The 128,356-nt window shown below is 40.4% G+C and overlaps 5 protein-coding genes, 1 long non-coding RNA gene and 1 pseudogene across 8 annotated transcripts in view; 3 read left to right on the top strand and 4 right to left on the bottom strand.

Moving 5' to 3' along the window:
• PNPLA8 (patatin like phospholipase domain containing 8) overlaps window positions 1-15,293 on the bottom strand; it is a 35,402-nt gene extending 20,109 nt beyond the window's left edge. Inside the window, exons 1-5 of the mRNA XM_029918684.1 lie at window positions 15,136-15,293; window positions 8,713-9,846; window positions 8,412-8,561; window positions 4,142-4,294; window positions 771-949 (exon numbers count right to left, since the gene is read on the bottom strand). Of these exons, the coding sequence (XP_029774544.1) occupies window positions 771-949; window positions 4,142-4,294; window positions 8,412-8,561; window positions 8,713-9,756 (1,526 nt within the window). The 5' untranslated portion in view covers window positions 9,757-9,846; window positions 15,136-15,293. The remainder of the gene's footprint in view (window positions 1-770; window positions 950-4,141; window positions 4,295-8,411; window positions 8,562-8,712; window positions 9,847-15,135) is intronic.
• Window positions 15,294-39,620: 24,327 nt separating this feature from the next.
• Window positions 39,621-42,978, top strand: LOC115281532 (probable G-protein coupled receptor 141). Its single transcript, XM_029926937.1, has 2 exons — window positions 39,621-39,790; window positions 42,065-42,978. The coding sequence occupies exon 2, from the start codon at window positions 42,100-42,102 to the stop codon at window positions 42,976-42,978; it is 879 nt and encodes a 292-aa protein (XP_029782797.1). The 5' UTR covers window positions 39,621-39,790; window positions 42,065-42,099.
• Window positions 42,979-53,989: 11,011 nt separating this feature from the next.
• Window positions 53,990-64,279, bottom strand: LOC115275069. The gene is made up of 3 exons (XM_029918675.1): window positions 64,169-64,279; window positions 63,337-63,757; window positions 53,990-54,278 (listed from the first exon to the last, which is right to left on the bottom strand). The coding sequence occupies exons 1-3, from the start codon at window positions 64,277-64,279 to the stop codon at window positions 54,151-54,153; spliced, it is 660 nt and encodes a 219-aa protein (XP_029774535.1). The 3' UTR covers window positions 53,990-54,150.
• LOC115281544 lies at window positions 60,295-61,077 on the bottom strand (annotated as a pseudogene).
• On the top strand, window positions 63,525-107,296 carry NME8 (NME/NM23 family member 8). 3 transcript variants are annotated; one of them, XM_029956692.1, is made up of 17 exons: window positions 63,525-63,647; window positions 64,371-64,410; window positions 64,492-64,549; window positions 64,743-64,849; window positions 70,952-71,023; window positions 76,180-76,296; window positions 82,709-82,775; window positions 84,075-84,148; window positions 85,556-85,648; window positions 86,752-86,939; window positions 94,394-94,560; window positions 95,212-95,356; window positions 96,237-96,344; window positions 98,563-98,714; window positions 100,933-101,077; window positions 102,000-102,238; window positions 102,540-102,819. In XM_029956692.1, exons 2-16 carry the CDS (start codon window positions 64,378-64,380, stop codon window positions 102,226-102,228), a joined length of 1,755 nt encoding a protein of 584 aa, XP_029812552.1. In that variant the 5' UTR covers window positions 63,525-63,647; window positions 64,371-64,377; the 3' UTR covers window positions 102,229-102,238; window positions 102,540-102,819. The 3 variants fall into 3 exon arrangements, with proteins under 3 accessions (XP_029812552.1, XP_029812545.1, XP_029812560.1); XM_029956685.1 differs by lacking the exon at window positions 102,540-102,819 and adding an exon at window positions 107,133-107,296 and having other exon boundaries at window positions 63,526-63,647; XM_029956700.1 differs by lacking the exons at window positions 70,952-71,023; window positions 102,540-102,819 and adding an exon at window positions 107,133-107,296 and having other exon boundaries at window positions 63,527-63,647.
• An 8,464-nt stretch (window positions 107,297-115,760) lies between these two features.
• Window positions 115,761-128,219, bottom strand: SFRP4 (secreted frizzled related protein 4). The gene is made up of 6 exons (XM_029956672.1): window positions 127,741-128,219; window positions 126,404-126,484; window positions 126,217-126,282; window positions 123,939-124,137; window positions 120,693-120,756; window positions 115,761-118,386 (listed from the first exon to the last, which is right to left on the bottom strand). The coding sequence occupies exons 1-6, from the start codon at window positions 128,183-128,185 to the stop codon at window positions 118,201-118,203; spliced, it is 1,041 nt and encodes a 346-aa protein (XP_029812532.1). The 5' UTR covers window positions 128,186-128,219; the 3' UTR covers window positions 115,761-118,200.
• On the top strand, window positions 124,543-125,111 carry LOC115306335. The gene is made up of 2 exons (XR_003915311.1): window positions 124,543-124,744; window positions 124,867-125,111. It is a non-coding gene; the product is annotated as an uncharacterized LOC115306335 (long non-coding RNA).
• Window positions 128,220-128,356: the final 137 nt, after the last annotated feature.

Below are 128,356 nucleotides of genomic sequence, written 5' to 3'. Positions count from 1 at the left end.
TTTTAAGAAATACTGTGGATTTAAAGAGAGGTAAGAGAAGAGAAGATGGCTTATTAAAGAGATACATTATGAAATCAAAGTGAGGGGACATGAAGAATTAGAGATAATGCTGGACAAATATATTTAACAATGACTTCCATTATCATATAAAAAGAAATAAACATGCCCATATATATACTCATGCAAGAAAAAAATATTTGAACAAAATAAAAATATTAAAAATAATCTGGGGGGGCGCCTGGGTGGCTCAGTCGGTTGAGTTTCCGACTTCGGCTCAGGTCAGATCTCACGTTCGTGGGTTCGAGCCCCGCGTCAGGCTCTGTGCTGACAGCTAGCTCAGAGCCTGGAGCCTGCTTCCGGTTCTGTGTCTCCTTCTCTCTCTGCCCCTCCCCCTCTCATGCTCTCTCTCTGTATTAAAAATAAATAAAACATTAAAAAAAATTAAAAAAAATAATCTGGGAATTATGAGCTACAATTTTTGTTTGCTTTTCTTTATACTTTTCTTTTTTTTCCTCCCAAGGTTTACATGTATAATTAGGAAGAAAACTATTTCTAAATGCTGTATTTATAAATTACTTCAGGACAAATGTAAAAATAAATGTACTCACCAGGTTGATTCTATCAGCCTAACATGGTACTAGGCTCTCGTATATAAACGAAATAAAAGATGCAGGTTCTTTTCCTCCCAAGGCCTCACACCTTCCTCCTTTCAACATAAACTTCCCATTCCGGCTGCTTTCTCAGGTTCCCCTCAACCGAGGCTTCCCAACTGCAGCATGAGTGACATCTCGGGCCGGACAAGTTTGTGCTGTAGGGACTGTCCTGTGCCCTGCAGGGTACTTAGCAGTGACTGCCCTCTTCTCACCAGATGCGAGTGGCAGTCCCCCAGCTGCGACAACCCAACAAGCCTCCGGACATTGACAAATGTCCTCAGGTGGTCAAATCGCCTCTGGTGGCAAACCGCACACTTAAACCTACCCTCATCCTAATTCCAGTATTCCCCAAATGTCTTCACTCCAATTTCCTCCCTGAATGACTAACACACCTCCTATTCTATAAAATCAAATACTTATTGGTCCCAAACCTCTTTTCAACATACCTCCCTCATTCTACCTAGATAGTTGAATGTTCTCGACTATTCCTTCAGATCTCTACTCAAATGTTACTTCTCCAGAAAGAAATCGTAGTCACACCGGTGGCTGCCAAAGGTGGTGGGTGGATGGGGTTGTCAAAATGGGTGAAGAGATTAAAAGGTACAAACATCCAGTTAGATAATAAGTAAATCTGAGGGATGTAAGGTACAGCATGGTGACATAGTTAATAATATTATATTGCATATTTGAAAGTTACTAAGAGAACTGATCTTCAATGTTCTCAGCACACAGAGAAATCGTTAACTATGTGCGGTGATGGACGTTAACAAGACTTACTATGATCATTTTGCAAATATACAGATATCAAATCACTGTTGTACACTTGACACTAATTTAATATCTCAGTAAATTTTTTTAATTGGAAGAAAAGAAGTCAGAGTCATGATCACTCTTTACAATAGCATTGTTACTTTTTTTTTTTTCCTTCCAAGACTTTATTTAAATTCAAGTTAGTTAACATACACTGTAGCATTGGTTTTAGGAGTAGAATTTAGTGATTCATCACTTACATATAAACACACCCAGTGCTCAGCACAAGGGCCCTCCTTAATGCCCATCACCCACCCAGTCCACCCCCCCTCCAGGAACCCTGTTTGTTCTTTGTATTTAAGAATCTTCTGGTTTGCCTCCTTCTGTTTTTATCTTTCTTTTCCTTTTCTTCCCCTAGGTTCATCTGTTTTGTTTCTTAAATTCCTCATGAGTGAGATCACATGGCATTTGTCTTTGACTTATTTTCTTTAGTATAATACATTCTAGTTCCATCCACAACATTGCAAATGGCAAGATTTCTTTTTGATGGCTGAGTGATATTTATTATGTATATATGTGTGTGTATATATATTTATATACATATGCACATATATATATTTACACACACATATATATGACATCTTTTTTTTTTTAATTTTTTTATAGAGAAAGGGCATGACCAGCAGATGGGGCAACGGAGAGAGAGAATCCTAAGCAGGCTCCACACTGAGCGTGGCTCAAACCTACAATCCTGGGATCATGGCCTGAGCCAAAACCAAGAGTTAGACGCTCTACTGACTTAGCCACCCAGGCGCCCCTATGCCATATCTTCTTTGTCCGTTCATCAGTTGATGGACATTCGGGCTCTTTCCATAATCTGGCTTTTGTTGACAGTACAAAATAGCACTGTTACTCTTGATCATATTGCTTTATTTTTTTTCATAACACCCATTAGTACTCAAAAATACATTTTTTCCCCCTATTTGTTCTTTTTCCTACCCTGGAATGCAAGTACCATGAAGACTTGGATTTTGCTTACTGAGTGACTCCAGGATCCAAATCACTGTGTAGAACATGGAAGGCACTCAAAATGCTAGCTGAATCAATAAATGATAACCATCCTTCCTAAATGCTGTGAACTTAATGGTAGAAGACGACTAGCTTCTTCCTGCTCCTCGGTGAAATTCCTTACTCATTCAACTGCCACTTTCCTTACTTCTCATTACTTGGAGCCAATTCTATGAACCAGAATGATTATCTCCAACTCATTACTGCTTTATCATATGAATAATGTTCACTTTCTTGAATTTCCCTTCTGTAAGAAACATCCAAAAGATCTTCTAAGACTTTTCTCTCCTTCGTCAATTCCACCTTCATTTGCCAAATTAGCACTTCCATAGTGCTGTGTGAAGCCTTATATACAGTCAACACGTGCAAAAGTCTTTCTCAATACCAACCACCGCCTTCCCGTTCCCTGCAATTCTGTCCCAATCATCCATAGGGTCTACAATTAAGATTGATCTTGACCTCTTTCAACTCTATCCAAATCCCTTTTTCTTCAAAGTTTCCTTACATATTCTTCTTCCTCCTGCTTCCCACCTGCTGCCACCATCTGAAGTTGTTATTTTATTGTCCTCTGACTAGATTATTAAATAGTCTCTTCTCTCATCATCCACTCTCTCATTCACATTGGCATCAAAATTAAAAGAATCTGGCTGGCACCCAGAACATTAGAATTTAACAAAAAGGTGAGGGTGGTACTTGGACATACAAAACAGTAACTGGCAAGGCAGGAAGACTGGAGAGCAACAGAGAGGCAAAGTAAGCTAGGAATGACAGGCTGGGCATGTACTAGGAGTTTAAGAGGTAGGGGCAGAGATGGCAGGAAACTAGAACCCATGCTAGAAAATTTGGGGGGAAAGGTGAACACTGAAGAATCTAACCAATAAGCAGTGAGGAAAATAAGAGCAAGAAGCATGGACGAACTGCCAGCGGAACGAATGGAGTTTGATGGTGGAAAGCTCTCCTTCTGCGCTGAGAGTGCTTAGGCAGCTCTGGGAGCACCAGAACTGGCATCTCCAAGTACAGGTGTAGGACTCAGGAAGTTACTGATGCAGACTCCTTTTATAACCATCACTTTATTAAGTGCCTAATCGACTGATAAGCATGGGTAAGGTAAATATAATGAAAGAAAATGGACATTATAAAACACTGTCAAAATTTTAACAGAATCATGGCTGGTAAATTGTCCTGAACTACCAAAAAGGTCTGAAAAGACCAAACTGAAATACTGGATCAAATTAAAATAAAAGCAAATCCAGGTATATACTAAAGAAGTTCTTAGATCGATAAAGTAACAAATTAAGAAAAACTAATGTTTTATTTCAAAAATCTGGTTTTATAATGATGTAGTTACTACAATTAAACAAATCAGTTTAAAAAAATCCCTATGGCTGAATTAGATCAGCAGATTTAAAACATAATTTCTGTAGGGCACCTGGTGGCTAAGTTAGTTAAACGTCCACTCTTGATTTCAACTCAGGTCACGATCTTGCAGTTCGTGGGTTCAAGTCCTGTATTGGGCTCTGTGCTGTCAGCACGAGCCTGCTTGGGGTTCTCTCTCTCCCTCTCTCTCTGCCCCTCCTTAGCTTACACACATGCCTCTCCCTCTTTCTCAAAAAAAAAAAAACAAAACAAAACAAAACAAAAAAAAGTAAAAAAAAATTCTTCTAGCCTCACCTTGTCCCTCCACCATCAATCGTAAGAATTCGGATTCCTCTTCCTTTCACTGGATCCACGTAGCCAATTAAGGCCAAAATTTCTCTAACTGCAGCCTGCAGAGTTTCATCCTTAACCTGTCTCAATCGTAATAAATATGGAATAACTTTTTCCTGTATTGAGAGAAAAGATATTTTATTGCTTTTGTCAAATCAAGATTGAAAATGTTTGAGTATTTTTAACCAACACATATACATCATCACATATAATCACAGTGTCAGTGGTTGTTAATTTCTCAGTAAACTTAAATGATGACTTTTTAACAGATTATTGTCAATTAATATTCAAAATATACTTCTTCTAACATCTAGGTTAAAAATTAACCTCAATCCAAATATTTTATTTAAAACATACAATGCTAATTAGAAAAAACATAATGTGCTTAACATGAATTTATATAGTATTAATTATTACCACAAAAGGTTAACATTATAATTACATAAAATATTTTCTCCAAATCCTAAATAAGATGAAACTACTTCATAGCAATTATTGGAAATTAAACTTGTATCAAAAGAAAAACATAAACCATCTTGTGTACACGGAATATAAGGGTAATTCACAGTGAAATATAAACAAATGTCAGTTAATAAATCAAACTAAGGTAGAAGACAAGAGCTGCTAGTCTACTATGATAAATTCAAATTCAAATTCATTACAATATATAAATAATTCATTTAAACAAAACTAGGACTTCAGGATTCCAAGTGTTCTGTTGATCAGAGGCAAGAGCTTAGACTGTAGGGTTCTATACTGAGTTTACCAAAGGTTTCTAGGTTCTGTACAGAGAAAGATCTCACGTGGTCAGCAACCCAGGTTTCAGGGAAAAGTTGAGTAGCAGCTACACTTGTGATATGTAACCTACAGTAAATTTTTAAAAAATCCCAATGTTTCACTCATTTTATTTCATTTTTATGATAAATCAAATCTGAACTACTATTGTTCTAAATCCTTTTTCGGTTGTTTTTTTGCCCTGACTAATGTTGAACTTACAGGCCCCACTTGAAGAATCTGAACAATGGTGGAGCATGGGAATGTAAATTTCCATTTCTGGTTAGGGTAGAACAAGTTTCTTTCCAAGAACAACTAGATGAGTTTAATGAAAGATAAAAATATCTGCTTAGAAGCTGCAAACGCAACGAAGGCAAGGGAGGCTAAGAATCTGGAGAAGAGATAATGATTCAAAGGGGCACATGTACCCGCAATGTTTATAGCAGTGCTGTCGTCAATAGCCAAATTGCGGCAAGGGTTCAAAGGTCCATTGACTGACAAACGGATAAAGAAGATGTGGTATGTGTGTGTGTGTATACATACATATACATACATATATATATATATAATGGAATACTACTTGGAGAGCAGAAAGAATGAAATCTTGCCATTTGCAACAACATGGATGGAACAAGACTGTATTATGTTAAGCAAAATAAGTCAGGCAGAAAAAAAAGGTATCATATGATTTCTTCACGCATATGTGGAACTTAAGAAACACAACAGATGAACACAGGGAAAGGGAAGGAGAAATAAAATAAAAACAGCAAAGGAGGCAAATCATTAGAGACTCTTAAATACAGAGAACAAATTGGGGGTTTCTGGAGGGGAGGTGAGTAGGGCAATGGGCTTAAGGGTGAAGGTCATTAAGGGGGAACTTGCTGGGGTTGAGCACTGGGTGTTTTATCTAAGTGATGAATCACAGGGTTCTACTCCTGAATACTACATTGTATGGTAACTAACCAGAATTTAAATAAATAAATTTTTAAACAGTGAGCTCACAGACTATAGCTTTTCTTCTCTCAAGGCAATTTGATCATTGGGGAAAGAAACAAAAGACTGAAAAACTGGGACTGGTTCAGACAGAGGGCCATAAATGGGGAACAGAGAAACTAGCTGAGTTAAAAGGTAACTCAAAGAGTGGGAAAATACATTTACAAAAAAGATACATGCAACTATTATATGTAACATATATGCGACATATGTATGTAACATATATGCAATATATGTTAGACATATTGTATGTAATATATACATACATATAAAAACTTCTATCCATAATATATAAAGAAATTCTCCAAATCATAAGAAAAAGCTGGTCAACCCAATGGAAAATGAATAAGACCTGGAACACACACTTCACAAAGGAAGTATACAAATGGCCAATAAACACTGCCGACTAACTTCATAGTTACCAAAGAAATGCAATCTAAAGCCACAATTTAATATCATTAAACATCTAACGAAATGGCTAAAATAAAATTAAAAAAAAATCAAAATGCTGGAAAAGAAGTAGAACAACCAGAAGGCTGCTACAATTTTGGCAAAAGTATAACGTGATATGAATACTTCGCAAAGCCACTTGGCAGTATCTGCTAAAGATGAAAAGAGGCATACTTCATGACCAGGAATACTAACTCCTCTTGGGTATGCACTCCCAAAGAATAAAGACCTATATATTCCTAAATACTCCCAGACTGGAAACGATCCAGATGTCCATCAGCAGTAACATGGATAAATACACTGTACTATATCCCTACCACAGACTACACCACAGTGGAGATGTTTCACAACCATACCCAGCGTAGGAGGTTCTCACAAACAATGTCAGGTGAAAAATACCTAAAAAGTACATGCTGTATCCTTCCATTTGTACAACATGCAAAAAACGGCACCACTTAGCTATACTGCTAAAAATCAGGAACACTGGGCCATCTTTCTGGAGCCAGTGACTGGAAGGGGGCACACAGGTGCTCAGGGAGTGCTGCAACCATTGTTTCTTACACTGGGTGAGGGTTATATGGATGTTTTCAATTTTTTTTTTTAGTCTTTATTTTTGAGAGAGAAAGAGAGAGAGAGAGAGTGAGCGCACACAGGTACAAGCAGGAGAGGGAGATGCAGAATCTGAAGCAGACAGCAGGCTCAGCTGTCATCACAGAGCCCGACGTGGGGCTCAAACCCATGAACCGCGAGATCATGACCCAAGCCAAAAACCAATCACGATAGTTTATATACTGTTCAAGAGCAAGCAAAACTAATCTAGTCTGAACGACTCTGGGGAGGTTGTGACTGAAGGGGGAACAAGGGAGGCTTCTCAAGCGCCGGTAAATTCTGTTCTTCATCTGGGTGTCAGTTACGTGCATGCGTTTAGTTTGTGAAATATTCACTGAACTTTATACGAATAACCACATGTGTATTACACTTCAGTAAAACAGTTTTTAAAAGTTCTTTAAAGTTACAATTCTGTTTCAGAGCTCTGCTTTCATTTTATCCCTGAAATGTTCATTGGACTTAAAAGCATATTTGGAAGATTTGTCTTTTAGATAAGATATTAAATATCTATGAAAGATAATCCCCAGTTTTATTAATGAAATTCTAAAGTCTAGCTTATATATATCATATGTATGAATTATACAGTATAAAACTATAGAAGGCCAATTTATTTAAAGACTTACATAATTCTTCAGCAAGTTGGTTGTCAAAAATGGAATAAATATGAACTAAGTTAATTTAAGCTTTCTGAATGGCAAGTTAGCCCATCTCTAATCAAACATTAACATTATCTATATATTATACATTTTTAAATTGTTCATTAGATATTACAAATCATCTCAGTACAGATTTAAAGAGACTCAATCACATCATTCATATTTTATAATATTTCTCTGGAAACAGTGTGTTTAAATGGGTCTAATTTAGCTTCACTATTTTGTATTTGAAAAAACCAAGGCCAAGAAAATCTCATTGTTTTATGAAAATAATTACCAATTCAATTATCATTAGGATCATTAAAATTTTTAAACCTGCAAATACAAAAAGTTCATGAAATAAAAATCAGCAATGGTTTTACTTGTAAATTACATCTCTTGTCTTAAAAGAGTAGACATATGGTATAAACACCTACATTGCATTTTAGAAAAATTTAATGACTATTTGGCAACTAATAGGCAATTCAATGAATGCACTGAGTTTTATCTTCTATTTTAAAATGTTTCATCTCAAAGTATAGATTGTAGTACCAACAGCATAACTTATCATCACAGAATAAGAGAGAGTATTTAGCATAATACACATCACAGAATAATTATGGCAATTACTCACTCTATAGCACATCATGTGTATGATACAAATCACAAAGTATTTAAATTAAAAAAATGAAAGACTCTGCCTTCTCCCTCTTAGAAAGCATATTAGTATTCTTATTCCAAGACAAAACCATATTCAATAAATTAGAATTACCTTGACAGCCACTCCTTTTCCTTCAGGAAATTCTAGAAGATGAAAAGTCAGTTCTTCAACCCTGTTAATGCAGAGCTTTGGGTCAGCTGTTCTTCTCAATGCCTGGACCAATGCCCGGGTTCTGTTATCGATACTCACTCTTGCAATGATCTATAACAACATATTAAAATGTATGTAAGTAGAGTACGAAACTGCTTTAGTAATACCAACAAACGATTGACGTTTCTTAGGTCCCATAGGGAAATGAAACTTAGGAATCGGACCAAAATGGATACTTCAAGCTACACTGCTAACAACTTGCCTTTTCTCGCTGAAGAGATAACCGCTTTTTCTCCTCTGCATTTTTGTCTTTGCTGGCAGGTTGCTCGACTTTAACAGTCTCTTCCTGTTCTTCTGGCTGACTCTTTGAATCGTACTTCAGTTTGGGGACAAGTCCACCAATATAACCACCTACCAGAGCCTGTACACCTTCAGTGGGACGAGAAAGAAAGCTGGCAATACTCTGTTTGGTAGAAGCTGGAAGAGCTTCAGGTGTCCCGCTGGGACTTGCGGGTTTGTCCTCAGAACGTAAGGAAGATTCTGACTCTAGCTTACCCACCAGGAAGCCAAGATCCGAAGAGCTAGATTTCTCTTCTTCAACCTTTGTATCTTCCAGTTCCGATTTGTCCTGGAAATGTTTATTTTCTTTTTTTTGAGGCATTGTTTCCTCGCGTTTAAAGTAGGAGTTAATATGACTTGATAAAAAGTAGAATGACTCTCCAAATTTTGTGGTTATACTACGTGTGTAATGAAAAAGGCTTTGTTTACCTGTATCTTCAGCAAGAACAGGACGTTGCTTTTCTGAAAGAGAAGTATTTTCTGCTGATTTGTCGCTATACTTCTTCAAAGATTTGATGGCTTGCTTAAGGTTTTTCTGTTTTAACCAGCCACTATCCGATACTTTTCTTAAGGTTCGAGAACTTGGCTTCAATTGAGCTAAACGTGAGATCATTTCATTCTGAGTGCCAAAAACAGCCTTTGAAACAGAGTTCAAAGTACTTTTAATGCGGGACATACGAATGTTCACTTTTGTTAGTCCCTTGGGGGCAGAAGTGCTAAGTTTCAAAAGTCCAATACGTAAACCATGGTGGCTCAGTGAGGAACAGTGCTTGCCCCAAGGATGTGCTTCACCGTGGGTCCATTTACACCTTACTCTGCTTGTATGAAACCCTCTTTGTGGACCGAAGTGGCTTACCCTCCAGTAACGTTCAGGTGAGCACAACAGATGCAGCTGCTTCCCACAAAGTCTTCTCGCATTACTAAGGAGGTAAATATAATATACATCTACAGTCAAATTAATAGACATAACTTAAAAATCATTTCTTTTCTATAGGTTACGATTTTCACTTCATTCCCGAATGTTTCACTTAAGAAATGCCGTAATTCATAGTCTTACCTGAAATGGCAAGAAAACAAAAATTAGGATTCAAGGTAAAATGGAAACTGCGCATAAGATAAAAAACATTTCTACTTAAACTAAGCGCAGCAGCCTGGCTCAAAAGCAGACAGACAGAATAACGTATTTCTGTGACAGATAACACAGATTTGGCTTTTAAGCTAACAGAAAACAATTCATTTGTCAGTGCAGAAATCAGAGAAAAAAGAAAGTGAATGGTAGGATGTGTGATGAGAACTAATTTAGGGAAACTATCCAATAGATAAGTTTTCCTACAACACATAACTGAATAGCAGTTTAGATACCATGCTGTTTTTCTTCCTTATTGTCAAAGTCTTGACTGGTTTATGGCACACTAGAAGTTGAGTTCTTTTAAAGAGTCGTCTTCTACTACCTCGTTCATTGCAAACTTTTACAGAATATTTAATCTACGCCAGACGTGGTGATAGATGCCGAGACCACAAAGACAGCCAGGGTAAGAGAGAACTCTCAGTCTAGAGCTAGACAGCCATGTAGAAAACACTTCATTCTCTAGTTACAAGTGCTTATTAAATCAAAGAATTTCGACTAGAAGAAGCTATGTGCCACATCTAACGGACAAGGGGCTCATAACCACAATATAAAAAGAATGCAACAAATAAGAAAGGAAAGATTAATAGAAAAATAGACAAAGAACACAAACAGGCCAGTCACAGAAGAATAAATACAAAGAGTGAAATTACAAAAATGTCCTTTACCACATCAAAGAAAAATGCCAATTAAAACAGATTACGTTTTTCTCTTAATTAGTAAAATGTAAATGGTTGATAATATCCAGCATTGATGATGGGCTGAAGAAACGGGACACACAGGGCTAGTTGACAGTATCTAATGAAATTTTAAATCCTATCTATCGCAATTTTAAAGGCACATTTTTTATCAGCATTTTCAATATTAAAAATCTATTAAGAATCTTACAAAAATATTGCATAAGAGTGCAAACATATGTAAACACTTTCCCTAATGCACTGCTTGAAATAATAAAACAATGCAAAACAACTCTAAAGGTCTTCTAACAAGGGATGGCGAAATAAATTAAGTCACATACACACAACAGAATGGGTACCAGATAACACGATGCTGCAGTGAAAGGAAACCAGGTGATGTGCATACCCTCCATATGGACTACAGTGATATGTAGGAGGCCGATATGTAGATACTATGTAATGAAAGTCCTTGTGAATAAAAAGCCATGTTTGAAATCAATAATGGACTCCTCCTACTCAACAACAAAAAAATCAAATAAGCCAATTAAAAAATGGGCAAAGACCCTGAAAAGACATTTCTCTAAAGACCATATATAAATGGTCAACAAGCACAGGAAAAGATGCTCAACATCACTGATCATCAGAAAAATGTAAATCAAAACCAATGAGGTATCACTTCAGAGTCATTCGGATGGCTAGGATTAAAAACAAACAGAAAATAACAAGTGTTGACAGAGATGTGGAGAAGTTAGAATCCTTGAGCGCGGTTGGTGGGACTGTAAAATGGAGCAGCTGCTATGAAAAACAGTACTCTGGTTCCTCAAAATATTAAAAATAGAAGAACCCTCTGATCCAGCAATCCTACTTCTGAGTATTTACCCAAAGGAATGGAAAGCAGGGTCTCAAACATGTATTTGCACACCTGTGTTCATAGCAACACACAACAGCAGAGGTGGAAACAACTTAAACGTCCATGGACAGATAAAGAGATGGTCAAAAGGTGGTATTTATATACAATGGAATATTATTCGGCCTTTAAAAAGAAGGACATCCTATCACATGCTATAATAGTATTTGAAGTAAAATAAGCCATCACAAAAGGACAAATAGTGTATGATTCCACTTACATAAAGTCTCTAGAGTTATTCAAATTCATAGATATAGAAGGCAGAATGGTGGTCCCTGGGGGTTGGGGCAATGGAGTAAAAGGGGTTGTTTCATGGGTACAGAGTTTCGGTTCTGCAAGATGAAAAAGTACTGAAGATCTATTTTGCAACAGTGTGAATACACTCAATGCCACTGGACCATGTACTTAAAAATGGTTAAGATGGTAGATTTTATAATAGTTTTTATTATAACATAAAAAACCCCAATAGTGTTAAATCCATAATTGAGAATTACAAGCCTGGATCTTCTTCAGTCACATTGCCTTGAAAGGTACACAGACCCCACACAAATGAAAACTAGTCAGAGTGAGTGAACCCCAAAGGGCCTCAGCAGAGTCAACGAAAACTATCAAGAAAGGGCACTTCGACAACTCAGGGCTATTTTACTTGACAGGATCAGGAGAACTGAGCTGGCATTTTACTGGAGATCAGAATTAAGGAAAAAAGCAAATTATTAAGAGTATCTGAGAAGAAAAGCATTCAAGGCAAATGAAAAAGCAACTAAGACTTTGGAGATAGTCATAAGTTCTGTCTACTCAAGAATAGCTAGAAGAACCAGGTGGCTGAAGCAAAAAAACAAACAACAAAAAAACAGGAAAAATGGTGGGAAAATGGGCACAAGAGTCAAGCAGAAGACATAGCTCCAAGCTTAGACTACTGTAAAGGGGTCTGCATTGTTTCTTTCCAATACTATAACTCTCATGAATTATGAATACACCTTAACAAGGCACCAAAATACAGTATATAAAGCCAAAAAAAAAAGTGAAACAATTACAGGAAGAATAGACAATTTCATGGTCATAATATTTTAATACACCTCTCTAGAAACTACAAACATCAAGCAAAAATTTAAAAACATAGAAAATTGTCAACAAAATCAACAAGCTTTATTTAACTGCTCCCAAACCACAACCCTCGTAAATGCAAATCAAAGTTTTGAGAATAAATTCAGCTAGAACAAAAGTTAGACTACAGACAGGTAAAGAAGAATTTCAAGTGGGTGGTGACATTACTTACTAAGAGAGAGGAAGACTTGCGTACTTATTTATAGGGTAGAAGAAATTCAGTGAGGAATAAACAGAATAGAAAAGTTTAGATCAACCTCTAGGGAACGGAATTGCATTTTAACTAGAGGAAATAAGGGACTTGCTAGGTGGAGGCTCTGCTGAGGACAGAAAGAATGAATCTACACAGGAGTTCCCTTAGTTATTGCAATAATGCAGGCATAGAGTGACAAGGATTGAATTAAGGTAATGGCCCTGTACTGGACCAGGGGTTGCTGGAGAAAGGACTTGGTAGCAGGGAAGAATGGGGTCAGGAGAAGATGTCAAGACGACGCAAGTGTTTTTATTCAGAGACACAGGGAGAATACCATTAGTGAATATGACACAACTGGGAAGGGGGCCAATTTAATGTGAGAGGAAAATCTCGTGGATTTACAGGATGAAGTAACAGTGGAACATTCAAATGAAGAGGTACCAGAGGAACACAGGCTGGAGTTCCCAGCAAAGTGACAGCTAAAAATGTAAGACTGGATTTACCAAAAAAGGGTTTATAGTAATAATACTTGGGGATTTGGGAAATCACAGAACCTGATTAAATCTCCTCTTCCTTGAAAACTGGTTATTTGCATATATATACACTACATTTTCATTAATGTTTCAGGATATTCATGAACCTACTAAAGAATTCCCTGGATTTGAAATTTTATAACTTGGGGCGCCTGGGTGGCTCAGTCACTTAAATGACTTTGAGTTCAGCCCTGCATGGGGCTCTGTGCTGACAGCTCTGAGCCTGGAGAGTCTGTCTCTCCCTCTCTCTCTTTCTCTGTCCCTCCCTTGCTCATGCTCTGTCTCTGCCTCTCTCAAAAATAAGTAAACATTAAAAAAAAAACCTGCAAGTCTAAAACTCTTAGTAGTTTCTCTAGTGAGAAGAACAGGGGTAGAGCCTCGACTGCGAGAAAGTCTTCCTTGGAAACAAAAAAAGCAGGAGAAAAGATACCCTGAAAAAAATCAGGGTAACGGAAACCAATACCATCAAGGCATAAAAAGAACAGGATAATGCACAAAGTAAAATATAAAACACAGAAGTGAAAGATTCTAAACTAAGACTTGGCAGGAAGGTGTCCAGGGCTAAGAATTCTAACCCTGACCTTTTTACAAATACGTGTTCCACAAGAGAGGCAGTGTGTACCCTGTAGCACAATTCCTTTGTCATTACAGAGCAAAACAACAACTCAGGACAAGCTGTACTTTTACCAACTTTGCATGTGAAGCAGATAAATACATAGTTAACTGATCTTTTCCCTCCGCACTACTATAAAAAGACACTCAAGATTTTAATAGAGATCTAAGGCAGAGATAGAAAAAAAAAAAGCAAGATTAACACTGACAAAAAGTTTGATTAATAAAAAGTATGAAATAAGAACATGTTGTTAGGTTGAAAGACAAACAAATCACCCATTTTAACAAAACAATAATGGACTTGCAACAACAGCCTGGTAAAAGGCATAAACTCTCGCTCACAGTTCAATATACTTTTTTTAACTGTCGGATTTAAAAATTCTCAATTTTCCACTGTTTCCCCAATACAATGAAGCATACTCTTGTCAGTCTGAAATCTCAGCAACTGGGACTATAGAACGAAAACACAGGAGTTTAAATAAGATCCTTTCTGGGCATTTCTCCTAGGTTTTTCCTATAAGGCACCACTTTTCTTTAAAGTATCATTAGCCGTAGAAACCAAGTTCCTCCCAGCGTAATGACAGAAATGACAATGACGAAGAGCGCTGCAACAATGAGTCATCCATCCAGTTTCATCTTTTAAAAAGCACACACCTGAACGTGCCGAAGCAACAGCAGTGGAGGGAGGAAGTTAAATGCGGGTGGGATTAGAAAGAAATTGCTGGTAAATAAAAATGATCACGCAGGAGAACGAGCCGGTGCATGGACAGTCGAGAATGGTGCAGAATAAGGAAACCACTTTGACAGTCCCCAGCAAACTGCTGGACAGCCCTACAGTCCGGGGGCAGCCTAACACCCTCGGGGTCCCTAGGCTAAGAGTGACGGGGGTGGGACAGGAAGTGCGGGGCGGGACCAGGGAAACCAAAACAGTCTGCGGGTCCCGGCCGGCAAAACCCGAGGGGGCAGCAGGGCGGGCACCGCGCACCAATCAGCCCCACGTCCGCGGCTCCTTCCGGTGCCTGGCCGCCTTTTGGAACCTTAGTCTTGGGAACTCGAAGCCGGGGGTCTCCCCGCCCTCTCACTCTGCAAGTGCCCTCCGAGGACAGGAGAAGGGCCGGACAAGTGCCCCGGGGCGACCAAGCTGCCCTCTACCCTACCATGTCGTCCCGCCTCCGTCCCCCAGCCGCCACTTACCGAAATGCAGGCCGCGACTACTTGGGCGGCAGTGGCGACGCGCCTCTTCCCGGCGAGGACTTCCCGGCGAGGACGTCCACTCCGGCCGGCCGTCATCAGCTGAGCTTCCAACCCAAACAGAAGAGCAGCGGCCGGGGCGCCACCCCCACAGCTCCGTCCCGCCCCAGCGGAAGTGACGCACGCGCCGGCTGCGTCTACCCGCCCGCCCGGGAGGAGCCCTTTCGCAGGGCTCGGGCGTCAGTCTCCCTGTCAGTCGCGGTTCTCCTCCCCGAGACATGCGCAATAGTGCAGGAGTGAGCGCGGGGCGGCACACGTGCGTGCGTGCACGCCCTTGCGCGCGCTGGAGGGGGCGGAGCTGGGTGCTGGCCTCCGGGGATGTTGTTTGGTGCTGTGTGCTTGTCTGCGGCGGGGTGAAGCCTCCATCTCCACTTCCCTGGGGGTCCTGTCCGCGCTGTCCAATCCGCGGAGCTGGGGGCTGCGTTACCAGCTGCCGGGAGGGTAGTGAGCGGCGTGGGCCGCGATGCTTTCCCCTCCTAGTCGCCCTTCCTGGGCAAGGCCACCGCTTTAAGTATTGGAGAGCGCTTCCACTTAATATTATCGGATTGGAAGTTAGCCTGTGATATTAGCATATGAGTCCCACAAAGGGTCCCACACTTCACACTGCTATTTTTCGAATTCTGACATTGTATGCATGCATACCACTTGAGTGAGCCATCTGCAGCCCGTAGGGCAAATACGGACCACTGGCTGTTTTTGTACATCTATGAGCTTTTAAAATAACTTTTACATTTTTCGATGGTTAAAAAAAAATAAAAACATTTTGGAACACATGGCAACAACATGAAATTCAATTTTAAGTGTAGGTATAAAAAAGTGTTATGAGAACACGGTCATGCTTGTTCCCTTATATGTCAGGCAGCTTTCATGCTACAGCAGTGAGTGTGGGTAGTTAAAACAATTTCCTTTATTCTCTTGAACTGATCTTGCAATTAAATTGAGGTTAGGAAACAGAAAAGTAGGCTGTACTGGACTGCAACCTCAAAATGTTACGAAGACTTAGGATCTTCGCTTCAGGCTCACCATGTTTCAGCATGCTGTAAAGTTATTGTAAGATCTTTAAGGAAGGAATTGTTTGAGCTGTCAGCCGTAGTGAGTGTTTTATATATATATATAAAACAGATGGCTGGGTTGCCTACTTCACGATAGTGGTAAAACCCCTGAACATATAATCTGGACTATTATTTAGTTACACGATAGTTGAGACAAATTATGCATGCGACAGATTAGAGGTGTTTGTGTAAGAACATGAACCAAACAGAGGCCTGACAGGCTTTAAGTTTCCCCTCTAAGCTAGAAGGCCTAAGGTCAGTCTCTCTGGAACCAGTAGGCGGTTAAAGAGACCACTTTGCAGTATCCAATCAGGAAAGCCCAGCTACCTCACCCCACATTCCTAAGGGTAAGGCCTGCAGATGGGAACTTTAGATAGGACCCTGTTACCTAGTGTTAAAGTTAACCTGATAGTCACCAAACAGGACCCTGAACTCGCTCTGTAATTGGTTAATTTCAAAGGTACTCTAAATGTTGTAATTGGGTCCTGCCAAACGTAACGAACACCCTGGACAATGTGTATGGTTAGAGTTACTGCCAATGCTGTCATACAATAATGATTGGATGTCACAATTTCTTGTAACGCCCCCTTCCTAAACCCCATAAAAACCCTACTCAGCCCTTGTTCGGGGCTCTCAGCACGGATACACTGCGTTGGTGAAGGCTGTGAGACCGAACTTAGGCCCGGCGAGCCTAAGCCGTAATAATAAATGCCCTTTGCTTTTACATGCGTGCCTCGGTGTCCCTGGCGGTTTCTGGTTTTGAGGTGATATTGAAATCTTGGGCATTTCATTTGGAAGTAACTTTAGTTATGGAACGATGTTTCTCCTCATTGTTAAAAAATATTATTCTTACACTTGTTAAAACTATAAGAAGGACTTTATTCAGTTCTGTTGCTGTAGGTATAAAGACTATTGCAACAGAGGAGAGAGATTGGACTGAACTATGAATATAACAAAAATAGCTTAAGATGTTTAGCCAAGGTGCCAAGTGAGAGGGATCAGTGGATAGAAAATCACTAAGAGAAGACATCAAGGTTAGGGGTGGTTCTTGCTAAACTGATTTCAAAGGATTCTACTGAAGGCAGACCAGTGAGATCATAGATCAAAGGTGAGGGGTGAGAAATTTGATCAGATATAAAGGCTGGGCGATTCTCTCCAAACTGACTTAGGATTCTGACTAAAATTGGACTTCACAGGCCAAAGAGGGGCCCAGGTAGGAAGCCTAGATGAGAGGAGGGCTCACAGACACTTAATAAAGTTTGGCCAATCAGACAGGCTCAGTCACCATCTATTCTCCCCTTGTTATCCTTTCCTCCCCAATTTAGTCAGACTTCATGATTTCAGATTTTCCTCCCATGTCAGAAATTTTCAAATAACTCTCAAGTCCTCCTTATCCTTTGCCCTTCCCTTCCCTCGTCTATCCCCCATAGCTTTAACAGTCATGAATGAAGTCTGATGATTTCTACTGTCAAATCTTTCTATTCTTTCCATTGCTCTGCATCGTCATTTCCATGGCATTGGTTTAGACTTTCGTCCTTGGGACACAATCTAATCTAAACTGGCTTTCCAGCCTATAACTGGCCTCCAACTCAGACCCATTCTCTTCCCGGCAGCCAAAATAATCTTTCTAAAGTGCAAGTCCAATCGTGTTTTCCTCGATCAAAACGTTTTTGTTGGCACTTCATCTCCATAGAAAAAAATGCATACATAACATGATAGGCGTTGACACTTGCCAACCTTCCAGCCTTAATTTCACCATAGGACCCTTGCTCCTTACCCTCCAGCCATACCTAGAGTTCTCCAAATACGTGTGCCTTTTTGTACTTCAGCCTTTGTTTATGCCTCCTTCAAAAAAAAGCCTACAAAACCAAAACAACCTAAACATACTATTACCATGTGCTCCTTGGCAAATCCAAAAAGAGTTGAAAGCTTATGTCCACACAAAAACCTACACACAGAGGCTTATCACAGTTTTATCTATAATTATCAAAACCTGGAAACAACCAAGATGTCCTTCAGCAGATGAATGAACAAGTAAACTGTGATGCATCCAAACAATGGAATTTTAATCAGCGATAAAAAGAAGTGAGCTTCAAGCCATAGAAAGGTGTGGAGGAAACTTAAATGATTCTGACAAAGTGAAAGAAGCCAACCTGGAAAGGCTATATACTCTCTGATTCCAACCATATGACATTTTGGAAACGGTAAAACTATGGAGACTGCAAAAAGACCAGTGGTTGCTAGGGGTTGGGATGGGCAGGAAGCGGTGAGCAGGCAGAGCGCAGAGGATTTTTAAAGCAATGAAAATGCTCTGTATGATACTATGATGATAGCTACATGTTATTGCACATTTTTCCAAGCCCATAGAATGTACGACACCAAGTATGAACCCTAAACTATGGACTTGGGGTTATTGCAATGTGTCAATGTAGGCTCATTGATGTAACAAGTGCCCCCACCGTAGTGGATGTTGATCATGGGGCAGACCGGACATATGTGGGGTCAGAAGGCACATGGGAAATCTCCGTATCCTCCTCTCAATTTTTCTCTGACCCTAAAGCTTCTCTAAAAAACTTAACTCTTTAAAAATCTGAAAAGAGGCAAGCCTGGGTGGCTTAGTTGATTAAGCATCCAACATTAGCTCAGGTCATGATCTCATGGTTCACGGGTTAGAGCCCCACATCAGCCTCTGTGCTGACAGCTCAGAGCCTGGAACCTGCTTCTGCTTCTGTATCTCCTTCTCTCTCTGCCCCTCCCCTACTAATGCTCTGTTTCTCTCTGTCTCAATAATAAATAAACATTAAAAAAATTTTTAATAAAAAATTAAATTTAAAAAAAATCTAAAAAGAAACACCAGAAAAGCCTTCTCTTACTACTTCATAGAGTAAACCATTTCTTCCATTTGTGCTTGCTTCTCCTAGTGACCTGGCTGCAAACAGTCTTGTAATTTATTCATTTATATGTCTATGAGTTTCCTATTAGCAGGGAGTATAACCTATCTATATTTGTGTCTTCTGGATCTAGCATAAATTCCCAGCAAATAGTAGACCCTCTAAAATTCTGTATTATTGAATTGTTGTTTACTTTTATTCAGGTTACTAGTTAATAGGTTTAAAAGTTCCTGATTTTTGTGATGTTGGAAAAAGTTTTAAGAGAAAAGAGAATTTCAGTTACTTTCAAACAAGAAATTCAGTGGCATGCAAAAATAGGAAATATTTTTAATATTAGACTAATACAATTTAATAACCTTCAGGAAAACATCCTACTTGGAATAACATTAAATACAGTACTTGTTCAACCCCTTATTCTTCTGCTGCCAGATAAAATAGACATCCACATTGCTCCCGTATCATTTGCTGCCTGTTCTCAATCCATTTACAAAGTTTACCAATTACCTATTTTAGATCTTCCTTTCTGTGAATCCATAATCAACCCTTTCTACTAACTAAGGTCTGGCTCATAATAGCTATTCAAAGAACTTCTAGTCTCCTTTTTTAAAATTTTTTTAAATGTTTATTTATTTTTGAGAGAGAGAGAGAGAGAGAGAGAGAGACAGAGTGAAAGAGGGGGAGGAACAGAGAGAGAGAGGGAGTCATAGAATCCGAAGCAGGCTCCAGGCTCTGAGCTGTCAGCACAGAGCCTGACGCAGGGCTGGACCTCACAGACCACAAGATCATGACCTGTGCTGAAGTTGAACGCTCAACCAACTGAGCCACCCAGATGTCCCTCTAGTTCCCTTATTGTTAAACAAAACTTATTGCCGTAGCCTAAATAAATTTAGACATAATGTGAGATATTTCTCCAAATCACCTGCGTGAGGGAGATAATTCTAGAAGAATAGTTACTGTAATAGGCAAAATAATGGCCTCCTAAAAAACACTCTTGCCCTTGAAGCTATGAATATGTTATGTTATATGGCAAAAGGGACTTAGCGGAGGTAATTAGGATACAGATTTCAAGAAAGGGAAATTATCCTGCACTGTCTGGGTGGGTCCAACCTTGTTGCATTGTCCCTAAAAGTGGAGAACTTTCTCAGGCGGGAAGTAGTAGATATGTGGCAGAAGAGAAGTCAGAGAGATTCACGGGTGGTCGGAGGGGCAGGAAGAAATGGGGACAACACCGCGAGGAACACAGATGGCCTTAAGGAGCTAAGAGAGATTCCTGGCTTATAGCCTACAAGCAGAGGCCTTCAGCACCATAGCTGCAAGGAACTGAATTGTGCCAACAACCTAAATTACCTTTAAAAACATTTTCTCCCTCAGAGCCACCAGATAAAAGCCTAGACTGACTGACATCTTGGTTTTAACCTCAGGAGACCTGGAGCAAACAGCCGACCCTATACCTGGACTTCTTGTGACATAATAAATTTGAGTTGTTTTAAGTCACAAAATGTGTAATATTTTGTGTCAACAGCAATAGAAAATGTACACAATTGCCTTTCTATAGTTGGAAGACACGAAAGCAAGGACTTTATTTGTTTCGGTCTTTAGCCTCTACGCCTGCGATGTAGTAGGTTCTCAGTAATACTTCATGTGTTCATCTCAAATGAATTGGATATGTTGATTCAACAGTTATTTACTAGGCCTGGCACCAAGCTATTTGGTAAAAATTGGAGAACCTTCATGGCACTCATGGAATAATTTTGGGCAATTATACTACTCACATGGAAAGAACACTAATAGGGATATGCACTTCATATTATAAGAGCAAAGAGCAGAGATACCCAGCCCAGTCTTTAAGGTTAGGAAAGACTTACTTGGGAAGAAGACTTCTGAGCTGAGTCTTGAAAGATGAAGTTGTTAGCAAGGCAGATGGTAGTAGGGGAGGTGGTAAGGTGTGGAGATACGGGAAAGAGCTTTACAGAGAGAATAAACATTGTGATCAAAGGTGCTGAAATAAGAAAGAACACAGCTATTGAGTGCTTGCCAGGATGCATGAAAGAAACTATCATCCATTCCATGTTGCTAGTCCTGGAAATGGGATGTAAGGGTTGGGTGAGAGCTGAGCCTGAGCTTGGCCTTGATCTTCTAGGTAATCAGAATCATCATCAGATTTTAAGGCAAAAGGGCAGTGTGGTCAAATTTAAGTTTTGAGTAGATTCCTTTTGGCATCATGAGAAGGCAAGATGTGAAGAAGATGAGAAGCAGGAAGGTCTTGTATTGTGTTCCTATTTAATCTATTAATAAAATCATTCTTTCTTCACCCTCCAACTTGCCTTTAAAAGTTTGCCTATCTATCTATAGTCCAGATCTCTCTATCAAGCTTGAACCAATTTTTCCAACTTCCTGCGGGGACATCTCCAAAGTAGCTAAACCAGTTGTATAAGGTGATTTTCTGGGTGAAGAAAGAATAGCATTATTAAAGATTTTTTTAATGTTTATTCATTTTTGAAAGATAAAGAGACAGAGCATGAGCAGGGGAGGTTCAGAGAGAGGGAGACACAGAATCCCAAGCAGGTTCCAGGCTCTGAGCTCTGTCAGCACACAGCCCGATGCAGGACTTGAACCATGAATTGCTAGATCATGACCTGAAGTCGACAGCTTAACTGACTGAGCCACCCAGGCACCCAAGAATAGCATTATTAATAGACAAGTTGTATCCCAGGTTTTAGCATGAGAGTAATAATACAAAATTAAAATCTTAAAGACACACATGATTACATTTTCTTTAACTTGCTTTTGAATATAAGTTACATTTTACTGAATACTTTTGTAGGTTATTCCTTCCCTTAATACTCATTGTAGGATATTGGGTTTTATTGTCAATATTTTGTAGCCAAGGGTCAGTCTTTGGGTTGCTTAACTTCAGAGTTAATACAGGGTTGGAGTCCTAGCCTTACCATTCACTGGTTGTGAGACCGCAGGCAAATAACCTGTGCTAGCCTCCCTTTTCTCACGAGTATAAATTCTCAGAATTTTGGTTCAGTCACGTGGGGCATTATGATCTATGGCCAGGGGCTGCGGCACTTTGACTGGACAGCACGTTCAGCCTCCCTCAGACCCCTCAACAGCACCCTCGGGTGTTGGATCTTTCCAGAGGACAGCAGATCCCACAGAAGCACAGAATTTGTCTTAGAGAAAAGATTTTCTCTGAAACCAAAGAACACGGGGAAGAAAAGCGAAAAGACTGGGCAATGCACCAAGCACAGGAACACTGGTTGGAAGGATGGATGAATCAGTACCCAGACGCTAGACAGCAAGTAGCTCTTTTCTTTCAGTAGTTTTTTATAGTCTCTGAGAGTTCAGGGGTTTGTTAGGGACCAACACTGTCTGGGAAGTTTAGCTTGTGGCAAGCAAGGACTCTGAAGTCCCGCAGACACAGATCCCTCCGGTTCTAGCTTGGCCACTCACCTGAGCAAATTACCTAACTTTTAAGGCTCAATTCCAACATTTTCAAAGCACATTCTTCTGTTCACAAGAACCTTTCCAAGGGTGCTTGAGTCTGGTTTGAGAAAGAATGTTTATTTTTAAAGGGCAGCAATACTTGCATGTATCATATCATAAAATCCTTAAAAGTATGGATTTCAGAGACCTATCAACCAGAGCTATTATTCTGTATCTCATGACCTCTTTATTTTTAAATTTTTATTTATTTATTTTGAGAGATAGAACCTCAAGCAGGCTCCATGCCGTCAGCACAGAGCCTGATGCAGGGCTGGAACTCATGAACCGTGAAATCATGACTTGAGCCCAAATCAAAAGTTGGACGCTTAACTGACATCCACCCAGGAGCCCCTCATGACCTCTTTAAATCTTACTTTTCTCATCCTCCAAAAAAGTGAGTAAAACAATACTGATCTTATAGGGTTTTACAGAGGCATAAATGACCTAATACATGTGAAATGTATATTTAAAAATATTGTGCACTTTTTACAACCGGATCCTTGTGGCAATCTTTGAATATGTGTTGGTCAATAAAAGAGATGTGGTCCCAGCCCTCATGAACTGAGCAGTTCAGTAATATGCACACAGAGAGTCGACGCAGTAAATTGTGTTGTTATTATCAGCAAGTATATAGATACCAATTTTAGAGCTGAAAAGAAGTGCATAGGATTCTAGGGACGTTATCTGAAGTAAGAGGCTAGCCTGAACCAATGTAGTAGAATACCTAATTCCATTCAATAAAAATGACATTTATGAGCACTATTTGAAAAAAAGAGGACTAGATGCAGTTCTTGCCTTCAAATGTTTTTAGAGTTAAGGAAGAGGCAGATCTCTAAGTTTACGGTAAAACTTGGAAGGATGAAGTATGTTTTATAACAAAAGAACCAACAAAGTGATGTGAGAATTCAGAGGAGGCAGTGATTGATTCCAAAAAGGGGTTAGGGATAGGATTGCCAGGTTTAGCAAAACAAACTTATGCCAAAAAAATGATTTGTTGTCTCTCTGAAATGCAAATTTAACTAGAAATTTTGTATTTTTGAAAATGGGTTGAAAGCCAAAGGTTTAGGTGATGGGAGGGGAGATAAAGCTGTAAATGTTATAAAAAGCTAAATCACAAACAACCTTGACTGACCTAGGAATTTGCTCTTTTTGATGATGATGACTTATAGTGGGATATAATTCTGGTGAAATAGAAATTTTTTAAGTTTACTTATTTATTTTGAGAGAGAGAGAGAGCGAGAAGGTGCAGAGAAAGGGAAAGAAAAAGAATCCCAAGCAGACTCCATGCTGTCAGCACAGAGCCTGATGCAGATCTTGAACTCACAAACCCTGAGATGACCTGAGCCATGGCCTGAGTCCAAATCAAGAGTCAAGTCAAATGCTTAACCTACTGGGCCATCCAGGTGATCCTTGGTGAAATTGAAATTCAACCTTTCATTCCATTTTTGAATTCTAGGTTGTAGATGTGATACCGCTGTAATGGCAGAAAATACCATAGCGAGGGCCAAGTAGGGGGCTGCTCTGGAAGGAGATCCTGGTCATTGGAGAAGAATGGGACCTTAAAAGAAGCTGGAAGTGACTTCAGAGGAATTAGTTAAAAAGAAACAGACACATTTTAAATTAATTCAGATTAAATAAACAATTAATCAGGGCACCTGGAACACCTTGAGAAGAAGAGGGAAAGACCTGTCTAAAGGAAATGAGAAATGAGTTCTCTTGAGGAAAATTAGCAAATGCTTCGACATGTGAGTCAGAGTCCAGAGTAGGCAAAGCAGGCCCATCTACAACTGAAATATTCCGAAACTATGATGCACCTTACAAATTCCCAAAGATCAGGAAGTGAAATCACAATGTGTGAGTCAAGAGAACATCTATCCCAGCGAGGAAACCCAAATGCAAAAGCTTCCTTATTTTTTTCGCCAAGCACGTACAAAGCCAGGAATTTGGCAGCATGGGAGAAGGAGGTGCTTTACTGACTAATATGCCAACCACTGTAATTCAGATTAATGATCAGTTCATTAGACGGTAGGGGGAAAATTTCCTAAACTGAAGTAAAAGAGTCCCAAAAATATGATGTGAGATACAGGAAGACATGGGGAGGGGGGTGGGCATTACTACACCAGCAATGTTCTATAACACTGATTACCTGATGGAAACCATATCAAGATATTGGTGTTTCTTTCCTCTTTCTCCTCTTTTGGCACTGCATAAATAATTTTAATTTCATGATGTATTTGCTATGTGAATAGAAGGAGAAATGAAGACAAGTAAAACCTGACTCTAACGTCTTTGAGAAATTCTATTTTGAATATTTGTTGAAAAGGCACATTTCATACCATTTTCTGTGTTTCAAAAAGCTGCTTCTCCAAATAACAACAATAAAAAAAGACTACCAGCATCATGACTGTATGGTCTATCTAGGTAATTATATTTATAGATTTTTTTAATCTGTACCAAAACTTCATGGTTTTGCTTTATGCCCAGTAGAAAGCTGAGAAATATGTATTCCAGATAATGCATCTTGAATCTAGAGAATTCTAGATACTTTGACTAGAGTGATTTCGTTAGTCTTATGATTCTTATATAGATATCTTAACGTCTTTTTTAAGCATAATGAATAAATAGCATTTATTACTGATAAGTAAATATGGTAAATATTGAGTCCCAATCAGACTTTAGAATTCCTTGGTATAGTTCTAATATCTAAGTTAAAAACTCTGGTTTAGGGAGATTGTGATTCTGTATAAACTCAACTAATTTCCATTAATTGCAAAATAACCTATTGTACAACTAGATATAAAGTCTGGTTGCCTCCACACTTCTCTTCCAGCCGAAAATATTGTGATGTGTAAAATGGCAAATTGCTTCAGAGTGGGCTTCCAGGCTTATTGCTACATATAGTCTTTGAATTTGTGTTTTCAAAAACCACTTTTATGATTTTCCAGGTATGAACTAATAATCTAATTTAGTAAATTTCCAGGAAACAAATTAACATACAAAAATCTGTTGTATTTCCATATACCAGTAATAAGCCATCAGAAAGGGAAATTAAGAAAACAGTCCCATTTTTGGGGGGAGGTGATTTTTTGCATCCAAAAAAAAAAAAAAAAAAGGCCCTAGGAATAAATTTAATCTAGAAGGTGAAAGACTTGTACACCAAAAACTATAAGAGATAGATGAAAGAAATTGAAGAAGATACAAATAAATGCAAAGGTATTCTGTGTCCATGGAATCAGAAGGATTAACATTGTTAAAATGTTCACCCTACCACAAGCAATCTATAGATTCAGTACCGTTGCTATCAAAATTACAATGCCATTTTTCACAGAAATAGAAAAAACAACCCCCAAATTTGCATAGAACTATAAAAAAAAGTGCAAATAGTCAAATCAACCTTGAAAAGGTCAGAGGCATCATTCTTCTTGACTTCAAATTATATTATGAAGCTGTAGTAATCAAAACAGTATGGTATTGGCATGAAATAGGTCAATGGAGTAGAATAGAGAGCCCGGAAATAGACCCAGGCATATATGGTCAGTTAATTTATGAGACAGGAGACAAGAATACATAATGGGGAAACAACAAACTTCAATAAATGGTGCTGAGAAAATTGGACAGACATATGCCAAAAAAAAAAAAAGAAAAGAAAAGAAAAGAAACTGGACCACTATCTAACACCATACACAAAAATTAACTCAAAATGAATTCAAGATTTGCATATAACACCTCAAACTGTTGAATTCCTAGAAGAAAAAACAGAGTATAAGCTTCTTGAGGTTGGTCTTGGTGATGATTTTTTTTTTGGATTCGATACCAAACCAAAAGCAACGAACAAAAGCAAAACTAAACAACGGAAGGACTTCAAACTAAAAAGCTTCTCCACAGCGAAGGAAGTCATCAATAAAATGGAAGGGCAACCTATGGAATGGGAGAAAATATTTGCAAATCATATATCTGATAAGAGATTAATACACAAAATATATAAGTAACTCATATAATTCAATAGCAAAATCTCAAATAATTGGATTAGAAAATGGGAGAGGAACTGAATAGACATTTTCCAAAGAAGATCTATAGATGGCAGACAGATACATGGAAAGGTGCTCAACTTCACTCATCATCAGGGAAATTAAAATCAAACCACAATGAGATATCACTTCACACTTGTTAGACTGGCTGTAATCAAAAAGACATGAAATAAGTGTTGGAGAAAGCTTGGAGAAAAGGGAACAGTTTTTATGGTTGGTGAGATTGTAAATTGGTACAGTCATTGTGGAAAACAGTGTATGGAAGTTCCTCTAAAAATTAAAAATGTAACTACCATATGACCCAGAAATTCCATTTCTGGATATTTACCCGAAGAAGACAGAAACACTAATTCTAAATGATGTATGTATCCATGTTTATTGCAGCATATTATTTACAATAGTCAAGGAACCTAAATGCCCATTGATGTACGAATGGATAAGGAAATTGTGGTATTTTCATGTACAGTGAAATCTTGCCATTTGCAACAACATGGATAGCCTCTGAGGGCATTAGGCTGAATGAAGTAAGACAGAGAAAGACAAAACAGTGTATAATCTCACTTATATATGGAATCTTAAAACAAAAACAAAACCAACCCTATCTCCACCCCCAAAATAGCCCCTAGATACAGAAAACAGATTGGTGGTTGCCAGAAATGGGGGGCAGGGGAACAGGTGAAATGAGTGAAGGGAATCAATAGGTACAAACTTCCAGTTGTAAAAGAAATAAAGTCATGGGGATGTAATGTACAGCGTGGCAAGTATACTTAATATAGTGTATTTATTGCATATTGGAAGTTGCTAAGATAGTAGACCTTAAAAGCACTCACTAGAAAATAAATTTATAACAAAAAAAAAAAAAAAAAAGAGAGAGAGAGAAGGAAAAAGTGAAAGCAACCCATTAGATCTTGGAAAAGGTAAATTTACAAGTGAATGGCTACCTCTGAAGAACAATTAAAAACAAAGTTGGAAGGGTGCCTGGGTGGCTCAGTCTGTGAAGCCGGAGGCTCAGGTCATGATCCCACTGTTTGTGGGTTCGAGCCCCCCATCGGGTTCTGTGCTGACAGCTAGCTCAGAGCCTGGAGCCTGCTTCAGATTCTGTATCTCCCTCTCTCTCTGACCCTCCCCTGCTCATGCTCTCTCTCTCTCTCTCTCAAAAATAAATAAAAAGCATTTTAAAAAATTAAAAAAAAACAAAGTTGGAATAATGTCAATTCTGAGGTCATCTCATTCTATTTGCAAAGAGGTTTAGGAGCCAGTAAACTCCGCCACAGATGAAGTAAAGTGTCGGTTTTCCAGCTGGGGTAGGAGGAGTCCCAAGGCTGCTGTTGGTTAGAATGAGCAGAAAGACTGAATCTCACAGAGAAAATTGGGTTGTGAAGGAGAACTAGATTCAATACAATTTTTTCATTCTGATTTTTTTCCTTCCTTAAGTAAAATATTCCCCAAGTGCTTAACTGAACATTCTCAAAGCACACACAAAAAAATTGAAGTTCTAAAATTAGGATATATAAGCTTAATGTTTAAAAAGAAGTTTATTTTAAAATCTTAAAGGATTAAACTTTTTTTTTCTTTTTTTCCTTCCTTCTTTCCTTCCTCCCTCCCTTCTTTCTTTCTTTCTTTCTTTCTTTCTTTCTTTCTTTCTTTCTTTCTTTCTTTCTTCCTTTTTTTCTTTCATTTTTTAGAGACAGAAGGTGAGAGAGCACATGCGTGAGAAGAGGAGGGGGCAGAGGGAGAGAGAATCTTAAGCAGGCTTCACACTCAGTGGGGAGCCTGAGGCTGGACAGGATCCCACCACCTTGGGATCATGACCTGAGCTGAAATTAAGAGTTGGACGTTTAAGCCACTGAGCTACCCAGGTGCCCCTAAAATTCTATAATTATAGCTCCTTTCTCTCCCAAAACTGTTCGAATAAGTCATTACCCTTGGTGATTATCCTAAGTTGGTTGTCAGAAGACAAAGTCAATCTGTCCGATGCAGGAGCAGCTCCGAAGTAGATACTTCTGGAGATGCCACCACCTTGCACACGCTTCCTCCTCCAAAGAAGGTGCCATCTGAGAAGACCATTGGTGGGTAATCCCTGCTCCTGGAAGGATATGGTCAGGGTCCCTTATCATTCTACAGTTGTTAAATTGCAACTATGAAATATCTTTAGGAAACTAACAAAAAGTAACAGAACCTGCAAATGCTAATAATGCTCAAACCTATTGCTACTCATATGTCATGAACCAAGACCTGAAGGGTCAGACTGATGCCTCGTTTGACCTCAAACACCCAGAGACTAGGCCCACCCGGATATCGGAAACAGCACCTGGGACTCAGACCTCTCCCAACTCTGAGCATCTGTGTTCTTGGTCCTTCTCTTTATCTCTGTCTATGAGTCCATGGGGGTGGCTCACTCTATGTTGCTCTCCCCGGAGGTGCAACATAACTTTCTTCCATGGCGGCATGGGATTTGAAACCAGAAGGGTCCAGACAAAACATCCCATCCCACCTCTCCATTTCACAGACAGAAAGGAGATGGAGGCCCAGGGCAGGCCATTCTGTCCCTCTTACTTTCCTTTTTGTGGAAGGTGACCCAGGGCAGCATTTCTGAGCAACTTTAGATGCCGAGCGGACTGACAAGCATCAAACAAGCATGTTGCAAGAAACCTATATTTTTAAAAAATTGAATATTCTCTGTCATTTATTTCTAGTATAGCTATAGTCTCAGAATCTTAGATGGTGGAGAGCCAGAGGTATGTCTTGGTAACAGGTCAGAAGGCTGGAGGCTTGGGGACATTTTCTCTGCTAGAGCTTTAAGTCTATACTTTCCTCTCCTGTTCAAGGGAACATGTAAGAACACACAGAAAGCTCATCATGCTACGTAGAACACAAATACATATCGAAAACTTCAAATTTCCAAAGTAGCATTCTCCGAAGGGCTTGGGAGAACGAGATTATATGTTGTCATAAGAAAAAAAACGTGCAGTTTTCTAGATCTACTGAGAGAGATCCTTTTGCTCCAAATGGCCCCTCTTAGTGATATAAGTCAAACCTACTCACTGTTCTGAAAGAAGAGATGGGTCGCGCTTTTGTGGCACCGCGAGGGCCTAGAACTTAGAAATCTTGATCCATAAAGATAGACCAAATGCATCTCTTTATATATTATTTTTAATCTGCAGAATTTTTTTCTAGGAGCCAAAGACTTCTCAGGGAGGAAGGTAAATGGAACACAAATATCTCTTTGAGGCTTAAAGCTTTAATTTTTAAATTTTTTTTAGTTTTTTAAATTTACTCAGAGAGTGCATTCACAAGCAAGGGAGGGACAGAGAGCGCTAGAGAGCATCCCAAGCAGTCCTGCACCGACAAGCCCAATGTGGGACTTGAACTCATGAACCTGTGAGATTATGACCTGAGCAGAGATCAAGAGTCAGATGTTTAACCTACTGAGCCACCCAGGCCCACCCCCAAGATTTAACGCTTTCATGTAAAACACGTTTGATGGATTGAGTGGTCCCAAAGAAACCAGCTTTGAAAAAAGGCCAATAGGGTCCCCTAGGAGGAAACTCATTGTCCAGGAAGGATTGTAATGAGTGATCTGGCTGGACTCCCGGAGCCTAGATATTCTCTGAAGAGGGTGAGTCAAGGCACGATTTAAGGCGGATACTGTGCCTCCTCCAGATACAGATCCCGTTTACTTTACTGTTTCTTTATTGACATGGGAAGATGATGCATGGATACAAACTCAAAGAGCTTGTGTCTAAAAGCCTAACGTGTTCAGCCACTGTAATTTTCGCTGTGTGACTCCCCGAAGGGGGGTAGACCAGAGAGTGAACCACCGCCATCTGGTGGCAGGGAAACTCTGCAGGAGCCGGGGCTGTAAACCGCGCACTAAGCAGGACTGCCAGGGCTCCTGTTTCCAAGGAAGGCGGACCCTTGGTTACCATGGTGATTCCTCAGCCTAGCAGAGCCCTGTCCTGGAGCTGTGCGATCTGGAGCTTTGTCACGCTGGATCTTGGCCAGCACAGCACACCTGCAGAGCATTGCACCTCTAAGTGCGTTCAGAAATTAGCAGTCGTCGAGATCAGCAGTGATGGGAACAGCTGGTGTCATGCTCTCTGGACAGATGGCGGCAGCAAGGCAAGCACCAAGAGGACTGACTAAATATAGGAGCTTAGCTGCTCTTGAGATTGTCTAAATGGCCTGGAGTGGGACTTCAGAATAAAATCTGTATTTCCAACAATGTGAGTATTTAGGGGTTCATCGTTATAGTTTGAACATTGAAAACAATATAATGTTTTGTAACCCTAAATTGGGAAGTGGGACATACTAGTTTTATTAAAACAAACAAACAAACAAACAAACAAACAAAACAAGTCCCAGGGCACCTGGGTGGTTCATCGGTTAAGTGTCCAACTTTGGCTCGGGTCATGATCTGATCTCATGGCTTGTGGGTTTGAACCCCACCTCGGCTCTGTACTGACAGTTCAGAGCCTGGAGCCTGCTTTGGATTCTGAGTCTTTTTCTCACTCTGCCTCTCCCCTGCTCATGCTCTCTCTCTCTCAAAAATAAATAAAAATATTTTTAAAAATAAATTTAAAAAAGCAAATATTTGCAAACTAGAGGACTTACTTTACCTACCATGATTAATAAATTACTTCTTATATAGATTTGAGCCGATTTTAGCCCAAGTGAACTCCAGGCGTGGATGCTGGCCGGCTGCTCCGGTCTGCTTTTCTAAGTACTGGGGCGCATGGCAGGGCGTACTTTTACTGCCCAGAGCTGGCTTCCTGCCCCATTCACTCCTACTTGGGTCTTTCCGGGTTTTCCTCTCCCTTGCACTGTGGGTACACAGTAGGGATGTGGCAGGACACATAAAACTTGGAAGTTTTTTTTTTAATGTTTATTTATTTTTGAAAGAGAGAGAGAATGCAAGCAGGGGAGGGGTAGAGAGATAGGGAGACACAGAATCTGAAGCAGGCGCCAGGCTCCGAGCTGTCAGCACAGAGCCGGACACAGGGCTCCAATCCATGAACTATGAGATCATGACCTGAGTCAAGGTCGGACACCCAACCAATTGAGCCACCCAGGTGCCCCAGGACTTGGAAGATCTCGAGTCAGGATGACAGAAGGAGGACTGTAGTGACACACATCCAGGTGCAGAACAGAGACAGAGGCTGTGCTAACACATGATGTGAAACGGTCTTAGATGTGAAATGGCCTGAATGCCTTGGACATGCTCGGCTCTGAATCGAGAAGGAAGACTTGCTTTCCTTCAGCCACCCCTGCAACCACACAGCTCCTTCTGGGGGAGAACCAGATAAGCCCCACGTGTCTGACAGCAGAGGGCAATTGATGATCAAGGAAAATGAAAGCAGGAATCCTGGAGGGAAAGTCTCCAGGTGAGGCAGTGGGGGAAAGATGGGCAAGACAATGGTATGAGAAAGTCCACCAGCGAGAGGGGTGGCAATGAAGTCAACCCAACAGTTGAGAACAAATGCACTTTCCCCTCTTGGAGAAAATGAAAGAAATTAAAGTTGCTACTCTTCAATCTCTCTAGGGATTAAAGAAGGTCACTGTCTAAACAAGGGCTTGTTTTACATTGTTTCCTGAACAGTCCATGAGTGCTAATCAGCTAGCAGTGAGGCCCTCCGCCCACATGTGCCCTGTCCCCCAAGAGCTGGGTGTTAATATCCTATCTCATTTGAGTACAGTAAGGGCTACAGAGAATTTTGATATCTTACTGGTCTGCAGTCTGATTTAGGGTAGGCCACACAGATTTCCTATGGCCTCTTTTCTTTATAAGTGAGGGGATCCTAAGGATACTGAGCCTGGTCTCAGTGTCAGACCTGAGTCTCAACTCACATTCAAGTCTAGGCCTGGGATGGGTGGAAACAGGCACTAGGAGGATCTGATTTGGGGGCAAAATGACACTTGTCTAAAATGTTTGAGCTCACACAACAGTTCTGGTTTGAGGTAGAAATTGAGGCAAGAAAGGGAACCTATTTTCCTGACTAGGAAAGGTTTTAGGCACCAGATCAATTTGTTTGCAGAGAAAAATATTCTCTTATCCTCTAGAGAAATACTCTTGACTTCTACTTTCTTTCAGATCTTGGAAATTTAACTGATATTTAAATTTCTTTTTCTACCTCTGACTGATCCTTGAGGTTATATCAGGAAAGGAGGACCAGTTGTAGCTGAACAACTTTTGTCCCACACGTGTGTGTGTGACTGATGTCTGATGCCCAAGTTCATGCTCTTTCTACAACACCAAGCTACCTCTGAAGGAAAAGCAACCAATTCCTGTGATACGATTGTTTAACGTTGTGTTCTGTGTTTTGTATTTAGCTTAAGTTACTCAGAAGTAGTGGAATGTTCTGGTAATAGACCTTTGATGGGAAGCTGGCCCAGCTTCCCACTAAAAAGGATAAATGGCCAGACCCTCTCCCTGCAGCCCTCTGGCAGCCAGGGCCCAGGTCAGGGACCCTGTAGTGTAATCAGACATTCGTGCCCAGTGCTTCGATGTGGGGGCCAGGGTTATAAACACCTACTGAAGCTAATCCAGGTGCCTATAAACCCTGCCTTTAAGATCACATCTCTCAGCCCATAATCAGGGCAGGAAATGTGCCAGAATGTTTTGTCGATGTGTGTGCAGAGACCACATTTGACTACCCCCCGAGTTAGGTATCTCCTACCTTCCAGTCTGTTGTCGCTCCATAAGAACGTGACTCTGCTGGAGTTTCTTCTTCAGAACATGAGCTTCCTTTCCAGGGATATGACCCTGAGGTAAACTCTAGCCCTTTGTTGCGCTACCCTAACACCTGGAAGGATGAGGCCCCATTTCACCATCCTTACGGGTGGTCCTCTGGATGATTGAATCAGGGCAGCCAGGTGGTTTGCTGCACGTGTGGATGCTCTGTTCCACCCACATGGTATCAGGAAGTGCCGTGTTAATGAGCTGCCCAGCTGACTCCCATGTGGGCTGAAGCTCAATGCTCTGACTTACTCTCTGGCTCCTTATCACTGGGCCCTTTCATTCATGAATGAGCACGAGGCTCATCACCTCCATCTGCCCGGATTTGGGTTCCATCCACCACCCAGAATTCCTCCTGCCTCTTTGCCCTTCACACAGGATTGAACCAGCCAGAATCTGTCACTTCCTCAGGGCCTGCCATTATACTGCCCAGCTATCCCCATGAGGCAGACCTCTTTGGTGGAGACCATCCATTCCCTCAGTCTCATCTTCTCCTGGCTCAGTCTTTCTCCCCAGTGCCCATAACTAAGCCAAAAATTAATTATGACATCCTTAAGTCCCCATTGAGCCATTGTCCATATGACTGAAGTCCATGAATCAGAAGAAACTCAGACATCTTTTAATACCTTAAAAGAAAACCCCTAGCCATAAACATTGAGGATGCGTGGAGCCTGAGCTCGGCAGCACAGCCCAAATTAAGAAATCAAGGTGCTTTTGATGTAGATGTCTGTTTTGCATTGGATTCCTCTTAAAACAAACAAACAAACGAACGAACAAACATCCTCTTAGGATGGCAAAAAAAAATTATTTGCTGCCTATTTTAAAAATAAAGCAACTCAAAGATCTTATTGCTTGCCCCAAATTGCATGTTGCTAATCTGAGGCTGAACTCTTTTGTCTTGCTCGTCCCAGGTGTCCAATTCAAGGACTGTGCCAGCTCCACTTTGTCTCTGCATAACACGATGACACAACAGTTTATTAGCAATTTGGAGCCAACCAGAAGGTGTTGTAGGTGCTACACTGCCCCAGGGCAATTAAGCTCTGTCTGCTCTCTGGTGTGATACCACCCATTCTTCTTGAATGGGCTTTCCTGCATAGCCAGCAGCAAGATGCATTCATCATCACCTCCTATAAGCTTTTGCATTCTTTTTAAAATTTACTAATAACAGGATAATTGCTGTAATTTCAAGTCTTCTCTTCTTGAAAAAGAGGCTGGCCTGTGCACCTAATTAAAACTGCTTTTCACACTTGGACCAAGGTGTCAGATTTTGATCAGCCAAATCCCTTAGGGGTTGGCCTCTCCTTGAAGAATTTATTGTTAAGGGTCTAGTGACGTTTTGAGTTAAAGGTGATTACTGAAATAACTCTTCATTCTAAGTAGAGCCCACGAAAGAGTGAAGAGCAAAGGGTTCCATTGTCACTGGCAAAACAGACAAAATCACTATCACTGGCAAAATAGACAAAATCACTATTTTTTTTAACCTAGCCTAACAAATGTGAAGTTTCTATGAAGTGTCAAGAGGTGCTCCGCAGGCTTGTAAACTCTGAAATCTTTAATGACTAATGGAATCTATTTGGGTTCTTTGAATAGGAAGAGTGAACCAGGTCACCACAGGATCCATTTTGACTTGAAAATCCAAAACCAATATAAGAGTAAAACCTTGGTTTGCAAACATAAGTCATTCCGGAAACATGTACTTATATATCAAAGCGAATTTCAAGAACCATTGGCTTAGTTGTGATCACGTGACATTCAGCACCACTACTAGTCATTCTGTGAGATCTGCTAAATCAAAATGTGCATCTTAACAAGATCTCCAGGTGTATCACAAGCACAATAACATTTGAGAGACATTGCCCTAGAAGACTCATTTTTTAAAAAACATTTTAAATGTTTATTTCGTTCTTTCTGATAGAGCATGAGTAAGTGAGGGGCACAGAGAGAGAGGGAGACAGAGAATCTGAAACAGGCTCCAGGCTCTGAGGTGTCAGCACAGAACCCGATGTGGGGCTCAAACCCACTAATTGTGAGATCATGACCTGAGCTGAAGTCAGAGGCTTAACTGACTGAGCCACTCAGGTGCACCTAAAAGACTCATTTTTAAAGCACTAAAGTGACAGGCACATGTGTTTATCGTAGCACAGTTTCTGCATGTCATTATATTTTAAGAAGATTCTTCCTGCACATTCTTACCAAGTCCTCCTTGACATATTAGTCAAATGCATTGTTAACCACATCCTGACTAAAATAACCTCTAGATGTTGAAATACTCAGATAATTATCATTTCAGAAAGCAACTGAACTTAACCTAGTGACCTATATTACATCTGATTCTTCATTAGCGTCTATCCTCTATTAGTACAACCTCCAATTCCTTTTCTCTGCTCTAAGAGAACACTATGTTCCTGCCATAAAGGAGTAGAATAAAGCAGAGAAGAAAAATTAAACCACAGTGTAAATAACCTTGAAAGAGGTAACTGACTTTTTTTTATACTGAAACTAGATCAGCACCCCAAGGCACAAGAGATGACTCACACAGAACAGTTGGAGATTGGAAGCTAAAAAGAAGATGATTGGAAAAATGTATGTTGAACATAATGTTTCCTCATTTTCAGTTGAGTGTCTTAATGCTCTGGAATGCTTGCAAAGCATTAAGTAACACAGTCACCTAAAAAGAGACAGGACTCTTGGAATATGGCGGAACCTCCAGTTGTAGTGGCCTGGGCGATGGTCAGTAGGGCGACAGAGCAGGACAGCGAAGGAAGAGGGATAGGGCATCTGTGTGGCCTCACTCAGGCTACCTTCCTGGCCTCAGTTTCTTTTCCTGTGAAATGATCTATTTGGATTCATTAGAGACTCTTTTAGGTCTATGCCAGCTATCATACTCTACCTTGGTATGGTACTCTACCTGGTACTCTACCCAGAAATCTTGTGCAAATGATGTTAAAAATGATTGGACAATCATTTTCTAAAGGATTCTTCCCAGCCACTCTTAAAAAATCTTGTATTTAATACATTCAACAAATGTTGAATTCATTTAATGTGTATGTGCAAGGCACTTTTCTGGGCACTGGGAAGCAACAAGAAGCTATCCAGGTAGGATCTGGTGAAATATATCTTTAGGAAAGTGGTCAACAAATCAGCATCTTTTAATTCTCATAGAATCATTTAACTAAGACTTTAAAAAGCCAGTCAGGGTGCCCTGTTCAATCTAAAGGTCCAAACTAAGTAATGGAGATACTGGAAGCAGTATATTCCAGCAGACAATACACCCATGATGCACAACTAAGCAATAAAAATATTTTAGGGGAAATTATATGCAAAGGATTCAAACAGGGCATTAGGTAGTCCTGTAGAATGTGCCTAGCACTGTGGCAGTCACATACAGCTTTCTCGAAGAGGAGACATCAGTGCTGAGAACTGAATGATAAGAGGCAGCCTGACCTGTGGAAGTAAGAAAAGCACACCAGGAAGAAGAACTCACAAATGCACAAGGACACAATGCACAAAGACCTGGGTAGGCTTGAGAAACAAAAGAAAATCCATGGTGTGGTATAAGTCAAGGTTAAGCATGTTAATGAAGGGCCAGAATAAATCTCTGCTTTCATTATGGTTTTTTTTTTTTCTTAATGCCTGTTCTCCATCTTTCTTGCTATACTTAAAGTATTTATCTTTTTATCAACTGTAGAGAACATTCTGTCAGGATAAATTCTACATTTATACATATTTGAAGATTATATGCATGGCTCTCAACCATCTAAGACTTTTGTATGCCAACTTTGGTTTCTTTATTTGAGATTATAGCTATACTAAAAATAAATGACAGAGGACATTTGCGGGGGAAAAAGTGAGTTTCTTGAACATGCTGTTTGATGCTCCTCAGTCACAGAAATGCTGCCCTGCATCACAGGGGGAAAAGTGAGAGTGATAGAATGACCTACCTGGGTCTCCATCTCCTTTCTGTCTGTGAAATGGAGAGGTGGGATAAAATGCTCTGTCTGGACCCTTCTAATTTCAAATCCCATGCCTCCATGGGAGAAAGTTATGTTGCACCTTGAGGGAGAGGGAGACAGAGTGAGCCACCCACATGGACTCACAGACAGAGATAAAAAAAGGACCAAGAACACAGATGCTCAGAGTTGGGAGAGGTCTGAGTCCCAGGTGCTGTCTCCGGTATCTGGGTGGGCTTAGCCTCTGGGTGTTGGGTTCAAACAGGGTATCATGCCTGATACTTCAGGGTCTTGGTTAATGACTTATGAATATAAACAGGTTTGGGAACTAGCAGTTGCAGATTCTGTTACCACTTTCCTAAGGATATTTCATAGTCACTATTTAACAACCAACCATAGAATGACCAGCGCGCCCCCCCCCCCACATCATTCCAGGAGCAGAGATTACCCACCAACAGACTTCTTAGATGGCATCTTCAATGGGGGGGAAGAGTGGGCAAGATGATGGCATTTCCAACAGCATCTACTTTGGAGCCACTCCTGCACAGGACAGATTGACTCCTGAAAGCTGACTTAGGATAATCTTCAAGGTTAATGCCTTACTTTAACAGTTTATTTGGGGACAAAGAGCTACATTTAAAGAAGAATTTTAACTTCCTAGAACTTTAAAATATATTTTTAGTTAAGCACAGAGGTTGATTCCGAAAATATTTTAGATATCATAGGGAAGAAGATGTAACCTGAAGCCATAGATTGTTAATGGAGCTCCCAGAAATTACCTCAAGTTCCCCATCATACAATGTGGTGTGTGGGTATGAGGGTTTGGAAAGAGATTGTGGTTGTCACCCTTGTCTACTCCCCAAGTAGCCTTGCAGCCTACGGTGATTTTATAAACTCTCTGAATTGTGGTAGCTTCGTCTGTTAACAAAGACTATTGTTTGCAGTTTTCTGGACTAGGTGATTTCTAAGTTCTCATATGAAGGTTCATGAAAATCTGGGCACTAAGGAAAGCAGAGTGGTAAATGCTGTAAATACAATATACACACGTTTTAATACTTTGAAATCCCCACATCGTCAGTGTGAACACTTAATATGTGGGCTGGCCCTAGTTCCAAATTATAACTGGATTTAGTTTTGTCTGCACTGTTGGTCACACCTAACTCACCTCCCAGTTAGTCCATCGGCAGACAAGCAACCTCTAAATATAGGATGGTTTCTATGGGAACGTCCTTTATCCTACACATTTTGGAACATGTTTTATCTGTAAAATAAGGCCTGCCAGATCAATCTAGGCATATAAACTAGATTTTGTACTTTTGAATTAATTTTATTTAAGGAGAGATGTTTAAAATGGGTTGAAAGATTGGTTCTATGTGAAAATTTTCCAGTGGAGTTGAGTTGGTATACTTTCGCTTTTGATAGTAAGAGTTGGAAATATCATCTTCAATAAGGGTTGTTTTCTTGTGTTTTGTTTTCCCTGAAATAATTAAGCATATGGCTCTATTGCCTTTAGATTCTGTTGTCTTGTATCTCTGTGGCCACAAGCTTTGCTGGATGGAGCAGGTGGGGACAACATTCACTTTCCCAAAGTAAATGAGAATGTTATCCATTACCAAAGTGCAGGCCAACATGAACATGGCATATGGATGATATTTTATCCTTTTGAATTTCTATAGCTTAACAGTAACATGACTTGGGGTTGTGTTTGCCTATAACTAAAAGACATGTTGGTCTTCACATCTTTACCGGACCTAAACCCAATGCTTCCTTAAAATTATGCTTTGAGGACTTAACATGGCTGGAGATGACTATGAAGTTAGGAAGTGAGGTTGAGGTAAGAAAAGGACTTTTGAGAAAAATGAAATGAGCCCTTTTGTGGAAGTTAGAGGGCAAGAGGTCTGAGCTTCAAAAGAACCATATGTCTAAATGCAGTTAATGAGGGGAAGGAGTCTTTGAAAATTGAAATACAAAGCTATATTTTGAGCATATTGTTGAGAATATGAAAGTCTCAGGGAAAGTACTCCATGAAGTCATTGTGTAAAACATATAAGAATGATAACAAGGAGCATTTGAAAAAAAAAGAAAACTCTAAGTTTTTCAGGCTACTAAGAAAAATTTCTGCAAAAACATCACTAATATTAAAAATGAAAGTCTTTACTTATAGGAATACATTTTTTTAAATCTGTTTAACCACGAGCTGTAGAGACAGACATCCGTTTGTGGCCCAGGGTTTATCTGGGTTCTCCATCTTGACTGTTCCAGACTTTAGAAGCTGTCAGTCTAAAGTGCGTTCATCATCTACCATCTATCCCAAGATTCCTCTTGACTGTTGCTGTTAGTGGAGTCTTCATTCGAGCAAACAGTTCTTACTGTAGATGTGGATTACCAGGACATGACCAAGATGGCCTGAGTCTTCCACCAGAAGCAAATCATAAGAGGAAAAGAACAAGTAAGTAGTCTGGGTTGTTATCTGCATAGAAAACAAGCCAAGAAATATCTAGAAATTATAAGCCGTTGAAGGATCATATTGGGGACGGGCAGTGTCATAAAGTCATGAGGAGGAGGAAAAAAGGCAATGAGACATAATCCCTGTGCACTTAAATATTTGTGGGTCAGTTCTGAGAAGTAGCTACAAATGAATGGGATCTCGTATTTATGAAGTATTTTTGTGTACATTACAGAGGGAAAAGTGACATTGGCACTTTGACGACCAATTCTATGTCAGGGACTCTGTTGGGTCCTTTATAGACACAAACTAACTTCCTTCTTACAATATAGATCTTCTCATTCCCATATTTACAGCTGAAGAGACAACTTTAGGGTTAAGTGTTTGTCCCATGATTAGGTAGCTAGTAAGTGGTAGTTCACTCTGTTTCCAAATGTCATACTACCTTGAGATCTGTGTTCATTTAGGCTGTGGAACTGATAAATAATTTATATTTTCACAGCTTTAAAATGATTTCAAACTTGAATCTTGTCTTCTTAGACCTGAGGACTGCCAAAATTTGAAACGTATATTGGCATACTTGTTCAAAAATAATATAAAACTATCCTGTTTCACACACAAAGCATGTAAGCATTGTATATTTTAAATATATGCACTTTGTTAAAATGCATATTTTAGCACATAAAGCTTAGGTTGTTATGCAGGTTCTAATTATGTTTTTGAGTTACAATAAACTTTATTTGATAGCATTAAGCTTGCCAGGTCCAGTATAATGTTTCAGAAACAAAATACTTATTCCCTACAAGGAGATTCTAGAGTAGCACATTCACTGTAGAATAGCTTCTCACTCTGCTACAAAGGTTCAAACACTTCTTCTGGCCAGATGAGCAGGAGATATATGAGGAAAAAGAGCACAGATCTTTCTGGACAGGGAAGTCTAACCCATTGATGCCTGGATCCAATCAAAGGTTTGAAAAGCTTTTTATTTATTTTTATTTTTTAATGTTTTTCCCAGAAGACACTTGGCAGACCCAAAATGAGTTTTTAAAAATATTTTACTGAGATATTCATTAAATACTTACCGATGCCAAAACAATTTAATGTAACCTAACTGTATATCTGCCTAGGTGTAGGATAAGGAAAAAGAGGTAAATGTCTTTTTGTTTCTGTTGTTTTATGTTGAGAATCATAACTTTTATATGCTTTTTTTGCTGTACTTATAAAGCTGTCTCAAGCACACTAACTCATTTAGTTTTCCAGTCACCTTTTAACACAGGCCGTATGACCTTTCCCATCTTACAGCCAGAGCCCCGTGGAGCTGGGTGACTCCTGTACACACCACAGTGACTCAGTAGCAGAGTTGGCACTTATCTGCAGGGTGGCAGATAGCGATGCCGTTGCTCCTTCTTGCACAACCATCCCTGAAAAACTTAAATAAAGACTAAACAGAACTCACCCACCCGCCCCAACTTTTCACGAGGAAAAGATTCAAGGTTAGCAAGAAGGAGAGAGTGCAGGGAGTAGGTACAGGAGAGAGTGCTCCCTGCTCAAAAGCAGTTTGTAGAAAATATTTTATAAATTATTTGTCTGTTTTTTAAAGTTGGGTCTTCGCCCAACATGGGACTCGAACTCATGACCCCAAGGACAAGGGTTTATGCTTTACTGACTGAGCCAGCCAGGTGCCCCTAATAGAAATATTATAAAATGTTGTCTAATGCCTCTTTTTATAATAATTGCATACAATTTATAAGATCTTCCTTACATTATCTCAAACTGGATCCTAAAGATAGGAGAAATGGCCCTTGTAGATCTGATATGAGCATGGGCTGCATATATACTGACTCTACCTTTATTTAAATTTTTGTTATTTTATTCCTCATGAATTTTTTGCATCAACTTTGATTTTTTTGTTAATTGCATTAAAATATTATTTACTATGATTACTGAGTTTTGGGCCCTTCCTTAAATTTTATGTCAGAGGCTAACATGTCTCATCGTAATCCCAGCCCTGGTATGTGAGCTTAGTCATATCTGTGAATAGGACAGTTGTGTGTACAATGGAAATTTTATATTCAAGCAAACTCATTTTTGTGCTTTAGCTTCACTGTGTCTCTTCAGCATATTTGGGTAGGTAAGTAGAGTCTGTGACTTCACTTTGGGTACACAGCTTGAGGTTTGTAAATAATTGGCTGGGATTGCAAAACTCAAGACTTTTAAAGCACAGTTGCTGTGTAGTTTTAATATATCCAATGTAACTTTGGAAAACTTTTGATTTAGGAGTTTATGGTGTTCGAAGCATTTTGTGGTGAGACATGGAGCCCAGCAATACGACCACCCAGCCAAACACAGACCCAGGCCGCTGCGAGGGGCAATGCAGGGTGATTCTGATAACACTCTACAGCGTGGTTTTGCTCGGAGGCACTACTGGAGCAGTATTGATGTCATGTATGATGTTCAGAAGGAAAAGCCGATCAATGATTGCCACGATTGTTCTCAATATCATAGTGCTGCACTCAATCATCCTGGTCAGCCTTCCATTCCGCCTCAGCTATTATATCCTAGATGTCTGGGTGTTTGGAACCTTTTTCTGCCGATTGGTTGGTGGCATAATATATGGTCATATGTACATCACTTTTGTTTTCTATGTGGCCATTGTCATACTCCGATTGCTCATCTATTTTAAGAAACTCCAAATGCAACAGTTACAAAAGTACCATGCAGTAGTTTTAAGCATTATTATTTGGACCATGGGTGGCCTCATATTTTTGCCAGTATTATTTTTACAATATGGCGTAGATCCAAGTTACTCAGAAGAACGACGATGCTTTGAGTTCTACAAAGATCTCAACCGCGGGAAATTCATTACCTTGAACTACTCTATGATTGTCATTATGATCACAACGGTTATGATCCTCTTCCTGATACAGATGGGTGTCATTGTCCAACTGGTTAAAGCTCTCTGGCCTGACATGTGGGCCCATCAAGACTACAGAGCTCAAATCAAGAGCTTCTTCTTCCTCCTGGTAATAGTGGTCTGTTTTATACCCCACCATGTATTCCGGGTACACTTTATTCAAAATTACTCAGAGACCAACAGTTCTGAGTTAGTTCTTTATAATGAAGTTTTTATTGCTTTAACTACTGTCTGTTGCCTGCATATGGTGTGCTTTGTAGGTGGAGTTATCCATTAAGTACCCCTCATCAGTTGCTTTGTAATCAGTTTTTTATCATTGTGACAAAATAGTTTCAAATGAATGAGTGCCCACTATGTCAAAAGTTTTCAATTCTCTGCTCTTGTCACCAAAATTGTTTTTCCATGAAAAGGTAAAGATTAGTTGTCTCCCCTCTTCTCAGAGAATGATGATCTGTTCTCCATTAACTATAGAATATTTTCAATTTCCATAGCTGTACACAAATTGACCCCAAATGTCCTTTCCAGACTCGACCCCTACCCCTTTTTCATGCAAGACCTCTGCTAAGCACAAATATTGCCTTTCCCTATGAAATGATCCAGGTTGCTCTCTTTGCATTTGCTCTTGCTGGGCTTTGATATTAGAATGTTCCTTCCCTCTGTCTCCAAACAATCAATAAAAATAACCAAGACAACCAACTTAGATTGAGATAAGTGGAATCCAAGTTCGTTGTCTTGGTTATTTTTATTGTGTTAACTGATAATTACCTGACATAGAAATTGACATGCTCTGGGGTGTCTGAATGACTCAATAGGTTGAGTGTCTGACTTTGGCTCAGGTCGTGATCTCGGTTCGTGAATTCGAGCCATGCATCAGGCTCTGTGCTCAGAGCTCAGAGCCTGGAGCCTACTTTGGATTCTGTCTCCCTCTCTCTCTGTCCCTCCCCCACTCATGTTCTGTCTCTTTCTCTCTCTCAAAAAAAAAACCATTAAAAAATTTAAAAAATATATAAATTGACATGCCTTTATGATTTGCTTATAAAAATGCTACCTTTGATATTAAATTTAGTGACACAAATAACCAAATCCTTACTGGCTAACAAGGAAGCATACTTCATACAAAAAAAGTTTGGAATAATTACTCATAGTTACTCAAAACTTTTTAGTAACTATGGAATCATGAATGAAGTATTTATAATCTCTGAGCCCCAGTGTCCTATGTTATAGGGTTTTAGTAAAGCTGAAACAAGATAGCAACATGTGTTAAAGAGTGGCCTAGTGGGGCGCCTGGGTGGCTCAGTCGGTTAAGCCTCCAACTTCGGCTCAGGTCAGATCTCACATTCATGGGTTCGAGCCGCGCATCAGGCTCTGTGCTGACAGCTAGCTCAGAGCCTGGAGCCTGCTTCCGGTTCTGTGTCTCCTTCTCTCTCTGCCCCTCCCCCTCTCATGCTCGCTCTCTCTCTCTCTCTCTCTCTCTCTCTGTATCAAAAATAAAAATAAAACATTAAAAAAATTAAAAAAAAAAAAAGAGCAGCCTAGTGCCTGACATGCGATACTCAGGATAATATTACTTATTTCCTAATCCAGTGACAACATTTTGCAAATAATTTAAAAATAGACCTAAAATGTTGATTCATATAAAAAGAAATTTAGATGCTTAGATGTCATTGGTCAATGTTAATCTCCTACTTTGTGTCATTATTAAGTCAGTAACTAAATGAATGCTTAGTCCTTTTTGTGCCTAAAAGAACTTGTCATTATTATTCTATAATTATTAATAATACTTTTAAATACTATAGGAGAACCATTTTATAATCTTGCTGTCAAAGAACAAGATAAATAGCAGTGCACTTACATTATATGCTGTCAGCGAAGGAAACAATCAGCAAAACTAAAAGGCAACTGACTGAATGGGAGAAGATATTTGCAAATGACATATCAGATAAAGGGTTAGTATCTAAAATCTATAAAGAACTTACCACACTCAACACCCAAAAAACAATCCAGTGAAGAAATCACAAAAGACATGAATACTTTTCCAAAGAAGACATCCAGATGGCTAACAGACACATGAAAAGATACTCAACATCACTCATCATCAGGGAAATATAAATCAAAGCCACAATGAGATACCACCTCACACTGGTCCGAATGGCTAACATTAACAACTCAGGCAACTACAGATGTTGATGAGGATGAGGAAAAAGAGGAACCCTTTTGTCCTGCTGATGGGAACACAGACTGGTACAGCCACTCTGGAAAACAGTATGGAGATTCCTCAAAAAGTTAAAAATAGAACTACCCTATAACCTAGCAATTGCACTACTACATATCTATCCAAGGGATACAGGTGTGGTGTGTTGAAGGGGCACATGCACTGCAATGTTTATAGCAGTGCTATAAACAATAGCCAAAGTATGGAAAGAGCACAAATGTCCATCAACTGATGAATGGATAAAAAAGATGTGGTATATACATAAAATGGAATATTACTTGGCAATCAAAAATAGTGAAATCTTGCCATTTGCAACAATGTGGATGAAACTAGACTGTATTAAGCCAAGCAAAATAGTCAGAGAAAGACAAATATCATATTATTTCACTCATGTGTGGAATTTAAGAAACACAGAAATTGAACCTAGGGAAGGGAATAAAAAATAAGATAAAAACAGAGAGTGAGACAGACCGTAAGAGACTCTTAAATACAGAGAACAAACTAAAGGTTGCTGGCGAGGTGTTCAGCGGACTAAATAGGTGATGGGCATTAAGGCAGGCACTGCTGGGAGGCATTTCTGAAATAAGGCAGGTTTGCAAGGCCTCCCACCATGAGATGGTGACCGGCATCTACCCCCACTCAACCCCCACTCAATTTCTGCTTGAGCACTGACCCCCAGGCACCTGACTGATATCAGGAGTGACTTGCCTTCTTATGCTAAAAATATGTGAATTGTACCTTATGAAAAAACTTGTTATAGGAGTTTCTTCTTTTGTGATTATAGGAGCAAATATTACCTTTCCTGAGAAAACCTGTTTTTCTTCTCCTCGGAAAAAACAGGCCACTGACCCCTGCTCACAAAAGACCTAACTCTTGCCTTTGCTGTGCTAAAAACATTGCTTTGTATTTGAATGCTAAAGATCCCTTCCTTCCCCTTGTGATAAGCATCTAGTCACCTACGTCAATCACTATTGATAAAGGTTATGCATGAGTCTTCTACTAATCTATGTTCTGGGAAATTTTTCCATACCAAAGAATTTGTCATCAGAAATCATTGTCTAAAGCAATTGCCACTTCTGTTTTGTACCCCATACATTTTTTTCAATAAATAAAGCTGACTCTCGGGAAGGCTAGCGTAGCCTGCCTGGTGATCAGAAAGAAGCCAAGGCTCTCCTGTTCCCTTTTGCTGACACGGTCCATCCTTCAGGGACCCCTGGACCTGCTGGAGCTGGACTTTGGCAGGGCACTTGTTGGGACAAGAACAGGGTGTTATATGTAAGTGATGAATCACGAAATTATATTACTGAAATCATTATTACACTATAGTTAACCAACTTGGATTTAAAATAAAAAATATATTCAATCAATTTTGGGAGACCTGTGTGACTCAGTCAGTTGAGTGTCCAATGCTGGGAGCCGCATCGGCCTTGCTGGATGACACGGTCACAGTAAGGAAATGGTAGACGTTGCATGGCTCCTGCCACAGGTGATGGAAGCTGGCATCTCCTTCTGCTACTGATTGCTCATGTAAAATTAAGGCTGTTGCTATTGATTAGGCCTCACAATGTTCCAAATCAGACTGATATTCCCCAGATACCTCATGGGAAGAAGCATATTCCCATGTCTATAAAGAGGAAGTTAAACAAAGCACTGCAGATATTTGTCGAAAAGTTCTATTGAGCTTCACAAACTTAAGACATGAAAAATAAAGGGGGTTAAAGAACACAAAAATAATGTTTACCCTTGCCCGGAGAAAAAGCCTAATTTAGGAATAAGAAACAAACAAGAGCCAGGCATAAATTACTGGGCATACATATGCTAATTTGGTGCCCATTGTGAGGATGGGTAAGAGTAGTTACAACTTAAACTCATATGCAAAGGCCAGCTCATCTAGGGCACCTATGGCCTTTACATCTTCAACATCAAAGAACAAGGTTGACAAAAGGTTTATTTAACTAACCATCAAGAATACATTCTTCCTCTTGTGAGCCAAATAGAATGTCTCCTAGCCCTGTTGGTGACTGAATCTTAGCGTTATTGTTATAAACCAATGTGTTTGCTATCTGCTTCTCACTGAAAACATCCTGTCTTCGTAGTTGTAAGATTTACTACCGATTCAAACAAATGTGTATGTTATCTGCTTTTCACTGAGAATATCCTGTTATCCTATGATGTGTAAGTTACCTCATTGTAATTAGAATAGTTCTGAAGAAATGCCTCTGTAAAACCTGTTTCTGCACCCTTTTCAAAGCATCTTTATCACTGAGAATTATTTGTAAAAATTCCACTATTTGATGTCGTAAGTCTATAAATAAAGGCTCAAAACCTGGTGAGATAGAGATAGAAGAAGATGATGATGCCAGGAAGATGATGCCAAGAAAGAAAGAAACTGCATGAATCTCTCTTTCTCATCTGCTGCTACCCCGTCAGGGAGTCCTGGACCAGCCAGAGCGGGCCTCCGGTAGTCCAGCTCTTGATTTCAACTCACATAATGATCCCAAAGGTGTGGGATCAAGCCCCATGTTGGGTTCTGTACTGAGCATGGAACTTGTTTAAGATTCTCTCTCTCTCTCACTCTGCCCATTTCACCCACTCATGCACTCTCTTTCTCTCTAAAATAAAAAAAAAATATATATGTAGTCACTTTTTAAAGGGGATATGGTATGTCCTAAGTAATTTCAAGACGACTGTGATTGTGTGACTTTAGGATACAGTCAGTATTCAAGTTACCACTTTGTTGGGTTCTATGGATTCCTTTTAATATTGTGAACAGCAGAGCTAAGAAGGCCTCTAACGATCCCTGGTTAATATTATTGCCCCTGTGTCATCTCTCCTTTTATGGACTATTCACTTCTTAGGCATTAAAGAGGGCAGAGAAATAAGATATCACTTCCAATGTTATGTTACAAAAAGACTATGGCTTCCATCCTGGGTGCTCTTTCTATCTTTCTTGCTGTCTCTTCACCAACTAGATGCCCTCTGAGGGCCACTGGGATGAAGATGCACCCAGCTAGCAGTTTTCACCATCTGTCCTTGGTCTGGGTGGCCCCCTCGATTTCAGCCCATTTAATAAAAGTCATAGTTTGGTCCCCTACTTTCATTTTGACCATGGACTCATAGGTGCCAAGAAGAAGTGAGCCTTGTCCCCCTCAATCTGAATCTATTCCTGCTAGCTCTATAAGATCTTTTCCACAGGGTTCTTTTACATATTGGCTGAGTTTCTGAGACGTTCCCCAGTTGGGACATTTACTTTTCCAATGTCCTTTCTACTTGTGCATTGATCCCTTGCTAAGGAGGTCCTGGGCTTCCCGCCTTTTGGTGGTGGGACCTCCTCCATCCTTTCATAGTCCTTTCCCTTTAAAACAGTGGCAAGGAGGCTGACTTTTTCCTCACCTTTTTCTCAGCTCCCCTTTTGGCAGTGTCATCCCTGTTCATGTAGACTGTTAGCAACCTCGATCAACTGCATGACATTCATTCTACGAAAACCCTCAAGCTTTTGGAGCTTCCTTCTGATATCAGGAGTGGCTTGGGCCACAAAAGAGGGGTTGCATCTGTTGGCTTTCTTGTGCTTCAGAATCAGACGGGGTGTAAATGCAGTAAGCCTCGAATAGCCTCTAATAATATTCCCTGGGGGATTCCCCTTGCTGCTGAGTAATTGAGAGTACATTGGTCATATTTATGGGTGTCTTAGCCCCTGCTTAAATCTTCCGGAGGAGAGCCTCTTGTTACCAGCAGATGTAGACTTGTCCTTCTTCTGTAGTTAAGTCCCACATAGGATGTTCTTTAGGTGCGGGAGTACTAGCCCAGGTGCCAGGATCAACAACACTGGCTGGTGCATGTTCCTCAAGGTATTGCCAAGCTCCTCTCATAATTCTCTGTCTGCAGCTATTGGTAGTCTTCCCAAGTCGGTGGGTCTGAAAGAGGACTCCATTAGGTATCATTGCCTGTGGTTTTTCAGAATATGATGGTGTGTTAGGTTTCCAATTGAGGAGATCAGTAGTGGAGAAAGGCTGGTAATACATCATGGAGCAGCCTGGCTGGAGGGTTCCATTTTCATTACGTCTCTCAGGTTTCCCTCGATCTGGCATCCCAGCCAGCATACCAGTTTCTCATAGTGGCATCTGGAGAGCACCTGCACCTGGCCGAGGGCACAATCTGGCTGCTGGTCTGGAGGAGAGAGGATCTGTCAAGTCTGGAGGTGGTGGAGTATCAGGAGCCAGGGAGGGGATGTGTAAAAGGGAGGAGGGGGGGCAGGTGCTGATGGTCTCAGGGGAGCATATGGCTATGGCAAAATTGGTTCTTCCTCCAGATCACCAGCGGGAATTTGTGGAGGTCGGGACCTTGGTACCCTAGTCTGTCCCTATTCTTTGCAGGTAAATTGCACCCAACGGGGGTGGTTTTGGGCAATCTCTAACCAGGAGTCAATACACAGGAACTGGTCAGAGTAACCTGGGTCTCTGGTAATAACATGCCAGACATGGCAGATCATTGGAACATCTAAGGTTCTTAAGGGCCATCCTACCTCAAAAGTGGGCCATTCCAACTCACATAGGGGTCATCTTAATTCCATAGTCTCCTGAAAACCTCCTTCTCAAAGTTGTTAATCATAGTTTCAAGAACTGTGGGTTTGCTCTGTCCTAACCCCATAATGTTCCCATGAGGCGGTGTCACAAAGACAGACAAAGGGGTAGGAGTGCCCTTCTAATGAGGAGACCAGTCAGATGCCTGTCTGGTCATGTCCCAAAGGAACTTAGGTGAAGCTTAGCTGTAGCAGTCCCAGCTTTGTGACTTATGATTGGAAACTATTCCAACGTCACCATGGACTGTATGCCATTCACCACGGAAATCACAGACAGGCACACTCAGACTCTGTAGGCTTTTGGAGACTTTAAGGCTGCCCACCCATGGAGCCACAGAATCGAACTTGGCAGGCAAGCCAAACCGAGTTGCACATTCACACTCACATACACATTAGAGGTTATTATTATATTCTCTTCCACAGAATTTCTATGAATGAGATCCACTGGGATCTCCGGAGAGTAATCAGCTCCCCTTTCCACCACTATGTGTGGGCAGGATAGATTTAGGGCCCAGGTCTTACCAGTTTCCAACATCACTTCCAGGTCCTCTTTTGCCAAGTCTCCTTGAGTCCAGAGGGAATTGTGGATCAGGGTCGGCCCAAGGCAACCGAGCTGGAGACTGCCTAAATTCAGGCTGGGAATGCCTTCTCCTTTGTGATTCAATTCCTCATTCTGTCACCACCTCACTGTTTTCCTAAACTGGTAGCAACAATGGGCCAGCATGGTTGGATTTCCTGATCAGGGAACCAAATCTTACAGAATCTGGTTTGGGTCACTGGTGGAAGAACCAAGCAGCACTCAGAGATCTTGGAAGGGAGGAGGTTTATTTTATACTGGTGGGCTCAGAGGAGATCATTCTGCAGAAGTCTGAGCCCAGAGGATTAGCAGAGGGAACAATTTATAGCCAGTTACTTCTGCATTCCTCATTAATCAGGGAATGGTATTTCCTATTCGTCCTGTTGGCCATCTTACAGCAGATTTTCCCTATCAAGTCCATCTAGAGGGAGGAGTGAGGATGAGGCATTTATTCTCTGTCCCTTCCTTGTTTTGTCTTCACAGTTCTAGTATGGCCTGCATGCCTTCTAGGCTACAGCTCCTGCGGAGTGGCCCCACTGTCCTTGGGTTCCATTAAGGTTTTTTTCTTTCCCTTTGTTTCTTTGGGCCTGGATGTCGTCTGCTTTCATCAGTATCCCTTATTGGCTTCCTCATTTCTGCTCACATCTCTGGAAGCAGTACATTCATTAATGCCTCTCCAGTTTGTCCATGTGAGTTACATTCTGTTTCCTGGAATAAAAATGGCTGATATCCCATGAAAATTCAAATCCATTCCTTAGGGCAGAGTGGAAATGGAAGCCCCCATTCTCTCCAGGGTCTTGGGTTACCCCAACTCAAATGTCTCTTGCTTTTCTCAGGAAAGAAAAGATTTCATGAATATCAACAGATTCAAATAAATAATGAAGGTGGAGAGCAGAGGCAGAGATGTTGACAGTAATATCATCGGGGTACTAGATCAGTAGGTAAACATGGCCATGTGTGCATCCACAAAGAGGACTCACACATCTTCCCCACTTCCCTGTGAGCAAGGCCAGAGACTGCAGCTTCAGCTTCAGTCGGGACAACTTCATGCCAGAGCAATGAAGAGTCTAGCAAGGGGTTCTGACATGACTCCACTACCCTCCTATGAAAAGTCCTTCCAACTTGTTCTGGACTTTGGAGAGAATTGAAAAAAAAAATCCACAAATAATTGGAAGTACACACGTGTCTTGAAACTGGATTTTGAGTTTCTATTCCACATGATTTTTCCATTGGGCAATTTCGGGTCAAAATATTAAGTAGATTACAGGAGAAAACATGGTACCCCCTTAAGAAGAAATGATGCAGGACCTATGTATACCATGTCACAAGATCAATATCATACACCTGTAGCAGGGCGAAGATTTTTTTTTAACTTTGATGCATTTTCTTTAGAGCAGTAGTCTCCATTCAATTTAACAGTGATAGAAATTTTTGTGGAAAGGTACTTTTTCAGGGTTTAGGTAGATTAATGGAATAAGGTGTCCACACAGGAGTGCTAATTGAGATATTTTAGATTTCTGTTTCTGCATAACAACATATAATAATTATTGAATGTGCACCATAAGCCAAAGACTGTTCTGGGCCTTATGTATACTTTAAATCATTGTGGGGCGCCTGGGTGGCTCAGTGGTTTAAGCGACTGACTTCGGCTCAGGTCATGATTACTGATTGCACAGAGCAAGGTTGATCCTGCTGTTACCCAAGGACTTTTGCCTTATTGTTCCCTCGGGATTCACTAATTACATGGATCATAATAATCCTGACTTAACGGTCAAATAATGATTGGACTCATTAGTCTTCTCCTTCCACTTTGTCATCTTAAAATCCCTGAACTCATGATCTTCCCTCCCGTTCTGATAGCTCTTTTTACATCCCTCATTATTTACTCACTGAAATCTGAAACTTTAGTTTTCTGTGGTTTGTCCTCCTTGTTCACCCTTGCAAAGTGCTACTTCCCAAGTTCTGTGGATACTAACCCCCAAATATCTCACAAATCTTTTTTGCCCCTTATCTGTGATCTCTGCCTTCACTTAGGTCCTTAGCCCAGCCCTCCTGTTCTTGTTTTGTTTTTTAAAGTTTTATTTATTTATTTTTTATTTTAATGTTTTATTTATTTTTGAGCCAGAGAGAGACAAAGGATGAGCAGGGGAGGGGAAGAGAGACACACACAGAATCAGAAGCAGGCTCCAGGCTCTGAGCTGTCAGCACAGAGGCTTAACCGAATGAGCCACCCAGGCGCTCCTGCCGAGCCCTCCTGGATTGCTGCAATAGGCTTCTATCTTATCTCTGGTTTCACTTCCCCATCTACATTCATTCCAATTGTCACACCTATGTCACATTAGTTATTTTAATTATTATTTTAGAATTGCAACTTTTTACATCATCCATCTGTTGTAAATCTTCCCATTTTGTTTATTTTTTAAAATTAGTTTTTAATGTTTATGCATTTTTGAGAGAGAGAGAGAGACAGACAGAGACAGAGAGAGCTGGGGAGGCCAGAGAGAGAGGGAGACAGAATCTGAAGCAGGCTCCAGGCTCTGAACTGTCAGCCCAGAGCCTGAAGTGGGGCTTGAACTCATGAACCATGAGATTATGAACTGAGTTGAAGTTGGACACCTAACTGACTGAGCCATCCAGGTGCCTCCAAATCTTCCCATTTTAAATTTTGAGAAGCTCATACTGTTTTCCTAGAAGTCTACATGCATTAGCATGCTGTGGGATCTTCTGTACCTTTCCAGAATCATCATGATCCCACATGGATCCTTTATTTCATGTTGAGCATCACATTCACAGAGCCATAAATCAGGCTCTTTGATCCCTCTATCACTTTGCACATCCTGTTTTCTTGGCCTTAAAGTCATCTTTCTCCCTTATCTCCTCTTCATCCCCAACCACTTCTTTCCATGGTCCATGTTTAGCTCTTCCTTACCTTCTGCCCCTGTCTCCCGTTCCTTATGGAGAGTGGGAGAGTAATTAATCACTCCTATTTGTCTTTCGAAAAGGCTCAAGACCAGAATTTCAGGATGTCCCTTCCTTATCTCCAGGCTGTTATGAACCTCCTCTTCAACCAATTTTCCAGTTATCCTATGTATCTCCTAATCATAACACCCTTGCTTTGGCATGCTAAGACAGGAGCAGACAGTAGGATCATGGAAGAAATGAAATTATATTTCTCTCTGCATCTTCAGGCTCTAGAACAACACTTTGCTGTTCAACAAATTTTTGCCAGTGAGAAATGAGTGAGAAAATAAGTTGACCAATTTCCTAACATTTTCTCCTTCAGACAAAAGAGAAAAGGTAAAAACCAGAACTCCTATCTGAACCAAGGACAGCTGACCATTGTCTATGATAGTTGTGTTTTCATTGAGTTCACAAATGTAAATTAGAAGTAAAGACATTTTTGATAAACTAATATATATTACATACATAGTTCTATATTATGTATTATGTGATATGTAGCATCTATTATGTAATTGTCTTATATATAATTAGTAATATAAGATACCATATGTCCAACAGTATGGAATAAAGAAGACTGGAACTTGAGAAGGCAAAGTACTTAACAGATCAGAAATACATAGACTTCTTTCTACCAAAGTCTGAAGTAATTTTACCTGAATGGCAACTGCCAATGAGATACGTTACTTCTATCTGAGACCATTTATATGGGCATAAACCGGATGTTTATGTTTTAATCTTTTTTCACTTTTTCTTGCATTTTATGTGAATTTTTCAAGAACTGGGATTCTACATTTGTCACCAATGTGAGGTTGCTCCTTGGTGAGTCAGAAACTGCACCAGGTTGAGTTGGTGCACACAAAAATTTTTACTTGCCGCAAATAAGGAGATCGCAGGGAATGACTTCCAAAGCCGTGACTCCAAGAGCAAGGGAGAATGGATTCCTTTCATTTAGGGTTCGGATGAATATTTGGATAGGGAAGCCTTGTCATCCCATGCAGCGGTGGGCCTAAGGTTGCACACCCCCCTTAAGGAAACATGTCTTTTTATATGTTATGTAAATGAGGTTCCAGCTGGTTGTCCCTCATTCTAGAGGTTGCTTCACCATCTGCGCAGGCCTGAGTCAGGAGTTCAGCTCAAACTTGTCAGGGTGGTCTGGGCAGGCTGGAGGGCTGGGGAGGGCAGTCCCTATGCCTCCAGGTGGTTTTGCTTTCCTTTTGCCTGTCTTCAGAGCTAAGCTGGAAAGAAGAGCTTGAGGACAAAAGTGGGACAAAAGTCAGTGAGTACAATAAAGGTCAGGTCTTAGGGGCTGGTGATGGACTGAGCAGATAAACATATAGCTTATGGCTATAGATTTTATTTATTATTTGTTTAATACTTATTTAATAATTACTTGAGAGAGAGACAGAAAGAGAGAGAGAGAGAGAGAGAGAGAGAGAGAGAGAGAGAGAGAGAGAGAGGGAGAGAATGCAAGCAGGGGAGGGGCAAAGATAGAGGGAGACAGAGGATCTGAAGCGGAAGTGGGGTTGAAACCCACAAACCCCAAGATCATGACCTGAGCTGAAGTCCCACGCTTAACCAAGTGAGCCCCTGGGTATAGATTTTTAAATGATAACATTTTTGGGTTGCAGGGAACCTCTAAGATACTTGCAGTAGAAATAATTTGCCTATAGACAGCAGAAAAGTCAGTAAAAGCATAAGATATTTGAATAAATGTATAAAATAGAGTAAAGCAGGAGACAGAAACTTACTGTAACATTTCTCTGGTCCTGCTGGAAGGAGTGTGCCTTTCTCCTCTGAGGTCCTTTCCCATATCTACAGAGGCTACCATTTTTCCACCTTTGCTCTCCTGACTTTTTTTTTTTATTTTTTTTAATGATTTTTTATTCATTTTTGAGAGACAGAGATAGTGTGAGCAGGGGAGGGTCAGAGAGAGAGGGAGACACAGAATCTGAAGCAGGCTCCAGGTTCTGAGCTAGCTGTCAGCACAGAGCCCGACTAGAGGCTTGAACTCATGAACTGTGAGATCATGACCTGAGCTGAAGCCGGCCGCTTAACCGACTGAGCTACCCAGGCGCCCCTCTCCTGACTTTTAAAAATAAGCATTTAAATACAGAGTAGCAAACCTCTTCCCACCTTACTGAAAAGGAAGTTAAACCAGCCCGCCACCACCACATTCTTTTTGGCAACCATCCTCTTCTCATCCTTAAGTTTCTGGAAAGAGCTGTTGATTATCTTTGCCTCCACTTTCTGAGTTGTCATTCCCTCAAGTGACTTTCCGCAGACCACTCCACTGAAAACACTCTCACAACATCCACACTGCCTTCTTTGTTGCTCAGGGCACATGAGCAACATTTCATTTGACCATTTTTTAATTTGACCACTCTGTAGCATTTGGCGATATTGACAGTTGTTGCCTTTACGTTTTCTCTTTCTTTGATTTTTATGACATTATCTGCTTGTGGTTCTTCTACCGTTTTGGCTATTCCTTCTCAGTTCCCTTCATTAGCTTCACATCTTCTGTTCCCAAACCTTGATGTTCCTAGTGTACCCTCTTGGGGCTTCGCTTTTTCAAATGACACACTTTCCTGGGGGGGGGGGAGAGCATCTCCTCTACTCTTATGTCCTTAATATGCCAATCATCTGCAAATCTGTATCTCCTGCCCAGATATTTTGAGAATATCTTGATTTCATATTCAGGAGTCTTCAATGTGTTACACATATTCCCTGAGGTGAGTAAAAATAACCTGTGAGGTTAAAGGAAGAAAAAGAGCTTGCTTCAGATCCCCTGTCTCCCTCTCTCTCTCTGTCTCTCTCTCTCTCCCTCTCTCAAAAATAAATACAAATTTTAAAAAATGGAAGAAAGGGGCACTTGGGTGGCTCAGTCAGTTGAGCATCCGACATTGGCTCAGGTCATGATCTCCTATTTCTTGGTTTCGAGCCTCGCTTCAGATTCTGTTTCTCCCTCTCTCTCTGCCTCTCCCCCATTCGCTCTGTCTCTGTCTCCCAAAAATAAATAAAAAATTTAAAAATGGAAAAAAAGTAGATTTTTTCCTAATTGTGTTTACTTTCTAATCTAAAAAATGAGGATATTATTTTTTGTTAATATGTACGTATTCATCAGCAGCAGCGTCCTCGGTGCCTTCTTTGTCCTCTTGCTCTGAGTTGCAGAGAACCTGCTTTGTCTCTAGGTCTTCAACCACCCATACACCTGCAAAGGCAGCAGGAAGCTCAAGTTCTGATGAGTGTTTCTTGCAGGGAGCTGGTCCCGCATAGGCACATCCAGCTACCTGTGGCCATTGATTTTCTTCTCACTTTTCACCCTTCACTCCTGAGCTCCAGCAAAATCAGGAGGTACAAATCCTGAATACAATGGTTATTCCTGAATGATGCTGACAGGCTTGTACATCCACTCCAAAACAACTCACGGACCTGTAGTTGCATGAGTTACTTAGCATATTCCATAGCGTTGGCCAAGAGTCACTGTGGTGTTCCAAATAGCTCGAGAAATAAGGCTGTCATCAATCCAAACCATTCTATACAGGTCGTACTACATCCAAACTGTGAATTTTATTAACATAATAATAAAAGAATCACGATTTTAACATAGTAGAATCTTTGCAATGCTTTTTGTGGCTTTTTTTCAGAGGCAGAGTACCTACCTATGAAAATATTTTTCCCACATAGACTTTTACTGGCTATCTCCTGGGAAAGCTTATTTTTATTTTGCAAAGAGTTTCAAATTTGAGGACATGTATTTGTCAGTATTTTGCCATCTAACAGATATATTTTAAAACATAATCAACATTTTCTGTGTGTTCAAGATTAGAGTAATATTTTAAAACAGTGAGAAAATTACTACTTTATGAAGACACTCATGGTAAGGAGATAAAACTGTATGAAAACTGGTATTTAGACATGTTTCTACATTTAACATGATTTTATTGGCAAAAGTGGCCAAGCATTTATTCATACTTGGATTCTGGCAAGTTGTGAATGAATTGCAATGATAAATTGGCTTTGAAAGCAAGAGTCTGGCAAAAATCAGTGGACACATTCTGTAAAAACTGGCTATTTGGAATTTGCAATGGAATTTTGTATACTTTCTAGCCATTTGCTACCTGTTGCTACACATTATTTAGGCCAGTAAAATTGGCAAAAATTTGTAATAATTTCCAAGAGAGCTAGTTGTTAACATTTACCAGCACGGCACTGATGATGGCTCAGATGTCACAAGGTACTTCTGCCACTCTCCCACACCTGCCTTTCTTTCCTCTTGTCTGATTTATTAAGAATCATGGCTTTAAGTGAATGTAGCAAGAGATGTCACGATGTGTGGAAAATAATATTGCAACTGCCCTAAAAATCTGACCGGGACTGCAGAGGGACAGTCAGCTGTTGTGGTTTGTTGCAATTCTGAGTCTGTGAGCACAGAGGAAGATCGGATTTTCAAAGCCTCATCCTGATTAATTTCAGGCAAGCAGATTTGCTCTGATTTAAAGACTACACAGAATGAGTTTCCCAGTCCAGATCTATCAATCTTGCAGTTTCCAATAGATTATAGTAATAATAGGTTCTTTCAACATGAGGTTTTAATATTATAAGTTTTCATGATTTTCAGAGGCTTCATTTTGTCAATGGGAAAAGAGAATATATGCTTCAGTATTATTATTCAGATGATATTTAAAATTGGAATTCAGGGGCACCTGGGTGGCTCAGCCAGTTGAGCATCCGACTTCAGCTCAGGTCATGATCTCACGGTTCATGGGTTTGAACCCCGCATCCGGTTCTGTGCTTACAGCTCAGAGTCTGAAGCCTGCTTTGGATTCTGTGTCTTCATCTCTCTCTCTCTGCCTCCCCCTAACCCACTTACTCTCTTGCTTTCTCTCTCTTCCTCTCTCAAAAATAAATATTAAAAAATTTTTTAAATTGGAATTCAGAATTTGGAATCTTTGATCTAAGAAAAATAGGTAAACAAATAAAAAGTTGCATAAAGTTCTCCTAGAAAGACTAGTCAGATTCTATCTCTGGATAAATTGATGAATTAAAGTAAATCCCTAAGCCATTTATTTTCTTTATAGTCTATCTAATTGCAGACTACTTTATAGTCTACCTGGGCCAGATTGTTTGAATTTTAAAATATGGGTTTAGTATATCCTCATTAAAGAGTTCATGAATGTGTCAAGAATATCTGCTATTTTCAAAAGCACTAATTTGCTAACAAATTCTGAGTGTTTATGTATAAGTAGTGGCCCTAGATACCAGAGAGAAACTCGAGAGTGTAAAGTAAAAATAATTCTGCAACCCAGTTCTTCTCTGGCTTATCATATATATTTAGGGATTCAGAGAATCTATGGATGAAATGGGTTGTAATAAAACTATGATCCGAGAGAAACAAAGGGAACACTATATATATTGCTGAGTGAGAGGGGAAAAAAAGACAAGTTAGTAAGTATAGGAGAGAACGCTTTTATTGAATCTGAAAATGACAATGTCAAATATACACAAGGAGAAAAATGAACTATTAGATCCCTTCCGGAGTAGTACCTCTCAAAGGCTATTTGGCATTTACAACTTCCCCTCTCCTATAATAAATATAAATGCATTTTATTATAAGTAACATTTTCAGAGTAACTGTCACTTATCATTTTATTTTAAGTAACATTTGTCCTTGAAGTCTGTTCTGGAAAGACCCAAAGCAAAGGCTCACCAGGTGTATGTTTCAAAGTTTCGACATTCAAGCTTTTTGCAGTTAGTGGGAATGATGTTTCAAAACCGGATTTCACCTATTGCCTTGCATGTCTTGACTGTTGGTAAATGTGCTCATTTAAGAATAGATTGAAACTTCTTGTATCAATGATGTTTTCTCTAAATAGCAAAAGTGTTATGTGAAGCGTTTGCTTGAATTATTGAAGCTGGGCGGCTGCTCCCAGAGCCTTCTCCCTGGAGGACGCCTACCCCAGGCCTCCCTGAAGACCCCCAGGGCGGAGGAGACGTTCCCACCTCCGCGGAGAACAATCAAAGTCTCGCTGCCCCACTCCACTGTTATTAGAGCTTAGTCCCCAAAAACCTCCTAGGACCCACTGCCAGGCGTGAAACCAGGCTGCCCGGCTCTGAACAAAGAGCGGTGCTGCGGGCAGGCACTTGCTGCGGAGCCGCCACTTCCCACAGCTGCCTTGTGGCACCTGTTAAATTCTTTCTGTAGGTGCTGGCACAATGGTGTATTATTGGGTTAGCAAAGACTTTTATTAACAAAAGACTTCCAGCTGATGCAGTCATACTTGGGATGCATGAAGCAACTAAAAGGTTAAGGGATACAATGGGCCTGTGTAGACAGGATCCTCATTCTCAGAGTGAACCAAACAGATGAGCAGAATGACTTACAGAATGATTTCTTAATAGGATTTCCCCTATTAAGGATACATACGAAGGGTATATATTATCCCTTCATTTCACCATCTGGCATTTGAAAAGGACTGTCACATATTTCTAATAACTGCTATTTCACCAGACTCAGGATGTCATGTCGGTAAGTGAACCCTTGATTGTTCATTGGTCCAACCCGTTATTTGGCATTAAAAAGAGGTCCCTAAAGAGGAAAGTCTGTGACACCTGTGTTGTTGTCAACAGGAGCCCAAAGGAAAACTTAGGTTCCCCAAAGGTTTACCATATGGCTTTCTGGGCAGAAAGCACAAAGGCTTGTGAGATGCTCTCCACAAATCAGGTGGCTAACAGCTTAATATCAAGAAACAGCTAAGCATATTGGAAAGACAAATGGTGAGTGTGGTAGGGCTGATAGGAGGTGTGTTCCTCAGAATCAAGATGAACACTAGTCAGGAATATTGACAGTTATTTCTCTTGCAAACCACAGAAATAAAAAGGTCACAAGAAAGATGCCACCTCAGTAGAACAGAGTGACCCCTGTGCAACTTGCGAAGACCAGGGAATTTACCTGATGTTATGCACACAACTTCTACTCCAGCTATAGATATTACTAGAGAATTCTTCCCCAGTAAATATGGACACAAAAAATTCCCAGATCAAGCCAGTCACTCACCCTATCTATCCAAATAGAGCCAGTCTCACTCTGGCAAATGGTGAAGAGAGAGAACTTCATTATGGGGGCAATGGGGAAAAAAAGTAAGACCTCTGGAGGTGTAGTGGCTAAGGATGGCCCAGAAACATTATCTCTAAAAATTATTTACTGTAGAAAACTAAGAAAACTTGAGGAAAGTTTGAATTTTCTTTTTATTTGAAAGTAGTCATTTATTAACTGACCAGGTTTCAAAAGTAATCATGGTCAATACCTTAGTTCATCCTTCTAATAAGCCTATTGATCTGGCTGTCCCTGTTGCTAGCACCTCCACCTTCTATAAAATGGGTGGTCTTCTTCTTCATTCCCTCTTGTGGAGAAAATAACTTGAAGGGCCATAAAAAGTCGTTTGCTTCTTTGAAATGTTTTCCAACAGTACAGATCTTGCAAATCGTATCCTCCATGCAAGTGAGGCCATATTCAAAAGAGATGGAGCGATCAATGTGTTATCTGTCAGAACGATTGGCTTCTTGTTGATGTTGCCCTAACCATGCTTGTAGATCAATTCATTCACTGACTTCAGGTGTGGGTACCCCCATACTATTTATGGTTCCACAATCCTTAGCATAACAGAAGCCTTGTTGAGCTTAATGAAGCTGTCATTGAAGATCTGGAAAAGGCAAAGAAGCCCCAACACCTTTTGAACCGTTAGGCTCACTCCGTTGATACCTCTGATCCTGATGACAAATGCCAAGTTGGATTCCACAGGTATGTAGAACTTGCCAGCTTTTCTTGCCTTCATAACCATTCAAATCTCAGTTCTGTACATCTGCCTATATTCCTGTGGTAATGCAAAGCTTTGTCATAGATAAGCTTCTCCCATGTCTTTTGAAGCATCTTTTGGGCAAACTTCTTTCTCAGACGCTTGGTCTTCAACTCTACAAAATTCCTTTGGTTTTTCTTAAGGGTTTCTGGCACAGGGGGAATCTTCTTTTTCTTCTCTTTTGCACCCACCATGGTTCCAGCCAGAGAAGAGTTGATTTTTAAGCGAAGTTAAAAATTATAAAATCACAGGGGAGGAGTGAGATGAAAAGTCAGATTAATTTCCAGCCACCATGGTTGAGCAAACTAGTGCAGAGGGATGACCAGTGTAGGTCTACACATGTGGAAATACTGAATAAAATAAAACTGTTTAAAACATTTTCAACAATTTTTCATTTAGCTGAACACCAAGAGAAGAAATATTTAGGAAAGAAAAGCAAAATGGGAAATTGAAATCGTAGAGGTTAGCATGCCTGAAACAGGAAGGACTCACTGGAGTGCTAGAACAGAGAACAAACCTCAACAGGTCGGGCTGGGATTCTGAGATCCACATCCCATCTGTTCACACACTATGGGGCTCAGTGTCCAGGATTCAACTTCCATGTTTAAAGTGAGTTGCAACTACCTACAGGAAATAAAGACGGGCTGTCCCATTTCTGAAATGGGACTATAAACATACCCCTCCCCCATCTGACTTAGTGACAGAGGCAAGGATGCTTGCCATCCATAGTAATTCTATGTGGATGAGAAATCACTGATGAGAAATTCAGGTCCCAGAATTGTGCTATACATAGATGTGGATTCAGATTTTCAGCTTAGTAAAATGGGAAATATAAGAAATTAACACACAATTTATCCGGTATGCTAAATATTGTTGAGGCCAAGCAAAGGCACACAGGACAGCACTGTGAGCTATACTTCCATAGTCCTGACACAGGGGCTCACTGGAAAAGTGATCCCTCCTAAATATGAGCTCATAGGCAAATGTTACAGCACCAAAAGGAAAAAGATCATCAAGGATGGTCAGCAGACATAGCAAATTGTATTCTAAGAAAATGAGAAAATAGAGCAAGTTGGAAAAGATGTTCAGTATAAAGGATATAACTTGTTTGGCAAAAGAAGGGAGAATACGTTTTAAGAAAAAGTTACTTTAAAAATATTCCTTATATAAAGTCTGCAAATGCAATTCTACACAATGAAATAGAAGACACAAACATCCAAATGATAAGACACACATGTCAAGGTTATAAAAGACAAAGAAAGACGGTCCAGAGGAACTGTCCCAGATTAAAGGAGACCAAGGACACCTGACAGTTAAATGCAGTCACTACAGGACTCTGGGTTGGATCCTGGATCAAAGAAAGATGCAGGAAGCTGGGGAACTCATAAGGAGAGGAAAAAAATCTTGTGAGGCAAGGTGGGTTTGCAAGGCCTTCCACAGTCAGATGGAGACCAGCATCTACCTCCACTCAACCCCCTCTCAATTTCTGCTTGAGCACCAACCCCCAAGGCACCTGACTGACTGATACCAGGAGTGATTTGCCTTCTTATGCTAAAAATATGTGAATTGTACCTTGTGAAAAACTTGTTATAGGAGTTTCTTCTTTTGTGATTATAGGAACAAATGTTACATTTCCTGAGAAAACCTGTTTTTCTTCCCCTCAGAAAACAGGCTATTGACCCCTGCTCACAAAGACCTAACTCTTTGCTATGCTAAAAACTTTGCCTTGTATTTGAACGCTAAAGATTCCTTCCTATCCCATATGATAAACATCTAGTCACTTATTGATAAAGGTTATGCATGAGTCTTCTACCAATCTATGTTCTGGGAAATGTTTACATAACAAAGAATTTGTTATCAGAAATTATTGTCTAAGGCACTTGCCACTTCTGTTTTGTACCCCATACATTTTTTCAATAAACAAAGCTGACTCTCGGGAAGGCTAGCGTAGCCTGCCTGGTGATCAGAAAAGAAAGAAAGCCGAGGCTCTCCCACTCTCTTTTGCCAACACCATTCATCCTTCAGGGAGCCCTGGACCTGCTGGAGTTGTACTCCGGCAGAAAGAACATTCGTGGGAAAGCTGAAAAGATTTGTATGAGGTCTATATAAGTAGGGAAGTATTGTATTAATGTTAGTTTCCTGGCTTCAATGATAATAGTACTATGATCCTGAAAGATGCCGACCTTGGGATAAGCTTAGGGAAGGGTGTATGGGAGCTCTGTGTGATAATCAACGTCTAAAATTATTTCTAAGTAACCGAAGAAGGAGAAGGCAAAGAAAGAGGAGGAAGAGAAGAGCCAGGAAAGGTGCAGACGTTGGAGACGGGCTGAGGCTGGGCTTCAGAGAGTCTTCCACTCCAATCTGAGGAGCATAAATTTTATGCTGTAAATCTGGTCCCACGGTGGGGTGGAGCCCGGGTTAGCTGCGATCAAACCTGCAGGAGGTAAGCTTACCTGCAGCAGAAGGCGCTGCCCGGGACTGGGCGGGCAGGCGCAGTGCCACCGGGGCAGGGGTCATACCGCGGGAAGCGCAGGAATCCGGCGGTTCCAAAGCGAGCGCACCTAGCCGCCCAGCGCCTGCGCGCAGTCCCGGGAGCCACGAGACACCGCCCCCACGGGGGAGGGCCAGGCTCGGGGCGCCGAGGGGGCGGCGCAGACGTTGGCCCCGCCTCCTGTGGGGCGGTCCCGCAGTCCTCTTCGGCGTCTGCTGCTGGAGCAGCGCCGCCTGAGAGCTCCCCGGAGCTGGGCACCTGATCTGCGCCCAGGTACCCGGACTTGCCGGATCTGTGCTCACAAAGGCCACGGGCCCCGTCCAGGGGGCTGGACTGGAGTCCCCAGGACTGTTCTTCCCCTTCTTATACACGTACCCGTGTAGCTGTAGAGGAGGTTCTGTTCTGTGTAAGGCTTGTTGGAGAATCCGGCACCGTTCGCTGGGATGTGGTTTCCTTGTGCCGGGCCACTCCTTTGTTTTGTGCTGGTTCTACTGTCACACACTGGGCGTCCCTAACACTACAGAATGGGGGGCTTTGGGGCCTCACTGGGTTCACGCCGCGGAAAGCTTATGTTCTGCCCAAGAACACCCTAGTGGTCCCGTCCTGAAACTTAAACCTCCCTGGAGAGGGATCCATGAGCCTGGTCATAGGCAATCAACACGTGTGCAAATGAAAATGGAGAGAATACTCCATAATACTAGGTGGAAACAGAGCTCTTTTAAGGAACTGTACCTCCTCCCATTCTTACCTTGCCTCAGGGTTACTGGGAGAGTAAGACAGTATGGCTGACGCACCCAGTTAGCGTGAGCCCAGCCTGAGGAAGCTTTTAGGGGCGTTGCTCCTCTCTCCCCAGAAAAGAGGAGTGTATAATCCAATACTGCCGAGAGAAAATGTGTGCAGTCCATTACGATGCCTCTTGAATTCATAAAGAGTAGCTTCACTTACATTTCCTCTTAAACATTTTCTATTTTTCTTCCCTTTTTTCTCGTGTGACAGTGGATAAATGGCGAGCAAAAAGCGAGAAGTCCAGCTACAGGTGAGTATGACATTATACCAAAGATCTTTACTCGGTGCGCTGGCACTTGAGGATCTGTTTACGGCGCCTTCCTTCTTGCAGGCAGTCGTTAATAGTCAAAGCCTGTGGGATGAGATGTTGCAGAACAGAGGCCTAACAGGTACTGGGGTTCCCGTTTTCCAGTCATTTGCAATTCCGCCAAGGGCACCAGAGGGCACCCCAACACGGAGTGTATCTCCCCACTAACTGTAAAAACCTGCTCATCTGTGCCCTCGCCCCTGTCCCAGCATTGGGATAAGTGGCTCTTCTAGATATTTCGACTCTGTTTTTTCATGAATATCCTCATCTTCCAGTGATCGATGTTTACCAAGCCTGGTGTGGACCGTGCAAAGCAATGCAACCTTTATTCAGAAAACTGAGAAATGAACTGAACGAAGATGAACTTCTGCATTTTGTTGTAGTAAGAATAGCCTTTCCACTAAACTGTTATTTTCTTGATACTCTCAAGGGTTTCAATATTGTTCTTAAGGATTGTCTTAATTTAAAAAACCTGTCAACTCTTCGAAATGCACAATATTTACTTGGCAGTTTTACTAGTATATTTAGTTCTACTGGATCTGAAATGATCCAAATGATCATAATTTTTATCCCATTCCTATAGTGTTGAAATTGTTCACCATGGGTGTGAACATTGGAAAAGTCTAAAAATGGATGTTTGTCTATTGACCTATTTCTTTTCACCTAAATGTGCGTTTGTTGTGTCTTTTATAATAAAAACTGCAAGTACTGTTTAATGGATAGCATTGGGAAGGCCTCCGGTCCCTTAATAACCCAGTTACCGATTATTCGATGGTAGTGATTTCCCCCTCACTTCGCACCCAAATGTGACAAAGGGTTAAAATATTCCAGCTTATTGGGCTTCAATTTATCCACATCAAGTTAGCAAACGCTTAGAGCTTTGTTTTCAGTATGGTGGCCCCTAGACACAAGTGGCTTTTGATCCCTTGAAATGTGGCTAGTGTGACTGAGGAACTGAATTTCTTTTATGTTTTATTTTTGATATTTGAGAGAGAGAGAGAGCTCTGAGCCATCAGCACAGAGCCCAATGCGGGACTCTAACTCATGAACTGAGCTGAAGTCAGAAGCTTAACCGACTGAGCCACCCAGGTGCCCAAGAATAATTGATTTTTAATTTAATTTAATAAAATGTATAGTCAAGGAGTACCACCCAGGCACCCCAGTTGGTTAAACATCTGACTCTTGATTTCAGCTCAGGTCATGATCTTGCAGTTCGTGGAATCAAGCCCCATGTCAGGCTCTGTGCTGACAGCATGGAATCTGCGTGGAAGTCTCTCTCTCTCTCTCTCTCTCTCTCTCTCTCTCTCCCCCCCCCCCCCCGTCCCTCTTGCTTGTGTGTGCATGTGCATACATCTCTTAAAATAAATTTTAAAAAACTTAAAAAATATATGTTTACATTATTTTCACCTGTTTCTTTTTAGTTTTTAAATGTGGTACCTAGAGAATTTAAAAATATATGTGTGACCCACATTCTTTTTCTATTGGACATAAATAAGTGCAAACGCACTAGAGCTAAGATGCAGAAGCAGATAACTGATTTCATATCTTTATTCATTACATTTAACATATATGGTCCCTGATACAAACAAGAAAATTCACCTCATTGCATGGTTTCATGTGTATAGTCTTTCTGTGACCTCCCCAACCCACACCTTGGGACGAGTTTGTTTACTGACCTTACCTTGATTCTCTATCCCCTTGTGTAGATTCATTATTTATAGGACTTCTTTTTCTTAAGTTACATATAAGCAGTCTACACCTTAGAAACTCACCTCTTACTCTTTTCACTCTTCAAGAGAGTAGGTGGCTATAATAATTTTTAAATCTTTTTGTCCAGAGGTTGACTTTGTCTTTTGAAATGAGAGTGTTACAGTTTTTGAAAGGGTGAGGAATCTGTAATAGCCTGCTTTCCTCTGAGCCACCTGAGTGGATCTGGAATATGACTTGAGACTTGATCCTTAGCAGGGAGGAGAAATGGAGTTTAGAGGACAGAGAATGGGACCTGATGGGAATTGCCACATACAGTAGCCAAGGGGTTGGTGTGAGAAGTTAAAAGACAATATCAGGGGGCTCCAGCAGCTGGCAAATGGGTCATGGAGAATCAAGGGTTGGAAAATTCTCGAGTCCTGGAAGTTGGCAGTAGAGAAGTTTGTCTGGAAGTGGTAGGAGTGTAAGTTCACAGGCTAGGAATCATGGGAAAATGCCAGTGTCTGAAAATAATTGGGGTCAGTGGGGAGATACCAACAACAAGGCAGGCCCTCTGCATACTTGTCAGGCTACCTGGAAGGGAACTTGGTCACAGGAAGGCAAGGCAAAAAGTCCTTAGACACTGAGAAGGTGTAACTTGATGCTGTGTTTCCAGGTGGTTTAGAGGCATTAAATTCCTCTTTGTAGAACCTGGGTGGAGACCAACTTGGGCCATATATGTGAGCTCGCCATGGCTATGGTGGTGGAGGGGTGAGTGTGGAAGGAGAATTAGATCACATAGTTTGTTGGGCTCTCATTTCAGCTCAGCTCAGAGCCGTGTGAGGCTCCTCCCAACCCCAGAGACTTTGACTGTGACCTCCCATCATCCCCCAGCCAGACAGAATTCCTCAACCTTCTCCACAAGCAATCTGTGCTATTACTGTAGCCATCCCACTGGGAAGTGCTAGAAAGTTCTTTCCAAAGTATGTTTAGATTACTATTCATAATATTAGCGTGTGTTGAATTTAAAAACAAAAAAATTTTGTACATCAACCCTGAGTGGTTTTTCTTCTGTTATGTTCAAGTGCACTCAACAAAATGACATTCATATAAATTAATGTTGTTTTCTTGCTATGACCTGCCTGTAAAGAATGATAAAAATTAATATAGTCTTGAAACCTCTATTGTGAGTGACCTTTAAGGCTGATTAACTATTGAAATCACCCTAGGCTAAATGGCCAGTATAATTTGTTGTTGTTGTTGTTGTTATGTGTCTTTTTAAAAGACTTGAAAACCAGGGATGCCTGGGTGGTGGCTCAGTCAGTTAAGTGTCTGACTTCGGCTCAGGTCATGACTTATGGTCAGTGAGTTTGGGCCGTGCATCAGGCTCTGTGCTGACCACTCAGAGCCTGGAGCCCACTTCAGATTCTGTGTCTCCCTCTCTCTCTGCCCCTCTCCCACTTGTACTTTGTCTCTGTGTCTCTGTCTCTCAAAAATAAATGTTAAAAATTGTTTAAAAGACTTGGCGACTTGTATTAACATTGTACCTATACATATAAAAATTCAGTAATAGTCTTTATTGTAGTTTTTTATGGTATTAAGTGCTTTAATTGTTAATACTTTATTATAATAGCAACATTGTAATGATGATACCTAGACTACATTTATTTATTTGTTTGTTTATTTAGTTAGGTAAGCTCTATACCCAGTGTGGGACTTGAACTCACAACCTTGAGATCAAGAGTCAGATGCTCTACCAAATGAGCCACCCAGGTGTCCTAGACTACTTTTAAATATAATTGTTAACTTCTGTCCTTTAATATTATAGATTAGTACCTTTCACCTCCTTCCTTTTCTTTTTCTAAACATTGGAAGCTTAAAAAAAAAGAGAAATGTAGACTGCAGGATTCTAAAAAAAAAAAAGATAACACAGTGCCTTTGGCTGACAGGGCTGAAAGACCCTCTCTTGGCCTCTTCCCAGTGGTTGAAGAACTTCCAGAAATCCCAGTTTGAAGACAATTGCTTTAGGTTGCAAAAACCATCTCTTAGAGAAGACCCTACCAAATGATCTCACTCTGACCATTGGCCCAAAGGGTACTATGTTAATATGCAGGAAAAAAAAATTTAATATGCAGTTGTTGATAATCAATTTACAACAACCTGAAATTTGTTGTTTTTCCCCAAGTTTTTATTTAAATTCAAGTTAGTTAACATACAGTATCATATTATTTTCAGGTATAGAACTTAGTGATTCATCACTTACATAAAACACCCAGTGCTCATCACAAGTGTCCTCCTTAATGCCCATCACCCATTTAGCCCATCCTCCCCACTCACCTCCCTTCTAGCAACCCTTAGTTTGTTCTCTATAGTTAAGAGTCTGTTTTCTGGTTTGCCTATCTCTCTCTCTCTCTCTCTCCTTTCCCCTATGTTCATCTGTTTTGTTTCTTAAATTCCACATATGAGTGAAATCATATGGTATTTGTCTTTCTCTTATTTCACTTAGCATAGTACCTTCTAGATCCATCCAGCTTGTTGCAAATGATGGGATTTCATTCTTCTTTTATGGCTGAGTATATTCATCAGTTCATAGTTGATAGACTCATTTGGGCTCTTTCCAGAACTTGGCTATTGTATCCCTCTGGATGCATATTTTTATATCCTTGGATAAAGACCTAGTGGTGCAATTTCTGCATCATAGGGTATTCCTGTTTTTAGCTTTTTGAGGAAATTCCATACTGTTTTCCATAGTGGCTGCACCAGTTTACATTCCCACCAACAGTGTTAAGAGGGTTCCCCTTTCTCCACATCCTTGCCAACACCTGATGTTTCCTGTGTTATTGATTTTAGCCATTCTGACAGGTGTGAGGTGGTATGTTATTGTGGTTTTGATTTGTATTGCCCTGGCGCTGAGTTGACGTTGAGCATCTTTTCATTTGTTTTTTAGCTATCTGTATATCTTCTTGGGAAAAATCTCTATTCATGTCTTCTGCCCATTTCTTAGCTGGATTATTTGTTTTGTGGAGTGTGGACTTTGATAAGTTCTTTATAGATTTTGGATACTAACCTTTATGAGGTATGTCGTTTGCAAATATCTTCTCCCATTTCATGGGTTGCCTTTTAGTTTTGTTGATTGTTTCCTCCACTGTGCAGAAGTTTATTATTATTATTATTATTATTATCTCCATGATGTCCCAATAGTTCATTTTTTTGTTTTGTTTCCCTTGCTCCCAGAAACGTATCTAGTAAGAAATTGCTATAGCTGATATCAAAGAGATTGTTGTCTGTGTTCTTCTCTAGGATTTTGATGGTTATCTTCTGGTTTGTCATACAACACCCATGCTTTCCTCCCTCCTTGCCTGCTCTTGCCCTTTGTCTCACATTTAGCTCTTTTATCCATTTTGAATTTATTTTTGTGTATCGTGTAAGAAAGTGGTCCATTTTCATTCTTCTGCATGTTGCTGTACAGTTTTTCCAATATCATTTGTTGAAGAGACTGTCTTTTTTCCCATTGGATATTCTTTCCTGTTTTGTCAAAGATTAGTTGACTGAACAGCTGTAGGTCCATTTCTGGGTTTTCTATTCTATTCCACTGATCTATGTGTCTGTTTTTATGCCAGGACCATACTGTCTTGATGACTAGAGCTTTGTAATATAATTTGAAATCCAGAATTGTGATGTCTCTAGTTTTTTTCTTTTTCAGAATTGCTTTGGCTATTCAGGATCTTTTGTGGTTCCATACAAATTTTAGGACTGTGTGTTCTAGCTCTTTGAAAAATGATGTTGGTATTTTGATAGTGATTGCATCAAATATGTAGATTGCGTTGGATAGTATATTTATTCTTCCACTCATGAGCATGGAATGACTTTCCATTTCTTTGGGTACCCTAAAATTTCTTTCATAAGTGTTTTATAGTTTTCACAGTATAGATCTTTCACCTCTTTGGTTAAGTTTATTCCTAGATATCTTATGGTTTTTGGCACAATTCCTTGTAAGTGGGATGGATTCCTTGATTTCCCTTTCTGCTGCTTCATTATTGATATATAGAAATGCAATTGATTTTGTATCCAGCACCTTTACTGAATTTGCATATCAGTTCTAGCCCTCTTGGTTAGAGTCCTTCAGGTTTTCTACATAGAGTATCATGTCATTCATGAAGAATGAAAGTTTGACTCTTTCTTGCTGATTTGGGTGTCTTTTAATTTTTTCTGTTGTCTGATTACTGAGGCTAGGACTTCTAGTACTATGTTAAATAACAGTGGTGAAAGTGGGCATCCCTGTACGCTCCATGATTGACACAGAAGGAGGAGGGTGACATGCAAAGAGGAAGATGAACCTCATAGATCTGATCAAACAGAATGAGCTAGGCCCATATGATGGTGCTGAAAGTTGCCCTCAAGGGAGGCAGTGCAATTCCATGTGGAGCAGGACAAGATTTCCAGCAGGAGGGAGCAAGACAGGATTCTTGAAGGAGGGGCATTTGACCTGGGTTGAAAGAGGAAGGGCAAGAGCAGGCAAGGAGGGAGGAAAGCATCGGTGTTGTTTGACAAACTAGAAGGAGGTGAGTTGAGCCATAGGCTGGGTAGTACAAAGGTGAACAGGGAGAAGTAAGGCCGAGGCTAAATGCTACATGGCCTGAATCACCAGGGTATGCAGTTTGAGCCTTAGAACAAATACAACATAGCCAGAAAATGCTGTAGGAAACAAAAATTTTACGTGATCTTCATTTTTTCAACATTGTGTATCTAATAACTTAGATATAGTCTCTTATTATTATATAAAATATTTTTTTTTCAGGCAGAAGCTGACAACATTATAACTTTGCAGCCATTTAGATATACATGTGAACCTGTTTTTCTCTTTAGTGTTGTAAGTATATTCATCATCTAAGATATATTATTGGATTCCAATTTACAGTTAAATAGCAAGTAGCATTGTAAAATTGCCATGGTACTATTATTTTCTGATTATAGTAATTGTAGATTTTTTTTTGCCTTATCTTTCTTTGTCTATTAATATATTTTGTAACTTGACCTCTAGGGGCATGTAACGGGTTGAAGTGGTTAGACTACCACACACTTAGTTTATAAGGAAAGAGAAGAATGGTATTTACGTTTCCTGAAGAAATAATCAGAAATTGGTATGATGAATGATTATTTACAGGAGTAAAAAGTGAGAAATTTCTTATATACGAGGTAGGAGAGAATTGGCTCTAAGTATTCATGTATACAAGGAAGTACCTATATGATCACTATTTTATAATATATGTTGCTTTTATCTCTGTATGTACAACTGTATAGAAGGAAGACAGGAAGAGTACCAAATTGTTAATAGCAGTTTTCTTTTTTCAAAAAAATTTTTAATGCTTTATTTGTTTTTGAGAGAGAGAGAGAGAGAGAGAGAGAGAGAGAGAGAGAGAGAGACTGTGAGTGAGGGAGGGGCAGAGAGAAAGGTAGACACAGAATCCGAAGCAGGGTCCAGGCTCTGAGCTGTCAGCACAGAGCCTGATGTGGGGCTCGAACCCACGAAACCTACAAACAGTGAGATCATGACCTGAGCCGAAGCCAGACACTTAACTGACTGAGACACTAAGGCACCCTGGTTAATAGCAGTTTTCTATGTATGGGGGAAGGATGCAATATTTGAGTTTTCTTTATACTTTTTAATCTTTTCTAAATATTCTTAATGAAATATAACTTTAATAATCAGGAAGAAAGAGTAAGGGTGTTTAAAAAATTTTTTTTAATGTTCTTTCTTTATTTTTTTGAGAGACAAAGAGAGACAGCTTGAACAGGGGAGGATCAGAGAGAGAGGGAGACACAGAATCTGAAGCAAGCTCCAGGCTCTGAGCTAGCTGTCAGCACAGAGCCTGATGCAGGGCTCGAACCCACAAACCGTGAGATCATGACCTGAGCCGAAGCCAGACACTTAACCGACTGAGCCACCCAGGCACTACAGTAAGGGTGTTTTCTAAAAAGAGAGTATACATAGTTAAGAGCTAAATTATATGGCATAGAGTATAGCTACTACAGAAGCAGAGAAGCGAGGACAGTAAGGAAAGGTTTCCTGGGGAGGGCTTGGACTGTTCCTTGGCTGTTGGATACCTTGATTATTATTTTTTGTATTAGAAATCACTATTAGACTCTTTTCTTGGATATGGGCGCCTGGATGGCTCAGTTGGTTAAGCATCCAACTCTTGATTTCCGCTCAGGTCATGATCTCACAGTTGGTGAGATTCAGCTCCATGTCAGGCTCTGCACTGATAGCAAGGAGCCTGTTTGGGATTCTCTCTCTCTCTCTCTCTCTCTCTCTCTCTCTCTCTCTGCTCCTCCCCTGCTCACTCCCTCTCTCTCAAATTAAATAAATAAACATAAAAAATTTCTTGAATATAACTTTTTGCTTCTACTAAATAATGCCCTTGTAACTCTTTCAAGGAATTGAATTACTGGGTTAATTGAATATTAAAAGTTGCCTTGTGGATCTTGCTCTTGGTTGGGCATGTAGGATTTGATGATTTAGGTGAGGGGTCAGTTGGCTTTTTCTGTAAAGGGCCAGACACTAAGTCTTTGTAGCTTTGTCAAAATATAGTCTCTGTGCCGCGTCACTGATTATTGACTCTGGGCCTAGACAAAGTTTTGGAAGCAGAGTGAGTAACACCCAGAAGTGGGCTTGGTGGGCTAAAATTAGGGACAGTGAGGAGACTAGTAGCAGTAGCAGTCAGGAACATGGAACTGAGGAAGAGAGACTGGGCAGGGGACTGAGCTGGAGCTCTGGGACCGCCATCATTGCCCTGCAATTTGTCAGGTCTGTTCAGTAGACTTATACCCACCCTCCTCGACTGGACCGTCCAGTCCACGTTCTCTTATCTAGCAATCAGTGCCAGGACTATGAGTCCACCCTTCTTGCCAATCCTGCAGTGTTCATCCTTCTAATGCTCGGAAGTTTCCTTTTCCTGACCCAGTTCTCCCAATTCTACCTCAACCTCACAGACCCTTTCATTGTGTGACATCTGAAATTGAGACAAGCAATCAGCACACTTCCTAAGATCTTTAGTCATGGATCTCAGCTTTCACTGCATTTCTTTGACTTACCTTACATCTGGCCCCTTACTGAGGACACATTTCTCTGCAGTCCAGGGTAGTGACAAGTGTCTCTTGAGGCCAGAAGTAGAATCGATATTCCCTTTACTTCTTACTTTGATAACTTTTATTAAAGGACTTTTCCTTGCTAATTTAGCTATTTGGCTAAACCTTCTCCCTCCTCCCCCACCTCACTCCTGTCATTTACTGGCCTTCAAACCAGTTCTGTTGATGACTGGTGAGTGTTTCAAAGGCTTCCTTTCAAACCCCTTGCCCTGCTGTCACCCCCAGGGACTTCAGCATCCACATTTCCAACCCACTTAATGTCCTGGTCTCTCAATTCCTGACCTCCTAAGGGCTAGTGAACTTTTTCCCAAAGCACCTCAATCAGTTGCTCCTGTAGTTATGCCTCAGATTTTGTTATTCATTTCACCACATCTATAATCCTTTATCTAAGAATCTCAATCTGTGACCACAAAACCACCATCAAGTCATCCCTTGTTTATATAAATACCCCACAATGGCTCTATTTATCAGTTTCAGCAGGAAGTGCTTTTTCAAGGGACATTAGAAAGGCCCCAGAATTGTTGGAAGATTCCTTTTAGTGGGAAATGGTAACTTGAGTGTATTTCTTTAAATGTTTCCTGACTGGATCCTTCTCATTGCCCTTTGAAGATGATTAAATATTTCCAATTAAAAAAATAACACTGTTTTTGGTGCCATGCCCCTCTCTGGCTGTCACCCATATCTTGTCTCATAGTTAAATTTCTCAGAAGAGTTTGCATGTTTATTTTTACTCCACCTTTTTTTTTTACATTCCATGAATTCCTCAACCCATTCAATCTGCCTTCTGTCTGATTATTCAAGCAAATTTACTGTTGCCAAGGAACCCACTTAGTAGCCTGTTGTTAAATATACAGACAAATGTATTGAATGTGGTGGCTATGCCCTCCTTTTTGAAACATTGGTGTATTTTGGCTTTGTTATTTGGTTTCCCTTTTGCCTACCTAGATGTTATTCCCCTCCATCTCCTTTGCAGGTTTACATTTCTTTTTAATGTTTATTGTTTTTGAGAGAGAGAGAGAGAGCACTAGTGGTGGGGAGGGTGCAACAGAGACAGAGGGAGACAGAGAATCTGAAGCAGGCTCTGCGCTGTCAGTGCAAAGCCAGATGTGGGGCTCGAACTCAAGAACCATGAGAACAGGACCTGAGCCAAAGTCATACACTCAGCTGATTGAGCCTTCCAGGTGCCCCGCAGGTTTGTGTTTTTTTTATTCAGCCGGCAAGTATTGATCTTATCATGCTAATACCCTCCTTAGAAAATTTCCTCCACACAGTTTCCATTGTCACCACCTATGTTTAAAGAACTCACATTTACGTCTTCAGCTGATTTCTGTACATTGAGCTCCAGAGTTATGTCTCCAATTGGTGCTCTTACATCCTTCTTTGTTGTCTCAAGAGCATCTCACAAGGGACTGGACCAACCCCAGACCCTTCATCCATCCCCAGGAAATATGACCTTCTAAGTGTCACCTCATGTGGTCATTAACATCTTAATCTATCTAGTTTCTTGACAGAAACAGAAAAGTCAGCTTCATGACTTTTCTCTCCATCACACCCAATAGACTGCAGGCCTTGGACCTGTCAGTTTCACCACCCAGGTCTTTCTCACACTCATCTGCGTCTTTCCGTTCTTTCCCTCTCTATCACCACTGCCTCAGACGGCACTCATCTCTCTCATCATCACCTCTAGGATAGCCCCATTTGTATATGACCATCTTCTCCTGCTCCCTTCTAACTCTAAACATGGTAGGGGAAATGATCTTTACAAATAACAGTTCTAATTGTGGACACTGCCTCTGTTTAAACAATGCCTAAGGCTTCCCACTGCATTTAGGTTAAAGGCTGTGCCGTTCCATGGCCCACAAGGCTCTGCATGGTCTGATTCCCCCTCGCTGTTGGGTTTCTTCTCATACCAGGCATCCCCTCACTTTCTCAGCTGGCCTTCTCATCTGCCATAATTCCTTCTGGCCTCAGGACCTTTGCATCTCTATTCCTTTTGTCTAGAATACCCTTTCTTTTCCATTTTGCCTACTTATCTCTTACCCATCCTACACATTTTAACCCAAGAATCCCATCCTGATATATTGGTAAGCACCTTTGCTGATCTCCTTGATCAGGACAAATTCTCATAGATGCTCCTGGTGTTTTGTGCCTCTCTTAGTGGTTTTGTCATGATTGGTATTTTACATATTTTGACTGTGTTGGGTTTTTTCTCCTTTTTTTGTAATTTAATTAGGCCATGTACCAGGACTGCTGTTCCATACCATCATGGCTGGTACTGTGCCAGTAAACAGGTTTTAAATAAAATATATGTAGAAAGATGGATGAGAGGGGACATAATGTCAAAAATAATTAGGGAAGGCAAGGTTGGGAGGCCTACAGAACTGTTGAATGTAATGCAGGGATGCCTTGTCTTTGGTTGAAGGAGGACAGGCAATGTGGAAGTAGAACTCAAAGAAGTAGGTTTTTCAAATCAAGAAGTACTTTCACATCACTAATACCTTATTTTAAAATGGCTAATTGCAGGGGTGCCTGGGTGGCTCAGTTCATTAAGTGTCCCACTCTTAATTTTGGCTCAGCTCATGATTTCCTGGTTCGTGAGATTGAGCCCCACATTGGGCTCTGTGCCAACAGGTGTAGTCGGAGTGTGCCGTCTCTCTCTCCCTCTCTCTCTCCCCCTTCCCAACTTGCACTCTCTCTCTCTCTATCTTTCAAAATGAATAACAAATAAACATGAAGGAAAAAAGAAGATCAAAATGACTATTTGTAATCACTAAAAAGGATTGATGGGGGTGTGGGGCCTGTTGGAGTGACTTAGTCAAGTTGAATTCTGGACTTATCCTGAAAATGAAAGTTTCCCTTATGCTTTCTTTTCCCTTATAGAATGGCAAAATTATTGCAAAGGTTAATGGTGCAAATGCACCACTTGTTAATCAAAAAATTATTAACTTGATCGATGAGGAGAGGAAAATTGAAGCAGGTGAAATGGTTCGCCCTCAGGTAATACTTTAGATTACTGACTATTTTATTCTTAAGAAACGCATTACATTTGTTTTGCGGTTTTCCTAAAGAATCTCCCCAAATGTTGTAATCATCTAGGTGTCTAAATGGTACAGATTTGTTTTGGCAGTATGAATCAAAGACCTTAAAAAACACATGTATCCTTTGAGTAATTACACTGCAATTTTCCTTGAAAAGATAATGAAACAAATATAGAAAGAGGCGTTTATAGCAAAGTTGTCTGTTTTTAAGCATTTGAAATCAATCTAACTGTCGAACAACACTGAATAGGTTCCATACAATGTCTGTAATTTTTGTCATAAATTATACAAATCCATAGAGCAGAATATTATTTTAGTGTTTTCTAGCTCTGTACATAGTGATATGGAAAGAGGACCAAGATAGATTCACAAATGAAGACAAGAGTACACTTAGGATACTTAGAGTAAGATCCTGCATGTGAGGTATATTGTCTGTGTAATGAAAGGTAAAGTATTTAAAAATTGAAAAACAAGCTACAAAGCATGTACAAGTATGAACATAATATTGAAAGAAAAGAAGCTGCAGAGGAAGTGATCAGAAATACAGGCAGATAAATAAGAGCTACTGGGGTTATTGAAACAAAAGTACACGTGTCTGCCCCCCCCCCACACAAGACATCCACACACACCAAACCAACAATAACCACAGAAAAAAGGGAAAGTATGAATTTAAGAAATGGAAAATCAAGAAGAGCCAAGAAATCCTGGAAAATAGAAATAATGAGAAGGTGTAGGCTGAAGCTTGTATAAATGTTTGCTATAAAAAACATCAGTTTAAATTAGGAAAGGATAAAAAAACTCCATAAAACAGGCTTAAAAATTTTGGGTTAACTATTTGTATAAGAAAGCTGTATCATTTTATCATATACATAAATAAATTACCGATGAATTGCAGAGCTGAACACAAAGAACACATAAAAGTATTAGAAGAAAATACTGGCAAGCGTTTGTACTGTCCTATGTTGAGGAAAGCATTGTAAACAAAGCACAAAACAGAGATGTCAAAAAAGGAAAAATTAATAGATTTGATTACTTAAAACTTTGAAGGGCACCCTAAAATGTGAAAGGACAACAGTAAGCTGGGGGCAAATGCTTGTACTTTCTGTCTAATATGTTATGTGCCAATGTCCATAGTGTGCACAAAAGGAAAAGAATGAACATTATTTAAAATTAAAATTAGGGGCGCCTGGGTGGCTCAGTCGGTTAAGCCTCCGACTTCGGCTCAGGTCAGATCTCACGTTCGTGGGTTCGAGCCCTGCGTCAAGCTCTGTGCTGACAGCTAGCTCAGAGCCTGGAGCTGCTTCCGGTCCTGTGTCTCCTTCTCTCTCTGCCCCTCCCCCTCTCATGCTCTGCTTTCTCTGTATCAAAAATAAATAAAACATTAAAAAAATTAAACAAAAATTAAAATTAACTTTTTGAGGCAGGAGGATAGGCAGAGAGAACCTCAAGCGGGGTCCACACCCATTGCCCAGCCTGATGGGGGGCTCAATCTTGACCTTGGGATCGTGACCTGAACTGAAATTGAGAGCCAGGTGCTCAACCAACCGAGCCACCCAGGCACCCCAAAAATGAACATTTTGATGGAAACCTGACAAATGACAAATATGGCGAATTTACATTTATAACAGTGATTTTTCTCATGCAAGGACACTTTTCTTTACTTTTCAGGCTTTCTTGTTTGTCACAGAATCTCTCCCTTTCCTTCTCTCTGTTTCTGTCTCTTACCACCCCTGCCTTGTTTGTGAAAATTGTAACAACTAGGAATTATTGAGGACGTCCCACTGTTAGCATGCTAAGATTTCCCAACAGATCTCCTCCTTTAATTTTGACAAATCTCTTTCCTTCCTAGTTTTATTGAGTTTAACTGACAAATTACATTGTATTAATTTAATGAGTATAGCATAGTGATTTGATATCTGTAGGTATTGTGAAATGATCACCTCCCTAAGTTTAATTTACATCTTAATATCTGTCACCTCTTGTAGTTACAGTTTTTTGTTATTGTTGTCATGAGGACTTTCAAGATCTACTCTCTTGGCAACTTTCAAATATACCGTACAGTGTGATTACCTGTAGTCACCATGCTGTATATTACACCTTCAGAACTTACTTATTGTATAACTGGAAGTTTGTACTTTTTGGGGAACTTCACCCAATTCCCCCACTTCCTACCCTCTACCTCTGGTAACCACCTTTCTGTTCTCTGTATTGATGTGTTTAGTTTTTCTACATTACACTTATAAATAAGATCATACAGTATTTGTCTTTTGCTGTTTGACTGATTTCACTTAGAATATTGCCCTCAAGGTCCATCTATGCTGTCACAAATGGTGGGATATATATATATACGTGTATATATATATACATATATATATATACACGTATATATATATACATATATATATATATACACGTATATATATATATATACATATGCCACATTATCTTTAAAATTTTTTTTATGGTTTTTATTTTTTATTTTATTTTTGAGAGACAGAGACAGCGTGAGCAGGGGAGGGTCAGAGAGAGAGGGAGACACAGAATCTGAAGCAGGCTCCAGGCTCTGAGCTAGCTGTCAGCACAGAGCCTGACGCAGGGCTCGAACCCACGAACTGTGAGATCTTGACCTGAGTTGAAGCCGGACGCTTAACCAACTGAGCCACCCAGGCGCCCCTGCCACATTATCTTTAAAAACATTTCTTTAAATGTTTATTTCTTTTGAGAGAGAGATAGAGAGAGACAGAGCACAAGTGGGCGAGGGGCAGAGAGAGAGGGAGACGCAGAATCCAAAGAAGGCTCCAGGCTCTGAGCTGTCAGCACAGAGCCCGAAGCAGGGCTCAAACTTACAAGCATGAGACCATGACCTAAGCCTAACTTGGACACTTAACCAACTGAGCCACCTAGGTGCCCCTATGACACATTATCTTTATCCATTCATCAATCCATGGACATTAGGTTGTGTAAACAATGATGCAGTGAACGTGGGTGTGCACATAACTTTTTGTGATAGTGATGTCATATTTGTTCGTAATAGTCTCTTAAGAACCTTTGTATTTATATGGTGTCATTTGTCATTTGTGATGTCTCCTTTTTCATTTCTAATTTTATTTATTTCAGTTCACTGTCTTTTTTTCTTCATGCTCTAGCTCAATGTCATTTTTTTCAAAAAACCAGATTTAAGTTTCATTGATTTTTCTATTGTCTATATAGTATGTATTTTATTTATTTCTGCTCTGATCTCTGTTATTACCTTTATCTACTAACTTTGGCTTCATTAGTTCTCTTTTTATAGCTTCTTCAAGTGTAAGGTTAGTTTGTATATTTGATATCTGTGTTTTGTTCCTTGGTGTATGCGTTTATCACTATAAACTTCCCTCTTAGAACCCTTTTGTAATATTCTGTAAGTTTTGGGGTGATGTATCAACATTTGTCTCAGGTATTTTCTTAATGTTTATTTTTGAGGTGGGGGAGGGGCAGAGAGACACAGGATATGAAGCAGGCTGTAGGCTTTGAGCTGTCAGCACAAAGTCCAACGTGGGGCTTGAACTCATGGACTGTAAGATCATGACCTGAGCCAAAGGTGGTACCCAACTGACTGTCCCACCTAGGCACTCCCCCACTTTTTTTTAATATTTGTCTGAAGTATTTTCTAATTTCTCTTTTGATTTTGTCTTTGACCCATTGGTTGTTCAGTAACATGTTTAATCTCTACAGATATATGAATTTTCCAATTTTCTTCTGGTAGTTGAGTTTTCTATTATTGTAGTGAGAAAAGATGCTTGATATGGCCTAGCATATAATTGATCCTGGGGAATGTTCCATGTACACTTGAGGAGAATATGTATTCTGCTGCTTTTGAATGTAATGTGTTATAAATATTAAGTCCATCTGGTCTAACATATAGTTTAAGTCCAGTGTTTCCTTGCTGATTTTCTGTATGGATGGTTTATCTATTGCTGGTTGTGTTGAGCATATGATCACCAGCTCTGCTGGCTGCCAGAACCAGGCTATCAAGGGATGTGTTCTTTTGGCAGTGGCCACAAAAGCCAGGGTGGGGTGCCAGGTGTGTGCTCATGTTCATGTGGAGATCAGCCACCTGGATCTGGGCAGAGGGAAAGTCCAAAGATGGCGCCTGTTGGCCTCCCTGGTCTTCAGAAAGGAATGCAGTCAGCCACTAGATCTGTGTTCATTTAGGAGCTTGACTCTGAGCCTACAGCCTTCAAGAGTTTCCAGTAGGCTTCTTTCAGAGACAAACTGGGCATGTCAGTGAGCTGCTGGTGCATTGAGCCTTGATAGAATGGCCACGTCCATCCTTACCAACCCATTAAGAACAGTTTACCATAGCCCCCTGGGACTCATGGACGTTAAGCCCCAGTTGGCTTTCAGAGCCAGGCATTTTGGGGACACATCTTTCAGTTGGAAGTCTTAAGATTGGGGGCTTTGTATCTTGAGTCCAACCCTTCACTCTTTAGGGAGATGCTGGTTGTTCTCTCCCAATGGTGTGTCACTGTGGTGGAGGGTGAAGTTCATGGTCGAGTTGTGTCTCAACCCCTCCTACCCAATATGGGTTGGGTTTTTTTTCCCATTTTTCCTACCTGATGGGTAGGAGTTGCTCAGACTGTCTCCGGATTTCTTTTCAGAGGAAATTTTTTTGTATATAGCTGTAGATATGGTGTGTTTATGGGAGGAGGTTAGTCCAGGAGCCTTCTACGTTGCCATCTTGAATGGGAATCTCAAGAAATCTTATAAGATAATTACAAACCACAAGAGAAGGCTTAAAAACATTAAGTCATTTCCCCCAGAAACAGGCAGCCAGTCGATGGTGAAACCAGATTTTCATGTCGGGCAGAATGACTCCTAAATATAAACTCCTAATGGCTGTATTCTATCCAGCTTTCTCTATGTATGCCCCCTTCTGTGGTTATATTGTTGTTGGTTGATTGTTCTTACAAAATGATATCCTGTTTTAATTGATAGCACTGTGAATGTAAGAAATGTATTAAATGTTCATTTTTTTCATTACTCCATTTTGTTGAATGCTTCTGCTATTTAGTTTTCTTATCTAATTGTCTGGTCTAGCACAGCCCTGTCTGATAGTAATAAAATTCAAGTCATGTTGTGAGCCACATACATAATCAAAAATATTCTACTGGTCACATTAAAAACGACAGCAAAGAAAGGAGTGAAATTAAATTTTTTAAATCCTATATATTAAGAAGATTTCGGGGCACCTGGGTGGCTCAGTCGGTTAAGAGTCCGGATTCGGCTCAGGTCATGATCTCATGGTTTGTGGGTTCGAGCTCTGCGTCAAGCTCTGTTCTGACAGCTAGCTCAGAGCCTGGAGTCTGTCTTCAGATTCTGTGTCACCCTCTCTCTCTGACCCTCCCCTGCTCATGCTGTCTCCCTCTCTCTCTAAAAATAAATAAAAACATTAAAAATAAAATGCTATCTTTAAAAAAAAAGATTTCATCTTAAGGATGTACTCAATAGAAAAACTAAGGTATTCTACAATATTTTTTTTTTTTTCATTTTAAATCTGTGGAATGTGCTGTGTAGTTTTCACTCTGGCACATCTTAAATTGGACTAACTTTATTTCAAGGGCTGAAAGAGTTTTATGTGGTTAGTGGCTGCCCTGTGACAAGCATACATCCAGCAAATATAAAGTCAGATCAATCTGAAGTTATAGCTGGCATAAATATCTTATTTCTGATTATAGTAAGGACAAATGTTTCCTGTATAGTCATTTCCATACATTTTGGGGTCTTTATTTCAGTGAGACTCTGACATTATACATTCTCTTGCCAAAAAGTATATATATGAAAAAATATATATACCTTTCAAGTAGTTAGAATCTCAAAAAATTAAGGCACCTCTATCCCCATCCTTTTTAGTTTTTTACTCTATAGTAGAAAATTGGCTGTTGTTTTGAGGAATACATTTTTTTTATAAGCTAAGAAAGTATTTTTGCTGTTTCTAGTTGACCAAGAATAATAGTCAGGATCTAGAAACTCATCGAATGCCCATTTGATCTATAACCTGATAATTATGTATTTATCGCTTCCTTACTTATTAATCTCTGCTTCTTTCTTATTTTATTCATTATGCTCTTCTTAAATTTTAAGGTTTTTCTGGTTGTTGATCACTTTCCAAATGGCACATATGCATGCTTTCTGATAGCCTTCGCACCCAAATTATTTTCAACATCCTTTATTTTATTTCAGGGGAAAGATCAGGAAAAGTAGTTTAGGTAAATGTAGGCACATTCCCACTTTACCTTATATCTGTATAGATATTTATGAGAAACAATTTTCTAAAAACTCTTTTCCTATCATATTAAAATATAACTTCTATTTGCATTTCTTTTCCACAGTACCATGAAATTATGTTTGTGGACTCAGGTGCAGAAGATGGTGAGGAATCACCTTATAAAAATACTGGTAAGTAAATTTCCTTCAAAGTAGTGGGGAGGGGTTCATGTAGATGGATGTTCATTATAGCACTACTTGTAAGAACAAAAAACTGGTGGTGACATCAATGTCATTGGTGAGGGACTGGTGAGCTAATATTAGACTTGTTATTAAATTTTTTTAATGTTTTATTTATTTTTGAGACAGAGAGACAAAGTGAGAGTGGGGAGAGGGGCAGAGAGAGAGGGAGACACAGAATCCTAAGCAGGCTCCAGGCTCTGAGCTGTCAGCACAGAGCCTGATGTGGGGCTCCAACCCATAAACCATGAGATCATGACCTGAGCTGGTCGGACACCCAACCAACTGAGCCACCTAGGTGCCCCTAGACTTGCTATTAAAAAGCAAACTCTTTCACTCCCCTTGCCTTTCCTTTGGTCTCTGTGCCTGAAGCCTTTCTGAGGCTACCCAGGACTAGGGGTTTCTGTCCCTGGTGAATAACCAGACAGCAACTTCCTCTTATTTCATCCTTAGTTGTCCTCATGAACATAACTTTTTCCTCAATGGGCCCATACACCACTTTACTTTACAGTTAACCATCTGATGCCTGATTGTCTGTGTAGGTATGTGAGCGTGTTTTCATACCTTGGAGCAGAGACAAACAGCGTGCTCAGTGAGCAACCATGCATTAAAAGCTTATCATAAGAATGTGTACATAATGTGGGTAAATCTCCAGATGGTCAAAGCCATCAGTGTATAATTTTGCTTGCATTTAAGCTCCACTCATCAGCGATACTGAGCTGGATGGATCATGGGTGGGATTTTAGTCCATGGGAATTTTATTAAAATATCTAGTGCCCACCTAACTCTTTTTTTTTTGTTTTCTTTTTGCCTATGGACCACCAATTCTTGTGAATCTTTCTCCTGCATGCAAAAATAGGAGCTGCACTTTGATTTTAAGCAGAAACTCTTTGGTAGTTGGAAAGCTGTAATGAGAGCAAAGCTGTCAATGGACACACATTCACATTTCTTTTTTTTTAATGTTTATTTTTGAGAGAGAGAGAGAGAAAGAGAGTGTGTGCGAAAGTGGAGGAGGGGCAGAGAGAGAGGAAGACACAGAATCCAAAGCAGGTTCCAGGCTTTGAGCTGACAGCCCTGAGCCTGACACAAGGCTCAAACCCATGAACAATGAGATCATGACCTGAGCCAAAGTCAGACGCTTAATCAACTGAGGCACCCAAGTACCCCATAGTTTACGTTTCTAATTGCTACATCCTTCATTATCTAGACTTTGGGCCAAGAAAATGAAATTCTTCTATTTTTTCTTCCTAGAGCCACCATACAGTATTGCTATTATCAAGCCTGATGCTGTGATTGCTGGAAAATCTCTAGAAATTAAAGAAAAAGTAAGTGATATTTCCCAACCTTACTTTATTTATTTTTACTTTTTAATATAATTTGTTGTCAAATTGGTTTCCATACAACACCCAGTGTTCATTCTAACAAGTGCCCTCCTTAGTGCCCATCACCCACGTTCCCTTCTCCCCCACCCCCATCAACCCTCAGTTTGTTCTCTGTATTCAAGTCTCTTAGGGTTTGCCTCCCTCCCTCTCTGTTTGAAACTATTTTCCCCTCCCCCTCCCCCATGGTTTTCTGTGAAGTTTCTCAAGATCCACATATGAGTAAAAACATATGGTATTTGTCTTTCTCTGACTGACTTATTTCACTTAGCATAATACCCTCCAGTTCCATCCATGTTTCTGCAAATGGCAAGATTTCATTCTTTCTCATTGCCAAGTAGTATTCCATGGTATATATAAACCACATCTTTATCCATTCATCAGTTGATGGACATTTGGGCAAACAGAACTTAAATAATTGGTATTGTTAAATGTAATTCCTGAGTTGCTTTGAACCCAGATTCTCCTTATTCTCATTGCTTAGTACTTCGTTAGATTTGTCTGATTTGTCTCAAAACTTGTCTTTGTTGCATTTTACTATTCTTGAGTGGCATGCCAACTGGATTTATCATTTTAAAAAGTTTTTTTTAATGACAAATCATGACTAAATGTTAAATTCTATCCTGCCCCATAATTTGGACAGTTTTTTTTTTTTTTGCTATATACTATACTAGATTATATAGTTGAGTTACAACCTCAACAAAGGAAAACCTTTTAAAAATAATGTTAATACAATTTTGAAGATTGGGGTGCCTAGGTGGCTCATTCAGGTAAGTATCTGGCTTCTGGCTTCGGCTCAGGTCATGATTGCACGGTTTGTGGGTTTGAGCCCCACATTGGGCTCTGTGCTGACAGCTAGCTCAGGGTCTGGAGCCTGCTTTGGATTCTGTGTCTCCCTCTCTCTCTCTCTGACCCTCCCCTGCTTGTGCTGTTTCTCTCTGTCTCTCGTAAATAAATAAAAAACATTTAAAAAGTACATTAAAAAACAATTTTGAAGATAGATGGTTAAAAATGTTTATAAATTTATGTCTTTATGAATGATTCAGAAGGCACAATATCTTCCCTTGGAATTTAGTTAGTTCTTTCACATTCAGGAGAAAGTCACTTAAATAATAGAAATACTGTGGAGTCTCTGGTTTAAGCTTAAATACCAGGAGGCATGAAAAGAGACTTCTTTGTTAATGTATCTTTAAGCCTCTTCAAACCTAGTGGCTTATGGATTGTGCTGAGGTATTTTAGCTGAAAATGCATTCAAACCCTGGTGGTTTGTTAAGCAGAGGAAACAAATGTCCTTAGCTTTTTTACACATGGTCCTATGACACATCCGCATCTGACCTTCATCTCTTTTTGAAGATTCTTGAAGCAGGATTTGTCATACAAGCAGAGGACAACAGAGTGCTCAGTGAACAGCAAGTGAGGGACTTCTATCATCAAATAGCAGACCAGGTAAGAAAATTAAAAAAAAAAAAGCCATTGTGTTTTCAAATACAGTGAATTCCTGTAAGTTTTGAATTCTCATTCTAGAAAAATAAACGAAGAAGTCTAACCATCCAAATACGCCTCGGTTGTCCCTGTTGGTGTCCATATCATTGTACTATCAAAGAAGGCAGTCATAGAAAAATCTCCCATAGAAATAGTGGCAGGTGAGCAAAAGCAGATGGCCCGATTGCCTTTTCATGGAGGAGAGACCTGTTTAACTTGTGTCCTCTCAGACTCCCTGCATCGGCCTCCGGAAGTGAATATCCAGGCCTTTCCTATAGATTTGTATCTCAGGTTGAAGACTCATCCTAAGCCTCATGGGGAAGCTTTAATCCTTTCATTACCTGAAAGCCTATGTCTCAAGCTATTTTCTCATTCATCTGGGTGGTAGGAGGTGGGTATTAAGAAAGAACAGTGCTGTGTTTGAAAGTACAGTGGTGTGGGGGTCAGAAGACCTAGCTTCCAGAAAGGTACTGCCCAATATGGTAGCTGTTTGAATTTGAAGTCATTAAAATAGAATCAAATAAAAAATTCAGATTCTCAGTTGTAAGAGCCACATGTTAAGGGATCAATAGCTGCATGTGACTACCTATGTTGGAGAGCTCAGAACGAGTTTTGTCATCAGAGAAAGCTCCTAGTGAGCAGCACTTTGTCACTTGGGTGTGACACTCCCACCATCTCTCTTGGCCCTGGGAAAAGATGGGATCGGCTGCCTCAGTCACCTGGGAACTTCTGAGAAAGTCGAGTTCCAAAGCCCCATCCTAAACCTAGTGAGTCATGAACTCTGGGATTGGACTTTACAAATCTGTGTTTTAACAAGACCTATCAGATGATCTGGAAGCATCCTGAAGTTTGAGAATGGTTATTAGATCATCTTTAAGATCAATCCCTGTTAGCTGTGAACTTCTGTCCTCCAAAGATGTGTTGGTCAGCAGGGGGCTTATCAAAATAGCACTCCCTCATCCAGTGATCATGAAGGGGAGGATGTTGCTTGAGATGGGAAGTGGCTGCCATATTCTTCTATCCATATCAGAAGCCCGAAGTAAGCTGTTTATCCCCTTATTTTGTAGCCTGACTTTGAAGATTTTGTCCTTTTTATGACAAATGAGTTGAGCCATATTCTAGTTGTATCTCAAGGAAATGAAGAACAGCCTGCCTGGGAAGAAACTAAACCCAATCCTGAGATTGAAATTAAATTCTCTGAGGATAATCACAATCAGGTTGCTACACCTACAATGATGAATAAGAAGTGGGACAGGTAACTCGAGTCCAGGAAACTTCCATTTATGTTGTATTAGTACATAATGAAGTGTCGGGTCCAAATAGCTCAACATCTAAGAACACACATTTTTATGTTGGAATCACAAGAATCTCTTCCAGTCAATCTAAAAAACTGTGTATTTGGCAAAGCTGGGATTTCCCTGAAAGTTGATGTCAAGAGGAATAGAAGTTATGTTTGTCTTCTAAAGCTGGGCACACCAGTGTGGCTTCCCAGCCTGGGGCTCCAGGGGTAGATTGGGACCATGGGTAATCGCTGCCTGGTTCTCTCTTTTCTGCTGCCTCCCCACATTCACTCCCACCTGCCCCGGGTTCTAAAGACATCAGACGTCTTCTCCCCTTTTACTTTCGGCAGTTGGTGGTTAAACATTGCTAAGAATGGAATGGTTGTATATTTTAACTAATGGGTTTTTAAATAGTTGAAAATGAATATGAGTAATACATACGGTGCTGGTTTTATGTACTGCCGTGTGTGCTCCCGAAGACTCCGAAAGTCCACTTTAACGCAAGAGTCATTGGGACTATGTCTGAAGGCAAGGTGAGTGAGCAGGAACGTGTTGAGAGTAGCTGAGACTTGAGATTTCATCATGTGGCTCTTCTTGCTGGACAGAGCCTCCCCATTGCACTTTCTGGCCGGGAATCTCCATAACTTTCCTTGTTGTCTTATTAGCGTGTGTAGTGGCTTTTCTTTAGTAGCCACATCTGCTGGTTCCTACTGATGTCATGCTTTTTAAGGTGCAGGAACTAATGTCATTCGTTGCAAGTTTTAAGTGGGATAGAAGGACATATAGGTAAGTTGGCTGCTGACCAAGAGCTTTGGAAACAGTAGTGCTTACTTTCATAGTTTTAAGGGGGAATGATGGTCAGTGGTCAGAGGGAAGGTTTGATGGGGAGAGTTGCACTAAAAAAGACCCCAGGGCTTCTGAGCTATTAAAAACGTGTTCAATGAAACCCTCATTAACACACCTGGCATAAGAGAAGTCACTATTCCAAGGGTGCCACTGTTCTGGGAAGTCTGCGTCACACCTGACTTTGGGAAGCAGTTGTCTCCAACTGTTCAACATAACTGTTCAGTAATAAGATGAACCACATAGGCAATTGGCAGGGGGAGGGGGGCAGGTGATGGAGTGAGATGTGGTAATCTGGCTTTGGCAAAGTCTGCAGTGTTTCTTTCCTGAACATAGAGACTCCATTTGCCTACGGCCTGTCCTTATCCTGAGCAGTGGCCACCAGCAGACAGCAACGAGCTGTGGGGAACAAGTTTGTCTGGGAGCCTGTTTCCCCAGCTCTTGTTTTACAGGCAAAGTGTAGCAGGTGCTGTCATCTTTTTTTTTAAATGTTTATTTATTTTTTGAGAGAGAAAGCGAGCACAAGCAAGGGAGGGGCAGAGGGAGAGGGAGGCACAGAATCCAGAGCAGGCTCCAGACTCTGAGCTCTTAGTATGGAGCCCGATTCAGGATCCAAACTCATGAATTGTGATGTCATGACTTGAGCTGAAGTTGGATACTTAACCAGCTGAGCCATCCAGGCACCCTGCTACTGTCACACCTAGCTGCCCTATTACTGTCATCTCTTAAGTAAATCCAAAACCTAAAGGATAAAGGACAAAAACTCTGATGAAAGATGTACACATTTGTTCACTGTTTTTCTTTATGGATACTTTTCCCTCACAGCCTTTCCACTTCACTCTGTGGATGTTGGTGAGGCAGGGGGAGCAGGAAGAAAGGAAATTAAAAGCAGGACAATTATACTGGGAGTGGTCGATGGCTCTTTCTGTGAACATGAGCAGAGCTCCCCATCTTTGAGTATTTGTCCCCATGGAGAAAAACTCAAGTATGAGCCCACATGGTTTTGGAAAACTTTGCTCATGTCCTCAGTAGCCCACTGGATCCCATGGCAGGCTGGGAGGCAGGAATAGGAATCAGGAAAAAGGGGTTCAGGCAGCCATGGTTTTAATCCAGATTCCAAATGTGTTCATGATGACCTTTGATTATGGTGTGTATATTATCTGTTTACATGTCTGTCTCCTGAGCCAGCCTGTAGATTAAGAACTCAAAGATTAGAGTTCTGCTTTCTGGTCATTCTACAGAAGAGGAAGGCTTGGTTCTATTAGGTACATTGTCCAGACTCCTATAAGTAGTTCTTGACCATCTTCACTAATTCATTCATCCCTTCCTTCGTTCGTTCCTTCCTTCCTTCCTTGATTTATTCTGTTATGCATCCTTCTTTTATGTAGTATTTATTAAAATCCTACTAAGTGCCAAGTCCTGGGGACACAGAGATGGGGGGAATTTAATGATCTCTAAGGTCCCTTTTGTTCTAAATCCTGTGACTGAGTAAAGATGATAGTTCCTACCTCCTATAATATATTGCATTTCTCTGTCCACACAAATGTCTATTGTATTCTTAGTAACCTACTTATCTCCTTTACAATGTCAATGTCATAGCTTGTAGAGAACAAAATCTTTTTTTAAAACTCTCATTTAAATTAATGATAACAGGTACACTTTCTAAAATAATCTTTAAAAGTATTTCTGGGATCAGAGCAGTCTAAATGCTATACCTCTACTGTCTTCTCCCATCTCCAGACCTTTCTTGCCTCTCTAGACTTAAAGGGAACCTGGACCAATAAGTATCTGGCCAGAGGTGAGGCCTGGAGCTCTGTGTACAGAACTAAAGAGAAGGGGAAGGCGAGGTGGTACTTTTTCCACTGAGGGTGTGGTGAGTGCCCAAGCTCAGTTACAGGGAACAAGGATCTGGAGAAAACTACCAGCCTTGGAAAGAACCAACAGGACTGTGACTCCCCAGGGCCAGGATGACACTGAACTTCACTGGGCCTTTCTGACCCTGTGAAAGCCCGACATGGAGCTGAGTGGAATTACTGAAATGCCCTGCCTTTGAGGACCAGCTCCTTAACGGCTCTTACCAGAGAAATAACAGCCGGCTTGCTTGGAGCCTAGAGGCCGTTTTGGCCTTTCAGCCATAGGGTTTCCAATACCTAACACCCCAAACCAGGTGTAAGCCCCAGCAAACCAAGAACAATGACTCTCCACCAAGGGGAACCTAGCAGCCAAAGGATCAACACAAAAACCAAAACACAAGGCCAGTAGAAAGAACAACAAAGGATAGAAAACTCAAATAAAATAATACTGATAGGAATTATAATCATAGTAATGCTTGATATCGAAGAGATTTTCACATTTGAACTATAAAATAAATTGTGATTTGAACTCTAAATTCATCTGATAGTCACTTGAGACTTAATTTAATGTCTTGTAAAACCAGATGCAAGAAGTAGCTCAAAGTACAGAAAAAAAGAGGCAGACATGAGAGCAAACCAGAAACAATGTGGAGAATGTACTAGAAAGATCAATGTGCTAATAAGGGGAATTCCATACAGAAAAGAAAGAACAGATGAACAAGCTATAACTCAATGAATAAAAGGTAAAAAATTCCCTGAAATGAAGAAAAACATGCATCTGTCCATTGAAAGGGCTTACGGTGGCCCAGCCTTGACCGATGCAGAAAAACAGAGATACGGGAATATCCTGGGGGAAAAAAACACTGTACACCATTTCCGGAGAGAAAGAACAGGCAGTGGTGTGCTTAGGATTCCCAAACCCCACACAGATCATCTTCTTAACACCCCTCTCCTCTATATGACAATATTACTTTTATTTAAAAAGTTTTTTAAACATTTTTCTGAGAGGGAGAGAGTGTGAGTCGGGGAGGGGCAGAGGGAGAGGGAGAGAGTGTCTCCAACAGACTTCATGACACAAGGCTCAGTCTCACCATGAAATTATGACCTGAGTGGAAATCGAGAGTCTGGCACTCAGCTGTCTGAGCCACCCCGGTGCTCCATGACGATGTTACTTTTAGTACTAGCTATTGAGCAAGACAAATAATAATGGCCGGAAAAAAGCCATAAAAAGTGAAAATTGTCCTTTATAAAACTTTGTGTATATATAAACATACAAGCAAAAAGTAAAAAATATTATAATACCAAAATTATTGGTATTACCAACAAGCAATAGGTTAATACTGTTTAATTATGCTAATGTGTTTTCTTATAATGGAAATTCATGCATAATTATATATTAGTCTATCACAGAAATAAAGTGCAATTTTTGTTTGCAAGCCTTAAGTTTTGAAGATTTACTAGTAACATTCTCAAAATTGATCTTCACTGGATGTTAATAGAGATACATTAAATTCTTGTTGTCTGATAAATTCCAGAAATTGCAATCTGCCAATAGCTCTATTATTTTAGAATTGATTCTTACCTGCAGAACACAAGCTAGAGCACGCTGTTTATTAAACGTAAGTAATAAAAATGGCAGCTTGAGGCCCACACATATATTATGAAAATTTAACACTAACCACAGGAATTATTTTGAATGTAGAGAAAATACTTTTTTTCGAGGAGGAGGAGTAATATACCACTAAAATTATTTAGAATTGTTGGTGCATGGTGATGCTTAGAAGCAGCCCAATCTTTAGTTTAAAAATTGGGTTAAGGGGCACCTGAGAGGGTCAGTCAGGTAAGCATCCGACTTTGGCTCAGGTCATGATCTCAGTTTCTGAGTTCGAGCCCTGCATTGAGCCCTTTGCTGACAGCTCAAAGCCTGGAGCTTGCTTTGGATTCTATGTCTCCCTCTCTCTCTGCCCCTCCCCGACTTTCTCTCTCTCTCTCTCTCTCTCAAAAATAAACATTAAAGAATTTTTTTAAATTAAAAAATAGTTTAAAATTTCTTAGAGACAGTGCATCTCCCAGTGACTTGCACTCTAGGTTATCCTTTCCATCAACCGCATGTTTGGCAACAACTGAGAATAAGTGACAAGGGACAAATCTCTGACTGGCATGGGACTTGTCATCAGACTCCTGAGAGAAACAGATTCCCCCACACTCCCCCCATCTTAATGAAGCCAGGATATCCTTTACCTGGTGGAGCAAAGGAAGAAGTTCAGGGACATGATTAGGAATATATCTCCTGGAAAATATTTGAGGGAAGACGTGACGAAACAAAAAATGAAAAGACATACTTCAATATGAGGAACAAAAGGAAAGGGAACCAGTTCTCAGAGAGGAGAAAGATGAGATGAAGAAGTAACACAGTATTTTAAGGATCTTTTTTGAGTTTGCAGAAGTGGGGATGGATGGAGTGTTAGAGCTGAAAATAGTGTGTGCCAGGATGCAGGACATATTCAAACATATGCTTTTGGTTACAGAAGCAGGTAAAAGATGGGGAACATCAGCGCAGCGGTAAGTATAATGGGACCTCCATAAACCAGTGAATGGATAGCAACTTGCTCAGACCAGCAGATGGGGGGAAAGAAAAAAGAACAATTTAAAATAAATTAGTATATATAAAGTAAGATGGAAGGAATATAGTTAAGTATATGGCTATTATACTAAGTATGAAAAGGTTAATTATTCTGTTAAATACAGAGATTACAAGATTAAAGTTGAAAACAAAATTAAAAACCATTATAGTAACTGATGCAGAGAAGAATCATCAATGGGTGCTAAAACCACTGCATGAAAAGTATATACAGTTTCAAATTGTGTCTGCACAGATTTCCCATTTTTTGCAAAGTGAAAATTATAGCTTTTCAGTGGGGAAAACAGGGAGTTATCACCTTAACTACATTAATATCACCAACAATGGAAAACACTTACACTGTGTGTGTCATATTGTGACAAGGACACAGATTCATATCCTGAAAGTAATAGGAAAGGGATGCCTGGGTGGCTCAGTCGGTTAAGTGTCTGGCTTCGGCTCAGGTAGTGATCTCACAGTTCGTGGGTTCGAGCTGCGCATTGGGCTCTGTGCTGACAGTTCAGAGCCTGGAGCCTGCTTCAGAATCTGTGTCTCCCTCTCTGCCCCTCCCCCACTCATTCTCTGTCTCTGTCTCTCAAAATAAAAAATAAAGACATAAAAATTTTTTTAAAAAAGAGAAAGTAATAGGAAACTACTACCATCCAGTAGTTTGAAACCATCCCAAATGTGGATTAGTCTACAAAACAACTGGCCCGGACTCTTCAAAGTATCAATATGAAAGACAGGAAGGCTGAAGCATTGTTAGAGATTGAAGGAAACCAGAGAAATAGGACAATTACATGGAATGTATGGTCCAGGATTAGGAAAAATTACTATTGATGGGACAGTATTATTTGGTGAAATTTGAATATGAACTGTTTATAAGATAATAGTTTTATATCAAGTAAACTTTCCTGAAGTATTTAGGAGGGGGAATGGTTAAAATATCTGCTTTTAAATGGTTCAGTCAACATGCACACACACACACACACACACACACACACACACACACGGGACAGGGGAGGGGTACAAGCGGGATAGAGAACAAATGTGGCAAAATGCTAACAGTGGGTGAATCTAGAATTCATTATCACACTCTTGCAACTTTTCTGTCAATTTAAGTTTTATCAAAATAAAAAGTTTTAAAAACTATACTCAGCTATATTCTGTTCAAAAGAAACACACAGGGGTGCCAGGGCAACTCAGTGGTTAAGCATCCAACTTCAGCTCAGGTCATGATCTCACAATTCATGAGTTCAAGTCCTGCATCAGGCTCTGTGCTGACAGCTCAGAGCCTGGAGTCTGCTTCACATTGTTTGGTCTCCCTCTCTCTCTGCCCTTCTCCTGCTTATGCTTTTTCTTTCTTTCTCTCTCTAAAAAATAAATAAACATTTTTAAAAAATTTAAAAGAAACAAAGAAAAATAAAATTAAAGGGATGGCCAAACAAAATAAAGTATTAGAATTGAACATTACAAGTCGTAAACTTAATAAAGAAGGACATGATGTGAAAATATTTCTGAAGATATAGTTATCAAAAAGTGCCCCAATAGAATTACATACACTATACAAATATACATAGCCTTAAATCCCACAAGTACATTTTCTTTGTTTACAAAGAAAGCCTTAATACTTTTTTTTTAAAACATTAAGATTTCACCACATGGATTTGCTGGTTATAATCCAATAAAATTGAAAATAAACAATAAAAAGATGACCAGAATGTCTTATGTATCTGAAAACACACCATGTTCCCCTAAATGACCCTGACTTTAAGATAGTCTTAAAAGGAAAAGTAGAAACTACCTAGAAAGCTTAACATGAAGGAAAGAAGAACATTTAAAACCCTATTTTATGTTGAGCTTCTTTATCCTCCCATGTGTCGAACGTACATGATTTCATGTGATTGGGTTTTGGATTGGTTCAACAAAAAGTTGAACTAAATGCATTTTTTTTTGATTTGCTAGAAAGATACAACTTTACATGAGATTTAATTTTTATTTGTTTTATTAAACCATTAAAGTATTTGTGAACTTATTACCAGTTTAAATTTTCTGGCATGGTTATTAGACTTCAGTTTATAATAATCTTAAATTATATTTTGGATTTCCAAAGTTTACAAGGATATCTGGAAACACATCATATGTCTCAGCTTTGTGATGTTGAAGAGAATATGGAAAATGTTAATAAGTTTATTGATATGTTCTTCCCTGATTTAAAAAATATGAAATTAGAAAAGATCCTAGCATTACTTCGACCAGGTCTCTTGCAAGAAAAGAAAGGTAAGAAATAAGTTAAATAAGCCCTTGTATAATTGCATCAAAAGAAATTATTTTAAAATTTAACATTAAAGAAGCCATGAAAAGAAGCCATCCTATATGAATTGTTTGAGGATTTGCTGTCACTTTTTAAACTGTCGGCACCAGGTACCCTAATATGAGAAAAGTTTCCTTTTTGAATTCAGTAATGCAAAAATCTTACAAATTATTTCAGTCTCCTCTAAGGATTCATCCTTAAAAAATTTTTTTTAATGTTTATTTTTGAGAGCGAGTGAGAGTGTATCAGCTGGAGGGGGAGTGGGGGGGTTGGGGAGGAGGGAAGTGGAAGAGGAGGGGGAGGGAGGAAAGGGAAGGGGCAGGAGGAAACATGGTAGGGACAAAGGAGGGAGACCCAGAATCTGAAGCAGGCTCCAGGCTCTGAGCTGTCAGCACGGAGCCTGATCGGGGGCTGGAACCCACAAATTGCAAGATCATGACCTGAGTTGAAGTCAAACACACAACCAATTGAGCCACCAGGGTGCCCCTATCTTTGCCAACTTCTAAATTTCATATGAGGATGAGATGTATTAAATGCTTCCATCATAATACATTCTGTTTGGTATGGATAGCCAGTAACCTGTGAGTTTAACACTTATCATGTGACTTTTTACTTAGAGGATGTTTTAAACATCATTAATGATGAAGGCTTTAAAATACTGATGCAAAGATCAATCATATTGTCAGAAGAGGAAGCACAAACACTGTGCAAGGAATATGAAAATGAAGATTATTTTGAAAATCTTATCGAAAAAATGACCAGGTAAAGTAGGTCTCAGGTTTCGAAGGCATATTCTGATTTAGTCTTATTCATGTATTTAAATTCTAGTTAGTTGACGTACAGTGCAATATTGGTTTCAGAGCAGAATTCAGTGATTCATCACTTACATACAACACCCAATGTTCATCACAAGTGCCCTCCTTAGTACCCATCACCCATCTATCCCATTCCCTACCCATGTCCCACCCATGTCCCTCCATCAACCTTCAGTTTTTTCTCTATAATTAAGAGTCTCTTGTGGTTTATTTGATTGAGTTTTGAATCATTTAAATCTTCTGACCCTGCTCGGGTCAAAGGTGCCACACCTCTCAGTTCTGTAAACATGTGCTGAGTCTGCTTCTTTGCAGTCTCACCCCCACCTCATGTCTCTGCTCAACTGTCCCATCTGCTCTTGTCCTGCTGGTGTGCTACTGGAGCCATGGAGAGGCCCAGGTGGCCACTGGACTTCATTCACTGAGTCAAATGCCAGAAATCCAAGGTGGGTGATAACAGTCCAAGTAGAGAATGTACTGACTCTCAAGGGTTTTGGCAATCCTAAAGATCACTAGTCCAAGGAGAATACGGTGCTAGAAATCTGTCAGGTTTCTAGAAGGGTAAGTGAAACAGCAGCTGGGACAGAAGTCCAGCATGGGTATATGAATCAGCAGGAATATGGGGATAGTATATAGGAACCAACCTATCAGAACCAAGGTCCTTGTCTCCCCTTCCTCAGTCTGCTTCCATACTTTTATAAGGTGCTCAGTATGCTCTTGGGAGTACACCAATGGAAATTAATCTTAGAATCTTGGTAAAAGACTTGTATTGTCTATACATATTTAGCTATGGAGCCATACTTTATATGTTGTTTTTTTTCTTCTAACAGCGGTCCATCTCTAGCCCTTGTTTTATCAAGAAACAATTGTTTACAATACTGGAAAGAGTTAATTGGACCCAGCACTGTTGAAAATGCCAAGGAATATTTTCCAGAGAGGTAGGATTCACACCATGGGTGCCAAACCTTTTTCATGGGAGGCACTTTAATTTCGTTTCGGACATGGGTACAAGGCTGCATGCAGCTCGAGTCCAAGAGAGGCTCCCTGAAAAACTACTTGTCCTGCTTATGACTGGAAGCCCAGCCCAATGGCAGCCTGAATAATGCCAAGACTTTGCAGACGAAGATTGTGGGGTGCTTTGCATGGGGATGGGAAGTAAGTGATGGATACCCCACCAAAAGGCCATCTCTTGGACTTGGTAGGCATCAATTCAGGAGAAGAAAGGTCCACTCTTTGAGTGAGCAAGAACAGAGATGCTCTGTCAGATACAGACAACTTGTTAGACATGTTGGTATAATAAATAACAGTACTAGTGAAGCATCACATGTAAATGCTGAAATGTTTTCTTGTGGGTAGGATATCCAGAATCTGACTCGCTCTGCCTGGACACATTTTACTCCTTATTTAGCCCTACAATTACCATAAAGGATAATAGGGTTAGACAGTCTGTAAGTGGTATGAGCAGAATGTCATAGAATCTCTTAATGAGACGTAGCATAGAAGGCAAGGCATGGTGTCTGAGACAGGAATTCCTATCAACACAAGGCCTACCTGTGTAGCCATACTGTTCTAGAAATTATGGTTTCAAGTGTGGAAGTAGTGCACCAGCATAGAGACACATTCTCCAGGTGAAGGCACTCAGTAACTGCCCCTCCCTCCCCCAGTATTATAGTGAGGATTCCAACCAAAGCCCGTATGACCCCTAGGTTGCTACAAGTTCACAGCTAATCTTGACTGTTATTTTTTTATTGGTTCCCCCTTTCCCAGTTTCCTTGGCTCTGCCCAGTTCTTTCAGGTTGCTCTTGGAATAACTCACCAGAGCTCTGCCCTTGCCTGTTTACTTGAGTATCAGATTCTGCACTTCACTGCTTAATCTGAAATATGGTCACTTGCATAAACGAGAAACACAGCAACTCCTCATGCTCATCACCTACTCCCTCTGTCCTAACCCTCCCCTCACACATACTGTTCTCAGTAATCACATCTAACGGCACCACGAAGGGGCCAGTTGGTGTTCTCTGCATTGGACAGAGTAAGTGCTGGTGGTACCTTAGGTGATGCCTTGTACATTCATTGTGCAAATCCCCACCCCTGGCAATCACAAGCTCCAAGGGTCTTGGGTTGCAAATATCTTCAAATCAGAAGTGTGAGAACTGCCAAGGGTCAAGTGGGAAGTTCAAGTTGGATAGGGCAAAAAGGAACTCTGAATGCATCAGTAAAAGCAGAGAGGCAGGAAGAGGCTCTGAGGACCAAATGCCAAATGGCCAATAAAGTCAGGTTATTAACAAGAAAGGACATTATTCACTATGTCTGGATTTTGTGGGTTGGAAATTCAGGACTGTGCATAAAGGACAGAAAATTAAATAAGCAGTGAGTATGGCCACTGAAATATACATAGATAAAGAGATAGTAAAAAGGGCAGCTGAAAAAAACATCAAGGAGCAACAAGTGATTGAGGAGGTGTAGGCACTCCTCTATCGTAGAGGAAATAAACTGCCTAACCAAACATGGCCAGGACCATCAACCTTACTCCTGCCTCTTTCGTGAACCCATCCTGTATGCTCCTCATTTATTACTGTACTTGCTCTGCTGGATGGTTCCATTGTGGTATCTTTTGGATTCAGTGTTTGTGATTTGGGACCCTTGTTTTAGAGTCAAATGCTATCTCTAGAGCTTCATAATATTTAGTGATGAAAGAAAGGAAATGAATATGGAGAGCTTAATAGGCACTACATGTTTCAAATGTGTCATCTGATTACATCCTCAAAATCTCCTTCCAAAACAGTTTTATTATTTGTATTTGAGACCGCTCAAGCACAGGGAGGTTAAGTCATTGCCCAATAACACATAGCTAGCAAGTCGTGCATTTTCACTGCACCCAGGCATCCATGCGTTCTTTCAGAGTTAGCTGTCAATATTCACATCATGGTTATTTAGATGTTCATGTTCTTTTTTCCTGATGACTGTTGCCTCCTTATAAGGAAGCAGTATGTTCCAAGCCACTCTATCCTTATTGCCTTTTGCCTAATGCCTAGATCAGGAATGAGTTGCTCATCACTTGATAACTTTTGAATAATTCATATAAATAGTGTGCTGGTGTGTTAGCTTATAGTGTGTTATGTGCTGCTCTAATAGTTCTTGACTTCATTTTCAAAGCTTATGTGCACAATTTGCAGTGGAAGGTTTGCCTATCAACCAGTTGTATGGAAGTGATTCGTTAGAAACCGCTGAAAAGGAAATCCAATATTTCTTTCCTCCTCAACAGACTTTAGCACTGATTAAACCTCATGTAACACAGGAACAAAGAGGTAAATACTTAGAAATAAAAGTCAATGTATACATTCCCTTCAAATCTTGTGAAAAATTTCAAACTATGCAATGAACATCCATAGCCCTCGATCTAGATTTAATAATTAACTTTTATGATATTTGCTATTCCTCTCTCCCTCCCTCTTCCATCTCTCTGTCTCTCTCATGATCAGATGAAAATGATATGAAACTTTGTTGAAATCCTTTTAGAGTTGATGGAGATGACCATGTTTTTCTCCATAGATATATATAGTATGAAAGATCATGTTAATGATATTTCTAATATCAAGCCATTCTTCCATTCCTGTATAAATTACAATTAGTCATGAGGTATTTTTAAATGTGATTTTGGATTCTATTTGCATATATTTTATTTGGGATTTTTCGCATTGAGACTGACAATGAAATTGGTCTGTCCTTTTCAATTTTTTTGTGTGTGCAAGGTTAAACAACAATGTAATACTACATAAAAAATTGAATGGCTTTGTGTTGGGCACTCTGGAGGAGTTTAAGCAGGAGTGGGATTGCTATTTGAAGATTTGGTAGAGTTTTCCCATGAAAACTTCTGGACCTGTTACTCTTTTTGTGGGATAATTCTTTGACCAATTTCTCTGTTTCTTCTATAGAACTTGACCTATTTAAACTTTCTACCTCCACTATAGTTGCTTAGACTTAATTTTGCTAAGTTGTGTTTTCCTAGGAAATTATCCATTTCATCTATATAGAGTTTACAGTCTCTTCTTATTATGTTTAATTTCCCCGATTACAATGGTTATTTCTACCCTGTCATTTCCTAGTTTGTTGTCTTTCAAACAAACAGAACTTGATTTATTTAGTAGTTAGCTCTTCTTTTTTTTAGCTCAGTACTTTCTGTGGGTTTTTTTTTTTTTGTTTTAGTTTTCACCTTCCTTTGATTCTCTAGTAGTTTTTAAAAATGTTCTTCTAGCATTTTAAATTGGACCTTTAATTCATTTATTTTTATTCTCTTATTTTTGTCAATATAAAATTTTGAAGTTATATATTTTCCTTGATTGTGGCTTTAATTTCTTCTGATTATCCCATAGATTTTATTTTATTAAAATTTTTTTTAATGTTTATTTTTGAGAGAAAAAGAGAAAGAGAGAAAGCATGAGCCAGGGAGGGGCAGAGAGTGAAGGAGACAGAATCTGAAGCAGGCTCCAGGCTCTGATTTGTTGGCATAGAGCCCGACATGGGTCTTGAACTCATGAGCAGTGAGATCATGACCTGAACTGAAGTCGGAGGCTTAACTGAGCCACCCAGGCACCGTTTCCATAGATTTTAATGCACAGTGTTTTTATTACCATTATTTTTTAGAAATTCTGCACTGTGCCTACAATATTCTTCCTCTACGTATCTGCTTGGTGATCAGATCTTACTGTTTCTGTATTTAACACAAAGGTCAGCCTTTCTGGAAGTCAACTCTGACCTTTCCAGAGAGAGTTAATGGTTTACTTGCCTGTGCTTCCAGGAGCCTTGTACATTACCCTTTATAAGAATGACCACATTTACGAGCTGTGTTTCCAGGCCAGTCCCCGAGCAGACAGTATCTAGATGTTTAGTGTTCCATTCACATTCATTCCCACAGCGCTTCCCCTAGGGCAGATCCCAGCGACACCCTTTATAGGAAAAGTCCAGCCTTCTTCAGCCTTTCTATTGGTTATGCCCTTAAAGAACAGCTCAGCACTTCTAAGGACATTTGATCTGGACCAACGAAAAGCCTGTTTTACCAGGAAACTCCCAATCCCTCAGTTGGCTTACTGAATGTAGCCCTTAAAGTTTAGGCAGCTGGTGAGATTTTGACAAGATTTATTCAGTTCCCTCAATGGTGCCTTGCTACTTCAGGGAAAAGAGTTCAAATCAGCTCCCCGGTTCAATCCATATCTAGCAAGGAGTTCCTTGACATTTGTAGCATGGACTTGAAAATATTCACTTTCAGCACAGAGGCACACCCTTACCCTCCTTCTAGTCTATGAGATGTTTTCCATGCATTCTGGAAAGGTGCATCTCGGAGACTGAACATCTGCATTAGTGTGTTAACGTGGTGCTTTGCAGTTCAATTTTGTTTTGCATTGTTTTTGCTTTTTAAGCCACAATATGCAAGTAGAGCGATTACTTCCCTTAGTTATTTCAGTCTACTTGAATATGGAACAAAAGTCGAGGCATTCTACAAGATTACCAAATATCTGTTTTCCCTAGAGGAGATCTTGAAATATATTAAAGAGGCTGGATTTGAAATAACACAGATGAAGGAAATATTACTGAATGAAGAAGAAGCAGAAAAAATTTATTCAAAAATAAAAAATAAAGACTTTTATAAAGATGTGTTGGAAATGTTATCAGAGTAAGTTTCTGACATATAGTCCTTTGCTTTATAAAAGTAGTAGATATTTATTATAGAAACCAAAAAGTACAAAATGTAATGCAAATATCCTATGTAATTTCATTCATTCAAAGGCACCCTGTTAATATTTGAGGTTCATTTCTTCTCTGTTTCATTCCCTATCTTATTCTCTCTCTCCTTCCTTCCCTTCCCCCTTCTCTCTACCCATCTTTTCTTCCTCTTTCATTCCTTCTTCCTTCCTTCCTTCCTTCCATTCTCCACTCTTTCCTTAGGTCTTCAACATTATATAGAGAGGTGATCTGGTTTCAGTCTTTGCTTTGCCAACATATTTAATCTGTGCCTCAGTTGCCTTATCTGTAAAATGGGGATAATAATTTTATCTATCTCATAGGTTTGTTGTGAGGGTTATATAATTAGTATGTTGGAAATACTTGGAATGGTGCCCCCTGTATAGCTCTAGAATTAAACTATAGCGCTCATTCAGCACAAAAACCTACTGGAAGAGGGAGAAATGGAAAAAAAAAAAAAAAAAAAAAAAAAGAAAGTACAAGAGGTGCCTGGGTGGCTCAGTTGGTTAAACATCTGACTCTTGATTTTGGCTCAGGTCATAATCTCATGGTTCATGAGATCAAGCCCTTTATTGGGCTCCATGCTGACAGTGTGGAGCCTGCTTGGGATTCTCTGTCTCCTCTCTGTCTGCCCCTTCCCCCACTCACGTGCCTGCTCTCTCTCTCTCTCGCTCTCTCTCTCTCTCTCTCTCTCAAAAATTAACATTTAATCAAAACTTAAAAAGAAAAGAAAACAAAATCACACTGATAAGGACAAGGAATAAAGACCAAGTGTGGCATTCTGTCTATAGCCATGTATGCAATCTCTATGGATGTAAATAGGACAAATCTTCTGAAAGCATTCTTCTTTGCAGGGGTCTGTCTTTGGTCATGATTCTGACCAAGTGGAATGCTATTTCAGACTGGAGACGATTGATGGGTCCCATAGACCCAGATGAAGCAAAGCTACTGTCCCCGGATTCTATCCGAGCCCACTTTGGAAGAAGCATTTTGAAAAATGCTGTCCATGGATCATCTAATATCTATGAGGCAAAGGAGAGCATCAACAGAATGTTTGAAGAGTTGGTTCCTGAGAAACCCTAGGGAAACTAAAGTACAGTACCTTTTAAATTATTGTTTTCTTTGCTTTGCTTGTTACTGTGATTGAGCCCAACACAAGACTGTCCCAGAAGGACCAGAACTTTCCCCATATGTCTGAATCAAACACTTCCTTCCAGACACACTGTGCTATTCCATAGCAGCCTTGAAGCTACGTCATATGTATATGGATTGAGTTTGCTTAGCTGTTGATAGAAAGCTTGAAAACTTGTCTATCCTGGGCTATGTGGGAGACAAAGCCTAAGTTAGGTGACTTTTCCCATAAAACCTACTTTCCTTCTTTATTTTCTAAGCAGGCTCATGTACACGTGTATGGCTCTGGCTGCTGACTGGCATAGAACTGTACACGGCCTCTTCCCATGTGGAGGGCTGTCCCCATTTGGATGAACCCAACTGAGAATCAGTATCCAGAGTATAATGAGGAAGCAATGTGACACAGAGAAACCCATCCACACCCAACCAGGTTCCCTGGGGAGAGAAGAGTATCTGATTCCCTTAATATTGTCATTTAGGCTATGACTTCTCCAGGTAGAAGCATGTCATATCAAAATATTAGATGCATAAAATAAAAATAAATTTGGGCATAGTGAAGCTCATTCCATAAGTCTCATTCAGTTACAGACCAAGGCATGAGCACACAACCCATAAACATTTATATTGGGAAAATATGTATTGTGTGTCTCCTTGAACAGTGGGTTCTTGGTTAATACAGAAGTGGCCAAATGAAGGTTGTTACCTTCAGGAAAGTGCAAATCTAATGGGGAGACAAAACTCATAGAAGCAACATCTGATTATAATCACTATAAGAGTACATTATTTAACCTGTCACTGATAGATGACTGGGGGGGGGGTTGAGTGGAACTATGTTCTGTTTATAGCATCAGTTAGGAATATGGTGGAGATCTATGCTAATATCTGCATATTGCCCCCTTTTTAATGAGGAGATCATTATGAATAACATAGAAGATTTCAAATAAGTATAGAATTAAGTGCTGAGTCGATAGGTGTATGTTTGATGGTTAGGAGCTGGAGAAGGTAAGGAAAGAAATCAATCTTAAAAAATAGAGAGAATTTTCAAAATCAGGGGTAAGGAAGAAAGAAAGAGAATTCAGTTAAAAAAAATTTTTTTAAGTTTACTTATTTTGAGAGAGAATCCCAATCAGGCTCTGCACTGTCAGTGAAGAGCCCAATGTGGGGCTCAAACTCACAAACTGCAAGTTCATGACCCAATCCAAAACTAAGAGTCCATGCTTAACTGACTGAACCTCCCAGGTGCCCCAAGAATTCCATTTTAAAAATTTCTAAACTAACATATATGCATACGCTTGATGCTTTATACATAGAGACACATTGCTGGTTTCTGTCTTACTATGTCTACTATACTCTATCATATCACTTTAAGGGATATTTGGTCTCTTTTAGACATTGAAGAATCATTTATTCAGCTCTTGCTATATGCTAGACACTGTTGTGAGACTGAATATACACAATCCTTGTCCTGAAACTCTAGAATTCTAAAAGAAGGAGATAAAATTAACATGGGTTCTAGGGTTCTTAGGGGGCAAGCACAGAGTGCTCCTTATAGGAGATGGAGAGGGAAAGTGAGATGCAAATTTTCCAGGCAAGAGGCAATCTGATAAAATGAAAGCTCACAGAAACCTGAACTAAGGTAGAAATGGTGAGTTAGTGATAAGGGGAATGATCAGAGAATTCTTAGAAGTCATCAGGACTTGATGATGGACTACCACTGTACCAAGTAAGTAGGAAAAATAAAAGCTTCCTGGCCTGAGTAACTGAGGAAATGACCCTACCATTTCCAGACAAGGAACCCAAGAGAGAGAAATAGGTTTGAAGGAAATATTATGAGTTCTCTTCTGGTAGTGTTGGGAAGAAGGCATCTGAGTTGAGAGTAAGTGTGGTCCTCAGAGCAGGGGGTGTCAAGAAGGCTCCGTTAGAGTGGTGTCAGCAAGATGGTGACATAGGAGGCTCCAAGCTCCCATCCCCACAGGAATGTTGTATTAAACAACCAGAAACTGTTAGAGCCCACTTTATCAGAACTCTGGAAAATAACCAAAGGTTTATAGCAACCAGGTGTGTGCTTAATCAACAAAATGCAACTTAAATTTTTTTAAATGTTTTTTATTTATTTTTGAGAGACAGAGGGAGACAGTGCAAGCAGGGGAGGGTCAGAGAGAGAGAGGGAGATGCAGAATCCGAAGCAGGCTCCAGGCTCTGAGCTAGCTGTCTGCACAGAGCCTGATGCAGGGCTCGAACACTCAAACCATGAGATCATGACCTGAGCTGAAGCCAGAACCTTAACCGACTGAGCCACCCAGGCACCCCCAAAAGGCAACTTTAAAATGATATGGTTTTGTGACATTTTAATGTGCTCTACCATTTCCCAGCATGGGGACCGTCTTGAAACTCACAGCCTGTTCCTGGTGTGTAACCCTTGTCTCTAGCTCCAGAAAGAATAGAGCAGATATAATTTACAAATACTGTCTGTTTTTCTATTCTAATGTATCTGGAGGCTACCTGAAGGATAACACAAGGCACTCATCTTTACTTCACCAAACCTGGAAACAATTCAGGGAGAAAAGGTGTTGGGCACTGGGTGGCTCAGTCAGTTGAGTGTCCGATTTCTGTTCAGGTCATGATCTCACAGTCTGTGAGTTCACAGTCCACATTGGGCTCTCTGCAGTCAACATGGAGACCACCTCAGATCCTCTGTCTCCCTCTCTCTCTGCCCCTCTTCTGCTCGTTCTCTCTCTCTCAAAAGTAAATAAACATTAAGTAAATAAACGAATTCAAAATCAATCAAAGATCTACTTTTAAGAGGTAAAACCATAAAACTCTTTAAAAAAAACATAGGAGTGAATCTGCAGGACCTTGGATTAGGCAGTGATTTCTCAATTATTATGCCTGGCAACGAAAGAAAAAATAAATTGGTCTTAATCAAAAACAAAAATTTTGTTCATCAAAGGAGACTATGAAGAGAGTGACAAGATGACCCACAGAATGGGAGAAAATATTTGCAAATTCTATGTCTGATAGGGATTTAATATCAGAAATGGAAAAGTCTTGAGCAGACATTTCTCCAAAGATCAATAAATGGCCAACAAACACATGCAAAGATCCTCAATACAATTAGTCATTAGAGAAATGAAAATCACAACCACAATGGGATGCCAACACACACCTAACTACATTGGTTATAATAAAAAAGGGAACATAACAAGTATTGGTAATGATGTGGAGAAATTGGTACCTGTACACATTATGGTGGGACTATAAAATGGGGCAGCTACTATGGATGACAGTGTGGCAGTTCCTCAGAAGGGTGAACATAGAATTACATGTGACCCAGCAATTCCACTCCTACATATATACCCAATAAAATTGAAAAGAGGGACACACACATATACTTGTATACCAGTATTCATATCAGCATTATACACAATATCTAAAGGGTAGAAACAACCCAAGTATCCATCAGCAAAAAGAGATAAACAAAAATGGTATACCTTCAATGGAATACTATTTAGTTGTAGAAAAGAATGAAGAATTGAAACATGCTACAACATGGATGAACCTTAAAAACATTATGTTAAGTGAAATAAGCCAGCCACAAAAGGACAAATGTATGATTCCACTTTTAAGAGATACCTTGGATAGGTAACTTCATAGGACAGAAAGTAGACTAGGGGTTACTAGGGGTTGGAAGGAGGAAGAAATTGGGAGTTATTGCTTAATAGATCCAGTTTCCTTTTAGGGAGATGAAAATTTTTGGAAATAGATTGTGATAGGGGCACCTAGGTGGCTCATTCGGTTGACTATCTGACTCTTGATTTTGGCTCAGGTCATGTTCTCGTCGTTGGTCCTGAGATTGAGCCCCATGTCAGGCTTCACACTGAGCATGGGGCCTGATTGGGATTCTCAGTCTCTCTCTCTCTCTCTCTCTCTCCTTCTGCCCCTCCCTCCTTGAGTATGTACACATTCATAGTGTCCCTCTCTCTCAAAAATAAAAAATAATGTTAAAAATTTTAAGAAAAGAAATAGGTTGTGATGGTTACAAACAATGCAAACATAACTAAAACCACTGATTTATATACTTGAAAAGCATTAAAATTGTAAATTTTGTGTTATATATATTTTACCACAATAAAAATATCTTAAAATTAAAATAAAGAATAGTTCCTCAGGAGAGCACAAGGATCCCTCCCAACAGAGTTCTCCAAACCCCCTCCTCAAACAATACACAATGAAGCTTGTCTTCCAACACACTTTTTAAAACTGCATGTAATCTCAACATCAAAATCCTTAAATAAAAAGTAAGCCTTTGCTAAAATTTCTTGAGGAGATACCAAATAGGGGAATTTTCTTTTTTCAAACAAAATATAACACCACCACCACTGCCACTGCCACCAGGAAATTCCTGAAGCTCCTTGTTAGGCACCTCTGTCCCCAGACTCCCCTGGGCCTTGCAGCTCCTTCCCTAGTCATCACCCTTTCCTCTTGCTCTAACTTTCCAGCATGTTCGATAAAGAGCTGCACACTCAGACCTGTTGTCTTTCACAGCTCCCTCCAAATTCTATTCCCCACCTTTGGCTTAGATTCTGAATCCTGGAAAGGATCGGGTAGAAAGCTGCAGTTACCTACAGTTAATGTTTTTAATTAACTCTGTCCATGGCATTTGTTCATTGGTTGAAAACCTTTGCTGATTGTGAACTTGCTGAATCAGGCAGTATTATCTGCAAAGAAGAGAGACCATCTCCCAAGTGTGGCAATTGTACCACACATCAGGGATTTGTGTATAAAATGGAAACTCACAAACTTCTTTAAAATTAGCTTTCTATGTGTCTCATCAAGTATATTCTTTCTTTTCTTAGAACTTGGAGAAGATAATGCATGTAAGTTAGAAGGCTGTGGGAGGAATAAAAAGGAAGACACTCTCTGGAGGAAAACACAATGTTACCTCAAGTTAAAAACTCACCTCAAAGTGAAAAACATATGGGTATGCATAACAACAATAAAAAGGGAACCTTCAAACAAATCTTACTGTTTATCTGTACCCCGTCTTTCAGAGAGGAATTAAGGCGGCTTGTCTAAATGCAACCAAGGCTCAACAACATAATGGGGGAGGTACAGGGAATATGGGGAAGAAGAGTGTGGGATGGATCTGGTAAAGGTAGGAGTGGGGTTACAAAAGAAATGCATACGAAATGCAGCCCTAACGTATATTTAGAGGTTGGCCAAAAATTTGACTCTAAGCCTTTCAGGAGCAGACCCTGAAGACATGGCCTGTCGATTTACGTAATTTGCAATCTAACTACAGGACGGTGCAGGTCATGTATGTTGTTTCCTGAGGCTTAGACAAGGCAAATCTCTCCAGGGATGAAGTCAATAATAAGCCAAAGTTTTCACTGGTTTTGGCATTTCCTCCTCTCAGGATGCAATCTGATGTTTGCTACAGAGATGCACATAACTCTTTTAGCCAGAGCTCTGTGTAAATCCCAGTCTGCTGGCTCTGAACCCTCCTTTTCATTCCACTCAAGAGAACATACTGGAAAGCAAGTGAGTGGGAATGATGTTCTTGTATGATTCACGTTTCCTCCTGATTTTTAAACTATCATGTTAATAGAGATACCAAAGTTGATCACTTAGGATTCTTTTTACTGTGATAAGAACACTGAACACCAAGCTCTATCTTCTTGACAAAATTGTAAGGCTACAATACTTTATTGTTGACTCTACATACAGTGTTAGATAGCAGACCTCTGGAGCTTATTCATGTTACTTCGCTGAACTTTTAGGTCTGTTGATTAATACTCCCCCTTTTCCCCTCTCCCCGGCCCCTGGTAACCACCATTCCCATTTTTGATTTTGTGAATAGGAATATTCATGTGGAATAATGTAGTTCTTGTTTTCTGTGTCTGTCTTATTTCACTTAATGTACTCTTTTCAAGGTCTATCCAGGTTGTTACATTTTGCAGAATTTCCTTCTTTTTTAAGACTAAATAATATTCTATCATATGTATGCAGCACATTTTCTTTATCCATTCATCTGTCAATAGACATTGTAGGTGCTCCCACATGTTAGCTATTGTGATTAGTGTGGCAGTAAACATGGGAATGGTAATATCAAGATCCTGTTTTCAGTCATTTTGGACACACCCAGAAGTGGGATTTGGATATTTGGTAGTTCTATAGTTTTTGGTAGTTCTATTTTTCACTTTTTGAGGACCCTCCGTACTGTTTTCCATAGTAGCTGGACCAGTTTGCATTCCCGCCAAGAGTGTAAGGGCTCCAGTGTGTCCACATCCTGACAAAGACACAAATATATACCATCCTAACCAGTGTAATTTGGCATCTCACTGTGGTTTTGATTTGCATTTCCCTGGTGATAAGTGATGATGCATGTATCTTCATATACCTGTTGGCCATTTGTATGTCTTCTTTGGAGAAAAGTCTGTTCAAGCTCTTAGCCCATTTTATTTATTTAAAAATATTTTTTAAATGCTTATTTATTTTTGAGAGAGAGAGACAGAGCATGAGCAGGAGAGGGGCAGAGAGGGCATGCCGGAGTCCAACTCCAGCAGGTCAAGGGTTCCCCTGAAGAATGGATGGTGTTGGTGAGAGAGAGCAAGAGAGCCTCAAGTTTCTTTCTGATCACCAGGCATCTCTGGCAGGCATCTCTGCCCTTCTGGCAGGCGTCTCTGCCATTCTGGCACGCATCTCTGCCCTGTCTGGTTCTCAAGCTTTATTTATGGTGAAAGGTACAAGGACTAGAAAGAGCAGTAAATGATTTCTCATAATTTTTACAATTTTCCAGGACATGAGTTCCGCAGAAGTTACAATTCTAGTAGTAATGATTGTCATAAAAAACTTAGCTATAGGCACTCATGTTGTCATAGGTATGTTTTACAAAACTTTAGGTCTAGCCTTAAGGAAGCGACCTTTAACCAAGAGGCAAACAGCATTGTTTAGTAAAGGTCAGTTTTTTATGAGTAAGGATCATTATGCTGTTTATAACTCTAAGAGAAAGTTCTCAGAAAAATAGGATTCTCAGGAGACACAATGCCTGCTCTCACAGTCCCAAAGACGATTGATACATTTTACTGCTGTAGTGACTTTCACAAAGGCGTTCAGGCCCAGAAGGTAGTCAGTTATCAGTTAACTGCTTAGGGGAAAATTACATGCTGCATTAGGGTGTATCTAGTTTACTCATCTTTTCCCTGACCAAGTGCAATCATGCCTCAGGGACAGGGCAGGGGGACAGGCCACTCCTGACACTAATCAGCAAAGCACTCTGAGGTTTGGTGCCCAAGCAGAAATGAAAGTTTCAAGAGGGTAGATTTTGGGAGCTGTCTGGGGGCAAGAGACCATGCAAACTCGCCGTACCCTCACCAGGAATTTTCACTCTACTGGTGAGTTCACATAGCTCCCAACAAGGGAGGAAGACACAGAATCAGAAGCAGGTTCCAGGTTCTGAGCTGTCAGCCCAGAGTTTGGGGCTCAAACTCACGAACCGTGAGATGATGGCCTGAGGCAAAGTCAGAGGCTTAACTGACTGAGCCACCCAGGTGCCCCCTTAGCCCAATTTTTCAGAGGAGTTATTAGGTTTTCGTTGTTACCGAGTTTTATGAGTTCCTTATAGATTTTGTTATCAGATGTATGGCAAATATTTTCTCCCATTCTACATCTTGACTTTACATTCTGTTGATTGTTTTCTTTTTTTAAATTTTTTATTAAAATTTTTTTTAATGTTTTAAATTTATTTTTGAGAGACAGAGACAGCGTGAGCAGGGGAGGGTCAGAGAGGGAGGGAGATACAGGATCCAAAGACAGGCTCCAGGCTCTGAGCTAGCTGTCAGCACAGAGCACTGAGCAATGGGGGGCTCGACCCTAGCAGCTGTGCGATCATGACCTGAGCCAAAGTCGGATGCTTAACTGACTAAGCCACCCAGGTGCCCCTGATTGTTTTCTTTACTGTGTGACAACTTTTTAGTTTGATTTAGCCCCACTTGTTTATTTTTGTTTTGTTACCTATGCCTTTAGTGCCCTATCTGTGAAAGCACTGCCAAGACCAGTGTCATGAAGCTTTTCCTGTTTTGTTTTGTTATGTTTTGCATTTTTTCCTGGGAGCTTTACCAATTTGTGTCTTATGTTTAAGACTTAAAAAAAAGTTTATTTATTTATTTTAAGAGAGAGAGCACAAGCAGGGTAGGGGCAGATAGACAGGGGAGAGAGAGAATTCCAAGGAGGCTTCACGCTGTCAGTGCAGAGCCCAACGTGGGGCTCAAACTCATGAACTGAAATCATGACCTGAGATGAAATCAAGAGTTGGAAGCTTAACTGACTGAGTCACCCAGTTTTAGAGCAGGCTGGACCTGGCCGGGTGTGCCTGCAGGTACCCACATTGGTACTCAGCCTCCTGGCTACACAGTCGGACATGGGGATGGGGACCTGGCCCCTCTGGATTCTGGGAGTCTCATGTCAGTGTGCAGTTTGCTCCCTGACCCCTAGTTTTGGGTATCCATGCCCTGTAGGCTTGTGTGGCCATGGCCACCCTGGCCCAACTGGCCATCTATCTGCCTGGGGCAATTTGTTCCCCCCGCTGCACCTCCTGATGCAGAGGCTGGATAGGTTATTAGGGCCAACCCCCATGTAGCCCTGCTGCCTTTACCAGGTGCCTCTCTCCAGACCTGGGTCTTCTTACCTGCTCTCTCTGCACTGGGAAGAAGGGGAAGCTATGGTGTCTTCCATCTCTGTACTTCCCTGGCTACTAGGCTGTGGTAGATCCATTCAGGCTCCAAGGCTGACAAGACCTAGGTTAGTCCTCTGGGATCCCGCTCAGGAAAGTTGGGGCACTAGACACCTAAACCAGTTCCTTCCTTCCCCTGGGAGAAGCCAAGAGTTAGGGGGTTTCTTCCTGATCACATGCTGCTGTGTTGGGTGCAGGGACTCTTGGCAGAGGGTGTCCCAAATCTTGCTACTGGCTTTGGTCATTCTGGTTTCATGGTCACCTAGAGTGCAGGAGCATTCCACTTAGTCCTTGGATTTCATGCAAGGGAAATTTGTCATTGAGTTGATGAATTTTCAGAGGGAAGGATGGTCTAGGGCTTTCTACTCTGCCATCTTGCTAATATCACCTCTTGATTATTTAGTATTACTAATACCTGGCTCAATAAACACTAGTGTTCTAACATGTTTGAGAAGCACTCGTTTTTCTTCAGAATACGTTAAAAAAAAAACTACGATAAATCCGTTACTGGCTTTTTTTTCTTTTTTGGTTGTGCAGGAAAATAAGTTTAGTAAAAATCTTCACCTTCCTTAATTTTCCCCACTCCTTCAATTCAAATAGTATTAGCTCTCACGTAACACCGTGGACCACTCAGGAAGGGTCCAGAACTTCAAAAGCATTAAAACAACAAAATTAATAACATTTCACCAGCAGATGGCATATTTCCCTCAGTTGTCTATATATGTGATCTTAAAGATTTTTATAAGCAAGACATAGGGAAAGGGTATTCCTTTTGTATTATAGAATTTGTTTTGAGCTAAGTAGTCAGAAATCCAATAATCAATGCCCAAAGAGATATGTTCAGTGAAACCTTAATTTGTGTTGGTGCTGGTTTTGAGATTGAAGTTAGTGAGCGTCAGCCACGTGAGGCAGGCACATGGGAGCTGGGGTTGGCAGGACATGTGAATATTTTCTTGCCCCTGGGGAAGAAAGGTTATAAGAGGCTAGAAAGTTGTCAGAGCCCCAGCTAAGTGGGCTGATCTTGAATCTCTACTGGACTTGTGGCAGAAAGCGCATATCTCAGAAATCTCAGCCGCCGTGGCTGAAGCAATTGAGGGCAGATTTGGATTATGAATTCCACTATACAAGACAACCCTTTTCCTGTAGGACTGCTCTCTCGTGCACCTTGACTCTGAAGCCACAGGTTTTTTGATCGCCCCACTTAGTCCCTATAGATACCTTGATGAGACCTGAAACATTCTTGGTTGGAACTGAATACTTTCCAGTATCTGCTCATTGGCTCCCATTCTCTGTAAATAGATGCCATCAGGCAAATGGACAGGGTTCCTGAAATATACTAAGCCATATTCGATGGCCCTCTTCCTAGAATTTGTTGGTGCCCTTTCCGCTCACTGGGGTGGATGCCCTGATACTGATTCTTGCCTGAACTATGTTTGAACTTGCTCATCCCTTGGAAACTATTTTGGGTGACCTCCAAAGTCAGTTTTTTCATGCTTTTAATAAAGGGAGAATGTTGACTAAGCAATTATCCATGTGATCTTCAGCTGCTGACATATTTCAGTGACATAATAAATATTTGAAATTATTAGAAGACTAAAAAAGGTTAATGAATTAAAAAATGCATTAGTCTGATTCAACAACAGCATTTTAGATATCCCTTGATACCATGATGGAATTTTATTCATAATACCATTATTTGTTTAATCCAAGTTCTTTGTACTACATCATGTTATTCGTGTTATTACATTGTTGTGATACTTGGAATCAGCCCTCTGGTTATGAATCTTCCTTGTTAGCTAGATTTAATTGCTAATGAAGTATGCTCTTTTTCCCTTTCAAAGCACATCACTAATGTGATCCAAACTCACCATTGTAAAGTGGTTCTCATCTAGATATAATCCTAAATTACATACCTGTAATGGGTCTCATACAAGTATTGAGCTAGATATGCTTGTGCTGACACTGTGTGAACCTGTAAAAGGCAAAATTGTGCATCATGGACTTTATTACTGCCATGAGTTGCCTCGTTAACTACCTCATAACTGCCATTCTTTACCTTCTAGTACAAAGAAACTTCTGTTAAGTAGAGGGTAAGTACCGTTAAGACCGTAGTTGTGATTGGCACATTTTCCCTTCAATCAATTTGAAATGAAACAGAAAAGACACGAAGACATTAAAGTTTTAGGGTTTTGCAGATTCAAATAGTTTATAGATGGCAGTTACCAAAGTTGATGGAGATACTTGTTGTTCGACACCAACCACGGGGAGAGTAATTGACCAGGTACGTGGACACCATGGTCTGAAACGCATTGCTGACGTTGTGCCAAGATCAGCCTTCCATGGGCTGGTCCCCATCCATGACTGAGTGTGGCAGGACACGGCCGCAGAGCTGCTCCTGGGAGGGGAGGGACTCCTTCCTTGATGATTGTCTTGTCTCACCGCTTCCCAATAGCCTTGCCAAATTCTCCTTAAGACATTGAGGAAATCTGAAGTGCTTCTGCTCAACCTCTCTTCCCTCCCATTGTCTGTTCTGCCAGCCCTGTTCATGTCCCCTCCTGTGTCTCTCAATAGGCATTTCCTTGAATGGAATCCTTCCATGGTTCACTCCATTTTGTGCCTGCTTCTCTGAGGACCCAGACCAATGTACATGTCATCGATGAAACAGGTTTTGTGTTTCCATGTCTACATGGCTTAAAACCATACTACATTCCATTTTGTTCTCACTCCCTTTTTCTCTCTCTCATGATATTTTTGTAGCATCTTCTAAAAGTAACGCATGTTCACTAGACAAAATACGCAAAAGCATTTATGCTTTGCACTTTTGTGCTCATTGTTTTTCTGGTCCTGAAAATTCAATTGAGCAGAAAATTATTTGTGTCACAAAAATCTAGTGTGCCTTAGGAACCACATTTAAATGTCCCTTCTCACAAGTAACTGGCAAAATAAACTCTGATACATCTAAACTATGCAGTTGTGGAAAATGAGAATACAGTTTTATTTCTTTATATGGAAAGGCATTCATGTTACATTATGCTATTCTTACACTCAGAGGGAATTTAGAAGCATTGGCATCAAAAATGGCAATTTTGACATTGGGGTACTTTTCTTTCTGTCTTTTCTCTGCTTACTCTGTTGTTTGAATAACAAAAAGGGATATTTCATTGCCATCCTAGGGTGAAGCGTTCCATCTGGGGAACTAATGTTAAGGTAAATACACTACCCCAGGTACTCCATTGATCTGGAGAACACATCATTGTTGGCTTATCAGTTAAGTTGCAAAGCTGACAATTAACTAAAATTTTTGGTTGACATGTCTGTCTGTCACTGTGACATGATATAGCTTTTAGGGTAAAATGCTTTTCAAAAATTACTTTCCCATTAGGAAAAAGGTCAGTATTGGCATATACTATTCTATAACCAGAAGTATTAATTGGTTCTCTTATTGTTCTTTGCAAGGTGATGAATAAGCCTTCCCTCAAATAGCCAGGCTTTATGTTACCAACCAACCAGAGCACTCTGGCCTGTTTAGTTAAAACTGAGTAGCTCTGAGGGCCCAGATCTTTCTCTAACTACACGTGCGATGTCAAGTAAGCTCTGGTCTACTCTTTCTGGCTGGATTATGAGTTCTAAGGTTCCAGTCAACTTTTTCATTCCACAATTCTGCTTTTGCTCTTTGAGTTGGTGATAATAGAAGGTAGGAAAATGTGGTTAAAAAAAAGCCACCAAAAAATCAACCTACCCTCAAAAAAACAAACAAAAAAAACATGTGTCCTTTTTTATTCAGGGATTAGTTCCACTCAACAGAAGCACCCTAGAGCTAGCTCAAGTAAAGGAGTTTTATTGTAAGTTTGCAATGGACAGTCCTTTAAGCATCCAAGGACAGAAACCAAAAGTGTGTTCACACTGCATTGGTTTCAACTACAAAGTAAGAAACTAAGGAAGTTTATCTAAATTGTCCTGTATCTTAAAAGAAGGCTGGGCTGAGAGAAAATCTATTGGCATGTCTGCTACACTCTAATTCTTTGGTTTCTCTAGCTCACCAGTTATATTACTAAATTTGAATCATTAAAAAGATTGAGGAGGTTGAATAGACTTTCCCCAAGTCAAGAGATTTATCATCTATCATCTGTCTTATTTATCTATCATTATCTATCAGGTATCATATCTGTCATCTAGCTATCATTTATCTTATTTATCTATCCATCTATCATTATCATCTATCAATTTTCCATCTCATCTATCTTATCTATTTATCAATTATCTATCTTATCTGTAATCTATCATCATCATCTATCACTCTATCATCTGTCCGTCAACTATACCCTCTCTGAAGTCTTTCATCAGTCTTCGCCAGCTTCCTGAGAATTTGGAGTGTTAAGAATGTGGTCAGTGATGGCTCACAGGGGAAGAGCGGAGCTTTGCCCAAGATGACATCTGGCTTCCAGCTAAAATGTATAAAGAAATATGGGCAGGGTGACACAATCTTAGGATTTGGAAGGTCAACATTTTTACTTATCTGTGGTCCAACATCCTGATGGATAACTGACACCATAATCAAGGACTTTCCTTGGTGAACATACTCCATGGCCCAGCTACTTAATCTGACATATCCCAAGGGACTGATGAAGGATGTGCCCGGATATTAGTTATCAAGATGCTGACTCAACTATTCAGTGTGTTCAGTTAAGAAACAACATCAATGCCTAATAGTAACATAAGGGTTTATAGAGAAAAACAACCACGGACTACAATGGAGCCTTTATAAATGAGGTGGCATCAGCTTTATTGACATGAGAACTCATCTCAATAAGAGGCTGAGGGAAGAAGAAGGTTAATGAACAGTATGTATAATAAGCTCTAGTTTCTTTTTTCTCAAATCATTATATAAATGCATAAGAAACACCTGGACAACTGTGTACCAAAACACTAACAGCAATTACCTCTGCAGAGTGATAAATAGGATTAGGTAGGATTGTAATTCCACTATTTTTATTTTATGCATTTATTAAATACTTTCTAGAAAATACATGTTTACTGTATTATTGAAAATCCAAAAAATTATTGAAAATATAAATGCCTTCCATCGTCCTTAATTATGAAATTTGTTGATCAAAAGATTGCAAAATGCTATTTTTTCCTCACAAAAGTAATCCAACCTTCAAATAATTCTCATTTCAATACCTCAGCTTTCCTCTCCATATATTACTATTCACCTCCTCTCACATGTATTTTGATGGAGAAAATATTTAAGGGAGAAAAATAAATCTCTGACCCTCACACAAAATCCACTACCACACTTGTTATATTACCCTTAGTGTGGGTTGATGTTCGTTTTTGACTTTTTCATAATAAATAACTGGTGGCCTGCTTAATTTTTTATCGATTAATCAAACTGATACATATGCCCGATTACATATTGTATAATGTATAAATGTGCATAGTTAAGTATTGTATAATGTTCCTAAAGAAGTTTTAAGTGTTGTGTAATATTCAGTATATGATTTCAGTTAAATATTTAAAGTAAACAGTGTTTAAGTATGTAGTCATCTCCAAACTCTTACTTAGTATTGCACTTAAAATAATGTTTACTTTTTTTTTTTTAACATATGTGTTTGTTTCCCCATTTCCATGGAGAGTTCCATTTCTGATTCCCTTCCCCCAAAAAGCCCTACAATGCTAAGGAGGTAAGGTAGGCTGCCAGGGCCTTTTAGTGGCCTTTCCCAGGTTTCTTTAGTTTGGATGCTATGCTAAACACGTATCTGGCATTCCTTAAGGACCAAAGAAGTTTGGCCTTTAATATAACAGAAACATTTACTGGTACACTTGTGTGAGTCCATCTATTGGATTCCTTAAACTCTGCCACCCTGGGGTGGTGGTGACACAGGCGTCCTGTTCCACTTTTAGGAAGACAGGGGAGCCCATGGCGGCATTTTTAGTAACCCTATTTCTCCACTCTCCCCTGGCTTACCCACAGACCTCATTTCTGTGTCCCAGTGGCCTACGGAGGTGAAATTAGATTATGTGTCTAATGATCTTGTGTGAGCGCAACATGTCACTTCCCCCTCCTCTGAGAAGCAGGGGCAATGGTCAGTCTAAAGGAGATTTTATACTTAAGCTTTCAGGTTGTTTCTCTACACCCTTGAATGGAGGAGGGACCATAGTTGCCTTCCCAGGTGCAGAGCTGGTGTGCAGCAGTGGCTGAGAACCAGGGACTTTGGAGTCCTGGCCCTCCCACTCTGGGCCCACAGCACCTTTGTAAGGCACCAGCTACCGGCAAAGAGAAAATTCTTTCAGGCTTGGCATCAAGACGCCTAGGGCATCCTGGGAAGTGACATGAGCATGGCGTGCACAGGTAGAAAATTCTTGGGGGCAGAATCATTAGTATATAAATCATCAGAGGAAAAACACACTCTGTTTCTGGTGCTACATAATGGTTACTAATGAGAAGCATCAGGAATGTAAATTCCAAGCCTTTCCACCCAACGGCATGGTAACCAGAAAATAAGGATCCAGATAGGGTATGTCTGCCTTTCCCTTTTATTTATTTAGTTACCATTATTTTAGTTTCTAGAGTGTCTAGCTAAAAACTCTAGGTGAAAGGCTTCTTTGTAAACAAAAAAAAAGTTACAATTTTCCATATCCTACTTTTCTAGATTGTTCAAAAATTCCCTTTCATCACAGAAATTCTTGGGCAAATGGTAAACATACAAAGATGTTTGAGACAGTCACTCTTCATTCCTCTTGCTTCCCTCTTTAGAATCATTGTATTTTCAATCACATTTTGAAACATCACGAGCATTCTAACAACACAAGTCAGGCTGAAATACAATGTATTGTTTAAAAAAAATTGGGTATTTTGTTTGTAATATGGTATTTATTTTACAATGCACATACTAGGTCACGTGGTAAGGAGCAGGGCACCCGTTCCCCCCGCGGAGATCTCACGGGCTACGCACCGTGACGCCTGCCTGCTCTGAATGTTGCGAGAAGCTTTGTCCAACAGCTCTCCGCTTTCATATACCTTCCATACCAAAGGACATACCTACCACTAGGGTTGGTGGCGGCTTGAAAAGAAAAAAATGGAAGCATATCATCAAGAAAACCGCCATACAACGTGTCTATGGGGAGGACTGCCGTCGTTAAGGCAAGGACGGGGCGCCACGCCCCCGGGCTGGCTCTCATCCTGAGAGGGCTCACGCTTTTTTCGGGTTTGTTTTCTTCTGGGCACTCCTGGCTTTGATGGTCTTCTTGGGGCTGGCCGGTTTGGGAGCAGGCGGCTTTCCCTTTGGTTTTGGGGCGTTGCTACGACCCGTACGCCCAGCCGTTCGCTTCTTGTCCTGAAGTGTCCTCTGCTGCTCCCGGAGCCTCTCTTCCCACTGCTGGGAGGCAATTTACACACATGACTGTCAGATGCACCTCACCGTGTCATGCTGTGGCCCACTATTAGAATTAATGCAATTTTTTTTCACCATAATCTATGAATCATTGACAACAAATAAAATAGCTACCCTCCATTATCGAGCGCTTATCATGTACCAGATGATTCGAAAGGGGCTCAGTATGGGAGGAAGTCTTGATAGCGTTCATTTCACTGAAACTCACAATAGTGCAGCATGGTCATGAATGGGTAATGAGCACACAGAGCTTATTTGCAGATGGTCCCACAGCTGATAAATGTCAGAGCTGGGATTCAAATTCACTCAGTCTGACTCCAGAGCCCAAGGCCCCAACCCATGCACTTTTGCCCACAGGCCCAATGATGCAACATTCCTACACAGCAAAGCCTTCTACAAAGGCTCTGACAGGCTAAGAGCAGAAACGTATCCAGCCTCACTAGGAAGTCCAAAGGTCTCTTCCCACAATTACGGATGGGCTCACCTAATTCTCTTACATCCAAAAGAACACAGAGGCCCCAGCCAGATCTAGTACAGCACTCAAGTGCTAGCTACCCAGAAGCAAGAGAAATCAGGCATTCTGGGCAGTTGTTTCTTTGATAGAAAAGGATATACTACTTATTATAGAAAGAAATACCATTTATTTAAATAGCTGCATGTACGAAAAAACTGACAAAGTCTACTACGCTGCTTTTTATTATAACACAAATGCCCCTACTTTGTTATATTTCATTCAGCAAAGAGTCTGAGCATGACCACGGGCCAGACTTTGTTCTAGGCACTAGAAATACTGTCCCCACATTCCTTAGGGCACAACTCTACCTGTTCTAAAATAGTAAACACATTATGTTTGCTATTGTATGGTGATATCTTCAAATTCTTACTGCAGAATATTTGCTGCAAAAGTGAATGGCCCAAAGAGCTATGAATCTTTCTAATATTTAAAAACAACTTTTTAATGTTTATTCATTTTTTTGAGGTTGGGGGGAGAGGCAGAGAGAGAGAGGGAGACAGAATATGAAGCAGCTCCAGGCTCTGAGCTGTCCACACAGAGCCCAACAAGGGGCTCGAACCCACCAACTGCGAGATCATGACCTGAGCCAGTCAGACGCTTAACTGACTGAGCCACCCAGTTGCCCCTAGTTATTTTTTTAAATTTTATTTATTTATTTTTGAGAGAGAGAGAGAGAAAGCATGAGTGGGGGAGGAGCAGAGAGAGAATCCTAAGCAGGCTCCACTCTGTCAGTGTGGGGCCCAAAGTGGGGCTCGAACCTACAAACCAAGAGATCATGGCCTGAGCCGAAGTCAGACACTTAACTGACTGAGCCACCCAGGTGCCCCTAAATAGCTATGATTCTTGAAAGCTTTCTTTCCTCCCAGGTTCTCATGGCGGACTTGCTTTCTACACTGATGCTTCTAGTCCACTGTAGTTTTGGAAACCAGATAACCCATCCTGCTAGAATTTTCTGTCCAGTAAGGCTAAGTGTGCTCCTGACAGCTCTGAGTTTTTAGCTCAGCTGGAACAGTCATGTTTTTCTGAGATGCAGAGTAGAAGAGGCTGTGTTCAAACTCCCTTCTCCATCAAGTCAGTATTAATATAGACTTTTTCCTCACACAGGCAGTAGTAAGACCCTTTGTGACCCTGACAGCGCAAACTCTCCGAGATCTACCTAAACGTACTTCCAGGAGACGGGAGGCTTTACATATCTCAGACCAATGACCTGATTTCTTTAGTTCTGGTGTGATAGCATATCTCTGGGCAAGAAATTATTCTTACTCCTCTAATTGAATTACCAATATTTCTCTGATGTGGCCACTAAAAATCATGGATTTGGCCACAAAATGATTACAGTTTGTATAGAATTTATTGTGACCAAAGTCTCAAAATCATTTTAAGTATGGGGAGTGATGACACTTTATACGGAGGTAGCATGAATTTTAGAATTGTGGGTTCATACCCTCACATGTATATGTCTGTTTTAATCCCAATGGTGGTTAACTCTGCTCAAGTACCTATTTGCTAAAGTAGTTAAAGTAAATAAAAAACAAAACAAAACACCAAACCTCATTTAATCTGGAAATAACCGTTAGATCAGGACTGAGTGCAACAAAATCATTTGTGAGGTTGAGTGAGAATACCTTTAACTTCAACTACTTATTCAAAAGACAAACACCGCTGTGATTTCAGGCTCCTGTGAGAGCCTGGAGATGGAGGTAAGTGAAGACTCCCCAGTTCTACAGAATTTATATGCGCTTAGGTCCCTATCCGAAGTGTTGCCAATTATACTTACTATGGATCTTTTACTGAGTTGATCTCTCCATTTTTCAACTAAACAGTTTTCAAGGAGCATCATCCTGGAAAAAAAAAAAGGACTTTATGTTTAGCAATTCTGATTATGAAAGGAAAAAGCTAAAAATACAAAAAACAAAAGGGTGCCTGGGTGGCTCCGTGAGTTAGGCATCCAACTTTAGTTCAGGTCACAATCTCACACTTCGTGAGTTGGAGCCCTGTGTCGGGCTCTGTGCTGACAGCTCAGGGCCTGGAGCCTGCTTCGGATTCTGTGACTCTTTTTCTATCTGCCCCTCCCTGACCTGCACTCTGTTTCCATCTCTCTCCTTCAAAAAAATGAATGAATATTAAATGTTTAAAAATACAAAATATTGTAAAAAAATTCCTTTTTTTTTTTTTTTTTAGGGAGAAAGTGAGTGCACTAGCCAGGGAGAGGGGCAGAGGGAGAGAGAGAAAATCTTAATCAGGCTCCATGATTAGCTCGGAGCCCAGCTGGAGCCTCTGTCTCATGACCGTGTGAGCCAAAATCAAGAGTAGGATGCTTAACCAACCGAGCCACCCAGGTGCCCCTGCAAACCAAAATTGTTCATAACCCTTGACTCTGCAATCCACATATCCACCATTTATATTTTACGGGCATTTCCTTTTATTCTTCCTTGTACTTATACTTTTAAATCACACTATGTATTTACATTACACTGTACATTTCTTTTTACCATTCTATTATATGCATTTTCTCATATAATAAGAATAATTTAAAAATATGCCTTTAATAACCATATAATATTACAACAATCATATCCATAATACACTTAGGCCTTTCTCTACTGTTGAACCTCCTTCACTGCTGAGCTACTATTACCAGCGTTGTGTTGAATATCCTTGTATATGTATTCGTGTGCACTGGCTTATTTCCTTCGGACAGATTTCTGAAAGTAGAATTATTGGGTCCAAGAGTAGGTATTTTTTCAAAGTTTTCAATGCACAGTGCTAAATCATTTTCAGACTAGTTGAAATTTCATTCAGATCATGTTTTAATTTGGAGTGGAGAATTAAATAGGTAAATGTATTTACTATTTGTATTTCTTCTGGAACTTGTCCATATAGATTTATGTACCTATTACTTATATATTGTAGTCTTAATGTGTTAAATATTGACTTACATGAACTCTTTATAGAACAAGGCTACTACTCCTTTGTCATAACTATTGCAAGTGTTTTTCTCAACTTTTATTGTCTTCCTTTGGTGATTTTTATGTTCCTGATATAATGTCATCAAAGGTATGTATTGACATTTTCTCTTGTAATTTCTTACATTGATTTCATGTTTGCAAAGTATTTTACCATTTGGATTTCACACATCTATCTAGTCACCTAATTTTACCCTCTATGATTAAGTTTGAAAAATATCTCTTGAATCCATGTGAAATTCATTTTATGGTATAATATGAAGTGAAAATATGTACTATTTTTCAAAAAAACTATTTGCAACATTTACTAACTGATATACTCATGTCTAATTGATTTGCCATATTTCCTTCCTAATACATTACTTTATACCTTAGAATCTGTCTGAAGAATGCTTCCACTGTTTTATTTATCTACATGTCTACTCTTGCACCACATGGTTTTAGCAAGTCTAGCTTTGTTACAATTTTTTGTTTCTCCTAAGGCAGAAACCGATTTCCTTTCAAACGGTATTTTCAAAATCTCCTTTACACGCCCTCGCCAGTTTGTGCTTCTAAGTGACCATTGGCATCACGTGGGAAGACATAACTCCCGATCATTCGAAATATTTTTACTGGTATTTTAATCAGAATGACATTAAATCTATAAATGAACAGAAGGATGACAGGAATCCAAATACAACTGAATGACCAGCAGTCTCGTACATTCCCAGAACAGCACCTAGTCCGGTAGCAGATACTATGCGAGAGAAGAACCCAGCGATATTCAGTCAACATGTATTCATTCTTTAGAGAGACAATATAGAAAGAGAAGAACAGCGTTAGAGCCAAGGATACTCAGGAGGCACCTGGGTGGCTCAGTCAGTTGGGTGTCATGATCTTACAATCGTGGGATCGAGTCCCAGGTCAGGCTCTGCGCTGACAGCGTGAAGCCCACTTGGGATTCTCTCTCTGGCCCTCCTTTGCTCTCTCTCAAAATAAATAAATAAACATTAAATAAATTTTTAAAAAAGCCAAGGGTACCCAAGGGAGGGTACAGATCAGGAAAGACAGAATACGGATCAGGAAAGTATTCAAGTGAGGTCAGTTGCAAAAGATGTTTTGGAAAAATAGTCCACAGTTGCACCCAGGAGAAAGAAATGAGCATTAATGGCAGGGAATTAAAGGAAGACTTGTATAAAAAAAATGAGTGATTTTGTTGGAGATGTATCCTGCAGCCAGTTATGGGGCCCATCCCATAACCTGGTCTGAAGGGTTTGATCTGTACATTCTCAGGAAGGAACCAATATATAAAAAGATGCCAAGAAGAGATGTGGGGAAACACACTCCCAGCTAGAGACATGCGGATATTTGTGGGTGGATGTGTGTGTGTACGTAATAATCTACCAGAAAATATTGTAAATTCATATTGTATATAAGGAAAATGTAAAACTGTCATCTAAAATGGCTGCCTTTACTTGACCATTAAAGAGCTCTTAAAAAAAAATTATTTGCCACACTAAAATTGATTTGAGTGATTTGAAAACAATTGTTTTAACTCATTGTAATTTATCCACCTATAATTTTTGAAGTCCCTTACTGAATTCTGAAATTAATTTTTAAGGATTCCATTTAAATACTCCTATTTCTATTTTTCCTTAGTGCCACGAGGAATTAAATGATCTTTAGGATATGTGACAGCTCAACAGAGGCATCTGTTGAAACTGTATTTTTATTTACTTATCAACTTTTAAAATTATTTATTTATGTATTTATTTAGAGAGAAAGAGGGGAAAGGGGGAGGGAGAGAGAGAGAGAGAGAAAATCTTAAGCAGGCTCCACACTCAGCACTAAGCCTGATGTGGGGCTCGGTCCCCTGACTCTGGGATCATGACCTGAGCAGAAATCAAGAGTCAGATGCTCCTCCTACTGAGCCACCCACCCAGGCGCCCCGTAAATGGTCTTTGTAAAAAGAACTTCTGGTGCCCTTAAAAGAAGCAAACAAACCAGGACTGGTAAATGAGATTCGCGTTTCTACAAGCAGTGTAGAGCTCCTTCCCCTGCACCCGCTCTGTGCCCACCTGGAGCGCGACTCATAACACATGATGAGCACGTCTTGATGGGGTAGAATGTGGGAGCACTGACAGGAGGAGTTCGTGATGAGCGGGACCTGCGTCCGAGGGATGGGTGACGAGGACTTGAAGATCTCTTTCACGTCCACCACCGTTGTCACTTCGTTACAGCCGCTCCTCTGCACGGCTTTTATTTTGGCGTGAATGACTGCAATTTAAAAATTGAGAGAAGTGTGGATGAGGCCTCTGCAGATGAACAGGGATGGTGTATTCACGCCAAGTACTGAGCGTCTCTCAAAGAATCCCTCCTGTAATTATGGTCATGTCCAAGCTGCCCAGATGCAGGCCAGAAGCCCACACAATCATACTGTCGGTGTTGCTTTAAAGTGCTTGAGAGAGCAAAGGGACAGGCGGGCTAGGTCTGAGCTCTGCCTCTGGGTCAGCCACTACTCCTCACTGGGCTACAGCTGGGACTTGGAGACAGAACCTCACAAAATTTTCTCAGCCTTGAAAATCTAAAATCAGTTCTGTTTTGTAGGTTTGTTTGCCAAGAACATATCAGGCCATTCTGTTATGTGGAATGTCAGTACAAATGTCATCAAAACAGGTAGAGTCTGCCTCGTGACTCCCAGAGGTGAGACTCATTTGTTCTCAGACTCACATGCCACGTTATGGTTTGTATGGTCCACCACCTGTCTGATGCTGGAACTTCTGTCTTCCAAAGGAAGTCATTAAAGTTGTAACATTTTTGAACTGGCCCGAGTCTCTGAAAATCACAGACTTTCATTTCCCAGACTGTCAAAGTGTGGTCTGAGGTGAGCAGACGTGTAAGTGTTAAAGTGAATGGCTGTTAATAACATTACGGTGTCTGATCAAGCTTTAAATTCTAACCCTTTTTGTCCCTTGCTATTACTGTCTTCCATGGAATTGTAATCAGCCTAGCATGGATCTCTGTCTTGGATTCCGTCCTAGAAAGCTGGCTTAGGAAGAAGGCAAAGGACTTAAATAGAAAATGGTTTCATCTTCAAAGAAGTTATGTGGCCATGACACCATGGACAGCAAGACGGTGAAACTCAGATTAGCAACTAGGGCTGGAGAGTGTCAGTGGCAAAATCGTTTACAATGAACATAGTATCTACAAAAAACAGTTTGGAAATGACAACAATAAAAGCTACTGGAAAAGTCAGTTGTATTTTTTGTTTTGTTTTGTTTTGTTTTTAGCAGAGTTACCCGCATTGGCTATGTATAATCTCAAATCTAACAACTTAACGAAGAGTTTCTTTTTCCAGACCTTTTTACTGCCATGATATTCCTACTTTCACATGTGATATATAATGAAAGGTTTATGATTTAAAATTTCAGTTTTAAATATGGAAAACAAAGTTAACAAATAAAATGACCATTTTGCCAAAACAGGTTCTGTTATTTCAGCAGAAGTAATTTAAGAAATGCAAAGGAGGGGCACTTGGGTGGCTCAGTCATTTAAGTGTCGGCTCTTGGTTTCGATTCAGGTCATGATTTCATGGTTCACGGGTTTGAGCCTTGCATTAGGCTCTGTGCTGAGGGGCTGTTTGGGATTCTGTTTCCCTCTCTCTCTGCCTCTTCCTTGCTCACTCTCTCAAAAATAAATGAACATTAAAAAATGCAAAGGAACATTAAATAGCTCAGATATTTTAAAAGAACATATTTTCAATTAAATTTACCTTCAAATGAGAACAGTAGAATTACATTTAATTAAAATACTGAAAATAGCCATGTTGACTGTTTCTTGTAAATAATCGAGGAGGGCATTTAAATGATGTCAATACTTGTAGCCAGAAGGTCTCATGATTAACCTTTCTTCCCACAGTTTCCTTTAGATGTTAAATATCTGTAGGTGTTTATAAGTGAAAAGAAACATGGGCAGGTCTTTGTCCCTGGGCTTCCGGGTCTCCGATAATCAAGTCCATGGATCACTCACCCACCCTTCCTGGAGCAAGGAAACCTCAGGAAGAGAATCAGTCGGGTGGGCTGTCCTGGATGGGTGGCATCTCTCCCCAAGACTAAGAGGACCTTGATGTCACATTTGTGTTTTGAGCCACATTACTGTTCTGCCTGGGTAACTTACTTTGTTTTTGTTTGATTAACCCAGAAGAGCAAGACATTTTATTATTGTGCTTTCTAGAATCCCCTTAGTAGGTGATTGTGCCTTCTAGAACCTACATAGTGAACCACTTTGGGATTAGCTTCGTGACTGGCTTTGCCATTGGCCAACTCGTCAAGTGAATGGGTGCATCTGATGACTTACCGTAGCTGTAGTTTTTGCTCAGATACGTCGCCAGAGTCGGTTTCACCTTTTTGCATTTGCAGCGGTCTGAAAGAGACGAAAGAGAGAAAGTGGGAAAAGTGTTCGGAAGTCACTCTGGGGAGGAGGCAAAAAAAACCAAAAAACCCAACAACAACAACAAAACGGACCTCGAGGAGAAAGAACTCACCAGGGCTTAGGCGTTTACAGTCAACATCAAGCGGCCTCTCCTGGACCATCATGTCTGGTGTGATGTCTATCCACTTAGCGTCTGAAACACAGAGCCGCATGGGTGTGGTCAATGACTTAGCCTGTTCACCCAGCTGGAATAAAGAACCATCTGGAGGAATAAACTAACAGAGCATTACAAAAGAATACTACTACATTGTAATAGTAGCACAGGATTGTCGGACTACTTCTTCCATACGGACATTCTTGGGCTTAGGAAAGAAGATTTTTTAGTGAGATTGTGACCATCCAGCACAAATTGGTGTGAATGCACATCTGTTTGACCTGGCTGACACAGATGGCGACCTTCCCTCTTAAATCCATTTAAAAATGTTGGGTTTTTCCAAGTGGACAGTTGACACTAATCAAAATATCCAGAATATTCCCACATCTCCACCCCTCTCATTTTGCAGTGCAGAAACAGTCCACAGTTCCCCCATGCCGAAAGCATAACCCCCTATCACTTATATAATTTAAGCAACAAATACGGGTTTTTTCTAAAGCCCTGAATTAGAGGGGAGTTTCGATCTTCCCTTCACTATGCTTCTCTTTCTTCACGTTGTGGCCAATGCTGTGAGACATAATCAGAAACTACACTCAGGCAACAACAGTAACCTGGGCCAGGGCTCAATGCATGCAAAAATGTTCTTAGGTTTCACTTTGAGAAGTAGATTTAAATGTGCTCCTTGATCCTAGAAAAACAGCAAAATGACCCAAAAAAGAAAGTGAGAGCTGATATCCAGTTAACTAAGATCCTGCAAGATGTTGACCGTGAAACAGGCATCGCAATTTTCCAGAAGGACTAAATTTACAAACTGCACTCCTGCTGGGGAGTGATGACTGGTACTCTTTTCTCCGGCAAGAGTTTTCAAGAGCTAACACTAAGTGGAGAACCCTGGTGGGGCTGTTTTAAGGATTAAACTGGGCGCGGAACGTGCTGAACGCTGGCTCACACCCCTCCTAAGCCCCAGTTACATATGTGTTCATTGCTATTATTCTATCATTGTCAAGGAGAAGGTCAATAGCTCTCTTTAGAAGCACCTCCCAATCCCCACACATATTCTCTTGTGGACGTGGTGTTCTTCAGCTCCCGAAATTTCTGTAGGGAGCCGAGACTGTTACCCAAGCCAGGTCAACGGCCCTTCCCACCTCCCCCAATCCTCTGAACTGAGATGGAGGGGGGCCCATCGCCCGCCCACCCACTGGCATCCGCGGAAGGGGCGGCCTGGTGGGTGCGCCCTTGGAAGCGACGGCCAAGAATGCCCCCTCACCGCCCTCGGCCCTTCCCCTCCGGCTCACCCTCGGGGAGGTCGGTGACGATGGCCTCCGGCGAGATGCACACGCCGCGGTCGTAGACGGGCAGCTCTTCGCAGGCCAGGCTCTCGGGCCAGCTGTGGTTGTACATCTTCATGAGGGGCTCGCAGTCGTCGCGCGCGCGCTGGCACACCGACTTGCACGGCTTGATGGGGTCGTGCAGGAACTCCAGCGTGCAGATGGGCGCGTACATGGCGCAGAGGAAGAAGCGCAGCACGGCGCTGCAGTTCACGTCCACCAGCTCCTCGTACTGCTCGATGGCCAGGATGGCGTTCTCCTGCGTGCTGTGGTGCAGGTGGTTGGGCATCCGCGTGATGTTCCAGGGCATGTGGCGGCACATGGGGATGCGCACCGGCTCGCAGGGCGCGCCACGCACGCCCAGCGCCAGGCGCAGCCCCAGGCACAGCGCCGCCAGGACGGAGAGCAGCATGGCACTGCCCTGGCGCGCCGCCGCCCCGACAGGCAGAAGGGGCCCTTGGCTTCCTGCCACCTTAGGCTCTCGCCCACCCTTCCGCGGGGAGGGGGTCCTGCGGGGCCCCGGAGAGGCTCTCCGCCCGCGCTGCCGTCGGTGGCGGCGCGGGGCGTCGGGGGCCTGCCGCGG

This window comes from Suricata suricatta, chromosome 2 (assembly GCF_006229205.1).
Source record: "Suricata suricatta isolate VVHF042 chromosome 2, meerkat_22Aug2017_6uvM2_HiC, whole genome shotgun sequence".
In the NCBI taxonomy this organism is placed as follows: Eukaryota; Metazoa; Chordata; class Mammalia; order Carnivora; family Herpestidae; genus Suricata; species Suricata suricatta.
Note: the sequence above shows the minus strand (reverse complement) of the source record. Positions and strands in the feature narration are given on the sequence as shown.

Excerpts from the sequence above, each read along its gene's own strand:
- LOC115281532 (XM_029926937.1), top strand. The coding sequence starts at position 42,100 with ATGGAGCCCAGCAATACGACCACCCAGCCAAACACAGACCCAGGCCGC.
- LOC115275069 (XM_029918675.1), bottom strand. The coding sequence starts at position 64,279 with ATGGACTGCACACATTTTCTCTCGGCAGTATTGGATTATACACTCCTC. Across the intron at positions 63,758-64,168 it reads GCTGGGCTCACGCTAACTGG|CTACACGGGTACGTGTATAA; the intron begins GTGCGTCAGCCA and ends CCTCCTCTACAG. Across the intron at positions 54,279-63,336 it reads GGCAGCGCCTTCTGCTGCAG|CTCTTCTTTCCAGCTTAGCT; the intron begins GTAAGCTTACCT and ends TTTGTCCTCAAG.
- NME8 (XM_029956685.1), top strand. The coding sequence starts at position 64,378 with ATGGCGAGCAAAAAGCGAGAAGTCCAGCTACAG. Across the intron at positions 64,850-70,951 it reads AACTTCTGCATTTTGTTGTA|GCAGAAGCTGACAACATTAT; the intron begins GTAAGAATAGCC and ends TTTTTTTTTCAG. Across the intron at positions 84,149-85,555 it reads CTCTAGAAATTAAAGAAAAA|ATTCTTGAAGCAGGATTTGT; the intron begins GTAAGTGATATT and ends CTCTTTTTGAAG.
- SFRP4 (XM_029956672.1), bottom strand. The coding sequence starts at position 128,185 with ATGCTGCTCTCCGTCCTGGCGGCGCTGTGCCTGGGGCTGCGCCTGGCG. Across the intron at positions 124,138-126,216 it reads GAGCAAAAACTACAGCTACG|TCATTCACGCCAAAATAAAA; the intron begins GTAAGTCATCAG and ends TTTAAATTGCAG. Across the intron at positions 118,387-120,692 it reads AACTCAGTAAAAGATCCATA|CAGTGGGAAGAGAGGCTCCG; the intron begins GTAAGTATAATT and ends ATTGCCTCCCAG.